We start from the raw sequence: 144,179 nt of genomic DNA on the forward strand, positions 1-144,179 counted from the left end.
CCAGCACTGCTGAAGTAAACCAGGTGTAAGTGGTTTCTACAGAACAGCCAAAACCACATCTTACTCAGAGAAATTGTGTCTTGAACATGAAGGCTTTGTTCTCTAGGGCCAGAGCTCCTCTCTCCCCACTGGTAGCCCGTGAAAGTGTTTACAGAGGCCAGCAGCCCAAAGGAATTGAATTCAGGATCTTGAAAGCTTCAGCCTTGGCAAAATAAACCTTCAAAGGAGATTCAGAACTATCAGCAACAAAATACTTTCTATTCTCATCCACGGCAGCCCCCTCCATTCCTGTTTCATGTTTATTTAACAATTTAAAAAATAAATCCATTGCTTTGAGCTCAGGAGATTGATATTTTTAAGGTCTGTGGGGGTTTTTTTCCATGTACACTTCCCATAATATTCTATATTTTCTCTTTCGTTTTGTTATTTTACTTTAACCATCATTTGCTCTTGTTGGCAATTACAGCTCTTGCTTTTTCCTTATGTTGGTTAATAGGATAGGTGAGGCGAGGAAATGCTGATGACACAAGCTCCTACGCTCCTCCTCCTTACCTGAGCGGTCCAAATTGATGCCTCTTTTCCACGTGGGAGGTTTGGCTTAAAATAAGTCCATAAGGCCATGTTTTCAAATATCAGCATTTATGCTGTTTCTGCAGTGTCTGTTCCCTGTGCTGTTAGCACTGAACTGATGTGAGCCTCACAAAGAGCGCAGTCAGAAGGCTGTTTAAGTTTCATTAAAAAATAAATAAAAGCCAAGTCCCTGGGATCAGCTTAATTGGCCCCCAAACTGGACAAACTGCAGAGCTAATTTCAACTATTTGCTCCAAATTACTTTTGTGAATTTAGTTCCTTGCTTACTTACTGGACAGTTCAGAAATCAAACCAAATTTATGGAGCAGACCTACAATTCTGGAAAAAATCAGGAGAAGTTTTTACTGTATCCAACTAATTGGATTTGATTGTTATTGTCTGATGAGACCGATGGCCAAATCACATTATGTTGTTTCTATTCCCTCCTTGCGTGACTGAAGCATTTCGAATGGGGGGAAAAAGCAAAACCCAAAAGCAAATAAAAACAAACAAAAAATCCACAATGACCTTATGCATATTTTGAAAGGGAGCACAAACCTGCTTTTCTAACTGTACCTCCTGTCTAACAAACTATGTTATTTCTGCTATAGGCATTTTCTGGGTTTTTTTCATGAATACATAACAGAATGGCCCTTGCCTCACTTGGGTTTTCTTCCATGTCCATGAATGCTCATAGTCATAAACATCAGCACCTTAAAAGTGGAAACCAAGAGAAAAAAAAAGGCCAGTTCATGTATTATCTTACTGTTTCTCCTGCTCAAATACCAGTCAGGTTACACTGGAGATGGTTCTCAGCAGCTTCTCAACTACATGTAAAAGGAGAATGAAGCTTTTAGCGTTATCTTCAGGGGTTAACCCACTTTTCTCAGTCAACAACACCTAGCTAGTGATCATGTGTTAATAACCCAGCTCTGTGTGTGAGCTATGCAGGGTTTTGACCTGCAACAGTCCCACAGGAAAGGTTTCTCTAACAGAAAGCACCTTCTGTAACTAGGGAGCATCTTCTCCTGCCATTTCTCGGTGCAGATGCTGGTACTTTTGCCAAGGCAGCAGGTTTCACAGGAAGACAAGGCAATGGTGAAAGATCACATCTCACCAATGCTTCTATACTGGATGATGACACAAAGGCCTCCAGTGGAGAATTAGCAAATCACCAACAGCCAGAGGTGGGTAATTACTTGAGGGAGATGATGTCCATTGTGTCAGCTGAGAGGAGACTAGTAACACTGGAAGGACTAGTGCACAAGGAGACATGGGGACACGTCAAGAGAACAGCCAACATCCCTGTGCACGAGGCAGTGCTGTAGTCCAAACGCACACCTGGCACACGCACACACACACATTCAAAAGGCTGGTGGCTCCTGCAGGACCCAGCACTGCACACCCCAACTGCAGCAGAATTTATCCCTGCTGAGCAGCCAGGAGAGCAAGCCCATGCCACAGAGGTCCTGTTTTCAGAGCTCTCCATTTATAATGGTCTGACAGTAAGAAGACCCACACAGGAAAGAAAAAAAAAAAATTTACATTATTAGCTTTACTTTTCTCAACACAACGACTTTATCAGGACTGCAAGACAAGACAACCTGCCAAGAAAAAAAGATGTTAGAAACACAGGAAGGGAAACAAAAAAAGAAAGGTGCTTGACTCATCAGTGTTGTCCTTATTGCTGACATTCCCCTTCTCCACCTCCTTGAAACTAGCTTTACATGGGAACTGCACAGGTTTGCCCATGAGGAGGAGACCTCATGCACCTTGCAGCTGAACGTGTGGTTGGGAGGCTCCTCACTACAGAACGTCTGTGGGTCTCCTGCAAGCCAAAATGTATCACACAGGACAACTGATTTTCGAACCAGTTCAGCATGCCATTGCTTGTGCAAAACACGTGTCCAGCCACCAGGCTTGCATAAATTGGCTGTAAATAGTTAATTAAATGCATTTGTACCCCACCACCTGATTTGCATGCAGAATTGTCAAAACAGCGAGCTAAGATTAGACACAATGTACTCCCCGAACCAATTGTATCACTGAAACAGTCTGAAAATCTGGCGCATTGAGTTAAATTTTCACATTGTGCCTTCTTGTGTAATAACAATAATCTCCTCTGCCTTGGAGTATAATCGCAATAAAGAGCTTTTTGTGATTCATTCAGTGTTTATTCACTCAGTAAACAGCCCTTTATTGCTTTTTATACTACAAAGCAAATGAGATTATTGCTTAAATTGTCCGGTAGCGACTAGCTTCTGTCCTCTGGCTTGCTTATTCAGTTTGTTTTTGTGTTGTGGTTTTGGAAAAGAAAACTTGTTTAAAATTAGCTCCCCAATAAATCACAGTAACAATGAAGTGAGAGTTTCTGCAGTGTGACAGATTTGTAGCTTTTTATGTTTATAATGATGATGATATGTTTTCTAGCTTATTTATTCCCTTCTGCCTTTATTCTCCCAAACTCTGAAGTCTGCTGCAGTGAAGAAAACCCCAAGATACTGGAGTTTGGGAAGGGGAAACCTGCAGCCCTCGGACTGCACAGCTGCCTCTGCAGTATTCCCAGGATGGAAAGGTGCAGGAAAGAAGCGAAGTAAGGAAACAGGCTGGAGTCCGACACTGAGTTGAGAGGCATAAACTCCGGTTCACGATCTACCCTGCTCCTAAAAGCCTGAGTGATTTCCTTCACTTGTCCGTGCCTATACAGTCAGGTGGGTGATGTTATCTATGACCTTTGGAACGTGCCCTAAGATCTTTGGATGGTGAGCAATAAACAGTTTTGTTACTCAATGACCCTCCAAGCAGTTTCCGAGAGCAGCTGTTCTTAACAAACCATCTACCCATGAAGCTGTATGGTGGAGCAGCTCTGCAGACCTCAGAATAGAAGGACTGGGAACATTGTAGTGTTCATCATGGAGAAGAACAGGTCAGTTGTAGTCAACTTTTGTTCATTCACTCCTTTCCTGAGTGTGCAAATGGAGCGGCCCATAATTATTCCTCATCATGAGGCCAAGCGGTGTATTCACCAAGAGAACAGGAAAAACTATTTCTCTTTTTCAGGCAGTAACACGTAAATGGCATTTCTTATTCTAGTCCTGCCAACTTTCAGATGTTAGCAAAGCATTTCACTGATAATTATTGATTTTCTGTATTTATAGAAAGCTAGGACCTAGTACAATTCAATATTCAGGAGATGCCAATTTTCTATGAATACCTGAGAATGACTTGGTCATTTTCCATTTCTGTAATTGCTTCTATATTGCTGGGGCACGAATTGCATTCTTTAAAATCCACCTAGACAAGGAACACGGGTGGGAAAGGTGTGCCTGAATTTCTTCCTTCTTACTGAAGCTAGGCATGTTGTTTTTAATTTGGGCACTTCAAGTATTAACGTTTGACTTCATTTACTCACATAGGGTGTCAGCTTCCACACTCAAATGGATACCTTAAATTAATTGTCTAAGAATTGCAAACTAGGGCTCTCAACCTATTAAATATGCAACTGGGTCTGTATTTCCTCTAATGGACTCTATATTTTCTACAGGAGCCTTTGCATTTAGCTAGTCTTGACAGCTTTTGAGTGACCATATTTCTCCTTTGGGTGATAGTGTTTCTTAGATTTAGCTCTTTTTTCCTCTTTGGTGTTGTTACATTCAGTTGTCTTATTAGTTTATAGCACCTATTTTTGCCCTAACCTAGGCAGTGGCAAGGTTCTTGATGGCCAAGTCCCAACTCCACCGATGTCCCCAGCAAAGCCTCAGCTCACTGGCACCCGAAATGAGACACTACATCCCATTGCCTTGAGCTTGCAATATGGTTCAACATTTCAGAGCCAAAGGACCTGATCTAGTTTTTCCCAGGATAAATCTGACACATGAGCTATTACCTACTGTGTGCCCGATGCTGCTCGCTGTGCTAACCGGGTAGCTTACGTGCTGCAGAGGTTGAGCTCACTGATCATATGGATATCTCCCACTACTTGAAAGTGAGAGCAAGGTCTGGAGTACCTTGATATTACAGTTTTGATAGCAAAACCTCCAGAAGTTCCTCTTTGGGATGCTACAGTACAAAAGCTATCCTGACCCTGGGCAAAAAATATTTTTTAAACAACCTATATTTCTTTGATGCTAAAATAATCGTTAATTGTCAACCACTGCATAACACCATCTGCATGTATATTAACAGGGAGATTTCAGAGTCGATACTGAGAATAAAACCATGTCCTCCCTCTGGGAGTGAGAGGCAGGCAGACATCAAACTGTCAGGGAGGCTGTTGAACATCTCTCAGTTTATCTCATGCCAGTGGCTCTTGCAGAGGTGATGGCTCAGAGCAATGCTCTGTGCACGGCAAATCACATGCTCCCTTGCAGGCGGTGTGTGCATCGCCCCTGCCGCCGTGCCTGCAGCAAGAAGTTTCCCTGTGAGACCTCTGCCAGCTCTGGCACTGGCTCCTGTATGGATGTGGCATGTTTGGTTTCACTGGGTGGGAATACACCCTGCTTCGTAGTTTCCATGCATAAGAAACTTGTTAAGTGTGTGGCCTCATCTATGATCAGATTTTCATTTCACAGGGCAACAGTGATTTATGAAGCATATTTTCATGTGGTAACCAGAAAACGTTTCCATTTAATGATTGGATAGTGTACTTTCCTTTATCAAACCTTCTTGAAAACCTTTTATTGTTTCAAGAATACATTCTCACAGGAGATTTGCTGCTTTAACCACATTTCATTTTAAAGGGGCTCTGCTCCGGTTTGCTAAATCTTTCAGGTTGCTGGATGAAGCGTGCGGTTTGTTGGAACAAGGGTGAGGAAATGTGAGTCGATAGTCAACATGCCAAGTGGGAACTTACAAGTGTTTCTTCAATTACCAGCCCTGACACTGCATTTTTGGGTGCCCTTGAGCAAGTCACTTTGCCTCTGTGTGTGCCAGCTCCCCATCTGAAGAAGGAGATTGGTCCCATTAGTTTTCCCTTGCAGTCCCTCAGCCTGTTCATCTCTTCAGGCTCTTCACTGGAGGCTCTGGTTCTCACTGGGGCCTGCTGGGTGCTCAGCATGGTGAGGGTACGCAGTCCTGGCTGTCACACATTATTAATTAATCATTCAAATAAATAGTGTCAAAGAGATATTAATAAATCATTGCTCCAGAAAAGAACTAGCTACAGACACACTCTGTGGGCCCTCGGTACAGCCATGGAGCTGCTGGAAATGCGCTGTCTTTCGAACATGGCCCATGGACATGATTAAAGCAACCGCCTCAAATCATCCCAACTTACTCACTATTAAACACCAGCTACAGCTCCTCTTTTTGATTTTCTTTTCTTATTCTTTTTTTTTTTTTTTTTTTTGGCTTTTTTTGAACCTGGCAGCCTCAGTCAATAAGCCATAAGCGCCTAGCTAAGAAGAACTGCTGTCATCAGACAAAAAGGCCTCCAAGTCCACATCCCTAACAACCTATTTTAATAACAAGAGCAATAACGGGATTTATTATGCATGCGGCTTTCTGCAATCATTTCTGAAGAGAAAATTAGTTTGAAGCCTCAGGCGACAGTTGAACTCTCAGAGGCGCCTAAAATAAAATAAGGAGGGGTGGGGGGTGGGGGGAGGGGGCTGAAAAAATAATAACTGGGGAAAAAAATTGTGATGGGAAAAGTTATTGGAGCAAGAATGCCAGTAAACTTTATCTGTGACTTGGCTTTTGTCCTCTGGAGGGAGAGCATGGTGCTTGGGGCTGTGTAGGCTGCTGGGCTGCGTGGCCGGGGGGCTGGTGCTGCAGGAACCAGCTGAGCAAGGTCTGGGATGGGCTGCAGTGGCTTGGGTGGCGTGGGCTGCTGTGGCTTGGGTGGCATGGGCTGCAGTGGCTTGAGTGGCTTGGGTGGCATGCGCTGCAGTGGCATGGGTGGCATGGGCTCTGACAGCATGGGCTCTGGTGGGAGGGACACTGGTAGCACAACCCCAGTGCCTCGATTTACTGCACAGTGGAGTGGTGATAAATTCCAGCAGGGGTCTGTGCTAAGGAGTAAATCTCAGCTCAGCCAGAGGGTTAAAAGGGAAAAAGGGGGGAAAAAAAAAAAAAAAAAAAGGAGAAAAAAGCGAAAAAAGAAGAGGACAAGGTGGGTGAGCTGCTGGAGGCAGGACGTGGGAGAGCTGCTGGCTGCAAGCTGGAGGCAGGAACAAATCCAGCACTCATGTAATGTCCTGACCTGTGCGTGCATCTGCCCTGGAGATCCCTCACCACTGCATCCACACCTGCCCCATTGCAACCACCAAAAAATTGCCTCTTTTCCCAACCAGCTTCAGGTCTACCTTGAAGCAGAGGTTTAGGGACTGGCACCAGCCTGCCCTGAGAGACCAGCAGCATCCTCTGCTGAATGTGGACAGAAGGGATGAAGTTTGGGAATGGGAGGAGGATACTGCCCCAATGCACAACAATGACCCGGTGCTTTTCTGTAACCAAGGGGAGATCAAGCTACAAATGGTTTCCTTGCAAACATGCTGAATTCCTGCCCCTGTCTGCAGCTGCAGAGCCTGTGCCCAGACCTCTCCTTCCTCCTCAGCCTGGCCCCGTGAAACATGAAGGGATTTGAAGGGACAGAGGCAGATGATGTTTGGTAGCTGGGGTAGGCTGAGGTACAGCCTGAAACCCAGAAATTCCTTCATCAGTATCATGCAGGGACCTGCCTCACAAGGGGTGCCCCATGCAGCCCAGCACTGGGCATGATGGTGTCCATCTCCAGCAGGGATCTAGGGAAACAGAGGATTTCAGGGACAAGGCTGGCTTCTTCCCTGCCCTGCGGGTGACTTCCCTGTTGTAGGGCAAACCAGCACTGATGGACTCAGGTGTTGCAGCCGACCCAGGACCAGGTACCACAATACCAAACCATCCCTCCTCCCTCCTAACACGGCGGGTTTGCTTTCCCCTGCTCCTTGCATTCGCATTTCAGACAAGCCCTTGGCAGAGGAGCGGGACTTGAGGCTGATCCTCACACATTTGTTCCTTCTGAAATAAAAGCAACATCAAGGGAAAAGGGTGTGTTCATATATGTGTGTGTGTGTGCGTGTGAGAGTGTGTCCCTATCGGAGAAAGACAAAGCTAACTGCTTTTGTGCATGTAGGACTGAGTGCTGTCTTTTTATAAAAAAAAAATAAATCTAGGGGATTTTTTCTCCCCCTTCCTGAGGCAACACATGAACTTAAATGCTGGAAATAGCGTGGACCCAGCTGACTGAGACCAATAATCTCAAACCTGCTATTAGATGCTCCTTGCTTTTTGGGCTCTGGTTTGAGGACACATTACTTCAACTCTGGAGTTTGAGGCCGCCCCTTTTGAACTGTAAGGGGTGGCCAAAGAAAATAATGTGTGGTTATTGTTTAAAAGTCATCATACCAGAAAAGTATATGATCACTTAAAGGCAACATCATCAGAGAGCAGGGTCTTCTGCTGGCTTCATCCAGGGCCTTGGCTAACCAAATAATTCCATAGTGATATTTATGGCTTGTATATAAAAAAGAAAATGGTTTGAAATCCTGTGGCTGTTTGGTACCCTTGTCTTTAATGTCTAACTGCTTATTCATTCTAAAAAGTGGGATTTAATAAGACAGTTATTGTATGTTATTTAAATACCAATTTATTATTAAAAACATATTTATTTATAACTACAAATTATAAAGTACTTGGGGAAGTGCAGCCAATCAAATCAGTGGACTGCCTGATGAATATCCTTTTCTAACCCCATCATTTTATATATAGAAAAGAGGTTGACTTATGCAGCGGGAATAAAACTAACTTAACTGCCTTTATGGGTCATTTCTTTCTTTGATGAATACTTGTAACTCCCTTTAACGGTAATAGGACCTTTGCTTTCCAACTGAGCAGAAAATAAACAGACCTCACTGTAGGGGCTCTATTGCCTTTTGGGGGGCCCTGAGCAAGGTTAAGCAGAGGTGGATGAAATGTTCTCTGCTTTAATAAAGCATGCCTAAAATATTCCTGAATAAGATCCTCTTTCCCTGTTTCCTGACAAATGCTGCCCAGAGGGTCCTGCCGGTTGCACTGATGCTTGCCAGCGAAGCAAAACGCTGTACGGGTGAGCCAAACCCCTTTGCAGTGGCAGAGTCCCACTCCTTGGGAGTCACACCCGAAGGCTGGACTGACAATGAATAGATCTTCTCTAGACTTCTTCCACAGCTGTCTTTTAAGATTTTTCTCTCTTTCTCTCCCACACAAACTCCTGGTCTTCTTTGGTGGCTTGTTGCATCTGGAAGAATAAAATCGTGCTGAAAGCTAGAAGAAATCAGAAGTGCTAATCCCATCCTTCCTTTTTGGTTTGTTGTTGTTTGGGGTTTTTTACCCCCAGTTTGTTTTACTGGTTTTTTTCCCCTGTTTAATTAGATGATTAACAAAGGCTGGGAGGGGGCGGGGAGGGGAGGGGAGGTGGCTCTTTCCTGAGTCCTTTTCCAAATGCAAAGTGCAGCTGCTGTTGCAGATACAGGTTCTGCAACTCTGACAAGCTTTCACAGCACAGCAGGCCTGACTCACAGCCAAAAAAGAGGCAACCTGATACGGTATTTATGTCTCTGTTTAGGGAAATTAACCCAAAACAAGGTGGTAGCTGAGAAAGAAGACAATGAGAGGGGAGAGGAAACTCGTTCTGTAAGAAAAAAAGAAAAAGGAAGCCTATTAAGGTAGGCTCTCAACTAAATGACAACTGCTTTGAAATCCTGTATCCTGGTGGCTTTATGAATTAACTTTGCAAGGAAAATGGCTTGCTTTTCTTTTGAGTCTCCTGGATAGCTGAGAGTTACACACTGAGGTGTCACAGCACCAGTAGGTATCAATCAGCACGACACTGCCCTGAAATTGGTGAAACTGCATCCACTGCCACCAGAGCCAGGTCCAGGAAAGGCAGCCACATCCCAGGCGGCATGTTAAGGACAGGGAAAGCACCAGACCCTACCGACCCTGCTGCACCAATTTGCTTTTCTTCCCACAGGTCTCTCTTTTCTGTGTCCTTTTAACTTTTTGCTGTTCTGTTCTAAAATGTATTTTGAGTCACTATTAGAAATTATTGGCAATTAACAGATGTGTTGATTCAGTTGCTATTCCATTGTATCTTCTCCCTTTTTAGGGTAGCTAAAAAAAATCCATTCCTAAACAAGACAAGATCTTTAAAAAGATCTTCTTTATATTTCAATAGCAATCTTGCTTTGGTTGAAAGAAAATATTAATTAAGAGGAATTTGCTTAAGTTAGTTCCACTGAACAAACACTTTGTTTTGCCCCATGAGGCCAAATACTTTGAATTTTCGTTTGCTAAGGGGTGAAGCCCTGCTGTTGCTAAACTGAATGCTGCGTAACTCAGAGCAAAAGCAACAGTGAGCCAAGTCTTGTAGTTTTTTACGGACACCTCTGTAACCCTCCAAGTATTTCTAAGATACCCATTCACGCCAGCATCTGAGCTCCAGATGAATCATTTATTATGAATACGTGCCTTTTAAACCTCCTTTTCTCTGCCCACAGTTGGTGAAAAAAATCTGTTATCTTCTTGCGGTTTTCTCAAAATTTAATGTTAACAAATTTCAGTCCGGCCAAAAAACCATTTTATTCCAAGTTGCTGGTGTCTATAAAGCATAACATGGAGTTCATAGTATTTATCATTGATGTCATTTCCCACCTGTGCCATTGCACTTGAAGTGCTACAAGGAAGGCTCTGAAGAGCCTTTTGCAGAGGTCTCACTGCAGGTCTAAGATGTTTTGGAGTGAGATGTGGTTTGTTAGCCCCAAAATTAGTCCAAATATCAGCTTAGGCTTTTCCCCTGCAATGAAGAGAAAGTGATGTCTGCCCAAGTTCACGATGATTTGGATGCTTTTGTTCTCATTTTGCTGGGAGAGGCTGGTGTAAGAATGGGCTGTAGCAGAGCCTGGCTGCTAGTAATGTGGTAGCTTTAACAGATCCCCAGAAAAAAAAGTACTTTGTGCCAGGAAGCAGAGCCCTACTTTCAGCAGGGTTGTGGTTCTTGAAAGACAAGGTCCCAGCCTGAACAGGATTTGGACCTTGACCCAGCCCCCTGCGTCTAGCCAGGCTGAACTTCAGCTGTGCTGGAGGAGGGCAGGATTTAGAGCTGGAGCTGTGTTTTATAACTCTGGTTTAACTTTGGGCTTGCATGTGAAAAAGGGTCTGGACTGATTTATATTGGGCCTCTGTGAGTCTCTGTGTTGCCTTGTGGGGGGCTCTGCACAGGCACATCGTGCACAGCCGGTCGATGTTCCAGCCGGTTTGTGGTCCAGGCAAAGCCACCCGACTGCCAGGGCAGACATTCCGGTGTGCGCTTGTGGACAGCTAACCCGCACTTAAATACCATTTACACTTATTAACAGCATCACAGTGACATCAGGTACAGTAACTCTGGGGGATTATGTGAAGGGTGAAATAACTTCACCAAAAGGCAAACGCTGAAAAGCGTTCCCTTTTGTGTATTGAACATTCCTGTAGGCTCTGTACTTGCTCTTTTCAGACAATGCTTTCTTGGCTGGCTGGATTATTGTATATCACCTCTCTAACCTGCTATATTAATTTCCATTGACTGTGAAAAGAACTTGTCAAATAAGGAGGAAAAAGGAGGGGGGAGTCTTTTAATCCGTAAGGCACAGTTCTTAAAAGCACCTTGTTGTGTAGTAGCTGCACACAAGTGAAGAATTTGTCAAGAATACAGGGCTGCTGCTAATTGTCTGAATAAATTACAGCTTTGGAGCCTGGAAGCCACAAATCATGTCATTGTAGCACTAAGCTGTTCCTTTATGGAATTGGTCTTTTACAACTTGGAAAAAAACTTTTTAGAAGACTGCCCTGCGGGAAAAATTAGAGAGAGAGAGAGAGAGTTGGTGTGTGCGCGGGTGCGTGGGGATGTGAGCAGGGCAGGTCTGCAGGCTCCCAGCGGCTGTCTCCGGGAGCAGGGCTCCCAGTCGATCTGCTCACCTTTCACGCTGATACAATCCAAGCCATCTGAAGCAGGCAGACCACAGGTGAAGCCCTTTGAAGTGCTGGAGAAATGAGCAGGATTAAGAGAGTTTTTTGGCTGAGGGAGGGTGGCTGCTGGTCACTTCTGCGGTACGGATGTCAGCTTGTTCTTCCTTGGAACATTACAGCGAGCCAGCCCCAAAAGAAAATACTAAATGCACAACAGAGCACATACTATAGATTCATGTGACATTCACTTTGCTGCAGAGGACTCACAGAAAGCACTATTGATTATTTTACCCTTTAAGATAAAATATTTTTCACAAGCATGGAGCAACAGGCACGTCACCCTTCTATTCTAGTGCAGGCACTTGTCCATTCTGATTTTTCCTACCAGCTTAAGATTTTTCTTTTAGGTAGAAAAAGGAATACAGGATTTTTATTTTTTTTTTTCATTTTCTTCTGAAGTATTTAGTTTTAGACTGTGGACTAAGTCCTGTTGTCATCTGAAAGACTCCTACTGAGTTCAGCAGCCTTTGGATGGAGGCAAGTCCGTGTGCAGTAATCCAGTGTGGCACAACCTTTAAAGGGGAGTTTAGCTCTGTGTAGAGAATGACTCTTTGAGATAATTCCCAGTTCATACTGTGAACTACACAATAAAGTGGAAAGTGCTCTCTGGAATTTCCTTAAGGCAACCTGAAGCTGTGCTCAGGCTCTTTCCCAGTTTATTAGCAGTGTTTGGCAAAGTACTTCAGGCTTCTTTGCAGACCACGGTAATTGGTTACCAGACACTAGAGGACAAGCTGCCTGATAAAATCCAAAGTCTGTAATGAGGCAGACAGGCATGATAACACAGTAATAAATCACAGCCGTTAGGGTATATTCCTGGGATGGCTGGCAGAGGGGTTTCAATGAGAAGTCAAGAAGAACCTGTAGCTCCATGTCATACTCCCCTTCGCGGTCAAATCTCGCCCTGGATCCTCTCCAGGTGTCAGGTTAAATGCGGCAGTGAGGCCCACGCTACACAGAAGGTAACTGCATTGAGATGCCAGACAGGAGATGTGCTCAGACTTGTTCTTCAGAGGTTGCACTAGAAAAAAAATAATTAGTATTATAGACTTCAGGAAGTTTAGTTCCTAGACCAACTATCCATTAGTGCATTACATGAATAATTAATTGCAAGTCCTGCTAGCTGCCTGGGATCATTGCACAACCCAAAAGTGACATGGGATAAACACACAACACACGTTCAGTAAGTGGATGAAAAGCTCAGCAAAGCTGATGAAAAGCTTAGTGTCATCAGTGGCTCCAAAGCCTGCAACATCTACTTGGGACAAGCAGTGTGGGGACAGGCATGTTTTGCACCAATATGGGCAACAGCTTTCACCCCCCCCACACACACACCCCTCTTCCCCTTTTTAGCAGGTTGGTCTGTGCCAAGAGTAGTTAATGAGAAGAATGTCTTTCTTCCACCAAAATTACAGTGAATCGTTAGCTTTAATGCATAACTACTTGCTTAGTCATTTATCTTTTAACTTGGACACCAGTTCTTCAGGACATGTCCTGCTCTGCCAAAACTCTTTCTAAAACCTTAGCCCTGTCCCTAAATCTGTCAAATCATAGCAGACTATTCCATCACTTCTTATTTATTAAGGTTCTTCCACTTTCTTTAGGAAAATTGGATAGGCAAAATGCTGACCTAGATGAGCTAGCATGAAGAGCAAGTGTGACAGTCCTGACAGAGAGAGGCAGATGGCTGGATCCAAAAGTACCAGCCTCATAAAGAGGGGTCACAAATTCAACTTCTGTACTTGGGTTCTGTGGCTTGCCTTTCAAGGTGGAAAATTCTCTGTTTTAGAATGATCTGCAGGCACTTACAGACATGTTAGGACATGCAGTGCAGAGCAGTCCCCGGAGAACCCAGGTGCCAATAGACTCGTTCACTTTTATCACTGAAATTACAGGATGAGTTGAGCCCAGCCTCTGATGATGCCAATATTGTTTAATGTTCTGTATTATGGATTTACCTGAAGGTGAATGATAGTCTGTTCAATTTCTTATGTGTTTTCTTCGGTGTGCAATGTTTTCTTGATGCTTATCATCACAGTTGTAACACAGGGTATGGTAGAATAGGTATAACGTGAATTTGAAGAAAAATATACCAAGGGCTGTATTTTTTTCCAATAGTGTAAATAAGAAACCACTTCTGTTTGGGTTTGTTGTTTTGGTTTTTTTTTTTTTTATTTCTGCAGCTAAAGTTGAAGGAAGTCATGACTGAGCCCAAACAAAGCTCTTAAGATTCAGAGGTTAAAATGTAGACTTTATAGACTTTTACCGTTATTTAGGCTCTGCCTTTACTTTTTGGTGTGCTCTGTTCGGTTGCATCATAGTACTGTGGGAGTTACTGGATGTAATAAATGTACAGAATGCTATTGCAATTTCTCTCAACATCCTGAAAGACCTGGTGCAGGATTTGAGAAGCAGGGCTGTATCACACGCCACCCCAGCGGGCTGCTCTTCCTGGCTCAGCCCCTACAGCCAGCCCCGGTGCTGGGCGATGCAGGAGACAGCTGCAGTTTGGCTCTACAAGAAAGGACTGCAATGATGCCTGCACCAAAGGCTTGCACTCATTTGTGTGAGCCAGGCAGCTTGGTTTTAAACTCCCTGTGCTACCTTCTAATGAACTGAGGAGTCTTCATACTCTGTGCACCACAGTGAGTTGCTCTGATACCACGAAGGGACACTGCTGCAGCCCTGAACCCACCTCCCCCTTTGCACATGTTGATCCAAGTTGCACAACTCTCCGGTGCAAAGGCACAAGCCCTGCACTGCCATGTGGCTAAAGTGACCATATCTCCATCTTTATTCCTTCCCCAGATTGTCACCGGAGCCAGCCTTGCTTCTTCTACATGGAATTTTTGCTGTGGGATGTAACCGTACCTTTATCTCTGGTTTCAGTTTGGTGCAGTGCAAATTAATTCTTTTGGCAGATTTTTCCACTGTCGGTGGGGGTTCTTATGGTACATTATCAATGCTCCTCGCCCTGATGATGCATAACACTAATCCATCATTAGAGCAAGTGTGTGCTCTGATGATGGATTAAAATAATTTATCATAAAAACAAGGGGCTATAATGTAACACCGTGAAAAGATGGCACCATGCAGAGACAAACAGATCAACGAGGAAATTTAGTAATGCTCATCCAATCAAGTGGATCTGCTGCCAAGAGGCTCTTCTACAGCCAAAGTTTGGCAACCTGCAGAAATATCATTATTCTTCTTGCTGAAATAACTCCTTGCAGTAATGGCAGTGATTTAAGGATTTTCTGTTTTTGAACAACAAAGGGAGCCTCCCATCGCCAGCTACCCTCTTTTGGGGACAAAATATTCCAGGTACAATTACAGATCTTTTTTTGCCCTATGCAAGTCCTAATTTTTAAGGCCATCCACATAATGAAATGCAAATATAACAGCTATTTAAACCATGACTCCAAAGTAAGTTTGCTTCAGCATGGTTAAGTGACTGAGAAAGAGGATTTAAAACTCAGGAGATGTGGTTATAGCCTTAGATTTCTTCTGGAAGCACTACATCTGTAATTCAGCACTTCATTCCTGTCTAGTGCACATTTGCTTAACTGTAGCCATATGTTTACGTGGATTCTTCAGAACTCTGTTAAAACAAGGATTAACTGAAACACCTATTTAAATGCCTTCCTGGACATAAGTTTATGAAATCTGGACTAAAAGCAAACATTGTACAAAAGGTTTAAGAAAAACTTGGAAGTTTCTATTTCATTGCCCTTGGACAACCATATTTTGAGTTGCCTCTAAGAAATGGATTGTCAAAGGTCCTCTGTCAGGTGAAATGCAATAGAAAATGGATCTGCTGAAAGAACAGGCCAAATAATTCACAGAATCATAGAATAAATCAGGTTGGAAGGGGCCTCAGGATGTCATTCACTATATTTCTGTCTGGAAACCAAATAGTATATGGATAAATGTTAAAAAAAAAGCCCCCAAACCAGAGTGATCTTAAATTTTCTCTATGATTCCAGAGTATATGCATCTAACGAAGGAGACACTCCATAGGATGAATAAAAGTACCTCTGTGCAACATTGATTTTCCACAGTCTGAATGACAGTGGTTGCCAGTCTTCCTATTACTGTAATTGCTGGCTAAATTAACTATAATTGTATTAAGTGGTAACTCTGAAATATGTATGTACTGTAAAAAGGAGCTGAAGCATTTCAAGCATAGAAATTTGATTTGCAATATTTGGAATAAGTGGGGGGTGTGTGTGTGTAAGATTGTATGGAAACTGCTGCAAGAAAGTGCATTAGCTTAGAGGGGTCCAGTTTTGGGAGGCAGGTGGGGTGGGGAATGCCTTGCTGCAATGATGACAGCCCTTGGGGTCTGTGTGCCTGCTGCACCAGTGCATCTGGTCCCTGCATCACTGCTACACATGCAGGGATACCAACAGGACCAATTTCAGTGAGCCCACGCTTCATTACCTGTTTAATAAATAGATGGGCAGGCTGATCTGTGGGTCCAGCCTGGTCAGCTCAATGAAGCAGTTTCACCTGCCAATACCATAGCATGGTGTACGACATGCAACATGCCCTGGGTTTCATGAATAAAACTCACAGGCAGCATACCTTTAAGAAAACAGAAAGCATCACTGGCAGTTTGTGTCACAGATGCACATCTCGGTGCCCATCAGTACTGTGTGGGCAGCAAAAGGAGGAACCACCAGCAAGGCAGCTGCCATAGGAAATTCTTTGGGCCAATGCCGTTGCTGCACACTATTTGCTCAGAGCTCACGCTTTCTAGCCTCAGTTCACCGTTTCACTCCCAAAAAGTTTGTTCCTTCCTTATGTAATATTGAACAAAATAACGGCGGGTTACATGGTGCTTAAGATTTTGCTGCTTTTTTCTGTTTCCTTGGACTGTTAGCTGTCACTCTTCTTAATAACAAAAGAATTACAGTAGTTTCAATATGATTTTTCATCTTGATATGAAAACTAATGATAGTAATATTTTTAAAAGTCAAACTGAACTGCTTTCACTTATCCAAACCAATTGCTGCAGCATTTTGGTTTGCTAAAATTTGACATTACAGAGTCATATTTTGTTCTAATTTCAGATAGGAAAATTGTTTCCTTCCTGGGCAATTTAGGATATATTTGGGAATATTTGTGGATGCTGTGCTTTAGAATGTGAAAAGAGTATTAGCGAGGCTGAAAACATAACAGAAAATGGTCATAATGCTGCCCATGAAAATTCTTTTGTGAAACTCCATAAAATGGAAATAATATTATCATGAAAAGTTTTCTGAGTGAAACCCCATAAAATGTCACCTCTCTTCTCTGTTAGCCTGTGCAGCAGTGGGTAACCACATTCTTACCCAGGAGGATTCGCCGCCAGTTTTTGCAACAATACTACAACAATACATGTTATTTCCAGGGTGGAAAGACAAATGGACCTTTGTGGAGCAATGCAGCAGAATTCCAGCAGCCATTGAGACGGAGGGCAGCCTTGCTCTTGTTCTCCCTGCTCTTGGCTGAGCCTTCAACAGAGTTGCTGAAAATGTTACAGTAACATTATTGTAAGCAGCAGGGAAATAATCTGCCCTCAAAATCTTGCACACAGTTCTGTTTCACCAGCACCAAATTGATTGCTTGGCAGGGGAAACACCCCCCTCTTTCCCTGACTGGGGAAACTGGGAAGAGGTCTCTGCACCACTGGGTACACGGGGCTCAGAGCTGCCCGTGCAGGAGCATCCCGGGCAGGGACTGACCCGAGGCTGAGGCATGCTCGCTTTGCAGCCAACGCATTCTTGAGACATGGCAGTTCTGTGCCTGGGAAACGGTCCATTATGACCACTGAAGCAAAGACACCAATTAAAGCAGTCCTCAGGGCGACCTCAACCTACCTGGCACATGTCAGCCCAGCACCAGGAACTGCCGGGCTAAGGGAGCAAAGGATGGACCAGCCTGCTGCCCGCAGTGCGAATTGCGCCTGGGTATCCGAAGGCTTTACAGGAGCTGAGACTATTCCCAGAGGCTGCTGTAGTAAAGACCTTTCCTCATTGTCTTAAAAATTCTGCTTTACCTAAATGTGGTAGAAAATTCATCTCACCATGCTCATCTGCGCTGGGACATTCAGAGATTTTAAAGCGACTTTGCTAATCCACCACAGGGATTGTGCAGGATCCAATTCTAATTCCTCAGCTGAAGAGAAGCTGGACATGTTTTCCCATTTGTGCATTAATATTCAGTTTGTTTATCCAAACTTCCTGCCTAGGCAATGCTATACCTGCAGCTTGCTTGGATGGAGGGATGGATGGATGAAGGGATGGATGGGTGGATGAAGGGGTGGATGGGTGGATTTTCAGCAGAAACAGAACTCTCAAAATGAACTATAAGCAAGGATTTTAAGTGCTGTCCCTCCCTTCCTCCTACCTCTTCTTAGTGTTTAATTGAGTCATCTGTAAGCATTTTGGTAGGTCAGGAATGCAATTAAATAGCCTGTCTATCGTAAAATATTTGAGCAGTAATACCTGATAAAATCATCATTATCTTGGAGTAATTGACCACATCAGATAATTAAGGTTCCTGAGGCAAAGCTTCACCCCCAAAGGAAGTTCAGTGATATTAGAGCAGGGCTGCAGTAGTCGAGGCTATGTTAGTGTTTCCATTATAAGCCTTATATTTTAGAGCTGTGTAATTCTATCAGTAAAATGGCTATAGTCTGAGAGTGTATTCATGATTTGATCTCCTTTTTTAATAACAGAGTAAGGAAAATACAAAGTATTTTTGTCTAACAGACTGAAAAAATCCTTCTGAAAAATGAAGTTTGAATAAGAATTCACTTAAAAATAGAAAAGAAAAAAATATAAAAAATAAAGAATGCCAAGATTACATCCTATCTACAGCCTGGTGAGTCTGCAGCCTGAGAAGGGTATAACAACTAGCTCAGCAGCTCTCTAAAGCTGTGAATGCCTTCGTAGTTTGAAAGTGAAGATAACTGTGTCCTCGATTTCCTCATAGTTCTAAGTATATATCTTTAAGATCTATTTTTCCCAAACACAATCAGAAGAAATTGTAAGTAAAGCATAACACAACAGAAGCCTCTGGTCTCGGCGCAGAAGTGGACAAGTATTTCCCTCACTCAGATACGGCGTAAGAAATAGTTTTGTTACAGAATTAGTGACAAATGAGACACATCTTAAATGCCACTTAAAATACAGGATTGCCATGCTGGATCAGAGCAAGGTCCATCCATCCTACTGTCTGTTTCTGACAGTGGTTGATGCCGCACGCATGGGAAAGGTTATATGAACAAAGCATGTGCAGAATAACTTTTCTGCATCTAGTAGTCAACAATTTAGGGTTTTCACCTGCTGTATCATGCCTTTGGATCAGAAGGGTTCTTGTAAAGAATCCCTACTTGTGTCTCAGTGTCTACTTTCAAACTCAAAAAGGGGAAAGCACCAAGTGCTGGAATTTAAAGACTGTCATGTCCTCTCCTTTGTACATCCGTACTGCCAAGTGAAAGCATCAAGGAGTGAGCTCAAAGCCTGGATTGTCATAGTCCTATCTCACAGCCTGGCTTTCGTTTTAACCATGACAAGACAAACCTTCACCAGGGGTACAAGCCAGGCTGTGCCCCATGGCCTCAGGATTAGGACTTTGCTCCCTGGCTCATTTCTGGTTTGCAGGATAGTTAGAGCAGCCATGACCTCATTACTGTAACGTCTCTGATCTTCACTTTCATTCATCGCACCTATTCTTTGAATCACCCTTAGAGAATAAGGCAGGAATTTGTACCTTATTTAAAGGGAGGCAAGAGTGATACAGCTAACAGCATCCCCAGGGTATGTAGGGATTTTGCCATTTTATATTGCAAACCCTAGCTGACTCAAGCTCCAATCAAATCAAGAACACTTTTAACTTTCTACATTAGTTAAGAAGAGTGCCTAACTATACTGAAAAGATGAGGGCTGGAAGTAAGCAGCCTGTCCCAGGGCTTGTAGAGGGTTTGCTCAGGTCAGGTACCAAACAGCAATCCCATTGACTGCTGCACCCTTTTTCACTCCCAGGACTCACCTCTGTTTGCCCAAACAAAGAATCAAACTGTTCCTCCATGATATAAAATAGTTTTTTCTCACTAAGCATTGGGAATTCAGAGCAAAACATTTTTGCATTGAAGCCACTGCATTTCTGTGCAATCACTGGTGGTGTTGCTATTTTGTGCTTTGCAGTTTCTTTTCTCTGGAGTCACTCTCTAATCTCTTTGATTTTTTTATCTCAGTATCCTATAGGAATTTTTTTTTTTGCTGCATTTGCGCTCTGATTTTTTTTTTCTTTCTGAAAAGTGTCTTAATGAAAAATACATACCAGAATGCTCCATGTGAGTAGCCTCCAATGCTGAAGATCAATAACAGTTTATTTGATCACTGACAGCAAATGCTCTTTCAATTAAGCAGGTCACATAAATAACTTTCTGGTTCCAACATTATTTGGAAAGGTTGAGTGTGAAATAAATGTGATTGGGTTGGTGGTAGGAGTCCCTCAAAAGAATTGGAGTAAAAAGCCACCTAAGTACTTGGATGCTGATCCTTGCTCTGTCAGGATAGCCTCAGGCAGCCAAACTGGGGTTAGAAATCTCTGCAGAGTACGCTTTGGTACAGATTTTCAACACTTCACTGATTTTAAAAACTATGGCATTTTCTTGAGAAAAACTTTTCATCTGCCACTTTTGTTGGTTGTTCCAGCTAGAAGCATACTATAGCACACCCCAAAATTAAAACATGTGCTTGTGCATATGCCTTCCCCCCCGACCCCCCTTCTTTACATGACTCTAAAAATGTCCCATTCTGCCTCTGGGCATTGTTTCATCCCTACAGGTTTCTCTCATTCTTATGGGCAGGCTCATCTGCGTCTCCCAGCCTGGGAAAGGGTTTATACTCACAGCAACATAACCTCTCTGCACCTAACTGGAGACACACACTGCCATTAAAAATGCCAGGCCAGGTCCAGGCATGGTATAAAGTCCTAGTTCATTGAAATCAAATAGTCTTGTGACAAGTGAGGGTAGCATCCTTATAACAAAACGATACAGAACAACACATGGAAAATACACTACGAAAAGGTGGAAAGCAACAAATGACACTTCATCATTGAAAGCTTGGAAAAATAAAGTCTGCACACAAGAAATAACAAGAAATCTGGATTTCACAGTGGGGATCTGAACCAAACAGTGGGGATTAATGATCTTTGGAGTCTCCAATATTAAATCAAAATCTAGAGTAAACTTTTGCAGTTACCCTTAATTCACAAATATTATAAGCCCAAAATCTGATCAAAGCCCTTTTGGATATTTGATTACTCACAAAGCAAGAAGAATGGTCCTTGTTTCATTTGAGGTTGGCTTGGCTCTGCAAATGGTGCTGCTGTCCTTTCCCCTTTAATTTTTCCAATACCTGGTTTCTGTAGAACAAGTTGTGGGGGTAGAAACAGATTTTGCAGCTGCTGAGAAAAAGATCAGAGGCACCAACCTTGTTTAAAAATTCCACAATCAATTTAGGAAAAAAACAGTAAAACCCCAGGAAACTTCCCAACTTCACTAAGAAGTCCTCAGTTCAAAGATAGCTGTACTAGAAGGAATCTGCAGGATCTGCCTGTCAATAGGTTTCTTAGAGGAAGAAATGTTGGGTTATGTTGTTTTTTGGGTTTGGTTTTGTTTGTTGTGGGTTTTTTTGGTTTTTTTTTTCTTTCTCTGCCATTGAGAAACAACTTTATAACTGCAGAAAAAGATGAAACTACTAACAGGGGCTAGTGGGAGAGAAGGGTCAGGGAGGAAGGGGATTCATATCTGGGGGGTGACTTGCCTCTGTGAACTGCTGCTGTTGATCTCTCAGCTGCTGAAGGTTAGAAGAAAATAGCAGTCTTCCATATCTTTGGGTCCGTATCTGGAAGGTCCAAGCAATCCCAGGTAGCATGAAGCTGTGCTTTGAACCCTGAACTCTTGGTCGTAATATGATGTTAATGTCAACCCAAGAAGTGTTAAATGGGCTCAACTCTTCAAAGTCAATACACTTACAGGTACAGAAGAGTAGGTTCCCAAAGCACTCCCTGAAAAAACTCCATAAGATAGCTGAGCTGATGTATGACTTGTTATTTTCTTACTTAAAAAAAAACCCACCTCTCCAATATTAGAGCACCTACAGATTTAAATTTCCTGAATTGTTGTGGTGGGGCACCAGGGCTTGGATGTCGTAGCCACAGGGACTGGGGCAAACTTCAGCCTGTGGGTCCTTACTGAGCCCCACTGGGGTGACACGAAGGCCCAGTATACCCAGTGCCTGCTTGCACTTTGCAGACAACAGGCTGCATGAACAAGGCAATCTGTGGGTGTTGGTACCCTCAGCATGTCAGCTCCACTTCTACTCATCTGCAGCTACGACAATAATGTTTAATAGCCCTTGCTGTGTTCGTCCTCCAGGATTTAAATCACTTTCTGAACCAACTGATACTTTTGGCTTGCCCAACGTCCTGTGGACGTGATTTCCACCCTTCAGTTCTACACTGCATGAACCAAAAGGCTGGGGTTTTTTTTCTTTCGTATTAGCTCTTACATTCTGAGTAACAGTGAGCAATCCAGCTATGACTACAACTCATTACTATTGCAGGATTGCTTGGAATATGAGGAAACCAGCTTTGAATCCTCGTTGAGTGCCATTTATCCCAAAAGGCTTTTATAGTTCATGAAAAACCAATGCTGAATGGCAATGAACAGAGACAACACTTAACTTTCTGGCACAGGAGTGTGATCTTCTGTGCACAAATGCATGTGGGATGAGTGCTGAATAGAAGCAAAATGAGCATGCAAATAACCCCATGCACCAACTGGTGTTTCAGTGCCTGCAGAGCTGGGTGTTCACACAGGATCTCGCTTGCATGCTTGTCTCCGGGTGGTTTGAATACTGAAACTGGCTCAGTGCCAAAGTACATATTCACTTTTGCACATGCTCTTAAAAAAAAACAAAAAAAACAAACAAGAAACCCCAAACAAACACAGAAACACCAAACAACTTTCCTGAGGATCATCCTGGTGGGTGGAATAGCACACCTGGCCTGAGTAGAGAGGCATGAGACTGACTCCAAGCTCAGTGACTTACAGAAGCTCTGTTTGCCTCAGTTTCCCTTCTTCCTTTCTGCTCTTTATTTTCTAGTAGGACTGTAAATTGTTTTGATCTGGCATAATGTCTCTTTATGCCTTCAGCACTCCAGGGATGAGATCTCAGCAGAGAAAGGGACACACTACCCCAATCCAAATCATAATAATGACAATTGTATTCAATTGATGGGCTTTTCTGAAATTTCCCTATCGCTAACTTTTATACTACCCATCACAGCTGCAAATTCCTAAAGTGACAGCACCTATTGCCCTGCCATTATTATGCATAATAATAATTTAACTAAAATAGCAACAGAAAATGTGCTTTACACAAAATGAATTCAAATTGATTTTTTTTTTCTACTTTCTCAGAGCTTATTACTAATTGGTATTTTTAGAGCAGAGATTCATTTTCCTACACTAAAATTAATGGGCCATATCAGCGGGTGTGAATCAGGATAGCTCCATTGAATTCAATGGGTCCTATATCATTTACTCCAGCAGAGAATCTCACCTACTATTCCAAAGAGCATTTTCTTTTTTGTAACTCACAAAGTAATTGTGTTTTCAGTCTTATGTCCTGATCCAGCAAATAATCGTGCAAGACATTAACTTTATGTAGATAAGAAGCACTGCTGATGCCATTGCAGCTACTGATATGAAGGAAGTCATGGTTTTGCAGGATCAGACCTCAAAATGCAAATGAAACCATTGCAAAGTCTAATGTGTTCACAGTAATATTTTACAAATGGCAGCACCTAATATGTAGTCTGGCTTAATACTTAAAATCTCTGCAAATAATTTTTTACAGTAAAATAGCAGAAATTAGATTACTTAGGTTGCTTAATACTTTTTGTTCAGCATAAAAGAATCTCCAGGTTTTTCCCCTGGAAGCTCTGTATCCCACATCGTCTGCAGCAAGTCTTTGAAATTCAGCAGGGGGATAACCTTTGGATTAAAGACGTGCTTTCTTCCTTAGCCCCCAAGAAATTCCAACTACAGTTTTGCTGAGATAAAGCGTTTTGAAATAGCCAATTCGCTTCTTGCTAGAAAATTTAGCAATGAGTACCGATTGAAATAGGAATTTAGAAGAGTTGCTTTTTTTCTCCCCGCCTCTTTCCAAGAAAAAAATCCTTTGCTGCTGGGTGTCCAGGATCTCAAATGTGATGTGTGTTATCTGATGTGCTAACTGTGCAAGGTTAAATGCTGCTGATGGTGCACAAAGGAAAAGCTTACCACAAATTCTCTACGCAACAGGAAAACAACCCTTTTAAGGAATAAAAGGGAAAAATGTGAGGTCCCAAAACTGAGCAACCAAAATTTAAGAATTATTAGATCTTCAAGATCCTATATTACCTGGCCAGCTTAACAACAATCCTACACACAGTCTTCAATACCAGGGTCACACACCCTCTTTCTTCTTACCACTGATGAAATACTGACTGTGTGCGATGGGCACAATTAACATGGTACAGGCATGCATTTACCATGGAGATAACAATTTTTTCCCCAGTTTTTTGTATGTAATATGTACATTACTATGCACTTTAACATTTTTTCTGCTTTGAGGCAAATTGAGTTTGACATTTATACAAGAAGCAATAAAACTGATGCAGTCAAAGTATATTCCTAAAACAAGTTCAGTAATGTCTCTTCCAAACTACGTTTGAGTTAGTGGAATAAATGCCTTTTCATGTTTGCAGTTGAAGTACCGGCCAATTCTGCCAAATGGTTTTTGGAAAATTGCCTTCAGAATTGACTTTCCCTGGGGAAGATTTGCTTCTATGGAAAGCAGAGATACTGGGAGAATTTGAAAGAGAGAGAAAGCAAAAGGGAAGGCAGAGGGAATAGGTTAAAGGGTAACTTTAAACAGGTGGCTTTCATTTCTCTTTGCCCAAATAGTTCTATAATTTCTTACCCTAAAACTTTCTGGTTAACTACAGCAAATTTCATTTTAGCCAGAGCAGTTCCATGCTAATCCAGCTTTGTTATTACCTCAGCTCAGGTTGGACATTTCTATCTCTCTCTCTGGGCTTCCCATTTCCTGAGAGCAAATGCAAGTTTGGGAGTCTTGTAATTCCAATTCAGTTTATCCATCTAGGAGTCCTGAATAATTCCAGATCCCATGGATTTAACTTCATCTTTGTTAAAAAGTGGAAAGGTGTGTACTTTTCTCACCAAGCACTGGTGTTATCTGACTTGAATAGAGATGCTCATTTGGACTGCCATAGGTCACCCTATTTCCCTCCCCTATGTAAAAACGTGCAGAATGGGAACTCTTTTATCCAGTTTGCTTAATCTATTTTGCTACCCAAAGAAGAATATCTACATAGGACAATGCATTAGCTATTTCAGTATGGTTTAGTTCACATATAGCCCTTCTGGGCTACTTTACAAGTTGGCAAGCAGTCATCCTATAGGGAAGGAATCTGCTCTATTTCATATGCATTAAATGATATTTCCTAGTCCATCTATGGATGACCTGACAAAATGAAACATATTGCAAACGTATGTGTCATATATGATCAACCCCAACAACTATCTTTTGTAATACATGGCATTTACCATCCTGCGTTTTGGAGGTGACACGTAAGCAGAATAATTTTGCACACATTGCAACTTTCTGACGCTCCAGTTTGGCTTTCTGAGGTGCAGATCACCTACAGCAACAGGGTGTCTTCAGCTTGATGGGCAGAGCTACACAAAGGTTTCAGTGAGGACTCCTAATGTCAGTGTTTGCAGCATTTCTGCTGTGCTCTTTTGGGACAACCTCCAAACGGGAACCCTCTTGCTGCCTAGTTGCAGCGTTTGTTCTGTATCACTTGCCACTAGCAGATCCTGAACACCCAGAGGCTGCGCCGACTTTAGCCCCAAACTCCTTGGGATTTTCTCTGAAGCATTGAGGCAGAGCCCCCTTATACCCTTCAGGCCATGCGAAAGGGACTGCACCCACCCTTGAGACTGTGACCCTTTACACTTGGCCTCTTGGGTTTGTGATGGCACCCATGAAACCGATATGAGCAGCTAGGAAAGGAGGAGGGAGTTTATTTTTAGGTTGCACCAGGAAAACAGCTGCAGCATTTTCTTGGTGGCAGAAGAGCTCTCACAGGACAGAGGGAGGCCTGTCTTATTGCCTCAAAATTTTCCCCTCCGAAAAGTTTCAACATTTCAAGACTCCCCCTGTGCAAATGTCCAGCTTATGTGTGCTGATGAACGTAACTCTAGAGCGTCGTGGAGGAAACCAGAACTATTTTTATTTTTGGTTGAGTAAACCTTTAGCATTTAACAGTCAGGTGTTTATTTCACTTCCCAAACTGCCTCCGGCTCCAGTAATGCTTAGCATGATCCTTTTCTCAGGGAGGGGGACAAAAAAGGGGATTGAGTTAAATGCTTTCAAAATGGAGAGGCTCGAGGAATCACAAACTCGTATCCACCACCACACATCCCACCTCGGCCCCCCTCCTTCCTTGATTCAGCCCTCCTTGGAAGGAACCTGACAGGAAATATTTTAGAGGTAGAGAATTTTCAATGAAAATATTATTTCTCCATCTGCCCACTTTTCCGCCCTCGCAGGTTGTATGGCTAAGTGACATTTAGGAATGTGTATCCTGCAGGCCGCTCAGTCGCCTGTCTTCTCACACGTTGCTTTCCTATCAGAAGCACATCAAGGCACCAGGTCCTCCTGCCTCCCTGTTGTCACAGGAGACGCTTGACCTTTCAGAGCACGTCTGGGCTTTTTGGAGTCATTTCTAACCTCAGCAGCTCCTGCAAACGAAGGAGGCTGACCCCCTTTCCACGAGCTTCCCCGCAACCTTCCTGGGAGGCACAGGGAGGGTGGAGCCCACCACTGCTCCAGAGCTCTGGGATAAAAAAATCCAACCACCGTGAAACCTACAGAAAGTTGGCTGATACTGCATGCACGGAACTATTCAAACCAGATGCTTGCATGCCTTCCTGCCCACGCTACCTTACCCACACTGATCCGTTCCTAACCTAACAGGAAGCTTCAGTTTTTTGTACCTTGAGCCATTTTCAACAAAAGCTGTAGTGGGAGAGGGACAGGCATGTGCTGCAATAACCTACAAGAGCCTGCAGTCGGCAAGACACATGGTTGCTCCTTCATCCGAGGGCTGCCATGTTGCACATTTTCCTTGGGCAGGCTAAATTTATCCCAGCTGGTTTGAAAGTGTTGAGGCAACATGGCTTAACAAACAGCATGGGTCTAAGAGGGAAGAGAAAAATTACTGAATTTGTGTTGGGGATTAACATCAGGAGAAAATGAGTAATATCTGGACACACTTCAGCTGTCCCACCATCCCTTTTGGAACTTTTTTTTTTTTTTAATAATTATAGCTTCTGTCTAACTCTGGTTAGAAGAGCTCTGTGTTCCACCTCAACTCTCCTGTATCTAAGCCTCTCATCCCTAAATCTTAGTTTTAGAACTGCATCCTTATCACTATTTCTAACTTGCTCCAAGTCAAATCTTACCAGTAGTTCTAACTGGGACACATTGTAATTTTAACTTATCCTACCCATGACAACACATGCTTCTTTTAGCAGCAGTCACAAGCAAAGCTGTAGCAGATGTGGGAGGAGCTCCTTGCCCAGAACCCACCTGAATCCATCTAGCCTTGGCAAGAGAAAGATCAGGTCCAGAAGAAATGTTTTTTTGCTTTAGTGTTACTGGAATACAGATGAAAGTCAAGGCCAGAGGTTTAAAGAGCACTTTGCTACAGCAACCACATTCTTTTTGAAGCTGAACATCTCGACCCATACATCAGCAAGGGTTGATTTTTTGAAGAGTTCTGAACATGCCCTGAAATTAGTGAAATCTGCAGTGTTCAGCTATTGACTACAAACCTGCAGCCCAGCAAGCCAAGCATGCCAAAGGACCCTAATGAGGAGGAGAATCTGGGCTACCATTTTGACAGGCTCCAGGCAAGCAGGAAATATTCAGCCCAGACTTGCTAAACAGTTTTCACTTTGCCAATGTTTCTGTTTATTTTTACTTCAACTGCTGATTGCATTTAAGTACTTATTCCACCTTCTCCCCAAGTCCCTTGACAATTACAGTCTTACAGATAGAGCCTGGTCACACTCACGCTTGACAAAAAGTGATATGAAAACTGCTAATAGAGGAGGTTGCAAAACATTTAAAAAGTTCCTAGCCCCTCAAATATCAATTGATTATATGTAAGACACAAATCCACAACCTTATATTAGCATAATTCTGTGGGTTCCCGCTGGTCAGATAAACCAGTAAGATCAGAGACCATGCTTCATACCCAGAGGTTATGTTTCCATCAGATTTTTTTCCATCAGCAGTGAATCCAATGCTTCCTGTGCCTACCCTGGCTGTAGGATGCAGCTGCTGTGCTGTACACTGGATCAACTGACATTATTTTTGCTAGAAAGAACCAAGGAAAGGGTTGTTTGTTTGCACCTAGGCTGATGCAGCAGCACTAGGAAGCAGAAAGAGCTGTGGCAGAGGGGTGGGACCAAAGCTGGGGGTCATGGGGAAGCTTCTGACCACACATCATCCAGATCTGTGCCACGGTACTTTGCCATTGCACCTGGCTCTTTCACACCCAGAATACGTTAGCCAGTGCAATTAATGAAATAGGAGACACATGTCAACAATTCTCTTTCTACAAACTTATCAGGTTTTTATTTATTATTTTTTACTCCCTGTGAAATCTGATTACTCATAGGCAAAAGTCTGAGGCTTGGTGGCTTTTATAATGAGTAAGGAGGAGAAAAATCCCTTTGGTTTCTTGTACAAGTTCATCAGAAAGGTGATCAACCACATAAACACATACTCCCCCGCCCCTTCCCATACCCATGCATTAGCTCACAGCTGTGTGGATGTAGGCTTTGAGAGTTGAATAACCCATTAATCTCCATGTGGAAAAATCAATAAATTGAAAATAATTAGCTGGGTATGAGAAGAAGCAAAGAACCAGACAGCTGTTATTTAAAGCATGACTTAGGCATGTAGAAACAAGGTATAACAAGACATACAGGGAGCAAAGAAGGGAGGGGAAAAGGACAGGAAGATATGAAAGAAAGACTAGAGCGGTGAGTGCAAAGGCACTGAAATGCGTGTTTATATATAACACATTTTAAGTAACTCCATACAAGCAGTATTCTGCAGTGAGGACTGTGATAGAATCACAAGGGCTTTTGGAAAACGCAGCTCACTATATGAAACTGCTCACTGCGGAGGCTGAAAGGGCTCCAGTAGTCACCAGCAATGGAAAAAGGGAACAAAATCCCAGCTATTGTCAACAGGCATTGTCAAGATTTTCTTTGTGTCCAGGTAGGCAGATGGCATGGTCTGCAATGAGAGTCAGAGGAACCATGGCAGAACGGACACAAGAACAGACTACGGTACCATGTACAGCCACAGCAACAGAGACCCTGAATGGGTCAGGCAGAATATGGCCCTCTCCTCCCTCCTGTTTCACGTCACATTGACTTGGTGACAACTGCTGAATAAAAACATTCTGAGAGAAACAAATTAAATGAATGAGAAGAATGTGCCTCACCAGTGGGGAGACAAAAACAACTTAACGGCACGCTGAGACAGATCAGCAATATACCAAACTGCTTGTAGCTCAGCTATGACAGATGGTCTTATGAAGGGATATTCCAGCTGAGCTCTTAAGTGCATTATTTTTAGGCTGAGATTTAACACTCATGTCCCTGTCCAAGCCAAGGATTCTAACTTCAGGTTTGAGTTCTGAAGCACCAGAAACGTTGCTAACTATTTTGCATTTTGTTTATGGTGGAAGCTTCATGGGACCCACTATGACAAAACATACACAGGACCTGAACTAGAAAACTGCTAGACAAGCTACAAATCCTAGGTGAAATCAAGGCAGAGATAATTTCTAATAGACACAGAGGATGTCTACAGGGAGAGATTAAGTCAGGAGCACTACAGGCCATACACAAGCTTACTGTTTTGGAAAGGATGCACGTTAGCTGGAATAAAACATTTCATTTGTTCAGAAGAAAGAGTATCTCCCCTTTCTTGCAAGCTGCTGATCAAAGCATGAAGCGGGTACCTAAAATAAAAACTTTGAGGGGCATATAGTACTCCACGTGCCTCATTAGCACTTAATCCAGTTTTAACTTCTCCAGGAAAGTCTACCAAGTCTCCAGTCTACCCCGCATGATGCAGTAGTCCTAAAGCTCAGCCTCTCCACAAGACTCCTATAGTCACACACCACCATCTCTGTGTGTGGAGAAGCATAAATATAAGGGGATTCCTCATTTCTATATTCAGTTAAGTATCAAATATGACAACTGGTGCAAAACTATAAAGAATGCATGATGATTAAAAAAAAAACAAAAAAAAAACCCCAAACAAAACCCCCACAACTACTTACAAGCCTTCTCAAGACTTAGAGTGCTTCTATCCAGAAACCGGATACAAATAAACATGCTACTTTTCCCTCTTTGTAGCTTCGAGCACTGATTAGCAAGTGCTACCACATGCAGTCTCATTAACCTGATTAGATTCAGGTCAGAAAAAGACTCACCCAGCTCTGGGGTGAACCTGATTAGATTCAGGTCAGAAAAAGACCCACTCAGCTCTGGGGTGACTTTGGAGCTGTGCTTGAGGAGTACTAGAAGCAGTTGTCTAAAAGCTAATGACTGGCCCAAACAATGAAGGGAACTAAGATTTTATACCCTGATAATGACATTTGCCCAGGTGGCCAAGAAAGCCAATGGTATCCTGGCTTTTATCCAAAACAGCAGCATAGGGAAGTGATTGCCCCCCTGTACTCAGCACTAATGAGGCTGCATTGCAAACCCTGCGGGCAGGGTTGGGCCCCTCACTTCAGGAGGGATGCTGAGGTGCTGGACCATATCCAGGGGTGGGCAACAGGGCTGGGGAAGGGGCTGGGGCACCAGTCTGATAGGGGGGAGCTGGGGTTGTTCAGCCTGGAGAGGAGTGATCTCACGGGGGGACCTTATCGCTCTCTGCAACCACCTGAAAGGGGCTGTGGGCAGGGGGGTTGGTCTCTGCTCCCAGGTAACAAGTGTCAGGATGAGAGGACACAGCCTCAAGTTGTGCCAGAGAAGATTTAGATTGGATATTGGGAGGTGGTTTTTTTTTTTTACAGAAAGGGCAGCCAAGCACTGGAACAAGCTGCCCAGGGAGGTGGTGGAATCATCATCCCTGGAGGTGTTTAAAAACCACATAGATGTGGCACTTAGGGACACGGGTTAGTGGTGGGCCTGGCAGTGCTGGCTTATTGGTTGGACTTTACAACCTCAGAGGTCTTTTCCAACCTAAACAATTCTATGATTCTATATCCTTGATCTGCAGAGGAGGGTGGACTTTAATGCAAATGTTCTTGTCAGGTGGGAGTTGCTCTATTCGTCTACACATGCTCTGCTTTCTCAGGGCAACACTACTTTTGTCCTTTCTTAATCTCACTTTCACTGACTGTTCAAAGCCTGGAGTTTTGCTTTTGCATCACTTCAAGCCTCTGAAAATCACAGCCTAGTTCTTGTAGATCTCTACAAGCATCATCATGGCTAGAACTGTGAGACAATCACCGAGGAGCTTAATTCCTTCTGTTCAATCTAGTGGAAAAGCTTTCTAAACTCAGTATCTTCTTGTTACTCTATCAACATTTCTTTCAAGATTTAGTGACGTATCTATGCTATTTCTCCTGATCTACATGAATATTCTCGGGACCTTTTCAAAATGTGTTTACTACAGGGCAAAAGTCAGTTTTACCATTCGTTAAGTGCAAAATTCACATCTTTAGACGCAGCTTAATGATAGGGGAGAGAGAGAGGCTGCAATGGCATAGTTCAAATGTAATTTCCAATTCAGGGTTGTTGGGATGTTTCTTTTCAGCCACTGCAGCCACTCAGACAAGGAAAGGACTTAAATTCCAGGTTGTGGGTTAATGCTTATTCTGGGGCTGTTTAGTCTTCTCCACTTTCTAAAGACAGCGTTTCCCAGGATTTTTCATTTTATTTAGGTAGGATGACAATTCCTCCTGCCTTTCTTTTGATATCCAAAGCTAATATATTTGCCCTTCTCATTTAACTCAAAAGTCTGTATGCCTGTTCTTCTGTTAAAGGGAAGAGATGAAAAGTTAACTACTTCTCTGAAAAGGCTGCTTTTAAGAGTTTGGATGGATCTATTTGACTAACAACAGAGAACAGGACAAAAAATCATATGGGTTACAATAGGAAATAAAAGGACTTGTCAGTGAAGACAAGAATAAAGAGGCCAGCTGAATTGTAAGGATGAAGGCTATGCTAGTTCTCCACGTGAACTCTGTGCTGTAGGAAATCAGTGGAAATATGAAAAGAAATCCAACAGGCTCCAGAAAGTAAATAAACCTGTGATATGTGAACCTCATCAAATGTAAAAAACAAGGGCTAAGAGAGAAGGCGTTGCAATAAGGACTAGGATGACTCAAGCAAGTATAAGGATGTCAGCAAAGGCTGTAGACAGGTTGAGGAGTAATTCTGGCCAACTCCAGTCAGCTAGGAAATTGTCCCTCAGCCCTCCTCTCCACCTGAAGTGAGGTTGCTCGGGGGGCCAAAGCAAGTCTGGGGCTGGGAAAGCCCCAGCATCTCTGCTTGGAGCAGTAACTGTGTTCAGGATTATCCTTTTACTGCATTTCTACTTCACTGTCTCTTCAAGCCACTAAGCAAAAATAACATACAATTAAATTACATGAAAAAAAGTCCAGGTAGGAATAAAACACTAGTCTTCTGCTCCTGAAAAGAAGCAAACTCTCCCCATATGGTTCTGTCTGGTGACAAAGCCTGGGACGTGCTGAAAAGCGCTCCTTGGGAATGCAAGTCTGGACAGCTTTGCCAAGCCTGGGGAGCATCAACCGCTCTCCCCGAGCAAGCCAAAGCCCAGCAGTTTCTCAAACAGCAGCCGGTGTCAGGCTCTTACTGAACGTACCCTGCTCTGGCGCTCCAGCCCCTGGGCAGCAGCACGGCTGCATGTAGAGTCTTGTGGTGGAGGGAAGAGGGAGGCAAGAGAGCTCCCAGACTGACAAGCAGGTTTTGCGGTTTTGTTTAAGATGCTGAATCAGAGTTTCACCTGGAGGGGAGGCAGAAGGGGATGGATCATGGTTGGCAGGTGTCTGCAGGAACACTCCGATTCGCCTATCTCTAGGCTGGCAGACAGCACTGCTTGGCTGCTGCGTTTGTTTCTGCCGCTCCAAAGGCAGTTAACGTCATTGGCAGACATGAACATGCTGGTTCTTGTTCTGTGGCCCTACCAACAAGAGAAAGCTCCTTTGAACAAATCTGCAGCAATTTGAAGAGATAATGAAATTCAGCATCCACCCAGGCTGCTAAGCATACTGAATTATGAAAGGCTCAGAGCTCAGTTTACCCTGCCAGACTGTCCTCTTTGCCCCAAGAGCAGCTTCTTGTGTTGACTGCACTTATTCCACAGTATAGGTCCTAGAAATCACTCTGAGGGGGTGAACTGTTGCTCTGCATAATCACAAATGGTACAAACACAAGCAGCAGGTCTTGATCATTGAACATGCAATGGAGAAGCATCACTGAAGCCTGCTACCAGCTCAGAAACAGCTGTGCCATAATCACACAAAGTACTAACTAAGCATCCAAAATGGGGATGGGCCAGGTTTTCATCAGAAGTACATTAATATTCTTCACACTGCAGTGAGCACCAGTAAACTTCTTAGCATTTGGCAGCGCTTTGATTATTGACTCCAGTGAGCTGTTCTGTAATTTTCTGCCTTTGCCACGGATCATTCCCGTCTGTCCAGTCCTGTTGCACCAGTGGATGTACCTACCTGTGCTTCCCAAGCTGTGTTGCTGTGCCAGGTCACTAGATGGTGTGCAACTGTGCTGGTGCAGGTGAAGTCAAATCAGGAACAGGCTGAGAAGAGGAAGTGGAAATAAGAAGTTCTAGTTCAAGTAGGAGAAGGTCAGAGCAGTAGCAATGCCTTCAGGTCAAGATTAGATGCATGAGCAAAGCTGGTTGGGAAAAGCTTTCATAGCTCCCAGTGACCATATTATGCCAAGTTTACACCAATCTTTTTGTGCCCTCACTTCCCCGTGTATTGAAATTCACAAGGAAGACAAATAGCTACTTCATTGCCATCTGTTTTTATTCTGCTAGATAATGTAATCAAAACCATTCTATATACAAGAAGTATTGGTTAACTAAATAGCATCCAAAATACAACCTATGTATTTTTGAAAGGCACCAGTATTTGTTGACATTCGAGACTGGAGCAGCTAGATCAAGACAGGGCAGGTGACAAACCAGGCATTTCTCTGCGCCTTTGCTATTGTTTGAAAACTCCCATGGAAGGTTGTGGGGGGTTTTGTAAAAAATAAAAAAAACAGTGGTTGCTGAAATAGAAATTTATTTTCTGAATTTTCTTTGAAACACTGCAGTTCTTGGTTTAAGGATGATTTATTTTCCATGTTTGGTTTCAGGAAACTTGAAAAAGAAGAAAGTAAGAAAAATGTTTGCATGTGGGAGAAGGCTTTCTTGAATGTAATCTCTCCTCCCTTAAAAAAAAAAAAAAAAAAAAAAAAAAAAGCCAAAAATTATTGCTGCAGATAGTTTTTGCATTGGCTGAAATCTTCATTAGAAACTAACAAGCACATAAATGAACACACTATCAATCAAGTTCAGTGACTTGCCCAAAGCCACAAGGACAAACAACAAAGCAAATCCCTGAGTGCTTAGATCCAAGCCCCATGCTCTGCTCCAGCCACTGGGCCTTGCAGATCGCAATTAGCAACAAGAAGACGAGATCTACCAGAGATAAGTGGGCCCAGCTCAGTCTCTGACTTTGCTAAGTTTGCCTCAAAGTGGTTATGTGGGTGGTGCAGAATTTGTCAAACAAGATGTTCACAAAGATCTCCCTGAGCACAACCCAGAAAAAAATGAAGACAACCCTACCATAAAGTGACACATAATTCAGCTGAAGTGAAACATACTGATGCAACAGCAGAGAATAACTCATTCCCCTTAGGCAAAACTCATCCAAAAAGTTAATAATGAAAACTGGAGGACTCCAAACCATTATTTTTACTTTCCAGGCCAGCAGCAGGGATAGCTTATGTGGTTGGCAGCTGACTCCTGAGTTTTATTCTTGTTTCCACCACTAACTCGCTGTATGATCCTGCAGTGTCACTGCTTTGGGCCTCAGTTTACTGATTGGGGCAAGGTGGCTCTAGGCTGATTAAAAAATATTTAACTGATAGGTGTGAAATATTCCGAATGAATATGGATGGGGCTCGATGTTGAGGCTGATGCTGATGACCTTTTCGGAGCCTGCTTTCTCTCTGTGGTTTAGAAGAGGGTAGAAGTGGGAAACATCCAAGACATGCGTATGTAGACTGGAAGGAAAGGAAAGAAGGACAAGGAAGGGGAGTGATTGATTTATGCTGCTGTTCCCATTCTAGGTACTGTGAGAGCTATCAGGACCACGTCGCTGGCTGGGCAGGAGCCTGGTGGCTGCAGCTCCCGGAGGATGGCTTTCAGCAACACAAAGGGTTGTACCAGCACCAGCCAAGGAACCGGGCAGGCTTGGGGTGGAGGCTGGCTGAACCTGCACTGCTGACAAAAAATGGTGCTAAAACTACAAACGCAGCATCATCACGTTCTCTGGCCAGGCCTCTATGAATGTAAATCACTCGGTCCTGGGAAGTCAGGGCAATTTAAACTTGGTGAGAGTGCATCCCTGAATCGCATATAAGTTGCCCTTTAAGGTGGTCCCTCAAGGACTGCATCATGGCAGGTGTTTGCTTTCACCTGATGGCTTCCAGTTCCAATTCGCTTACAGAATCAGCAAAAACTTCAGAGCTCCCTCCATTCATTATAGGGCAATTGAACCGAACCGATGTTTCTGTATCTGTTGTCCAGGCAGATTCTTGAAATCAAAAGATAACACATCTGCTTCAAGCTTCTGCAAGAAAAAAGAGAGTAGCCCTGCAGGTATATGGGGACGCAGAGTTCAAATTTGCTGCTGTCCGTGGCTATGACTCAGAAACCATGGGAAAGAGGTCAATGCCTTAACACTGGCCCATTTTTACATGCATGCTGGTCTGTAGTTTGGGAATGGAATACAAATGGAACTCTTTCTTGGAAGGTCATTGAATTGAGCTGAACTGACCCAACCAGTTACTATTGGCTTGTAGAAACACCATGGACAGCAATATTTATGATGATTACCCTGACAGGCTGAGTAATTGTTTTGCAGCTAAAATGCTAAAAGCAATGGAACTGGATTTTCAAAAGAAGTATTTCATCAGAACTTCCTAAATAAAATATTTATGGGAAGTAACTGGAAAATGGAACTGGTGGCTGGATTTGTGCTAATATATGTGTGTGTATGTGTACATATGTACACAGATATTTCTGTATAGATGTATAAAATTGTGTTGATCAGGAAAGGGGAGAAAGCAATCTCTTTAGACTGAAGGATTCCATGAATCTTCCTGAACGTGTCTATTGCTACTAATGTCATTAGGACCATCATTTCATTGGTAGTACTCATACACATAAACATATTTTCAGGGAACAGAAATGTAAAAATCATGAGAGTTATACATGGTCTAGAATAGTCAGTGTAGTTTATAGCACAAACCTACAGATTTGAATATTTAATTTTAGAGTTACATGAATAGTGAGAATGAAGCAATTTCTTTCCTCAGAAGTTTGGGTCTAAAGAATCTGTACTTTTCAATCAGTTGCCTTATTGGGTATGCCACACACAATATTACTGCACGTTTTATCCTGAAAGAATTTTCACATCCCGTCTATTCCTACCAATTACTAAAAGTCTGCACTGTGGAATTAAGCAGGTGAACTACTGCAGCGGCTCGTCTCCTTATCTTCTAAACACTTCTGGTGCGGGAACAAGAGTTTGAAGGGACCATTTTTACACATTTGTGCTGTATACAAATCTCTACTTATGAGTTACCAGGTTATCTTTGCTTCAGCTAGTAAGTGAGATTCGGATCTGCTTTCAAATAAGCTGAGACATTTTAAAAATGGAGAATGTAGGTCAGGTGTTGATTTGCAACCAGTTCATGAAGTCGAATTCTTTGGTTACTGGATCTTCAAGATACTTAGATGCTGAGGTTTCTAAATTGGCGTGACCAGATAGACACCACAGCTGCATGTGGTGGAAAATGTGTGTGTAAGCGCTAAGTTGTGGAAACTACTTTTATAGCAGGTGCATGGCCAACGCACACGTGCATCAACATGACTGCTTTCATGGAAGCGTGATCCTCAAGGCTTAGTCAGTTTGAATAATCAATAGCCATGTCCATACTCAGGTACCTCTTTAAGGCAATGCCTGGGAATTTACCACAAGCTTTTGTTAATGCAAACCCATAGCTAAACCCTGTCCAACCATACTACACTGGAAACGGCCCTCCAAGGAACACTTCTTTTTCATAAAGGGATTTCCTTCAGTGCCGGTTCACAGCCCACTCCTTGCTGTGCTTTAGAGCCACCGTACCACTCCCTTCTCAGCTGCTGCAGAAGCACATATATATAATCACTGCACAGGAAACAAACCATTGTCTAAGTTTCACGACAAGTACTACTTTTGTGTATTCATGAATACCACAAAACCACTAAGTAGTCAAGTTAAACATAGATACTCTGAACACACAAATGTGAGCTGGATTATATGTGTTTTTGGGGTTATTTTGGCAGGTTTTGGATTTGAGAGTAACCTGGGTTACTGAAGTCTGCTATGCCAAACTCAGCTCTGGTCCCTGGCTTTGAATGTCATGCCCAGCTTCCCGGGCACTTAAAGGACACAGAGAAGAAACATTCCTCTGGTAGATTTGGCAGGAATCTGTTTTATCAAAGCCAACAGAGGTGGGGGAGAAGGTAAAGCTTTCCAAATTCAGGTCCAGAGGGACCTGGCAACTCTGCTGTACTCTCAGAGATGCAAATATAGAAACTTCCATGGGTGGTGAGTAAATGGGACAAGAGCTCAGGATGACTTCATCCTTTTTTCCCATTATTACCAGGTATTCTGTAATAGCACTTGCAGGCTATAACCAAGACTGGGACCTGCTGTGCTAGCACTTGTATGGACAAGCAAACAGACACTGCTTTTGCCCCGAAAGGTTTAGACTGAGATCCTGAAAGCAAGATGATTTCGACTTTAAAGACGGTATGACAGACAAAGAGCAGCAAAAGAGGGAAGCGAAGTGACTTGCTCAATGTTAGGAACACTTCAGAAGTCTTCTGCTGCCTGTTCAGCCAGTTTAGATGCTCATGGGCTGTCCCAGATAACCACCACAACAAAGTGGAAGTCACTTAGTGGAATTAGAAGCAGAAGCTATGAATGTTCACTCATAGCCCACAGAGTTCCTAGATACCAGCTACAGTTCTTTATCATTCGAATTTTTAGCTCTTTGGGGACTGATTTTGCTTAGTATCTCTCTGGTTTCCCACCAAACCCTTTGTGAAGAAATCAGACATTTGTAAAATTGTAATCTACGTAGCAACAGTTAATCCACATCCTGAAAGTGATTTTTGATGTATCTGCATATTTTTCAGTTTCTCTCTCTGTCCCTATCATGATATCTGGGAGCATTTGCAAATCAGTTAAAAACATCATACCCTATCAGATATGAATAACTATGTTCCTTCTCACCCATCCCCATCCACGCTCCAGGCTTCCACTTCCCTAGGCAGATTTCTCAGGAGCAATCTGAGCGAATAGCTAGCCTTGCTGGGTGCTTTGAAGGGCAATACAGGTTAACTTTGCCAAACCATTAGGGAAAGCAAGGTGTTGCTTAAGCTGAAGGTCCTGATTAGGAAATGCCTTCATCCACAAAGGTGTACGCCGACCCCACCCGCACACACAGAAAGTTCAGATCACTTAGATGCGAGTTTGCAGTTGATCTCAACATCTGTAGAGATGAAAGGAGCTGCAGCATCTAAACCATGCTGGGCTTCATTTGGAGAGATCCAAACTGGGAATTTAGATTCTATTGCAACTGGAAACAAACCGGTAACCAGTCCAGCCTGCCAAGCAATGCAGCAATTAATGAATGCTCCCATAACCTCCCTGCTAGGTTATTCCAGCAGCACAGTTTGCTCTATGTTTAGTTTGCTAGGGTTTCTTTCTAGAATCTTAAACACCATCAGTCTGACACAGCCCCAGTTCAGAGACCTGGGGAAAGTAAATTACACCACTGAGCTGCCACTAGCAAGTAATACTTCCTGAGTTGCAAACACCAACTTAATGTGATGTGTTTCAACCAGAAAAAAAACACTTTAGGTGCTGGAGTGTGAAGGGAGACACAGAAGAAGCCTTGGAAAGCCATCCATTAATACATGGCCATTTTCTGTTACGTGGGACAGCCCTTCTCTCCTTGCCTTGGCACGAAACTGAAACCCAAGTGTCTCATGGAGGACAGAAAGGGCATCCCTGGAGTTACTCAGATGAAAGCTGGGACACAAATGAGACTTGGCCCTTTCTGCTCTTGCTCACTGAATCCTGGCAAAGCACCTGGCTGTCAGGGAGCTCTTTGCCTGAGCTCCCAGGCTGAGGTGGGAGTCCCTCTTCTCTGCCATTGCCACCGCCAGGCTTCCCACGTGCCATTTATGCATCCAGAGCAAGCGGGATTCTTAACTTCCTATTGACTGAACTCCCAAATGGTCTACAGTGATTACTGCACTTAAAGTACACCGACCTTAAACTCCACCATTTAACATTCTTTGTCCTTTTAACACTCAGTCCACTTCTTGAATGACCACACTGTCTGGCCACCAAGACATAATCTTTAGACTTTTCATGCTTTGGCATCCCTTAACATTCCCTATAACATGTGACTCACATATATGCATCTTGCTTACAGGCTGGAGAACACTGTGTTCTCTCTAATCCTGAAATTCTTGGCTCAGTACATTCTCAAGTTAGCAGTTAATTCTGGTTCGATTTCTGAGGGACACTGAGAAATGAAAAGCCAAAATACCGAGTACCTCACTGCAGCGGACCAAGGGGATTCCTCTGACTGTAAATTTCTTAACAGAAAAATGTCTGTTTTTTCTGGGCAGGCCATCACGAAAGAAAAAGAAAAAACACCTCCTCCTCTTCTCATCCCACTCATTTCTGTGAGGGGATTTGGTCTATATTTTTTGAGGTCCTGAAGGATTTGGAAACCTTTTTCTTTATTATAGTGTTGGACTGAGAATTTCCTTTGATTCCTCCCTATTTGTTTTAAGGGAATTCTTCCTGTTTACATAAATTAAGGATCTGGCCCCTGGTTTCCAACCCAACCAAGGACGACTCAAGTACAATGAGACAGATTGTCCTTGCAGGATTTCTAACTGCGTAGAGAATCCAAAGTGCCAGAAATCTTGTGGCAAGCACGGTTTTCAGGGAAATTCCACCCCATAGTTTCCATACATGTCATATAAGTAATATCACCCCAGACTATAAACCTTCTGAAATCAGCCTCCTGCATCCAATGCTTCTGGCTATATAATAATATGATATATTTGTGTGTGTGTGTGTGTGTATGTATGTATGTATGTTTTTTCCTTCTGCTTTAAACTACCTCACTTAAATTGTGACACCAGCATTTCTCGTTCCCTCTGGAAGTGCGGAAGGACAGAATTTATCTGGAGGGTCCCATCCTTCACTGGTGAAAAAAGTGCCACTGAAACTAGCTGCAGTGGTGGCATGTGCTGTCAGTATAGCCAAGTGACACGTCAGACGCTTCGAGAGCATCCTTTGGAGCTAAAGCTCTGACACAGTAACTCATGCGGAGGAGCAGGAAGCTGAATACTGAGGTTCAGTTCTGGATCTGTCCTGGCCACAAACTCCTAGCATTTGACGGTAATTTTGATGAGATGAATTCCTCCTATCAGGAAGAAAGGCAACGTACGCCGGTACTTTAATTTCATTTCAATTTGCTTTAGCAGAGATTTATAATTATTATAAGGAATGATTTTATAATGTAATTCTGTGTTGTCAGAGTAGGTTAGCTTTATGACCTGCTTTAAAAAATAAATGCAGCTTTAATTAAAACAAAACCAAAGAGAGAAGTACAGTCTTGTACCAACATGTTGCTGTCAGCACCCTGCTAACTGTCTGAATTGAACTGTAAGCCTCTGCTCAAAGATACCAGTGCCAAAAACAAAGCTCATGGCACATTTAAAGGTACCGCTGGCTTATTTTTAATTTGTATCTTAACTTAGTATTGCTGGAGGTTTTCTAATAACAATTATGATGACGGTCAAAAATCAGACAGCGATGAATAGCAAGCTTTAGTAGGCTGTCAACTTTAACAGAAGCATAGCTGGGTGCATCAATAAACCCAACCCTCCTTTTGCTTAGCAGCCGTGCATTTCCATTACCTGAAATGGAGTCACTTTTGGCTTAACCTGGTACGAGATCAGAATCAGACTCATTAAATTTAGCCTTCAAGCTGCCATCTTTCATGAGGTAAGATGATTTTGCTTCTACATAATGGATGTCACAGAGCTCATCTTCAGTACATGCTCCCACTACTTGTAATTTTCTGTATTTGCATTACCTGACATGTGAGACAATATTAATGCTATATCACACTGAAGTCTCTCTGACATCAGCAAATAGAGCCACCATGCAAGCCAGAGACTTCCTAGCATGCATGCACCACACAGAGCCCCTTTTTGCCCTTACGTCTCCCTCACAAGGTCAGTGATATTAAGCTGACATATTAAACCATTTTAGTATCACTTTATCAGTATTCTTCATGTCTTAGTGTTCATCGTGCACCAAGATCCAAAGAGCTGTTGCTTGGCTGATGCTACATGGCTTGGTATGGTTGATATATAATATTCTCGTGGGAAAAATACGATTCCCTAGAAGTCAATGAAGATTTTGATTTTGATTACACTAATGTTAGTTTCAATATTAATAATTCTATTGATTTCCTTCTCATTAACTTCAGAGTTAGAGAATTATCTAGTCCATAAACTACATTTTGGGATAGGTATTCATTTTTTAATTATTTTTACTGTCTTGCTAAAATGATTTAGTAAGTGGATGAGAATGCTATGGTAGGATTAATTATGGGTCCCTGGTAAGTGGTACATACCTGGCACAAACAGGTGGCAGTTTCTAGGTGAACAGCGAGATGCAGAAACAAATGGGTGAGAGGCAGATGGCATCCTTTATCTCCAGCCCCTCTGTGCAATACGTTTACCTGTGTGCTCAGACCCACGCAAGAATCCACTACCACAGAGTTTCCCAATGGGGACCTCAAGGAAGGAGTCTACAGTAGCTGTCAATATTAAAGAATCAAGGCCATGTGTGGGAATGTAAAGCCAAATATTTGAGGGACAATTTAAAGAAAATGAAGTCTCTTCACTAGCATACATTTTTAAAAACATCTTCTACAGAATACATGGGTGAAAAAAGTAAAAAAGAGCTAACAGTTTAGGATTTAATTCTCAAGCAGTTATCTCAGGGAAAAAATGTACTTTTCAGAAAACGTATTTTTCCAGCTCAGATTGTCTAGTCTGACACTAAGACAAGCAGCTTCAGATATTATAATACTTCCTTTAAAACTGCTATACTAAAACCTGAATTTCTTTCTTCCAAGATGGATGCACTAGTCTTCTATCTTGGTGTCATGGGGTAACAGATGGGTAACGCTCACTTCTGTGCCAAATCAGAGCTTGGTTTGAAAAGTCTTACGTCCTAAATGTTTTGTTCCATTAGAGAGCTGGTAAATCACTCCTTCTAAACTTTTTATTACATTTCTAGTCTTGGCAATTGGTGAATACCCTGAGAACCTTTTCAGAAAATACATAGTAATTTATAAAATGTATTTGTTGTCATTTCTCTCTTCGATTAACGCATACCTGGTCATAGGGTCAGGTCTAGAAAAGTGTTCCTTTTTTTAAAGGCCAAATATTTGAGAGAGATCAGCATACAGCGTCTGACTTGTGCTGCTCGCGGCTTTGGACACCGCTTGGCCAAGGGCCATCTTTCTGTTCTGTTACTCCATCGAGCACTGATTCACAACTATATTTCAGGCAGTGTCGTGCAGTAAACAGTAACCATCATCAGCAACTGTACATATCACCTGAGGCACTAAAACTAGTCAGGAGAGATGCAAAGATAGTTCTAATAACTCCTGAAACACTTTTTAATGTTACATGCCCGTGATAGGTTTGTAGTTATGAAAACCTATCAGGATCCATTTGGGATGCTTTGCACTGCGACTGGGAGTCTCTTGGAGTATGTGCTTGCACAGAGCACATGTCACATCTGACACAGAAGTGTGCCTGGTGTTCCTCTCACTCTCATTAGTCTATTAAAACATTAAAAAAAAATATTGTGGTGTATAAGAGAAGTGATTGTCTGGCAATAAGGTTTGCTCTGGGAGACATGACAAGTGTCTAAGCTATATGCCATTAAATGCACCGTGCTTCTTAATGTTATCTTGGGCTAGAGGGAATATTGTGTATAGTCATGGAGGAGGGGGAAGGGTTCTGATCCTGCTTTTTGAGTAACAGTTGAAGGATGGTTCCCCAGATAAGACCATATTCCTTTTTCTCACCACATATAAACACATTTTCCCCTTCCTCCCATCTCAGGTTTTAATGTATGTTAGAGCTCAGTGGAACTGTGATGCTGGATTGGCCTTTACTATGACTGCATGCTTAATAAATTAATAACTATTTTCTTGCTTGGTTCCTCTTGCAGAATAGCTCAACAACAATACAGTGGGTTAGCTTGGTCTCACCCAGTTTGGTGGAAAGTGTAGTCAAATGCTCAATTATGGAGCTTCAAATGATGCTTTTACGCTTGGGTCACGGACCTGTGCAATTGTCCCAGTGGTTCTGAGATCAGACCATAAATAACAAATGAACTCAGTTTTGTTCTGGTCTTTGTGGACATGTCTGACACATACATGCACAATAAAACAGGAATCCCTAGACCCCATATTAGAAGTAGTGCAAAAAAGCAGTTTCAAGCTCAGTCTCCACATTGATTTAAGCTGGATTCCATTTTCTGTAAACATGCTAAAACATGGTGGCATTATTTCCCAGGGACTGAGGAGTCTTCCTTTCATCGCTGTCAGTCAGAGCTACATCAGCTCAGCAGTGGGCAGGGTTGGGAATGGTGTTGGGAGAAGGAGAAGGAGCAAACCTTTTGGTGTCCTATAAACACTGTTCCTCCATTTGGGGTTTGGGGGATTTTTTTCAAAAAGCAAAAGTAGTTGAAATGCCCACATTTAAAAATCTCAGCCAGCTGAACTCCTTTTAGTAACACAAAATCACTCGAACAATCTCTTTGCCTTCGTAAAGATAGAAGAAAGAAAACAAAGTACTTATATTTTCCCTGTTCAGATTTAAGCGAAACAAAATGTCTTCCTTTTATCCCGTTGGACAAATCTAACCCGAGGTATTGAAGAAATTCCCCCCCAGAGCTCAATGCCTCTGTCTATAATGAAATACAAAGGAAAACAACTGCTAACACAAGTAGACTTTGTACCGCGTGAACGACTTTCCCTGTATTAGCAAAGCAGACTACTAATATGATATGATGGGACATTACTAATGCAACAGAGTGTAACTAATGCAAACAAAATATGTTGGAGTGCCTAGTTGAACTGAATAGAGAATTTGTTTGTCTGGGGACCCAGATTCCGAAAATCAGAGTAAATCCCACAGAAATAAATCTCACAGATAATTCAATAAACAAGCCAAGCCCATCAGATGCACCAAGCCGTTTGTGGGCACTGGAGACACAGGTAGATCCCAGAGACACAGGTAGATCCAGATACCTAATTCCCACACTGGCTTTTGGAGGGAGCTGGGTGCTTGTCTGTCCTTGGCACTTTGGAAGATCTCATCTTGTATTAATAATAAATGATGATAATTTGCATTGACATAATAACTAAGTGTATGTGATTACCAGTAAAGGCTGTAAAACTGTTATTCAAGTCTTTTTGAGCGTTGCTGTCATTGACTACAAGGCTGCGTGTTCATAGCAAGTTCATCTCTGAGGCACAGCTAGTTATAATGCTCTCTGAAAAGAGTAGCAGGGGGGGCTTTTGGCCTCCTTCCCCCTCCTCCCACTCTCAGCTCTTAATGACGATATCGCCTGCTGTAAATGGGCAGGTTGGTGCAAATGAGAGAACCCTATCCCCAGTTTCAGCTGCGGGTAATATCTCCCACAGCAAAGGGTCTGCTTAGGCTTTGATGCATCTCCCTCAGAAGACCGCCGAGGAAATGGAATATCGTGTGCTCTCCTGCAACCTCGAGGGCTCTGCGCTTCGGTGGGAGCTGCTTTGCAGCCAGTAGCAACTAGTCACAATTTGTTATTAAAACTGCAGCTCCCCACTGCTTGCTGCTGCTGACTACCACGAGGCTGGAGTCTACTCAAGAAACGCAGAGAAAGCAGAAACGGAGAATATTCCCAAGCTCACCTTTTAATGAAGGCATATGGCATTCAGGATATTGTTATTCATGTAGTAATTGGCAACGGCATACACGTATTAATGGTACCGCTCATCATGCTTAGGAAATTTTGGAATTGCTCCATTTTAATGGGCCATAAACACTTACCTGAAGTAAAAGTATATGGCAAATACAAAGAAACATGAATAATTCTTTATAATTGCACACATGTATTTATGTACACACACACATAGCCATCAGGCAAAGCAATTTTTTTTTTCATAATTATTACTGAACTAGAGAGCAAACTGCACCTAAATTGTTCTAAATCCAGATTAATAAATTTGATTTGTGACTGACAAGTGAAGGATCAAATGCAAGGCCCTGAGACTTTTCCTGGGTATTTGGGGCTGCATATGAACCGGAAGGAAACAAAATGAATCAGGCTGGCTGCAGGCGGCTGCAGAGCTTAACTGCAACATTTTCAGTAAAACTAGGGCTTGACAAAACAGCATCAACTCAGGGAGACAGGAAAAAAACACCCCTTCACAGTCGTCCTTCTACTGAGATATTAGAAAGAAGCGGGGTTGTGGTTTTTTTTAGTGCAATGAGTAACTGGAGTTTTATCTGGCTACTGATTCTTAGAGATGTGAGTGCATAGTTTATATCCTTACTAAGGAAAACTTCTGTTCTAATCTCTAATTGTAGAATTAAAACTTCTGCTGCTATAGCTATAGCACTATCCATATGGATAGTCTGGTTTAATTTCTATTTCAAAAGATTTTTTTTTTTAAGTTCAGTTGTCTTATTCAAGCTAGAAATAAGAGCTCTTATGCCAAAGTAAAAGTTTCACATGGAAAGATAAGGAGCAACAGTGGTTTAAGCCAACAGCTTTAGATTTCTGCTGCTGAGAAGTATCATCAGTTTGAAAGTAGACCCGCTGAAACGAAAGGGCCTTCTTAGAGGAGGGCATAAAAATAAATTTTATTTGCCAGCAGTGGGGTCTGTGTCTATAAGGACTGAAAGGGTACATATTTCAAACCATTAAAATAAAAGAGTACATTTCTGTGTGTTCCAAATTCACCAAAACTCACCTAACTGTTCATGACCAGACATTTATGATGTATTTTCAGAGGGTGCTCAGCTGAGCAGTCAGCAATACCTATGTACTGTATATAGGAGTTAATGACCTCAGTGCTGATTTTGATAATGATCTGCGGATGCAGACCTTGTAATTCTGATACCTGGTGTCTAAAAATGAGCATCTGACACTCTTTTACCTCTTCTCCTGCAACCAGAAATTGCAGTACTTTTGTCCCAGCTTAATATCTGAAATATAATTCTTGCAAAGACCAGCCCAGTGAGGCTGGATTTTGTATTTCTCTATTGGAACCACAACTCCCCTTTATCCTTATCCTTCGACATCTGGTGTTGCAGGTAGGATACTCTGGCTCACAGCATCTGGGCTGAGAAATGTTTTCTCTCCTTGGAGTCCAAGGTACTTCAGAAAAATCCTTCAGAAACCATTTATCAGATTCAGCGCTGGAATGTTCAGTAAAATTTACAGTGAACTGCCTTCTTTCCCTTCCTGCACAGTTGCCCCAGACTCACTCCAGCAGAGCAGTTGTTAACAAATTGGTTAATTGCCAGTGCTTTGCTGATGTTCGCTATTCTGAATCAGGGATAGTCAACTCCATTCATACCAATTTGGAAATGACCTTAACTGCTGTTCAAAAATAAAACAGGATTTGTTCTGAAGTTTGAAAATCTCACAGGCAATTATTTCTTCTGGTAACTGACTCTCAGCATCCGTACTCATGCTTCTTCACTGGCAGAAAGAGAAAATGAGGAGTTTTATCAATAATGGGCTGGTTGGCAGCTCAGAAGGTCTGCGTCAGTCCCTGGCTCTGTCACGAATCTCATCAGGACCTTAGGCAAGTTGTCTCACCTCCCTGCGAGGCTGGAGCAATGTTACTTCATTTCCTGCTCTTTAAGGTGTTGTATTCGTCTAGATTGGAAACTCTTTTTGAGAAGGGTTGCGTTTGTAGGGTTGGATAGAACCTGCCGCAGTGTAGCCCCATTAACATCACAGGATTCTCAGATGAGGTGATAATATTCATAAAAGTAATTAAGGGAGGCAACAAAGAGATATCAAGCAAAGGGGTGATCTTGCAACATTTCTGTCCTCAGACTGAAACCATAAATTTCAGAAATCTTGTGAAACAACTTGCTCTCCAGAGTTTACTACTTGAACTTTTTGGAACAGTAGTATTTCAATTGTTTGGCTACAGCTGGAGAAATATCCAAACTTTTGGGTGCTGACTGGAAACCTCCAAACTTTCTGAGGTTTCTCTATCATTGACATAAACCACACTCTGTGGCTTTCAACAATAACATTTATGCTGATTTTAGCAATTCAAATCCAGATGCAGCAACTGAGGTTGGCAAAACAGATGAGCCACAGGCCACTTCTATCTGACTGTGCAGTCGCTTTTGATAACAGATTATCTGCACCATCATGGACAACCAAATTCTCATATGGCTTCTCTGATGTACAGGAGCAACATCAGTACCGTGCCAGCCTACAATGGATATAAACAATCTGGAAGTTTTTGCTTTGGAATACCTTGCTTGCATGTGAGAGCTGAACTGACTTGAACATGTAGCAATGTGCTTTTGCAGGTTTGGTGGGCATAAATTCTCTGCTCAGAAAGGATGTCTCATTTAAAAAGATAAACCAGCCAGAGGGGAAACAAGCATCTTCCAAAAATGCATGTAGGAAAGCAATTCACAGAGTGATGGCAAATGCCATGTTTTAAACGTATGCAAGCATCTAGACTCACCTAGATGTAACACTTGCTTCTCCAAGGGTTGTGTGCGGACCACTGTCAGCCTCTGCTGGCAGGTGCCAGAGTTGTCCGGCAAAGAGGCAACTAATCCTCCTCTTGTCCAAGTGTCAGGAACCAGCAGCAGGTCTGTTTGGAAGAGCCAAGTAGAGAGTACGTATCGTCAGCACATCTGTGATTGCCCACAGTCTTCAGATGTGAGATGATATTGAGTCCTGCAAGGGAAAGTATAATAATAATAGACTTAAGTGAAGCTTTGATTCAACTTTATGAACAGGAGAGAGGCAATTCACACTGCTTACCCAGAAGCAATGCTCACACCAGGGAGTTGGAGGGAGATATTCTATTAAAAGTATCACTTCACAGGGGAGAATTCTACCCAGACTGAGATATGAAATGGGAAATTTCAGTGGGAGCTCCATTTTCTGTGGGGGAGTACAATGGAGAACTTGTTTTGGTAGCCAAGCTCCTAATGGAAAGATAACTTCATCCTTAAATCTCAAGTGATTTCTGCCAATTCATAACAATTTACACCTACAGGGCATCAGCAAATTAAGTCCAACTACATTACTGTCATACAAAGAAGTATTGGGTACACTGGAGCATGGAAAGACTGACTTACGGAATGACATATGTTAAGGAAAAGAAATAAAATTCAAGAGTCCCAACTCCCAGTCGCCTGCTGTAATCACTGTACCTTGTTTTTTAATACTCTTCCACTGCTGGAAATAAATGAATTATTTAGGTTCTGCCTGACCATTTTTCTCTTTCCTTTTTTAGCGTTTTATGCCTCGACTTTAATTCATTCCCAGTATTTTTTCCATTTTAGTTTCTAGCAATAACATTATTAAATTTCATGTCTGCTTCCGTTTTTATTTCCATCTTTCACCAAAAAGATATAAAGTGAAATGAATCCAAATGAGAGAGCTTTTCTCTTCAAACCGCTCTCGGTATCATCGTTTCCTTAATTAAGTAATTGAAGCTCTCCCAACACACACAACGTCATTCAATCTACTGCGGTCTCTCGTATATACTGGCACTTAGATTTGTTCCTATAGGGGACTGTTTTTCCAGCCCATCAGTCTCTTTGCATCTTGCTTCTAATAACCTCTCGGGCCTGTTCCTCCTGGTACCCCACAGTGCACGTGCAACACAGCTTTAAAACAAGGAAACAACGTATAGACAAGGTTACTTCAGGGTTATTCATAAGGCTCTCTATCCTGGGGCTTTATGGGCCCGGTCTCGATGGATCTGACTTCCTCACATTTCTGGCTGAACAGTTATATTCCTTGCTTTAGTTTTGTGTTTATGCCCTTAGTTTCTTCCTTTGAAGTGAAAGTTTTTACATTATTAATTATTATTTTTCTTCTTTTACATCTTAGGCTGTCCAAACCTCTTTTGCCACCTCTTTGCTGAGCAGTTGCTGTCTTCTTTGGATTCTGGAATAACATTTTTCTATGCTGGAAATCCTGGCTAGAAAAGTGTCTAGACCAGAAATACATTTTCAAAGGGCGAATAACACAAAGCCCATGCTAAAATTTAGCAAATCCTCATCCTCATGACAAAGTCACCAGGAAAACCTCCTAAACCCTACTAATTTAGATAGATCCTCAACACATCCAGTATTATACAGCTATGGCTGCAGTTGTTGGGAGTTACAGCAATTTTTATTGTTGTTGAAAGTTTCTCAATGGAAAATGGAGATTCTATTTCACTATTTTTCAGGAAAAAGATCCCCTCAGGAGTCTAGATGATATTTTTCCTGGGGTCAGGAGGGAAGGAAGAGCAGATGCTCTACGTTCCTTCTCTTCTATGGTCATTGGATCAATCACTTCCCTTCTCATTCCACTCCCATCCTTCCGATGCCAAATCTAGCTAGGGGTGGGGGAGTCAGCAATTGTTCTCTTGCCTGTGAATTTAGGATGATAAAGAAGGAGATGCTATTGCAATTGTGTTTCAAGCTTGGGAAGAGATGCAAAGAAGCCCAGGAGAAGGCAGAGAATGGGACTGTGCTGTGGATGTGGTGGTGGTGGAGCTAAGCCATGGCTGGAAGTGGTTTGAATTAGAGTCAACAGCATAGGTGGGAGGGTTGGAAATTAAATGGGTGAACTCAAACTTGAGGTTTGAGGAGAAACAGCTAGTAAAAGTTGTATTTGTACAGAGGAGATATTATATGCAAAAGCACTAGAAAGGGTTTCAAGCTTAAAATCTCACAACACACCAAATGGCCTAACTTTTCAGACCCCCTAATCTCAGAGCTTTAGTATAAAGATCTGGAAAACTGACATCCAAACTCATATTCCTGTGAGCATCCTTACTACTTCTCACTGAAGTCCTTATTCTCCTGAATAGACCTAGCTCTGACTTTACATGTGAATTATTTCTATTCCATAATTTTATCATATTATACTTGTGACAGCCTGATGGTGAGGAGAGCATCCAGATCTGCTTGGAAGAACTAAATCCAAACAGAATTAATGAGTAGGAGAGTTGTGTGACACTAGCAGGAATTCACTCCACTCTTCCCTGGCCGAGAGTTTTGTAGAATGGATCTGTGTGACATCCTTTGCAGGCTGAGCGTTCGTAAGCCCAACCTGTGACACTTCAGCTTATCACACATCTGGTGAATGAGCGGCCTCCCAGCTTACGGCCACTAAAGCAGAGGAATTTCACCATCGATCTGGAGAAGCACTTGAGACAATAGGAGTAACAGGGCAATAAAGATTGCAATATATCACCGAACTCGGCCTCTGGCTTGCACAGAAGAGAGCTGCATTAAGATCATTACAGCCTGCCTATGACTGATCTGAAGAGAGTAAGTCAGCTCTAGGAAGGAAAAGAGCTGCTGAAAACAAAACAAAACCAAACTAACTAATGAAAAAAAAAAATATATTAATGTGACAAAATTTCTTTTGCCAGCCTGGACAGCTGCCTTTAGATTCCCATTCTGCTGTAAGCATCTGCCGATGAAACACATGCACTAGTTAAACCAAATTATCAACCCCACCTTGCCCCTACAGAAACATCCAGCTTCTGAAATCATGAGTTACACTCACAAAAATGGGAAAGGCAATGAGAAAACAGGAAAGAAACAAAACCCAGGAATCCACCTCTTGTGTAAGTCCATACATCAGCAAAATGCTGAAGAAGCTCTCTTACTGGAAGCACAAGGGCAAGCGTTACTGTCTCCGCCAGGCTCTTGTGCTGGGAGCTGGGGAGGTAATTCCTGGTCCCGTTGGCTCGGTACAGCCTGGTGACAGCCTGGTGACAGGTGACAGCCTGGTGACAGCGTGGCATATGGCCCTGGCTGGCCGGCCCCTGTGGCGAGGCACGCGGAGCTGCTGCCCACAGCCCTACTCCAGCCACAAGCCTGCCCAGGTGTATTGGAAGTGCCCCACAGGATCGCAGCCCTGTGATCAGGGGTTTGGGGATTGATCCCCTGGTACACAGAAAAAGGAAACCTTTGATGTACTCTGAACTGAAAAAAAAGTGAGTAGAGGATCAAATCCCACCAGCCTAAATCCACCTGTGTTTACTGCTGGGGACATACAACCATTTCTACCAGCTGAGGGTTGGCCCAGCAGGCATTTAGTTTTCCAGGGCACATGTTTGTCTCCTGGGCATGTTCTTTCCATGTCCCTGCAGATCACCTGGATTGTCTTATGCTTTTCCTGTGTAACAGATCCACCAATGACCTGCAAAGGAGCCAAACTAGGAGCAAGAGTGATCGCAAAAACCCAACCACACTTGGTGACTCTTTGTCACTGCAGACAAATCCAAGAATAAAATCCCTTTTCTGGCCCCTGATCTCTCATTGCCTGTAAAGAAATTTGTCATAATTGTCACCCTCTTACGGAGAAAGAGGTGGAATTTGATGCTTTGTGGAGAATGAAAAAAATCTCCATCAACAGAGGAGGAAAAGAAATAGGGACTTTCATTCCCATGTCCCCATGCTCCCTTCCATTTGCTTCCATTTGCTGTGGGTTTGCCAGCACCAAACCAGTTAATAGTGAGCTTTTAACATACATACATTTAAGCAGCTACTTACGGTGCATTGAGCCAGGTGTGCTAAGCAATTGAAATTAATTTTTATCAGCAGGCAAGGCCTTCTAGTCAAACTGGAGAAGCCTTAATCCTCCTAAATGGAGCAAAACCTCCCTGCAGATAAAAGACTTGCCTGGCTTGTTCCAGAGGGAGTTGGTGACATGGCTGCACCCTCGCCCCCTTCTCCCTAAGGAAAATATGGCCCTGCGGGAAGAGTGGAGAGGGATGATCAAAGGGAGCTGCAGTTTAGCCGCCTGCTTCCAGCAACAGAAAGGCTAACCCATCATTAGCAGGGAGCAGCGCTATTAGAGGTGAATAGTGAATGGAAGGGATGCACACTTAGGATCTTTGGCAGACAGAGGAATTGGGGCTATGCCACTGCGTAGGAGAGATTTGGGCTTGGGAGGGGACCTTGTTTCTTCCCACTCCTTTGGCAAGGTAAAACCCAGGTGTGTCCCTGGGAATCCCTAGCTTTTAACTCGCTTAAGAGTATTAATGAGTGGATGGTGGTTTTCACCTGCACAACTCATAGGTAACTCTGAACTGCATTTCCCACTGCATTTTGCACCTACAAAACTTCTCACTCTTTCTCCTTATCGCCCCTTCACCAGAAAACAAAAAGCAAGTGTCCTCTTCAAGGGTCGCTCTCTTATTTTTTTCCCCTCTGGCTTTGGAGTATAAGGAGGGAGGAGGGCAAAAGGGCAAACTTCCTCGAAGTTTTAAAGCAGAGCTAGGAAAGTAAAATGATTCTCCAAAAAACCGCATGTAACAGTGCTGGAGAGGGAGCAGGCTGGGCAAGTTCTGCACTTTCTTCTCTGATTAAGTTATTGTCTGCTTTGGGATGGGGTCCAGCTAATTGTCAACTTGCATAAGTTTTGGAGGTTGAGTAAAAAGTCTTAGTGAGACGTTGAAGGGTGATGGTAAAAGCATACTTATAGCTGGCTTTTTAAGATGAGGTAAATGGAGATTTCTCTGTTCAGCAGCTTGCCTGCATGAACGAAGCCTTAGCTTCGATGTATCCATGTTACCTGTTCTCTTACTGCAGAGTTGCCAGCTTACAGATTTCCAGCACAGATTTGTGTTGTCAGTCCCAAGTACCAGTCAGACACAGCGAGCCAAAGACAAGCTGTGGAGCAAACAAGAATTAATTGATTAGTGATCCTGCAGCCCACTGGGATGGGGAAGGCTGGCTGGATGTGGAGAGGGTGTAGGGAGCAGGTTTACATTCACCCTGGGGATGAATCTGCCTCTGGGATATATATGTTGAAGGTGGTCAGAGTTTGAAAATGTAATTGTTAGGTAAAGACCACGCATAGTCCTGGGTGGCACTACGGTTCCTTTTAGAAAAGGGGCAGAGTGCAGTGCCCACTACCAAGTCCAATTGCTCTAGCAACTACATGGAGCAGACAACCCCCTGCCATCCCCCCTAACAGGTTATGCCACGCATTTCCCAAGGGGAAATCCAGTTCTTCTGGGTGCAATAGAGCAAGACATGGGCCATGGTTTCCCTGACTCCTTTGGGTATCCCAGCATTCCTGTTGCATCCAGCCCAGAGCCAGTTTCACATGTGAATACAAGGAACTGAGTTGAGTAATGGCCTTTTGGGAAGCCTTCTGGTGTCTCTAGCCCTCCAGACCACAAGTCAGAAACAACCAGGCTTTTGCTTTGCAAAAACCCATCATCTGCTCATTAACACTTTCTCCATCCCATGGTTTGACTGACTTTTATCCACCCTGCTACAAAGGAAACTTTTGATTTTTAATCCCTCAGCCTGGAAGCTCCAAAAAGGGAATTTCCAAGCATGCAAGTGGTTATTAATAATAAATAAAGACAACCTCTTACATGGATGGAGCACCTCTTATAGAAAGAAATAGATCCCAAGGTGTTATACAGACATGTTTCTGCTTTTAGGAATCACTCTCATATGGATTTACGGCACAGAGACATTTTGTCCTCTACCAAAGCAATATCATGTTATCCACCGTTGAAAGCAACTGTCTCAGGGGTTGAATGAAAACGATATTTGCCAGAATTAGAACCTAATAGTGACTATGACTTGCTTTGCATATTTTAACGGATATGCTTTAATCTGACCTAATACTTAGAGACTCTGAGTTCCTGTTTGTCATGATGAGCTCTGTCTAAAACTTGGTTTGAGCCCAGCTTCCACTTTCACTGAAGCACTCCAACACGGACAACCTTTTAGCCTTCCTCAGTGAGAATAATATTTGCTTTCTGATAGGCTGAATTTACATACTTTTTCTTTTTATGCGTGTGCGTGTGTGTTATGATGAGAAGTTTTAAAACAAATGGAGTTATCCCCAGCTGCTAAGTTCTGACATGCACTTTAAATAAGTAAACCCAGGGATGTGGCAGGCTGTGAAGGAAGGGAGAGCAAAATTGGCTTGCATGATGCACTGATCACAGAATTATCATCTGCTATCACATAGTTTACCATTAGACCCAGCTGCTGCCAACCTGACCGGTGCATTTCTTCAAGCTAAGCTAACAAAGCACTTATTTGTTATCCAGGGAACTACCTCTAATAGACTTCCAGTGAAATAATATTTGCTTTCCAACCCTACTTTGAATCCCACTCACTTTGTTAAAAAGATTGCCTCTGGCTGTCTCCGCTGGTCTAATCTAATAGTTTCTAGTTTGTACAAGCAAAGCGCTTTCAGCCAACAATATAAATAACTTAAAGAGAAGAAGACACTTTTACAGCGCTCTGTGCCGGGTGCTATAGAACATGACAGATTAGTAAATGACGCCTCAGTGGAGCTCATCTGGGAACCTCTGTCAGTTGAATATGAGCAATTACAATATTGTATTTGGGCTGAAAGGGTTGTCTGTCTTCTTACAAAAAGGCTAACAAGAAAAATAATTCCTGTCTTACTTCTCCTGTGCATGAAACCGATCTAAGTGGCTCTAGCCCCTTTTCTCTTCCCCTCCCATTGCCGTCGCAGCAGCAGGAGAGGAAGGGGGGGGGGGGAAGCGAGCAAGGAGAGAAAAGAGTTATTTTCTTTCTGTTTTCACTTTTCGTTTGAATTGAAAACGAAGAAAGAATAATATTAGGAGAGGGGGCTCCCTGAGGTTTGAGAGGGGACGTTTTATCATTATATCAAAGGGTACTTTCTGCCACCCGCCTCTACTACTCCAGCAGTCCAGCGTGCTCCTTAAAGAGCACGTGCCCCATGCCTGTCGGAGCCGCTCGATTTATCTCGGCTCACCTGCTATGATCACCAAGGGCCTAGAGTTTCAAAGAGTTACCCAAGGTTTACCCATGCTATTCCCACTGTGGCTTTTTTAAAATAGAAATCCTGAGGCTGAGCATCATGCGACAGAACAGATACCATACAAGCTGTGATTTCCAAAGGAAAGATTTTCACATCCCGCTGAAATTTTCTTGAGGCTCTTTTGAAACTGCCTGTAGGAGTGGAGGGACAATACCATGTGTGCTCCTCTAGCATCAGGGAAGTTACACCAAGGAATCTCCCTTTGTGACAGTTTGACATGGGATTTTGCAAACATCTACAGCCAAAGCAATTTCTTTTTTTTTTCTCCCTTTTTTTTCTTTCTTTTTTTTTTTTCTTCTGAAGAACCATCCCACTACCAGGAATTTCTTTTGTTTCCATCTGTCTTTTTCTCACCACAGCCAGTTACTGTGGCTCTTTTCAGGCCTGTGAGTAATTGCATGCAACTGCAAGCACAGGAATGTACACCAGCAGAAAATTATGGTCCTATTAAATGAGGTCCTCCTGCTACAGAGAGGAAAACACTGTCTTTCCACCCCTATCCTGCTATTAAAGCAATAGCTGCCATATCCTGTGTCACCCTGAGGATGACCAAAGGCTCAGATACACGGGCTATAGCTGCAGTTATATAGGAAGGTTTGGAACCAGACAAAACCACAAAGGTCTGAGCATTAAACTGCTCACTGATATGCCGAGCCGGCCCTGGCATTCCTGGGGTGGAAATCACTTTCTGAAGCCCAAGAACTACTCTGGAAGAACACAGAGCCATGATGAGAAGTGACCAAGAAACTGCCATTCACTGAAAATAAACCACGATCCCTTGTTGAGGGGGAATAATGTCAAAACATCACATTTCAGTTGGAGTAATTGCCAGCAATAATGTAATCTAAAAGCTGGGGGAAAATCTCCATCCAACACAAAACCAATGCAAGCCTAATTCTGCCGTTCAGACCTAAAGCCTGCCTTCATGCTCATGCTGATACACCTGGTGACAGCGTGGGCTGTGCGCTGCCAGCACGGGGCAGAATTTGACCCACAGATTTCCCCCACACTACTTAACTATGCTGTATTAATGCTGCAAATATCCCTGAAAACAGAGATATGAAAACTAGCTCCTTTCAAGCAAATCGGCTAGTTTTCATCTTGGAACATAAATGATGCCGCAGGCTCTGTTCATGGCTCATGGATGGGACTGCAGCTCCTGTGAGATCAGAGGTGCAGCCATCAGTCAGAAACTGCCAGCTCCTGGCACTCCTGAGGTGTTCAACAGGACTCCGATATCTGATTTCCTCCTCCTCTTGCTTTGTTTGATCCCAGCTGATTTAATCACAGATTATCTTTCACCAGATAGAAAGTACCTCTGCAATGAAACAGCAGTAGTGAATGTAACGTTACCTCCTGAAAAATTAGGTCTGGATGGAAAATCAAAGAACACGTCAGGAGAGATGGCTGGAATGAAGAGGCCAGCAGTTCTGAACCAAAGGGCCTGGGCTCTGCTCACAGATTTGGCCACCAAGTTAGTGTTTGATCTTGGGCGTGATATTTCATCTCTCTTTGGTCTGTTTAAACTGTGAGCTCCATGGGGCTAGGCTCATCACTCTGTGGCTGTGTAGTATGCAGAACATGGAAAATATTTGTCTTTTAGATTGCATTTGGCTTTGCGTTTGAAAAAAAGGAATGCAACCTCTTTCTTTTATATGAAAAAGTACAAAACGTCTTCCACAGGTTTTCAGAACATGGTCACTCATATCTTCAGTTCTAAAAATGACAGCTGGTAAGTCTTTGTGTTTTCAAACTGCTGATTTCAGTCGTGCCTACTTTTATTTCAGCCTTGGGCACCATACTCTCAAATGTAGGTGAATGCAATTTTTTAAAACTCTGAAAAACACATTTTTGCAAGGAAAGTTTGTGGGAAGTCTCCCTGTACCTATGCGAGGTAAAAAAGGCAGAATTAGGCAGCCTTGGCAGATTTAGGATTGTGCCGAAGGGATCAATCTCTTTCAGATTGGATGCCTCAGACACTTTGCAGCAGTGGAGTGGACCACTGGTAGCAGGATAGGCACTACCAGGGCTTAATGACAGCACAATGTCTGATGAACTTGTGAGTGCCAGCAGTGCCATAAGCAAGGGCAGGGGCAGCACCTGAGCATCCTGGGCATAGTTTTGCCATGAAGCCTTCATAAAATGAGTGCTTAGATCCCCAAACTATTACAAGGTTGAGTAGAACCAGATCTTGTACTTATTACGCAGAAATTATCTTTTAGCTGTACCTAGTCACAGAGATCTGCAGAGATACGTCAATGCCTGTGTCCACTCATTTTGGTTAGCATTATGCTCCTAAATACATTTATGGATCTAACCTCTGACCACCGTCTTTTGTGCAATGACATAATACCTTTCCCCATCTTCTCTTTTCCTAGACTACAAAAATTAAGGAAAAGCATTCCACCACCATCCCCCAGTGCTCCCAGTTCTCAGCAGGGAGAGGTGCCCCTCCGAGCTTTTGTTTGATTATCTGCCACTGAAGTCAAGGCCAGCCACTTGCTTGCCTGCCTGCAGCTCAGCCCAGGCACCTCTTGGAGGACCAGCCATGGAACAATTCAGCCTGTAAGACCTGTATTTCTCAAACTCAGGGTGGGATGAAAATCAGTGTCTATATATCTTTCACATCCTTAATTGTAAAGTTGTTAACCTTGCATTTAGTGCTTGAATACTCCTGTGATGGGCACTAGAGATAAACCTCTGAGAGCCAGACATTGAAATAACATTGTGAACATTTTTTTTAACCCAGAGAGCTATTATTGACAGGGTGTCAGCTGCTGATGAAGGGCCCTGAAATATTTTATGGGATGTGACAGCTAATAAAACAGGTTGTTGTTTTTAATTGTTTGGCAGGTAGCAGTGAATTGTGAACAGATGTGAACTGGGTGCAGAGGAGTCTGTAGGTTTCCCTGAATTTCTTCCACATTTCACCGCCACCACTAACACTGAACATTAAAAATATTAGTCTCCTAATTTTCACCCTGTGCCTTGCTGCTTTGGTCGTTTTTGAAAATTGCACCATGCAACCAAAAGTGCTCTGCAAAATTCCTGGGGCCCAGTCGACCAGGGCCAGAGGAGGTTGATTTCAGTATAGGGGGTTGTTTATGAAACAGGTCACATTTTTTCCACATAAAATTTTGCAGATGATCCTGTCGCAGTTGATCTGCCAACTGCACAGATGGTGTGCCTCTGCTGCACTGAAGACAGCTCAAAAATGTCCTGAGACCTACGTCCTTATGAGACTGCCCAAACTAAAAATCATCTGTACTGCACTGTGGATGTGCATGGGCACTGCATGGCAAGAAGGGAAATCTGGGTCTTTGCACCCCGCTGCACAAAACTATGCTTTTCCAGAGCTGCTTTGGGTACAAAACTTATTCTTGGTTTCAGCCCGGTGCCTTGGCTTCTTCAGCCTGCTGCATAATTAGCTCCTAACACTTTCCATAGCACAATATACTTTTGGGAGGCTCCAAAGAGCCTCTGTTTAAGAGACCCAGAGGGACTGTGCAGGGCTTGCATTGTCTGAAATGAAAGATGTCTCATCAGGTTACACCTTTTAGCTCCTATCTGTATAAGCATGTTGATAAGTGGTGCTTTTTCTTCCTCCATCCCCCCACTCCCTCTCTCTCTAATATAATCTTTGCCAGATCTAGTCAAAGCAGAATAGCTGCAGGGGATTCATTAATCCTAGTCTGGAGCTAACCACCATCAGCACCACCAAATCATAAAAATAAAAATTTAAAGCACCTCAGTTTATTATTCATTTACCCTCTGTCCAGCCTTTTCTTTCTGCTCCCAGAATAGGTTCCCCCCCACACTGGTACCCCTCCAGTTGCTCCATCCTCTCCCTGATCTTCTGTTAAACAGTTATCAATTCCCGAGGGAGACTTGGGATAAAATGACACTCCTCCCATGTGCCGAAAGCTGCCAGGGTTGTGTACACTGGCACAAGTACAACAGAAACTAAGCCTTGGCCTCAAGCAATGTAACACCCAGATAAACAAGTCTGCCAGAAAGAGGCCCGGCTGAGGCTCTGCGCTCCGGGAGAGGCTGATCCAAACCCTCCTGAGCTGCAGATAGCTGCAAGACAGGGTGTATCCAGGAAACCCAGGCTGCTCCATGGTGTTACATCCCTCCTGGCAGTGATCCAGTGCATCCCCCACAGCCGCCCTCCCCACACCACACTTGCCAGCCAAAGAGGTGTTCCCAAATAATGCGGAGCAAAAGACACCGGTAGCACCTCAGTGCAGACCTGGGCAGGGGAATCCTGTTGCCTCGATGTATTTGGCCACGGGAAGATGCTCGATGTGGGGAGAGGGGAGCTGTTGCCTTGCCCAAAGCCTCGGCTGAAGGTTTGAAGTGGCTGGGTGCACCCTGGGGATGGCAGAGGCAGACCACAGCTGTGCCCACGGTTTGGGTGCAAGATCGAAAGAACAGAAAAAAAAAATGTTTTCTTCTCCACAACCCAGGAGTATTTCTGCCTTTCCTAGCACTGGGCTCCAGCAGCACTACCTGCCTCCTGCTGCAAAGCCTCTCTCCTGCTCCCGAGCACTGACAGCAGGCAGGAGAGCCCTTCCTGCAAGGGCAGCAAGCGGAAGAGATCTGGGCTGGCAGAGCATCCTCCAGAGGAGGAACAGGACCTTTATGTTCAAACCAAGGAGGTGGTCTGCCTGTAGGTGATTTGGACGCTCCCCCAGTCCCCATCTCCCAATTTACCTACAGTAAAACAAATTGGTTTTGAGAAGAATCATGATCTCGAGATGCCTGAACACTGGACTTCTTCCTGCTTCTACCAATGGGAGCAGATAGGGCCAGAAGAAGATACCCCCCATCTTCCCTCATCCTTCACTGAGGAGTTCAAGGTGTCATCCTTTGGCTTTTTCATGGCTTTTGGAAAGACTTGCAAGGATCACATGCCCGAGGAATGAAGACTACAAGCCCTCCAGAAGCGACAGGCATTTTCCAACTCCAGTCCTCCCCTGAGCCTGCCTGGGGAGCCTGCAGCCCACCCATCGGGGGCAGTTTTGCTTGTTCAGAGAGGGGAGGCTGGGCTGCGCCACGATACCACCTTCCACCTACACTGAGCAGTTACCGCAGCGCAGGCCACAGAGCTGCTTGCAGGTTACACACAGCCCAGATGTGGCTGCTGCTGTCCACTGTTGGGTTGTACTGCTTTAGGGTTGAGATGGATTAGAGCTGCAATGAGGACAGGCTGCTCTAGGCACCCACTCCCGCCTTCCATGTGCTACAGAGAGCTGCAGAGTCAGGATGGGCCACAAGCTTCAGCAGTGCCATCACCCACCCCTCTTCCACCAAACATGCCAAAGGTGGGAAGAAGCGAAGACAACACCCTGGAGGGTGGCCCCATTAGTATCAAGGCACTCTTTGAAATTGGGGTTATCCTCTCCTACCGTCAGAATTGATCTGCTTTACGGAAAACCATGAGCAGCGATGAGCTTCCAAGGCTCTGCCTGCAGATAACCTCTGTGACTGAGGGATGCACAGAGCGGAGGGTGTTTGCTAGCTAAACTGGACTGCCTGCAGTGAGGCGAGAAAGTGCATCCAATTAAAAATACTCAATCAGTGTAGGCATATGCAAAAAAAAAACCAAAAAACCCCACACAACAGCAAAGGCCATTCTTGTTTGCAGTGAAGAGTCTGGCAATCTTAATATAATGAGAAATGCAGGCCATGTGGTGCCTTCTATACCACGTATGTTCAAGGGAATCATTTTGCAAAAGTGTGCAGGATCTCTCTTCATATCCCCCATTGCAGAAAACTGCAATTTCCTTGTGAAGCCTATCAGCAGTACATGGTAACTGAAAACCACTAAGCCAGCTTTTCTATGAAGTTTTTTCTTCTACCTTCAGACTGGAGAGGACGCCTAAGTACTAAGCTGGGAAGGGCACTTTACATCAGAAAAAATGGTACACACCAGATTGGCTTCATTTGGGGACATTTAGGACTCATGAATGACTCAGGAAAAAAAGTTTCTGCAAAATTAGACTCTGATTTCATCAGCTGAGGGACAGAGCACCACCAGCTCTGCCACAGAGTCTGGCTGGAGCAATCAAATGTTGCAGATAGGAGATGGAGGCAAGCTACTGTGAAACTGAGGGATAATTGATACCTAATAAGTTTAAGTGCTATCAGTGGTACTGTTAAATATAGTTAAATGCAGTTTATCCACCTCTAATTCAGTATTGATCCGCTTCTCCTGTACACCAAGGAGGCTGAGTGTACTTGATTTTTAGTGCATCACTTTGGTGTTGCTAACTGCCCTGGAAACAGTGGGACCTTTCGGAAACTGGTTGGCCTCAGCAATACCCACTCTGATTAGCTTAATGCAAGTCCTGTGATAACTGCAGTTTCATTAGTAAAGCTACAGCTCCTTGAGTCGTGCAACCATGTAAGGAACTCTTTTTCACCTTGTTTCTTTACATGTTTATAACCTCCAGCTGAAAAAGGCTCAAAAATCTGCACCCTAAAATCTCAAGACCTAAAATTAAAATCAAAAGGCGTCGACAATTATTATCCTCTAAACCTACAAGCTTTCAGCAAAGCTCATTGCCTTTTTGCAGCCTGACTCACACTACCCAGTTGCTCGAGGCTGGCAGTATTGCTTCCTCCTGCCTGCCCAAAGCACTGGGCAACTCTCAGATGTGGAGCAGAGAGAAGGCGTCGAAGCTGCGGTGGGGGTGCGGAGGCTCGGCTGCACCACTGCCTGCTTGCCAGCCCCCCAGCACCACCCGCAGTCCTGGTGTTGGTGGTCGTGTGGTGTAAAGCTGGAGCAGGCGGCGCAGAGGATTACTCATTGCACATGGGTTGCAGTTAGCGCTGCCAGGGCTTTATCTGTCAGTTAGCCGCGGGAGCAGAGAAGAGCCGGCTTCATGTTGGCAACAGACCGAGCTGTCCCCGTTTCTCCTCTGTGTGCTTTGGAGCATCAGTCCTGCTGACCCCCCGGGTGCAGGCTCTGCCAGGGGGACGTGTCAGAGCAGGCAGGCTGTGGAGACCTCCTCCCTGAAGGACAGCATCACGGTTGTGGCTTCATCATATGCTCGTGCCTTCCTGGCTTCACTTTGGAAGCCGTGTACTAAACTGGGGCACAGAGAGAGCAGCAAATGTGCGAGGGATCAATCCTGCAGCATGCCAAGCACCCTCCTCTTCCCGCTGGCTCCCACTCCCAGCACCTTGCAGGATCAGGCCCTTTCTTATGAACCGTCAAGTCATTATCGTCTTTCCCTGTTTGGCATTTAACGTCTCTTGGCAAAAGATTAATGAATTGACTGGCTTTCAACAGGTTTTATGAAGCAAGACAAGAGCATGCCAGCACAGACAGAATATTAAATGCGTTCAGCAGGGAAGCCTCGCACGCCTGTTGTCTGTGCAGCCAGTGTGTGTGTGTAGGCACGAAGGGCTCTGAGGGAACCGTTGGCTCAGAATGGCAAGCAAGGGGGAAAACTGCAATAAAAGCAACATGTGGCCTTTAGCTTACTGCCTTACCTCAGATGAACCTTCGTTAAAACTGCTCTGAGCCTGCTGATTTCATGCTAACCCCCACCACACACACCAGGAAGATGATAGTCACATGACGGAAACATATGAATTAGGGATTGGGGGGTTTAAAGCATCATTCATATTTCTGTGGTTATTTCCCCCTGGTCTAAGTGCCCTGCCAGCCATGCCATGGGCATTTGGGTGCACAGGTTCATCTTGTCACCTGCTGCTGCAGTGGGCAGCGGGCAGGGCTGTCTGCACGAGGGGGGGGCAGAGGAGAGTGAGAGGTGCCTGGGTGCTTTATACAGGCATAGTTCAGCCAAAGAGTTCTGCTGACTTCAGAAACCACCAGAGCAGAGACCTCCCAAAAGCAGATTTCATGCCATGTAACATGTCCTTTGGTTGTTCTGTTTTTAAAATATATGGACTGAGTGTTGATTCAGGTCTTTAAAACAAATGAACCATTTTATTCAAGTAATAGCTGCGTTAGCAGTGACTGAAACTATTGCAGTGCTTATTTGCACGCGAGGGTAAAGTAATGGAATTTCAGGTCTGATGAGATCAAGCCAAAATGCTTCTGAGTGTCAGAGAAATTTCAGTCCTGGACCTGCTTTGAACTCCACAACTCACACCCCAGATGCAGATTTTTAATCCTCTTTAGTAATTGGAAATATGTGGCACAGCACATCTTCTTTTGGAAAGTTTAAAGGCAGAAAGCCATACCCCTTGTTCTAATGCTAGAAGGTCCTGACACTGCGAAGTGCTTGAGGTGCAAGGGATTTCTCATTCCCATGGATGTGAATGGGAAAAAATTTGGTCAGCACCTCACAGGTTTAGACTTACTAAGGCAATTGGAATGATGTGATGGATTACTAATTGTTGCCTCTTCCCATGTAATATTGCATGATTACAGTTACTTTTTGAAAAGAAGTTAGCAGTGCCAGATCCTCAGCTGGAGTCAGCCAGACTATATCCATGGGAAATGAAGGGTGAGACTTTTTAACAGGTCTCTAAAGCCATGTGGAATTTGTAAACCTTTCTGGATCCTTGGCCTAGTCCTGAAATATCTGTTCAAAGTAACCAAGAAAAGCAGTTCACAGTCAGCAGCTCCTTTGGGAAGCACCCAGGGATGCCCATGGGTCAGAAAAGGCGATAGCCTCTAAGAGGGGTATCAAAAGGCGCAGGAACTGTCCTGGCACGTGTGATAACCTGTATGAGCTGGCTACTGCCAGCCAGGATGGCGTGCTTTGGGTTCTGGCATGGCACACAGCCCTTCTCCTCGCATACCCTTCGCCCCGGGGCTTGCACGGGCACTGCTGGCCCGCAGATCAACGCTGCCGGTCCCCGCCGCTGCACGGGCAGAGCCTTAGCAGCTATACGGGGCACCTGCCAGCTTAGAGTAACATCAGGTCTCTTATCCAGCACAGACAGGCAAGAGAGAAACGGTGAGGTCTCATCCTGTGTCCTGCCTTAACAGACCATGCGGAGATTTACGACACGTGGCATGTGATACAGGTGAACATTCCACTCGCGTTCACTGTGCAGGGAGGTTCTCGCACACCAGCACTCCTGCCAGCCGCCCATTCCACAGGGAGAGCAGAGGAGGTCCTTTTCAGATGACAACACTCTGTGCTAAAAATTAGAGGCATCCAGTTTCCTCTGGTGTTAGTAATAACGTGTGCCGGTATGAACTGGAGCGAGACTTGCAGGAGTCGCTCCTGTCTTGGCTGTGCTTCTGGCACCAGCTGCATGGTATTGAGTCCAGTGTGAAGGCAGTTAGCACTGGGGATCCTCCTTGGCAGTCTCAGGGACAGCTGTCAGTGCAGGCAGAGGCTAGAAGATGCTTTTTCTCTCCACATGGGTTGTCCTGGAATGAGACTGCATCATCATGCAAGCGTCCCCTCCCTGGCTTCTTGCAGGCAGGTACGGGAATGCAGGCTGCCACAGGGATATTCAAATGACACATATACATACAAACCATTATGTTCCCTTGCATAGGGTTCATCTGACAGTCATTTTGCGAGCGGTTTTCTTTGATACGACATCATGATCAGCATGTTCTAACTGGAACAGTGACATCGTTCCACACCTTGAACCACCCACATGTATATCACCACAGCCTCACCAGATGCAATATCCTTGTACAGGCAGGAGTTTCCCAGGAGAAAAAAAAAAAAAAAACACCAACAAAAAACCAAAAAAAAAAAAACCCAAACCTGACCCTACTTAGGGAGCTTGCAACATCGTGTTTTCTGTTGTGTCTTTGACATTTTCTGCCATTACTGCTGTGGCCATGAAGTGAAGCCTTTAATGACACAGAAGTAATGAATACAAGGCATGGTAGGCAGGCATTGCAATAAACTTCCACCAGCAACAAGTATGAATGACATGACTTACAGCTTTTGCAATGTTTTTCCAGGTACCAATTCCCCACAGTCGTCCTAAACCTGTATTTTTTACATATATGCATTTGAGACTGCGTTGGTGCAGAAGCAGTGCTCACGCTGAGACCAGCACTGGGGGACACTCACACACACAGTTTTTTGAGAATCTGGAATAAGCTTTTTTCTTCTGCAGTTTTGAGTTCAGAGAGCTTTCCATGCTCAGAAATAGAAGGCACTCACAATGTGTTTTTAATTGCAGCTGGGATTTTCATCTATTTATTTATTTATTTTTCATCACTCTGCTTCCTTGAGGCTCTTTAGCAGAAGGACTGGCACTCAGAGCTTGCACACTCTGGCAGGTGGTGATGAAACATCAAAGCCCTCTTCCGATACCCACTAAGATCAGCTTCTCTGCGCAGGGGAAAAATGTGCAGGTATTTATTTGCATGAAAAATTCTCTCCGTGCATTTTGTGTGTGACAATGATGGGGCAAACAAACTGCTTCATGTCACCTGCCTGCAAAAATATTCACTTTGCATGCCACCATTAACTCTGCATGAAGCATGTGTGGGTGCAGGTGCTGTCTCCAGGTCTGGGGGAAGCTGTGGTCCCAGCAAGCCACCCATGCTGGTGCCTGACCTCTGAAGCGGGCAGGCTGCCTGGTGCTACAGCCGCTGAGAATGCACAGAAGGTGTCACTACGCAACAAGTGAAATGGGTATTTATTTGCCAAGCAGAAGCAGAGGGGGAAGAGATGTAATGCCCCAATTTACACACACACACATTTGCACCGTGTCAATGCTTCAAAAGCACAGTTTAAGGGTGCATGTGATCTCTGCTGCAAAACGAATGACGATTCTCAGCCAAGAAGGCAAGCAAACCTGTGCGAGTGAGACATTTATATGCCATTGCATTAATGGATAAACCAACAGTTTAAATACAGCTTACGTACTTTGCATGGAGCAGTTATATACCCTGACTAATAGCAAGCAAGATCCTACAGTGCACAAATTCACAGCCTCATCTGTAGCACACCAGCCTCACGTTTTTACCAAGCTGGGTCGCAAAACTCTTACTTAAAGGAAAGCCTGTAGCTTTCCATCCCTATCAAACCGCCCATCCTGAGAGAAGTACCCTGGGCATGCCCACACCTCCATCTCCCCATCAGATCTTGCAGCATTAATGCTTACAAGACAACAACAGTTGTCATCAGCTATCGCCCCAACAGCCTATTTTGTTTTAGGAAAAGTCATGGTCACCAGATGTCCCAGGAAGGAGGCAGGAAACCATCTCAGTCAAGGGGAGTTTCTTCCTCACCCACACCATGTCCATAGAGCATCCTCAATGAAAAAGGTCCCTTGCTCTTCAAGTATCTGCTTAAATAAGGTAGGATACTTGCAGCTGTGAAGTCTCCATGGATTTATATTAGGTCAACTCACTGCACTCCCTGCTGAAATGTAAATGATCATCCTGAAAGATGCTGTAAAACCTTTGTGTAAAGCAAGATCTAAGGCAATTTCTAAAGTTTCTGAGAAACAAAACTAACTCTAGGGTGGGGAGAGGATTGCAGCCAAAGGACTTCTTGGGCTAATGTCAAGAGAAATCCTTGAAAACACAAGAAGGAACAGGAGTCTGTGAGTGTGTGTGTATACACATACATATACATCTCTTTCCTCCCAACATCTTTTCCTGCTCATCCTCTCCCTTAATTGAGATTTTTCAGCTCCAACAGTGGATCACAGCAGCAATTATTTTCTTGATCTCTTGCCACACACTCTCTTTCATCTAAACTATTTCACCCACTCATTTTTGTGCAACTAAATGAGACACAGCAAACACGTGAGTAGTGCATTCACGCAGCAGAGGGAATAGGAAAACTCAAATTGGGGCAGCAGGGCTGTCTCCGAGCTTGCAGGACTCCATGGAAAGTGCCTTTGGGGCCTTCCACAGCTTCTTCTCCAACTGTAATTGATTTTCTCCCTGTTCAAAAGCCCATGTTTCCAACCCTCATCATACCAGAACTCTTCATGGCACTTAAGAATGAACCCAGATACTCCGTTCAAATTACTGGGAGAAGATCAGAAAAACTCCTGGCCTCTAGAGTTTGATATAGACATCTCCTGGCACTTTTATTGCTGCTTTAACTGAGTAATCTGTCCAAAATAACTGCCATTGATTCATTTCTGTTTTCAGCAAAACAGAGGTTTGGTTCTTTCTGGTGGAAAAATGTTTTTTCAGAAATATTTTGACTTTATTTCCAAACTATGAAGCACTTCCTAGTTCCTTTCTGTAATTAATTAAGCATTTTTGTATGTGTCAGGGAGAACGCTGAAATTAAAGGGATGCACTGCTCTTGGCAAACCTGATCTTCTTTCCCCATTGTTTCTTTTCTATCTCTGCGGGAGGAATATGTCATTTTGTTCAAGAAGGGAAAATTCCTGCTATTTTCAGTGCTGTGAACGCTGGGAGTTCGATGACATGCAATCGCTGTTCTTGCCAATGCAACGGGACACCAGTTCAGCTGCATCTTTGGCTCAGTCCTGTGCTTTCTAGGAACCGCTTCGCAGCACTACCACCGCCACTGATTAGGAGTACGAGGAAAGGGGGCAGAATCCTCCCATTGCAACACCCTCTCCCTTTTTTACACCTGCACTGAAGCTGACTTTGGCTGAAGCTATGAAACCGCACACAGAGCTTCAGGTAGCGTGTTCCCAGCGCACACCAAGAAGCTGCAAACCTGCTTCATCCAGGATATCGCTGCCGAGAGCCTCTGCGTGCCCCGCTCCAGCTCCCTGGCTTTGCTCGTGCATGCTGAAGTTGGCACCGTGGTTCTCCAGCTACTGACACCTGTGCATGCTAACACTTGTGCTTGTTCTCCAAGCGATTCAACACCTGCAGCGTGCTCAGACATCACCGCTCGCCCTTGCAAAACCCCTCTAGGGGTCAGCTGTACTTGTTTCAGTGGGGTTTGTCTTCCGTTCCACTTTGTGTCCCCTGTGAGTGGTAATGACAGAAGCCAGAATTCTGTTCTAGCCTTTGATATTCCTAGCATCTGCTTCTCAGCTGTGGCTTTCTTAAATGGGAACAACAGCAACCAAAACGTCCGTTTCCACAAAGCAGGTACCAGACCTCAGGGACAGCAAGTCTGTGAAAATGTGGGCAGCTTTGGCCAGCAGTACTCTTTTAATGGCAGTCACCAAATACTAACCGTGATGAGAAAGCAACAGGTCTGAGACTTGGTGTTAGGCTGATGTCTGTTAACATCTCCCTCTTTATCTGGAGGGGTTTTTGCTATCTGGGAAAAGAACTTCACCCTGAATCAGTGCACATTAAGAAAAAAAACAAAAAAACCAAAAAAAAAACAAATAAAAAAACAAAACCCAAGACAATTCAAAGGATGAAAATGCCTTCAACTTCATACAAATATGGTTAAAAGTGTCACTCATGGACTCAGGAGCTGTCACTCTTGACATTCTTCCAGATGATCTTTTAGTTTCCTTTGTTTTATTGAGTAACAGGTTTGTCCATATGGAATCCACAGGAAAATTAAGCCTGGGAATTTAAGGATTCTCAGTGAATGCTGCGGGAGGGAATTTAAGGTAGGCTGCTTAAGCCACAATTGACTAGTGAACTCAGAACATTTCAGATTTTCTTTAATATCATTAATTGACTTTCCTAGAACCATAAAGAGCAGATCAGCTAGTACTGGCAGGTGTGCCATGGGCAGCGCTGACAATCTGTGCAGTCAGGAGAGCTTGTAGAAACTGCTGCCTGCAAAACGACTGAAGTTAGGATAGCAAAACCGGGTGAAGATCCCGACTCACAACCAGCACCATCTTAGTGCTGGCACCCTGGCATGGCTGAAGTCACATTTGCCCTTTGATGGTGTCGTACTGCTACTAAACAGCAAAAGGGGAAGGCTACTATCAAGCAAAAGGGGAAATTAGTTCTACTATTAACAAGCTTTTTTTTGTGATGATAGAACCATTTTGCACATTAGTATTACCTTTCTGGGGAAGTAAGCCGCCTTCCTTAGCAATACTAATCCACCAGCAGCAAGACAGAGCAAAAACAAGAGCCGAGAGGCAACAGTTATTTCACCCCGCCTGGTTCCCCCATTTCCAGATCCAGCTCCTTGACACCAGGTGTCAAACTCTCCAGTACAAATGCAGGGAGTCAGCAAAATAAGAGACTGTTTCTCAAGCTGTGGAAGAGATGTTTGCAGTGTTTCTGAAAAAATATCTCTAAAAATGGAGTTTCTTGGGATGATTTTAACTGATCCAGCGCCATGGTAGCCCAGGTGATCCTTTGCAAAAATGTTCACTGAAAAAAAATAATCAACATCTGCCCTACACATTGAGGTGCAAAAGCAAGCAGGAGGACTTACTCTGCTGAAAAAAGTCATCTTTCCTGAGTGCTTATGCTTAACCTGGGCTGAAGCCATCTGTTCAGTAGAGTGTGTCATCTTACAGCGTGCGAGCGAGTCTGTGTGTATAGGAGTGTGTGTTTTTTGCTCCCTGACCTAGAATCATGCTGTTATATAAACCCCAGGATTATCAATAACCTCACATTACAAACCAGCTCCTGTTCAACTCATTAAAGGATTGTGTCTCTGCCTGTTCTGACTCATTTAGCCTCTTTGGCATTCTTTCTGTTAATGAAGATAGCAATTCATTACTCTGCACTAGCTGAAACACCCATAGGTTAACTCAGTTTTCCCTTTTGAAACGATTCTTTTACAACGGTGTTGCAGCAGTTCCTTCTGCCCTGGCAAAACAAACATCAGACCAGCCAGCAGCAAGATCTTCCAACCTCAAATACTTGCTCCTAAAATTATGGCTCGATGTATCTGAAGTCCCCAGACCTGGATGAAACCAGCAAACTTCCACCACTCTCAGCCCCAGCTCAGTTCCCTTGCTTTATCACGTACGACATTACCTCACCGCCTTGCAATGAAACATATAATCAAAACCCCAGAAGCTGAGTCTCTCCATGGGTTTAGGAAGAATCAGATTTTAGGAAGAAGCAGCTGAGATGTCACCTTGTTTCTCTATGCTTTTGCCATATTGAGCAAAACGGCTCATCTGTAAGTAGGTTCATAACACTGTCCTTTTTTTCTTTAACCAGCTCCACAATTTGACCAAGCCAATGGGATCAGCAAAATTTTTGCAAGAATTCTTCCTTGGAAATCCAGGAATTTGCTGTTCTGGTTTTTTTGGCTCTCAGCTCTTGTGCAACCTGCCGTCTTGTGCAGAGCCATGCTCTATTTCCCTCCCAGCAACTCATCCTACACAATCCACCGGGAATGCAGGAAGCCTGCTTTACCGACTGCAAAGCTCCTGTCATTTCTCACCTTTTTTTCTTAGTGGTCTTAGTGGGTTTTGACTCTAAATCCAAAGAAATAACCCAAATTTGAAGGTGTAAAATTTCTCAGTGTTAGCCAGTGCCCCATAAGTTTAACTCCCGAGGAAGCCAGGACAGGTTTAAAGATGCTTCCAGTCAGAAAGTGATGTCTCTGTATGCCAGTGTCACCTGAACACATATCAGAGACAGTTTTGAGGGAAAAGCATTGGACTGGCTGAATAATCATCACTACAAACAGGTGAATTTCCACGTCACTTTGTAAAGGAACAACCCTGACAAAACCAGAGTAAAGAAACAAGAACTAAAACCAAACCCTCCAGAAATCACCCAAGGTTAGGGGGCTGGAATTTAAGCAAAACAAAACAAAGGGTGGGGAAAAAAGCAAAATAGAAGAGAATAAACAAGAAGAAATGAAAAATAGGGGGCAGTTAATTCTGTTTGGGGATATATTTGTTTGTTTGTTTGTTTTGTTGGGTTTTTTTAACAAAACTACAGAACTGCAGGCAAAACCAAGGAAAATTACGTTACTCTTCCTGTGGAAAAAATATGAAATTCAGATTGAGAGAGTGTTCTGATCTGTCTGAGGTTGGCATTTTAATGGGGCTGGCTTCTCCAAGGCAGCCTATTACAGCCCCATTCAATAGTTCTAACCATTGTGGAAAAATGCCATGTGCCAACAGCTATTTTCCACAATTTTCTTCAGAAAATCTGAAAGAAATGCAGAAAATTGATTTGCAGCCCTGGCAGGGAGATAGAGAAACAGTAGCACAAGGCTGCAGGCCAGTAATTTATGTTTCGAATGTCACTGAGTACTTTGCCTGTAATTTCAAGGGAGAATGATAATAATTAAAAGCACAAACTCTCCAGTCATTTCTTACAAGGGAAAAAGCTGAACGTAGTAAGTGTAGGGATTTCTTCAAGTGCTTAACTTTTCCAGTGGAGTTTCAAAAATTAAATATAGTAATAATATCTGTCATCCAAAATTATCCCAATGAGCTTTCCAAAGTAGACAGGGGAAGCACTTCAGCCACCACTAAAATGCAGCCACTGCTTGGATGAAACGTGGCAGCTGTTTAACGACAGGCAGCCCTCCACGGACCCTTCAGCCAGAGACGTGGACCAGCAGCTGAATGGGACATGGGGCATGGCCCTGGGACATGCAGGAGCTGCCCGTGTTGTCACTGGGAGGGCAGGGAGGGCTCATTCCTTCCAGCATGTCCCTACCTAACAACGTGAAGGGTGGTGAAGAGACACCTGAGCCAGAGATGAACAAAGGTCCTGCACCACAGATAGCCAAGTGGGTGTGACAACTTCCATCGGGACCTGCTCATTTGGATTTAGCCTGGGATCCCCTGCATGATGCTGTGTTGCATCATTAGATGAGTTTTTTATGAGGAAGCAGTCTGCAGTAAATCTGAACATACAGAGCCAGCATAGAGACAAGAATGTGAGGCAGAGTGTTATCAGAGCAACCAGCTCTATTTCTAGCTTAAAGTTCATGAGATGTAAAAGATGCCCTCTACACACAACATTGGTTCCCAAGATGACCTCTATACACAGCATCAGCTCCAATTTAATGCCAGTAGTCGCTGCTTGGAGTGTATATTCACCACACAGTGGTTACAATTTAAGTTTGCACCAAGCCCAGGGCACTCCTGGGCTGGTTCTCTAGCTAGCTAGGATATTGATGGAATACCAGGTTCCAATTTAACTCCAGTTGCAGGTTACTTGCTCAGCGATAGAGGAAGAGGGAACGAATCACTGCAGCTAAAACCAGTCCTCTAATAGCCTTCCTGTGTACAAGTTCTTTGGCAGGAGACACAATACCAAACTGCAACCTATGGTTTGCCACAGCGAGATTTCCACAGGAGTGTCCCCCATGGGAGAGTCTGAATAAATGCTGAATTCACCTTCACCCGGTGTTTGACTAAAACTGGGTGTGCACGCTCCTGTGTGCACAGCCCAGGAGGAGGATTGTTCACCTGGCAAATAGAATGTTCTTTCCTATCAGTGGGAGCTGACGCTCAAATAGCAATTGAAATTGCAAAGGACACATACAAGCCACACGAGCATTTCCACTCGCTCTTTGATAAAGTTACTATGAATTGAGTGTATGCACCTAAGAGCAAACTTTCTCTATTCTGCAAATAGGGATCATTTCCTCGGCAAATTATTTCATTTGTCAATGGCTTTCATCTATACAGAAAAAAATGCACTTGTAACTTTCCACATTCATTCTGACAACCACGGGGATATTTCTCAAGGCTTTTATCACATCTGCTGAGACAAAAAGAGAATTACAAGTAGTACTTTATATACTTGAGAAAACTAAAGGAATGGTCATATTTCTGTAGCTGATCTTAAATGGAGAGCAAAACCTAAATCCTGTATTTATGGAAACAATAAAATCAATAAATAGAAGAGAGATCGAAGAAAAAATTCTGAGCTGAGGAGAAATTTCAATTCTATTGTTTCAGGAATATGCCCGCTATATTAAGACTAGATTTTGTCTAGATTTTTTCAAAGGAAATCACAGAATCTTTATGTGTACAGGCAATATCATTGCAGAGATAAATGGCTTTCAGATATTAGTTTCAGACTGGGTAAACATTAACCTTTTGACCACTGGCCGTTTGTCCACAAATCATAATGTTTACTGAATTACAAAGGAGACATATGTATTGCTACATATGTTCACCATTTTGCAACAGAAGATCCTCCTGACAGTGTCTCATATTGATCATGAACAGGACTTCATATAGGACAGAATATAGTAAATTTGTGTATCAGTGCTGCCCCCAAACGCTTTCTTCCTCCAGAGTCTAAATCTTCATGAAAAATAAAAATAATTTTATACATCTTCTAGTAGGTATAAGATTAGGTATTCCTTTTATAGGAGGAAAATTTTGGAAAAGTGTTTGTGAGTGACATAATTATGCCTGCCTGAGTTCGAAGAGAGCCTGAAGAAAGGCATAAATACCCGTGTCTTGTATTCATCTCAGCTGGGTATTAACTCATTTTGCTTCTTAGCAACACATGTAAGAAAGCAGAGGGTGATCTCATAAACTGCTGTGCTAACTTGTTAGAAATTCCCACCGGAAACATTCAGAAGGAAAATTATCCCCAGGGATCACACTTTGAAGCTCCCAGCAGCTTCCCTGGATACACTTGTACTCAGCACTGGTGAGGTCGCACCTCGAATACAGTTCAGTTTTGGGTCCCACTACAAGAAAAATGTTGAGGGGCTGGAGCATGTCCAGAGATGGGCAGTGGGGCTGGGGAAGGGCTGGGGCACCACTCTAATGGGGGGCAGCTGGGGGAGCTGGCGGTTTCAGCCTGGAGAGGAGGGGGCTCAGGGGGGACCTGATCGCTCCCTGCAACCACCTGAAAGGGGCTGTGGGCAGGGGGGTCGGTCTCTGCTCCCAGGTAACAAGCAACAGGATGAGAGGACACAGCCTCAAGTTGTGCCAGGGGAGGGTTAGATCAGATATTGGGAGAAGTTTCTTCATGGAAAGGATGACCAAGCACTGGCACAGGCTGCCCAGGAGGTGGTGGAATCACTGTCCCCAGAGGTGTTAAAAGATGTGTAGCTGTGGCACTTGGGGACATGGGTTAGTGGTGGGCTTGGCAGTGCTGGGTTAACAGCTGGATTTGATCTATCTGAAAGAACTTTTCCAACCTAAACGATTCTATGATTTCACCTTGTGGAAGGGTAACAGCAGCAAACACCCCCTCCCACCGCACCCCGCGAGGAATGCAAAGCCCGTGGAAAAGATACCCGAATCTCCCTTCTGTGTGTTACTAGGGTGGTGATGTGCTTTGCTGGACACAGTAATCCCATGTCAAATCAAAAATAGTTGGTAAAAAGTAGATGATCCTACCTAGGGCAAGGCCTTTTGCTCATTCTTGGAACTGGTACACTCCTGAGAAGTGCCCTTTAGTACTAGTTTTTGATTGCACCAACACAATTGCACACGTTGCTGATTTAACTGAGGGCAGAATTTGACCCTCAAGCCTCGTTAGCTTCACACAATGTCAGAGATGCTTCTACCACTGGACCTATGTTCCAAGCCCTATTATGGTATGTTATCATATAATAATATGTGAGTAACGATTACTAAACATCACTTAATGAAAGGTTTTCTTGTTTTTTTCTGTTTATACTATGGCACATAATTTGAACCTTGGATGATTAAATGCTACATAAAATTTTCCAATACTAGCAATCCTGGGAGCATCTTTTTGAACACTTGGCAACCTTGTAATGGTTTGTCAGTAACAAGCATGCCCTAATGTGACATTCCACTTCAGCAGCCTCTCTGAGGTCTTTTTCTTTTTTTTTTTTTCTTTTTTTTTTTTCTTCCTCTCCATTGCAGCAAGGAGATGAAGACAGTTATCCAGAAGAAGCAGGTGTTGCAGCGTTGCTCCCTGTGGAGGTTATTGCAATACCCAGACGTCATTAGCACTGAGATACAGTACGTTGTAGTACAGTAAATGCGTCACGTTGCACTGGCTTCCATGGTACTCTAGTGCATCCTGCCATGTATCATCGCGGGGGTCTGTCAGCAAAGGTTGTTTGAAAGGGAGGGACTAGTCACTGTAAGCAGGAACTGCAGAGCGAAGAGGGAGATTGTAATCTTCCCCACCACCACCTTTTTTAGACACTATCTTCTTTTCTTTGCACAGACTTGGCATTGAAATAAAGGAAAAATACTGCAAATTCAGGAATCACTGGGTCCAGTTTAGCATAATTGTATAAACAGATGTATTAGCTGAAATAAACCCCGTTCTAAGTGATACTGAGTCACAACAACGTCTCTGATGGTGCACCAGCACTCCAGTGTTTCACCAAGGAAGGATTTAGCCCAGTTGCATTGCTCTGTGGGTGGCTGTTGATACCATTTCTGAATACGCACCATCTCACCCAAGGGGAGGTAGATGTGACATGGACTCTTTCTTGCCATGTGGGAGAGGCTATACTAATTCTGGGGACCTGCAAGTCCCTTAAGCTCATTGTCCTCAGAAAACCTTCCCCAGTTCTACAGCACAGGTGCCCACCTTAGGATGGCAGGGTAATTCAGGTCTGAAAGGACCTCAGGAGGGTCTGCTGGGTCAGACCAGGTTGCTGAGGGCTTTATCCAGCCTCGTCTCTAAAACCTTCATGATGGAGCTAGCACAGCTTTCCTGGGCAACCTGCTCTGCTGCCATTCTGTCCTCCTGGAAGGTGTCCCAGTGAAGGCCCCTTGTTATTGTGTCAGTAAGCATGCAGAGCAAGTGGAATTTACACCCTGAGTGAGTACAAAGCGATGTAGCAAGGAAAGCAATTAGCAGGAGCATGCAAGATAAACCAGGGGTGAATTGGAGGGGTTTGTCTGCATGGCTGTCTCAGATCACACCTAACACAGAGATAACCTGACCTAGCCTTAAACTTGCAGCTGGTCCCCGCGCTCGTTAGCTGAGTGTACAGTGATCGCTTTTGGCCACAGCCCCCTGTTGCTTAAGATTTGACCGTTTTGGTTAGAATAACTGGTTTGTTATTCAACTCCCTCTGTCAAGTTGCCTCCTCCTTCATCACGTAAGTTAATTCCACTCATTTTTACAACCTCAAACAGCATCATTTAATGTCTCAGCCAGAATGAACAGTGAAGTCTCTCCACCAAATTAAGCTGGGTTTGCGTAACTTCACGTGAAGTCTGGACTGATTTAGTAAAATCTGATTTCAGCAATACCTGAGGTACTGGATAGTCTTGCTGCGCATGCAGGGGTAGGAAGGCGCTGCTAATACAGCAAGGAGGAAAACACAAACCTCTGGTACGTGGAAGTAAAAACAGGTAGAAACAGGTACTGTTAATGAAACTGCTCAGAACAAGATGCTGCTTCAGCTCCGTAACTGTAAATCCCAAGTAGGAGAAGGCCCCTGCAGACACCCCGCGCGCTGACGGAGCAGTCTGAAGTTACTCCAACCAACATCTGCTTCAGTGGGAGCAGAACTTGCCTCGGTGTTGTTAGTACAAGTCACAGTTTACACAGCATGAAGTGTTTCAGTTTCATAATGAGGTTTGCATTTGAATGCAGGTCTCTGGGAATACAAGAAGATAATTTTATCTAAACTGATTTACCCACCCCTAACAGTTTTACCCAGCAGGTCTCAGACACCAAGTGGAGATTCTCTAGTGGCTCTGCCTTGTGTATTCACATGAGATGCCTTTTTTAATTCCTTAGCAATTTCTTTGTTACTGGAGGATGAGAATGAAAGGCTGGCTGAATGAAGGGAGGCACGACCCCTGTGTCTTAATAAAATAAAGTCCTCTGGGGTTGGCCCAGAGGTTATGCTTCCATTGCCATGGGAGAGACCTGGATTAATTCCTGCTCTGGTCCTTTGCTCCGAGGCAGTGGTGCAGGGTGGTGCAGAGGTTTCAGGCAGCAACGCTCAGCAATGACCTTTCTGATTGATTGCAGGGCAGGGTGGATGAGCCCCGGGGGGACCCAGCCCCCCTCAGCTGGGCAGCGTCACTGGAGGGGAGCAGGGACAGATGACAGCCCAGGGAAAGACAGAGGAGTCAGGGCTCTTTTGGGGGCATAGGAGTTGTCCTCAGGTTTAAAAAGCAAAAAGCGTACAAAGTGACACACCCCGCTGCCACAGCTAGGCAATATGTGGGAAATTCAACAACATATTATTTGCTGGAAAGAAAATGAACTCTTTTTTTTAAAAAAAAAAAGTGTGGCTCTCAGTGAAAACCACGTTTATAAAATTTCAAACAATGTATGTTTTGTGGTTGTTGGGACTGAGCACAGCACTCCTCACGGAGCTTTAAATCATTTCATATGAATGCAAAAGCCCTCGCTGCTTTGCTGAATCGAGAGATCTCCAAAAAAGCCTGAATGTGAAAAGAAAAGTAACAGCTGAAAATTCCAGCCAGCGGGTTCGAGTTTTCCAAGGCCTGTTTGCTTTGGCCTGCCGTTGCCATTCCTTTCTTTCTTTCTTTAGAAGTGTGAAACTGGTTGGTCGCTGGTATTTGTTCTGCGGTTTGCACTAACTGTTCCATCTGTGTAAACTCCAACTTGCCAGCCTGGGAGTTTAACAACACTTTCCCTTCAGCTGGAAGGAAAATGAAAGTCCCATTAAGTGGCACTTTGAAGCTTTGCAAAACACACTGCGTTGAGTTTGAACGTAGAGCGGGAAGGTCGGCTCGTGCCCGAGGCTGCTCCTTGCCGTTAGCACGGGATCAGCCCAGGCTGGAGCCAGCAGCGGGGCTTGAGGGCTGCCCGCTCAGCACCTCATGGCATGCTGGAAGTACATCTGCAAACCGAACAGCTGAAACCTACAGAAACGCAAGGACAACCACGTAGCCAAGCCACCTACGATTTTACTAGCAGTATCTCTTTGTCATGAGTTACCAAGATTGATCTACAAAAGTGTTGAGGTTCTAAAATGATCTCTTAGGCAGCCAGGTAGGAGTTAAATGCCTAAATATCTCAGTGGGTCTGCTTCCTAGCTAGTGTTGCACATTAGAATTGCTGGGTTTCTTGTCCTGGATATCCAGCTTAGTCCTGAAGTGAGTCCAGTTCCCCTCCTATCAACCAGTTCAGCTGCGCCCACCATGATTAATTTTTTGATTGCCTCTGCTTTTTAGGATTGACAACATTTCTATGTTGGTATTGTCATTCCAGGTCATTACTATAGTTTATGTCCTGTGGATTGCCAAGCTGTGATTTAAATCAGAGTTCAGCTTTCAGACAATCTTTGTATCATTGACCAAGCTTTGGGGAACATAAGCCGAGGAGCAACCAGCTCCAGCACCCCACTACTGTGATGGAGGATGGACTCATCCCGCTGTGTGGGATTGACCTTGATGGAGGATTGAGCCCATCCTGGCAGGGCTCCGAGTCCAGCTCCGATGGCACCTTTCTGCTGTTGGGCCAGTTATAATCTAGAGCTAAGTGTGGCTCAGTTCTTGTTTAAAGAGAAAACAACAACAGATCCCTGATTAGCTGCCTCAATGAGAACACCCTCAGCCTTTCATCTGCACAGAAAAGACAGCCGAAATGCTGGTTTGTCTCCCGTTTTCACACTGCTGTTCTCCTGACCCGTGGTGTGTATTTGTCCATTCCAGGGTGCATCAGCCCTGCCTAGATCGTACTCCAGAGCCCTGGGCACAGGCAGCCCTCTCCCCTTCCTCTTTTTTTCATGTTGCTTTCGTTTCCTGACTGCGTGCTTAGTGAGGGTATGTTTTCAAAGCTATGCATGGGGTTTAGCTGCCTGAAACCTGTTATGGCTAACAGAGAAGCTGTGCTGCTAATACACAAGTAATACTTAGAAAACGTGTAGTAAAATTCAGGATCAGTTAATGCACAGGAGAGGGGTATATTGGCTCAGAAAAACTCATTGCTGCAGAGAAGAAAGAATTCATCAGATTCCTCTAAAATAATGTTTCTGAACATTCGTATGAACTCCCAACAGCTGTTGAGTTCAATCATGTTTACTGCTTACCCAAAACTATGTTGTTGTTTTTTCATAGAAAATTTAGAGGAGGGGAGAGCAGATTGCAAGTGTTTTAAAGAAAGCTACAAGCAACACTGGAAGTAAATGTATTTTTGAAGATGACTTTCAGTAAATAACCAGCTTACTGAAAAAAGCCTTTTCCTGAAATACAAACTAAAAAAATCACTGAACATTTTTCAGATTTGTCTTTCCCCTGCTGCCTTTTTCTGTTTAAAAACTAATTCTTTTCAAATACTTTTTAGTTCAGCTGCAAGATCTTATTTCTGCTAAAAATAAATTTCTGTTGAAAAGTCCATCCAGCTTTTCTCTGTGAGGATTCAGGAGATCTCTTCAAGAAACGTTAGCAAAATGTTCTGTCACATAGTCTCTGCTGTAGGTAACCAGAGATATTTGCTCTCTGAAGAAATCTCCATCGCAGGGTGCAGACACCTTTCATTTTTTCTGCACTCGAGCTCAAAAGCCTGTACCTGCCAATGTACTTTGACCAAAGAAAGGTCAGTTGTACATTTGCATAAAATCGAATATATTTGCATAAATCAAGCTGCAACTTCCTATATTGCGTTGATCTTGACTGCATATTCTGATTTTCATGGTGACACGGGATGAGAGGCAGCAACAACCAGTTGTAAGAGTACCTGCCTTAAGCTCACCCCTGCCTTGAAGGGAACAGAGATCAATCCCCGAGCCCACCTGAATGCTCTCAGATGTCAGTAACACCACAGCAGAGAGTCAGTTCTGTTTCTGTTCAGCTCATTGGAAGCTGAAACACACTCCTTTCCCCCCATTTTTCACCTGTTCTGCTGTGCAGAGCTCTACTGAAGTCATGGAAGCAAACCTGTAGGCCTTCAGAGGTCCACATACGCGAGAATTCAGATTAAACTATCCAAAACCAGGCTCTGCCAAGATCATCAGTAAATTACAATGCACCTGAGATTTTCATACAATAAGTTTTAGTTCATTTAAGTTTACCCAAGGTGGGAGGGTCACGATACATTTAGATCCAATATTTTGTCTGATTCGATGAAAGTGGCAGAGAAAATTGAGACTCTCCTGACTTTAAGAACTTAAGCCTTCAAATTAATTTCAAATTCCAGGAAGTATCTAATAAAAACACTGCAGCTGGCACTGTTCAAATTGCCAATATATTCAAAAGCAATTTAGAAGTGCCAAAGTGATGACATGCCAGGCCAGCCCCTGCTACTGCTTTGAACCCCCCGTGGCACCAAGTCCTGTGCTGGAAAGCAGAGGGGCCAGGTCACCCCCTCCCCATGCTGACCTCTGACAAAGCTTTTTCTTAAACAGCCACCAAAGCAGCTCCACAGTGGCCCTTTTGATAAGGCATATCATTCCCTTCACCCTTAAATCCACCTGAATATGAGACTTACAAAAGAATGGACCTTAAAAACAGACTCCTGTAAAGGAACACCTTTTTGTTGTTGTTCAGAGAAGAATCGTTTCTTATCACAACCAAAAACTGCTTTCAAACATTGCACCCAGGCTGTGCAAGGCAGGCAGGATTAGCTCTTTGCAGAAACCTTCTTTTTAAGCTACACAGAGAATTGAGGTAGTGCCTGGGCCTTTCAGTGCCTTCTTCCCTGCAGCAGCTTTCTGTGTCCACCACCGGGGGGGGTGGGGTGGGGGGGGGGGTGGGGTGGGGGGTGGGTAGCAGATGGCACAGCTAACAGCACAAAATATTTTTATTTACCTGAATGCCGACCAGTTAGCTCAGAGAGAAATGACTGCTGTCAGCTCCGCTACGCTGAGTAGAAATCCAATGGCTTATCCAACCCTCCTTGCTTTGATCTGCCCTTCCTGGGTATCGCTGCTGCCCATGCTCACAAGCAAAACAGACAGCAGAGCCCACCGCATCAAACACCCCCAGTAGCACAGGCCACCAAGGCTGCATGCTCAAACAGGACACACAAAAGCACCCAGCCAACCCCCCACACCAACCCCCAGCACCCCATAGCTTAATGCACTGCTTATATCTAATTAAGGGTACCAGGCAGGATCCCCAGGCAGGTGATCAGAATCAGGAGGCACCAGAAAGCAATAAAAGGAATCACCTGGAAACTAGCAGAGTTTTACTGGGGGGGAAGGGTTTGGTTTCTCATTTTTTTTTGCCTCTCACCTCACTTACACCTCTGCCCTCTTTTTGGACCCATGTTTAGGTTAAAAATTAGCTGTTACTCATTTTGGCATGTGCGTGCCAAATGGCAGGAGTTCCCAGGGCAAAGGCTCTTCCTTTGAAGTCAGCAGCCAGAGGCTTTAGGGCACTGTCCCAGACCTGCTGCTGGTGGTGGTGGTGGTAACATGGAGCTCTCCCTTGCACCTGGGTGCAGTGGGACACAGGACAGCCCAGGCTACCCATGCTGCTGATGCTTCTGCCTCTGCTTGAGCACACACTGATTTGTGGGCTCCCTGCAGTGGAACTGCTCTGTGAGCAGCTTTACCAGCTACGGCTTGATGGAAGGTTTTGCAGAAGTGTAGGACCGCCGTGGTGCTGACATGACAAATGAAAGCAAAAGCAGCTCTTGGCCTGGGCACAGAAGCTGTTTATTACCTGCAGCTGTGATGGGCTTTGGGGGATGCAGTTTAGTGCAGCACTGTGAGCTGAGCTGCTCTACATGAGGAGAGCAGATCCTGTATGTGCCGGGGTCTATGCTTCCTCTCATTCTGGAGCAAATCTGGAGACATCCTACCAGGTCCATGGAGAACCTGTCTCCTGGTTTCTAGAAATTCTGCTCCAGCAGGAGTAAGCTGATGTATCTGCACCTGCATGAAACAGTCTTGAGATCTCACCCATCCACCACAAATTAAGGAATAACGCTGTAAGAAGGTGATAGGTCATAAACTCAAACCTTTGATGCTATCAAGCACACTCATTCCTACTCCAATATTCAACAGAAGCTTTTGCAAAGGTGAGATAATGACTTGGGAATTGCAGCTGGCCTAAGCACGGCACGGTGAAATCTCTACCAGTACTAGCTGAGAGCATGACACATTTAAACCAGACCAACAGCATATTTATTTTATTATAATCTTGTAATAACAACAATGACCTCGGTGCAGGGTCTTTTGTGAGCACTAGAGATTAGCTGGGGTTAACGGTCCCCAGGATGCTGCTCTCTCAAAGGCGGTGATGCAGATGTGGAGCCTTTTAAAAAGATTTGTTACTGGCTGCTGAAGTCTCCATGTCACAGCACCATAAGATCTAGGTATGTTTTTTAACAAGCCAGTTCTGGCCCTCCAGCACCCCATGCATTGCCTCCCAGCCAAAACTGCTTGCTTCTGGTATTTTTAGCAGCGCGTCTCTTCTCATTGCAAGTTTGCTTCCTCTGCAGTTTTGTAGCATGTTGCCTTCCATGCTGGTAGGGCCAACATAAGGGGAAGTAGGTGGGGAAATGCCACTCCTGTTCCTCTGCCAAAAGCAGAGGAGAACTCTGCTTTCTATCTTTAGCTTGGGGGAAGCAGCATTCCCTCCTGCTTCCCTTTCCTGCGCTGCTGTGGCAAGGGCTCCCCGGTGGTTCGGTCCGTTTCAGCTGGATGAAGGGAGGAGCCGGTGGCTGTTAGTCAGCTTGAAGACACTCAGTGCTTTTCCTTCTGCATGCCTGCCCTTGCACTGCTGAGTCTCAGGGCTTTTGCACCGCAGTGCCTGTAAAAAGAATCAGGCCAAGGGAAGTGTGCATAAACTTCAGACTTAAATTAAAAAAATCTGCCTTTGCAGAATGATTAAAAACAAGAGACCATTTAAAAAGCGTTCCCAGGATTCTGAAAGCATCAAGAACATTTTGGCGCCTCTGCTGTCCATAGTATCATGGTGTATTTCCTGAGTCCACTATGTGATGGCTTAGCTCCTGGCTAGATAATTAGCAGACAAATATCCCATAATGCAGAAACATCAAGTCATTATCAGACCCTGGAAGAAAAAAGTAAAATCAAACTAAATACAAAATAAAGCAATATCCTACAAACAAGTGATCTGCCTGTTACCATCCTTCTGCTGGAGGCATCTCCATTAAGTTCCAGTGACAGCAGATGAAAGGCAGGATGCAGAGAGGCCTCTAGGAAGACTTCATTGAGCCTGTGCTAAAGTTGCTTTGAACTACAATTACAAAGTCAATTAGAGAGTCATTTCAGCACTAATGAAACAATGAATGATTGATACTTAATGGTCTTAGCAGGCAACCTAGCCCCGTAAATACAGCTGAACAAAAAAAAGCAATTCCAAGTTGCAAGAAGTCAAAAATTTAGGGGAGTTGTTTATCTATAGATGTATGGGAACGCATGTACATCTTTCAAAATCCAAGCACTTCAGTTTAGGATTGCAAATGAATATCTTTGATGGGAGGTGAGCTCATACTCCCAGCCGTTTCTGTGTAACCCATCATGTGCTCAGGTTGGCAAATCTGGCACCAGATCCCAGGCTGGATTTGAAGCACTTCCCTGCGCAGATCAGGTGTCAGGTGGTCATTTCGCCTCTTTTCCAGGTAGCAATGTGCTTTGTGCAGGCGTAGGGGTGTAGGAAACATAAACCCAGGTGTATTATATATATTACAGATCTATAGACATCTATATGTGTATGTATTTATAAAGAAACATAACATTCTAGATGCCTCTGCCTTGAAGAGGTGGTAGGTCAATGCATTTCTCTGTTCGCTTTCCTGTGGCTTCTGTTGCTCTCCCTGGGTTTAAAAGCAATACTGATGTTACCCTCTCTGCAGCAGGAGGAGAATCCTGGGTGTGTGTAGGTGTGTGTGTGTTCAGACTAAATCCAGCTGCTGAGTTAGTGGTTTCTCAGCTTTGTCCAAACAGAAAATCTCAAATTTCAGTCCTCAGAGAAGACAAGTTTTCCCTTTGCCATGGCACAGCGGTGCGGAGCTGGGTGCTGCGGGGCACCCCAGGGTGAGCGAAGGCTGGTGCCCAGAGCTGATGCAACACAGAAGAATTAAAACAGCTGTAGGGAAAGTGTGCAGCACTAACCCTCTGAGCAAAAACTCTCCAGTGTGTGCTGTCCACACACAGATCCAGTTTAAAACTCCATGCTAGAGCAGAGCTGCTTGTGCGTTACAGTTGTCAGAGAGGTTTGATTAACAAAAGGAATTCCCTCAGTTTTCCTGTAATCCTAGCAAAATCTGATTGCAGCAAGGAAACCTTTTTTTGCAAGGAAGATGAAAGTTCTGGGATCTCCTTTCATTTCCAGTGAAAAATGCCGAAGATGCATTCATGGTGGCAGTTGCATCACTGTAAATGCAGGATGACTCCACCGGACAGGGTAAAGCTCTTACTTCTCACGCAGCCTGGGCTGGGCTCAACTTGTCCATGCAGCTTCTCCAGCATTTTTCTCTGCCAGTGGTTGCATGAAGATGCCAGGATCAGAGGCTGTTACCTGTGGCCCTGGATGCACACACAGGCACTGTCTGAAAGAGTTTGACCTACTCGTTTTAACCACACTTTATACTTCCCATCTAAAGATTTCAGTGTGCTTTAAAGGTACGTTCATGGTTCCTAACCACCTGTGAGGCCACTGCTTTCTTGAGGTCTTGGGTTCAGAAAAGTGACATGTCTGTGATCTGTGTGGGTACCATCACTGCCCACCCTGTGCTGTCTCCATCACTCCTGTGTCCTGTATCTCATTCCTCTGTGCAATTACGTGGAAAAGTGCAATTTAACTGCAAAAAATAACAGTGCATAGAGTGATTGGCCAGATTGAAACATTTACTTAAGGCCATTTTCTTATAGCATCCTTTCACTCGCCACAAGACCTTTTTTTGTTTTAATCCAGGCATATGAGGGCTGCATCTTACAGATGTTACAGGCTTAAGCTGCCCTGAGAACACATCACCTTCCTTTCTCCCGGGACCCATAAGCCGGGTTTTTCTCATAATGCGTTTGGTCTGTCTCTAGACAGGCTGCTGTAAAATGATTGCTGAACCCATCTCCAGTTCACTCCTGCTAATTAAACACCTCTGGTTCAGTGCTTGCTTGCTCTTTTTTTTTTTTTCTTTTCTTTTTTTTTTCTTTTTTGGTTAGTTCCAGGAGGATATTATTTTTAGCTCCGGAGGGTTAAAGGGGAAGGGAATTGTGCCAGAATCAGGTTGTTAGGGGACGGGGAGAGAGGAAAAAATGCTGGGAGTGGGGGGAGATCTGCAATGATTAAAATTCCATCTAATAATAAGACAGAAAGCTCTGGTGCATGGGCCCAGCCTAAATTAAGCTCCTGAATTAGAAGTGCTTTCCAAAATTCCTCTCTAGACAATTTAATTAGGCGACAGGTATTTCCGGAGTCACACGGTGGTTCCACTTGGCAGTAAATAAAGACTCCAAGAATTTTTACCCTAGAATCCAATGAAGAAAACAAAACAAAACCTTCAGCAGGAGACAGAGCGGCTGTTGTGAAATTGGCCCGGCTCCGCGCACGGCGGGCATGCTCTGCCTGCTCTGCCTGCAGCCGTCTGCCCCCTCTCTCCCCGTCTCACCCCCTGCCCGACACGGGTAATAAATGGTGTACCAGCACAATCCCGATTAGGGGGCCAGGAGGTTAATCTCTAGGTCGCTATCTGATAAAGTCCATATCCAGGCCCTGTACTCCGCAGCCTATTCATAACGTTGGGGCTTACTATTATTTAGTGTCGCTGCTGGATTGAGGTGTGCGGTCTGCAGTCCTGGCACAAACGATGCGATCCATCTCAGTCAGCTTTGCTCTTTTCTTGCACTGTGCATCCCCTCACCCCCCTCCCGCCCTGGTGCAGTGATTAAGGATGCAGGATCCCCAGCCCCTCACTGACAACGCTGAGCATGAGGAGGGGGGATGTTGTCATGTTAGACAGCCTGAAGGAGGGGAGAAAGGGGGACTTGAACCAAGAGAAAGCCCTTTTGCTTCCCCAAACAAACAAACCCTTTATTCCTCATATATAATTAATAAATAATATTTTGTTTAAAATAAATTATTTCCTTTCATGGTGTAAATGATCTTTGTAACCCATGAAAGCAAGACTTATAACTCTCCCTCCAAAAAATCTACCCAGACATTGCCATGCTGCAGATGCATCATGACACAGCAAAGGAGATGCATGACTTTAACCTGAAGGGTATCACTGGTTTTATTTCAGACACAAGGACAAGTATAACAACGTAAGCCGTGTACTGATAGGCAAAATGGGAATTTCCAGAATTCCCAGAAAATATTCCTTCCAGCCACACTGATTTTTGTCATCGTCTTCTTTCTGCCAGCTGGTCTAGTACTAATTCTTCCTTAATTCCACTCCCAAACATCAGATGCTGCCTTAACCTTGTCTTGGAAACACTGCATGTGTGAAAATTTTCTTTAGATTTTCTTGGGATGAAAAAGAAAAAAATTAAAAACAAGAGTTATCAACAGTGTCCAAGTCGTAGGCACCCAGCTCCCATGGAATATCAGTCTGTGTGACATCATTAAGTGACTTCAGAAGTCCCAGCTGGAGAGCAATGCCTTCACCGGTAGCTTTTCCAATATCGAGGGCTGGGTGGACAGACAGGCTAAGCTACCCTAAATTCAAATTAAGCACCCAGAATGAATGAAAATTTGGAAAATACTTAAGGATTTTTAGTGTATGAGAGTCAACTCAATGCTCATGGGAAGACTGCTTGTGTCTTCTGTGGATGTTCTAACCTTTAGCAAACATGGTCTCTAGTACCTACCAGCTATTGCCAGGAAGAATTGCCTAATGCTTCAGGAAATGGCATGGGTTTGCATTCCTTCAGCCAGGCATCCTGGCCTCTGAGCATCCTCCACATTCCCTCTTGAGTGGGTGTCTGAGTGTCCAGGTTAGGAGGATGTTGGGATAAAGCATCACATTTTGCACCAGGCTGGAAGAATGGAGGGTGTTTAAATTCATTCTTGTTCATAGAGAACTTTGAAATTATTCAGATATATCTGTGTTCTGATTTAACATATGTAATGATTTCATTTAAATCTGAAGGGATTCTTCTAGCTACAAGAGTTGTTACCCCATGTTAGTTAAATATCCATTGATTTCTAAAACAAAGGAAAACACTCATGCTTATTGAGATTTTTACTGTGATGGTCAATATAACATAGATCTATTCTATGGTTTAATCCTCTGCAAATTTGCATTTAATAAAAGGCAGTTAATATATAGCAAAATATTAATTAAGAAAATGTAATCAGATGGCAAAAGAATCATTTGAAATGGCAAAAAGATGAATTGATGGTTAGTTTAAAATCAGACTGGACAAAGCTCTCGCCGCTGAATTCAAATGCTCTTTGATTGAGCAGTTCCAGTTCCATGTGTCTGTGCAGAAAACCACTTTGTGCTGCTAGTGGGGTGCTGTGGGGACCCTGATAGATGGTGCTGCTATGGGATGAAGCTTATTTTGTGGTGATAGAACAAGCTGCAGCTTGGCCCCTAGTCCTCCCAGTGCTTTGTATGCGGGTAGTTCATCTGTCACATTAAGGGGGTCTCTACCCCAAGTCTGATAGCCAAGAACAATCATTCTTATTGAACTTGATTTTCTTCTGTAAGTCTGCCCTGCAGAAATTAATGTATGTAGGCTTTCTCTGAGGCCTTTTGTGCATCCAAAACTAATATCAAATTAGAGGTTAATTGTAAAATAACATTAGGAACATCAAGTCCTTTTCATGTGATAGAGATTTTTTTCCTCTTTGGCCAATACATAATTGGAAATACTAAAAGAAGAAATTTATTTTTAATCTAACTTGTTTTTTATTTATTCCACAAGGGAAACATTGAGTTCTCATGTATTTATACAGCTAAGACCTTTTAAAGTACTATTTGGAACAATTACTAAGTCTAAGAGTCAAGGCTGGAAAGCATTAGCCCAGAAACTCTGTTTAATATGGACTTGATGATATGTGCTATAAAATCATTGCCTGTAAAAAAAAAAAAAAAAAAAAAAAAAAAAAGAAAAGAAGAAAAAACCCCTCTCAGCGTTCACTTATTACCTGAATTACATCTTCACTTCCCCCATATTCACCATATGCACTGCTCTTCCTCCAAGTGTTGGGTTTCCCATGGTGCTGCCAATCTGGAAAGCAAAATTTTAAGGCATGTAAAAAACAATGAATCCTGCCCATTAATTGTTTATTTTTTTCATTTGGTTCTTGCCTAGCACGACATCTTCCATCTGAGAAAGCCATTAGCACTGGGAAGACGGGCACTGAATAAGCGTTTTGCTGGAAATGGGACATGTTTGCTTTCTTTGGAAGGCAAAAGTAGTGGAAGAAATAGAATTTGACAATAGGGTGAAACTGCAAAAAAATAAGGGTGGGAGGTGGACTTATAAAAGCAAGCACGTGTTTCTTGCCATAAAGACTTCCACTTGGATTTTCATGCATAAGCACACCCCTACTTCTTAACAGCTGTTTTGAAATAACTCTGTGCTGGTAATAATGCTATGGATTCACAGTCTCTGAGCTTTTTTCCATATGACTCTATCATATTGTTTGTGTTGCTAAATTTAGCTTTAATGTAAAGTTAGGAACAGTCCTGCAGTGAGCAGAAGGCCCCAGAGGCTCTCGTGTGCAGGCAGGTGATGTGCGGCTTGTCCTGCACAGCCCTGCCAGAGCCCCTCAGCCTTTCTCTTCCATGCTTTTCCCAATATTTCAACTTAATCCTGGTCCCGTATTTCAGATTAGGCCAGAATCACATCTGCTTAGACCTTGGTGATGCTGCAAAAGATGAAACAACACTGCAGACTTCATTCAGATACAGGTTTGATTTGCATCATCTGTACTCATGCTCCTTCCCGGCACTGTGCTATGCAAATATTTGAGGCAATCTACCTTCACTTGCACAGAACCTGGAAACGATGAACTTCAAGTGGCTGCATTCAAAAGTCACTCGGGTTACCCTCTTTTTGGCAGAGCCTCAGGAGACGAAAGCCTGGAATAAATTGCCTTTCAGTCAGGGCCTGGGCAAGGAGGATTTGGGGACCTTTTTCTTATATTGTGTCCAGTCCCAAAAACAGTACTGGAAGGAAGCTCATGAGATTGTCCAGACTGGTCACAAAGAGAGATTAATTCAGTGGGTGTCTTTCCCTACAGATGGGAATTTGACATGTTTGTAACAGTCCCCAGCACTGGAGATGCAGCACCTAAACATTTCCATGTGCTGCAGGACAGGGTTGCCCCATCCCTCCCGTGACCTCAGGTGGACACTCATGTCTGACTTTTTGGAACTGGACACAGACTGTGGGCACAGCCCTGGGGGAATGGGTGGGGTGTAAAATTCCTCAGCTCAGGATGAGCGCTGAGATGACACTTTGTCTCAGTCTCTCCTTCAGTCACAATTTTTGTGTTCTTTTTTTTTTTTTTTCCACCAGGAGGTAAAAAATTTACTGTTGGCTTATAATAACAGCAAAGCAGAATCCTTTCCACTGCAGCTGAGAACATGCTGGTCAGACAGCACAAAGGTAAATCCAAGATTTTGCCATACCCTGTGTGTTCCTTCGCTTATGCTCAGTTTCCATTCTCCATTTATTAAAGATTCAGAACTAGTTAGGACATGCACAGATAAAAGGGGCTTTCTGGCTCTCTGGTATAAGTCTCTGTCTGAGATAGGCAAGCAAAGAAAGTTAAATATAACCTTTGCACCCAGCCAGCGAATCTCAGGAGGGCTGATTTTTCTTCTAGGATGCGCCAAGTTTAAAACTCCCTTAACCTGTTTATCAGATCCTACTCCCTTAGTATCCATAGCCCTGGTGTATTCTGATTTTCCTCCTGACTCACAAGATCTATAGCTGTCACTTGGAGAGGAGAAATGATGCTGTGTGATCCATGTGACCAAGTCATTAGCTAAATCAGACTATATTTTGAATACTGAACAGCGTGTCCTCCCACAGAATTGTTTATAATCAGTCAATATTATTTATTTTTAAAAGGGCAAAAGATGCCATTCAGTAAATTTGAATAAGAAATAGATTTGGAGAAACTGTAATCAGCCCGTGAACATTTTGCAAGCAAAGAAAAAAAAAAAAAAGAAACGGGCTAAATTAATTGATTAAAATTTTTGCCGCAAGTGCCTCTCTCTTTCTGACCCTCTTCAGTCCCTTCAGTATTTTGGCAGCATACCTCAAACCTAACCTGGATCAAACTCTGCCATCCCAACCAGAGCTCTTTCTTTAGTGGGGATTGCCAGTCATACTCCATTAGGTGATGGGTTTGCATTGTCGGCCAATGATCATTAAGGGAGCAGGCTGATAACATAAATCTCATTTTCACTTGCAAACAAAGTCAGGTCTTTAGGTGCAATAGAAACTGATGGATTTGCTCTTTGCCTTGCTTTTTTTTGGCTTCCCACCCCCCAGGCAGCGATACAGATTTCAGGAAGGTGTTTACCACACACAGTAAGTCTCTAGATTTCCACCTACTGAAGAAGGTGCAAGTAACATCTGATCAGCTGTAGCTTCACATCCAGGGATGACCCTGCTACACAGGGAGACTCTTGAGGATAATAACAGATGGGGGCTTCCAACTGAACCAGAATAGCACTAAAGGTTGGAAGACTTGTTGATCTCAGCATGGAACCTCCCACACTGCAAAGCATTCACCAAGATGCTCACCAGACTGAAGCGTACGTGCCAGAGGCCTCATCCACTGAAATAGCTTCCTGATCCTTCCATGCTTTTGAACTCAGCTTAACTGCCAGGAATCCCCAGGAAGGAAGGAAGGAAGGAAAGAAGAATATCCTCTTGCTCCTCCATACCCCCTCATATTACAACTCAGCGCTTTGCTTTGATGCTTTGCTCTAAGAAATCCTTGGCCCGCAGCTAAAAGGTATCAGGAGGCAGTCATGGCAATCATGGCACTCGTTCTCCTTTTCAGCTCTGCTGGATGAGGAGGTTCTGGAGCTTTCTGATTCCTGCCTCCTGAGACTGGAAGCTAAAATTTCCAGTATCAGAGTACCTGGCCACTGCAGCAAGGAGCTGAACTGTGCAAAAGCCAGTGCTAGCACAGCAGTCTGTGCTCATGCCACCTTCTTTGGTCCATAGACCCTAAGGACTCAGCACACGTGCGAACGGACTTTGCATAACTGCCTATTGGATGGTGGAGGTAGGAGGAACTGTGTGGAGAAAAAGATTAAAAAGAAAATGTTGAAAGGAGTATGATGCTGGCGTTTTATGACCCCAACATCTGCACGCAAAGCGCAGCAGCAACATTGCTATAAAGTGAAGGAACAAAGCAACATCTGACATGGCTTATACCCAGGGTGGAGGGAAGCTGCTGGGGAAGGTGGAGAGAGGAGGGTAAATCCAGAACTTCAAATGCAAAATGAAGAATGAGGCTGGTTCACGCAGACAGGGTGCACTGTAACTGCTTTCTACTTACCTCCTGCTCTCCGTGGTGCGCAGGGAAGAGAGCAGCAGTGAGCCTGCCGTAATCTGCAGGGGTGGTTTGATTTGGTTCATTGAGCTGGAGAACCTCAGAAAGAGTGAATTATGGGCAGTTTTGTGTAAACCACTTCAGGTGAAGAAGGAGGCAGTTGTGATTGATGCCAAGAACTTACTGAGCTGAGGTGAAAAGTGTATGCCTATTCCAATGTAGCGTGACATATAAGCCCTTCCAGTTACAAGGTGCTACCTAGCATAACCCTAACACAAGGGTTGCCTTTTCGTAACGCTAACCTGTGATGATGAAGGTTTCAGCCTGATGTAAAGTCTTGTACTTGAATTTTTCATTCTTTTTTCCAGCAGGGCTCTGTTCCTCATTCTTAGGATGCAAATATTGGTAAAAAACTGTAGTCTATCTTCATCTTGGTGCAGGTTTGGCGTTTGGTGCAAAAGACTGTTCAGCAAGACTTTTCCACATTATGCTTCCTCCAAAACCATCTACACCTACCACCAAGCACGTGAGCAGTCCCACTGGCCGGTACAGCTGTGCTTTCCAGGTCCTTCCCCAGCTCCTGAGCTACAGGCAGAGGTAGGTCACCCTTCAGCCAGGACAACACTCAGGCGTTCCCAGTAGTACTCTTCCACGGGGAAGAAAACTAACAGAGTTTGGTGGAGAAAACAACATGCCCAGAAAAGGAACCTGCCCTTTTCTTTACAAGCAAGCTGTAGATTTGTTTCATCAGCGTAACACAAAAGCAGCTGACATTGAGAATTTAGATACCCAGACCAAGGGGCAGAGGATACTAGTGCAGAGGAGGAAGGGTTCGCAGAGGCAGAGCTGTAAGCTACATTAGCAGAGCATGCTGCAACATATACTTTCTTCCTATCGGGTTACTGTTTCCCAAATAGTAAGTTTTCCTTCTAGCATGTCATTTGAAATCTAAAGACTGTAATATGGAAGGTTACAAAAGAGTATAGAGAAAAATATAGAACTACCTCATGGGCATCCCTACACAAGGCATTCTAGTTAACTGTGATTAGGTAACGAATTCAGTGTGGTATATGCTGAATTCTCAATTTTACAGACTTCTGTTAACCCATGGGAGAGACAAATGTCTCAACACGCTTTAGCAATGAATCTGAAAGATGAAATTCAGCTCCAGCCTGGAGTGCAGAAGTCAAATTCCCTTGGATGTCAAGCCTCCTCTGCAGATGCAGCTTCTAGCACCACTTTCAGACATACCTAAAAAAACCCCAAATGATTTAAACAATTAGATATTTCTCCCTCTTGAACAAAACTTGCTTTGTCTTTGATGCAAATAGAGATTCACTTCCTCAAGTGTGCTGTGTTTACACTTTTAATGACAATAACTCAGCTTTCACAAGACACTGATTCACAAGCCTGGCTCAGTGGTCTCCTAAATAAATGCCTAACATGCCTGGGAATTATAATTCTTCCATCAACTTCCCAGTATAAACTGGGAGAAGCACAGTTATAAAACAAGCAACCTGTCATCGTGTTATTTTCTGACAGGTAACATTTCTTATGACAACTGGTAGAATTTTTAGTCTTTCTTTGAATTGTTATTACAATATAAATATCTGACCAATGATATCACATATTGTTTATTGATCTGAAAGCATATGGGTGTTTTAGAGACATACTGAACTATATTTGCCCATGTAGCAGTGATAGGCAACATAACGAGGTTTTTTTCTGTAAGTCTTTTTGTTCAAGCTTCTTCCACTTTCATTTTGCCACTTTCCTGTTTATTTCTTTTGTAGATATAAATGCAGTTGGCATCAGCCAAGCTCTCCTCATGGTGATGTACAGAACAATCAAGTCACATTTATTCCTGACAGGACTGAACCAGTAGGCAGAAAGAAGCTTCATCTCTGTTCGTTTGAGGATGTTATCCCAGGGAAGGCAGTTCTAGATTGCAGGGAAATTTGCTTTGGGGTAAGTAAGTCGATAAACAAAATTGGGTTCTGTTGCTTCTCCAGACCTTTTTTTGTCCCTTATGCTTGCCTCACTGATACTCAAATATTAATTTTCACTGTGTTGATGGCCAGGGTGTCTGCCACTCCTATCAGTCATGAAGACTTGTGCACCCGCACAAGCAATACTGTAACAGCAAAGCCTTTGAGTACAGAATATTAAAACATGGATTTTCACTCCTTTACAAAGGCAGCTATAGTAATCATGCACAAAATTAAGCATGTCATAAATTAAGACGGCTATTGGATATCAATGCCTCTTTTAAAAGTGTATCTGTCCCCAAAAGGGGAAAATCTACTTATTTGATCTCGTGATATTTCCATTGTATTCTGTAGAGCAGCGCTGGTGGAATTCATGCATATGATTAAAATCAGCTTCAGTGGCAAAGTATTTAATATAAGTAGTGTTTCTAAAACAAGAATTGTCCTTAAGGAAAGAAAGAAAAAAGCCCAAAACATTCTACCATAACAATCAAGGTAAAAGAACTTTTCTTTATATTTAATCCAGAGATTTTGAATACGTGAATGTGTGAACGGACGACAAAAGCCCCTCACAGATTAATCAACGCTAGAGGTCATGCCAGAAGTTATTGGAAAGGTAATTTTTTCTAGAGATGTAATATCGTTTTGAATTTGACCTATGGCTTCTCAGTTGTTACCCATGACCCCAAATAATCCAACTTCAGCTTCTTGAAGGCTATTAGGAGTTGAAGGTCGTGCCATATGCTTCCACATTTCCAAGGTAAAGTGTTAGGCCAAATTATAGGCCACTCGGAAAATCTGTAGAAAATAACCGGGTGAACAAAACATTTCTTTATGTTTCCCATCTAATAGGATGTGATTTAAGATTAACCTGTGGTTGAACAAGCCTCTAGCAGATTCTGCTCCCTTATTTTTTGCTGAAGAGAAGGAAGAGATTATAATTAGCTACTAAATATTATAATTTTTAAAAGTCAGATTTTTTTTATTAAAGAAAAGCTTTTTTACCACTAAAAAACCTATGACCTTTGCTCATACAAATGCTCAGATTCTTGTATTTTTCCTGTTATTTAGGAAAAAGGTGTGAGATTCACTTTTTCCAAACTTTGACTGTCGATACCTAAACTGCAAATGTCTGAACACCTCCATAGGAGCTGGTCGTGTACCTTCTCCTACGGATTATGGAGAATAGTCAACAGTTTCAAAGCACAATTCATCACATCTTGATTGCTTGGCAAAAAATGGTCATTAATCATGATCTAGAAACCCCTGCTTCCCTCCATTGACTCAACCATAAATGAATCGGGGTGACTGGATCATACACAGTTGTCCGCACTGGAGTTGTCTGGAGCCAGGTGACATGAATCCCTCCCTGGGTTTCTAAAGAGATCCATGCCAAAGACACATCTCTTCTCCAGAGGAAGCTAATTCAAAGTTTGGTGAAATTCATATTTCCCTCAGCTTCTGAGGGAAGTCTGCGACAGGAAGATTGTTGATTGCTTGCTTGCTTTCTCTCCTCTCTTAAATGTATATATTGTGGCTCTCTTCAGCAATTTATTAGTGAAGACGTTAGCCTCTTCTGAGCATTTGCTGCCTTGGTGATCTAATAATTTACATAATAATTTCCTTTCTAAAGAACACTGAAGAATATCTGCCTTGAATGGTCATGGCAAATTGCAGGAGTTGGCAATGGGACTTTCAAGCTTGTAGTTCTGAAGATCCTTGTTGCAAATCTGCATCCACTAGAGCTGAGGCCAGGTGGGTCAGGCAGGAGCCGTACTGTGTCACACTCCAGTTCCTTGTTGTTGTGAACCCAGAGTGATTCCATGAGCAGAACATCCACCAGCAGTTACTTCGGTGTGCCCGAGGGCCCGATTTAGCATCTATGTAAGCACAAGTATTTGCTGTTTTTCAAGTAAGTTTCAACTAGGTGAGACTGGACCATCTTGTTGGGAGTGACTGAAGCACAGAAAAATAATCAGGACCTTCAAAATGGACTTAACAATTTAGTATACAGTTAAACAAAAAGTTGGAAAACTAAAATGTCTTTTCTAAAAGCAACATTCCCCAGAAGGTCTCAGAAATACATGCATTCAAAATTGCTACGTTTTCAAAATCTTAAACATTATAGCCTTTGAATGCTGCTTTCTGTTCACTGGGATTTATCAAAACAGTTCCATTTCTTCCACATTCTCCATTCATTTAACTCCTCTTATCCCACTTCCCAAAAGCCCAGATACTCAGTTTAACAAAAGCAACTATTACTTCCATCTATTTCTCCTCCAGGCAAGACCCTTCAACTTCAACACCGCTCTTTGTGCAACTCCACTGTTGGTAACCAAGAATGCACACGAGGTGAAACTGTGCCTGTCCTTCCATGTGACTTCTGACAAACTGAGACAAGTGAAGGGAGATGTGAAACTTTAAGGAAAGGGGAAAATGGGAGGCAGTTCAAATGCTGAATGAGTGGGTCATGTTGCCTCATTCTTGCTCATTTGTTACCATCTGATGACTCAGCATCACAAGGGGAATAGTGACTCTGCAATTCTTGTAAACCCTGTGTAATAATTCCTTCCACATATCAAAAGGTGGTAGTGGGGGGTTCTTCTAAAACAGCTAAAACTAGTTTGACATGTAACTTTACATCCTGCTTACATGTTGTGCACAGTTTGTGTTTTTCTCCTACAATGTGGAATGCTAGAATATACCAAAATGTGGACATCTTTTTTTCTGGATGCAAAAACAAAAAAAACATGCAAAAATTAATTCTTTACCTCAAAGATTTTGCACTGTAAGACGGACAAATGCAACAAGCCACACCATGCTGAGGAATAGCTTTGTGTTGTGTTGCTAGAAGCTTTTTTTTTCCATAGAGAAAAACTGAACACTGCTGGGGAAGTCAAGCCAGTTAAAATATATGGTGCAGATCTCACATGATGACTGTGACGGTTTCTTGTAACTCTTGCTAGCACAGAGAGCACAGTCAGCAGAAATGGTGTACAAACAGAATACCCTTACCCTCAGCTTTGAAGCTGAACAACCTCTGAAATGCATTACTCTTTGTGCCTTATGAAAACTTCTTTTATTCTAATACTAGTTTTTATCATTTCTAGCAATATGGTCTGTAAGATGTGTCTGATACAGAGCTTGGAAAAGTTGCAGGCTTCCATTGGGAGGCAGCTTGGAGTATGTGCTTCTGCACATGCATCGTGGGCAATGCTGCTATCGAACAACATATCTCTGCAGAGACGTTTTCAAGTCATTTGAAGCCCAAAAGTTCAATAACAGGAGATCCCCTAAAGCAGATGCAAGTAATGTACTGTAAGCTGTTCCATCAGCTCCTGAAACTTATTTTTTTTTATTACAGCCTGCTTCTCTCTGAAGGACTTGGCATTTCTCTGTGTAAAATTCTTTCTTTCACACACACCATATGAACTCCCACAGGAACATACGTCTGTTCTCTTCTAAGACACATTCTTCTCCTGTGGGCTTCTGACCCACCAAACTAGGAAACTAAAGGTGGTCCTTTCATAGAAGGATAATACATCTGAGCTAATATGTTTTTGAGCAAAAAAGAGGATAAGTGGGAACTTTTACTTCTGCAGAAAATAAAAAGAGCTCCCTCAAGCAACATTGCACTGGAATAGGAAGAGAAGATTCTTCTACCCTGATCCCTCAGGTGCTTTCGCAGTTAGTCTCCATTTGCTGCCACATTTCCCTTCAGAAGGTGTCCTACCTTGCCTTGGTTACAAGATAAAATAGGATGTCTAGCGGTTGTGTCCTGTTTCTGCAGATGTGCCTGCAGTATTCAAGGCCTCATGTTTAATTTGAGTTCAAATCCCTGAGTGGAAAGAACAAGGTTGGGACCCCATAGGAAGTTATTTTGCTTAATTAGTCCTGTGCTTAGTTACACCAACTGCTATGAGTGGAGGGACAGCACTAAGAGAGCAAGGAGTTTCAGCTGTGCCAGACCACAAAGCTTTTAACTTAAAGTCCAGCTTCTATGAGCACTAAACCAGTGGGACACACTGGCATGAGCCCAGCGGGGTGTCTCTGGTGTGGTGGTGCCATTGAGGCCAACGCTGGGGATTCAGAGCTGCACACAGACCAAAAACGGGTGTATCTGCCGAGCAGCAGGATCCAGCTGTTAAAACCTTAAACAAGCCAAGGAATCTGAGGGCAATGTTGGGGAATAAAGAGAATAGTGGGAAAATGCCAAGAGATTATTAGCTTAGCCAAAGATTACACATTTGCACTAGCAATTAAAGTATTTTGCATTGGATGCAGGCTTTGGCAAGTACTGCTGACAAAAGATTTCACACATGCATGTGTGCGTGCAAGTACACAAGCTCTTACACACACACACACACACACACACACAGAGGCAAACAGAAAGAATGAAATAAGCCATTAAGAAATATTTCCGCATAATGCAATTATTACAGCTGTATAATTGAATGGGGAAACCATTGATCTGTAGTAGAAAGGAAATTGCTCTTTTCATTGTGTTCCTATGAATATGTGAACATTAATCTCAATCTATAATCAACGTTCATTTCAAATCTGATTGCGTGCCACTAAACACCCGTAGCTATGCTAACATTATGTTAATATGGTTCAACATCATAGCTCCCAGCTTCACAGCACAAATATTTTTCTTTGGCAATCAATAGTAATTTCAGCTGAGTGGATGGAAGTCACGTTTTAATGGTAATCTTTCCTCCAAGCCTCCAAGTGGAAACTCGACTGGTACCTTAGCACGGCTGCAGTGCATTGCATGTAATCAGATAAATTAACCTAAAAGAGAGAGAGAGAAAACACAGATCAGAAATAAAAAGCGGCGCCAAGAAGCTCTACATTTTCCTGATAGATTAAAGTGCTCATTACCATGAGAGAGAGAGTGGATTTCAAGAGGGGGAACTGAATTCCCTTGGCTTTGAGCCGTGGCTGTAGAGGCGGCAGGTCACCCTACACACAGCGCTCGGCGCAGCAGGGGGATGCCTCCGAGGAGGGGGAAGCAAGGCAATTCAGGAGGAGGGGGAAATTCAGCCAGGGCTGACCTGGACTCTGCTCCCGAGAGTGTCCCTGGCTGGCCTCAGGACACTGCTGTTTGTCCAAGAATAAGGAGTCTCAGTTTTAACGCCACAGTGCACCGCAGGCTTCCTGTGGGACCTTGGGTAAATCACTTCTTTTACTTGTGCTTCACTTCCCTGGTTCTGTAAAAAGGATATAACAGTGCTACAGTGCTTCAGTGTCCCCTGGGGATCCTGTGAATATCTGGGGGTGATCAGTTCCTGGGAAGAGGAGCTATAGAGCTATGTTACATTAGAGAGATCTCTCTCGGCTTTGCTGTCTCACGGAGGTAAAGCGCAGGAACTTTTATGCTACTACTATGTTATAGCAAACTGCTATTCCCTTAATCACATTTATTTTCAGGTATTTCCAAAGCCTTTCCCACCCCCAACCTTTTTTTTTTTTTTTTTTTTTTTTGTTGGAGGGGCCAAACTGCTGGACTGAGTTCCTTCTTTCTAAAATAGAAAAAAACAGTGGTCATGGTCATTGTAAAGTCTAGACAAAAAGTACTAGGTACAGACCAGTGTCATCTTCACAGCTACCAGGAGCTCCATAGATCATTACCTCCATAAAGGTATTCAGACATAAGAATATAAGGACAGGAAAACATCTGTACTGATTCGGACCATGGTCTGCTTAGCCAGATGTCCACTTCTTTTAAGTGGATGGATGGGGGAGTCCAGGGGAGCACAGAAGGACGGATCAGACAGATGGAGACACTTCCCCCATAGCACTTTCCCAGGGTCTGGTGGCCCAGGCACTTCTTGAGCTATAAATGTTATCTTTACCCACCATAAAATATTTTGTTGTTGCTGTTATTTTATTTTTTTTTTAATTCTTATTCTCTTTTCTTTTTTTTTTTTTCATTGGTGAATATATATTTCTAAGAAACTCCAAGGGGTGGGGTTTTGTCCAGGAGGTTTTCCAACCCCTTTTAGAACACTTTCAAGCCTTTTTCACCTTCAGCTTCCTCTAGCAAGAATTTCCTCGGCTCTACCGTGTGCAGGAGTGAATTGCTTTGAATTCTACTGATCTTAAACAAGATTTTTCAATAGCAAATATAGACTGTGGGTTGCCTTGGTAGTACTTATTTTGTTTGACATTATTTTTATTCCCTACCTTGAGGCAGCTTTTAAAGAACCTGATCTGTAAATCAGTTATCTTTAAATCTACTTCTTCTTTGAAGTCTGGTCCCTCCTAGGTTCCTTAACAGATTTAAGTGTCTTGACTTGTGTACCCCAAAAGACTCTCCAAACAGTGAGTCACTTAAAAAATCTTATCTCTATTATTTTGCTTAGTGCTGGTTAAATTCCCAGTGTCCCATTAAGCCAGGGTTACCTACAAAGGTGTTCTCAATGGGAGGCAATCTTCTCAGATGTTATTTCAGGGTCCTGGCCAGGGTCTAGCAGAGGTCCTTGGGACTATGCTCTAACCAGAAAACTTCTTTACTTGAACGGACATTTTTCAATGAAACAGGGTCTTCTTGAATGGCTGCCATGCCTAATTTTTCAGATCTTCATAGGAGCTTTTCCTCTTTTCCAGTTTCCCCAAAGGTATTAGTTTCCAGCAACCTGCTGAGATTTACCGGTGAGGAAACCAGAAGCAGGAAGACGAGCTCTGAAATGTGTATAGGTTCCACATGAACAGTTCCTCTTGTGAGAGTACCAATTTTCCCTGCTTTGGGCCAAATCAGAAATCCCTCAGACTATTTCATCCTTGCAACTTAACCACTTTGACTTTCCACTCAGTGTAAAACCAGAAGTTCTGAGTAGTGTCAACCCGTCGGTTTTCTACGTAAGAAATGTTGAACCACTTGGGAAGCTTGCATTACTGAAGGTCTCCAGCCAGGCTGTGTTTGGTTCAATAGTGCTTTTCCACTGCCTGGGTGGGAAGCGTGTTGGAATATGGCACTTAAATCCATCTTGGCTAACTCGGATATATCTAAGGTAGGTCCTTAAAAACAATATTATTTCAAAATTAACAGAACATACTTGCATGTGTGTAAAGAGTGAGGTTACAGCAAAAAGCAGTCCCTTCTCTCCTTTAAGCTGAGCCAGTTTCAACTGGCTTCTGGCTTTCCCCGAGATCAGGAAGCTGAAACTGCAACTGGGAGCCAACTCTCTTCCTTCTCCTATTTAATTTCTGTGCCCAGGCCACTGTGGACCTGACCCCCAGGACCTCCTGGCTCTAAAAATGGATATTGCACTGCCCAAGTGGCTCCGGTGAAGTGCAGAATTGGAAATGCAGTGTTTGTAGTTGTAATGATTTGCAGAACAGGTGGGTCTTTGGAAACAGGGAAAATTGGCTGCCATCACCTCAGTGGCTCCTTTATGTGGTCCAAAGGAAAGGAGAACCAATATCTCCTACCTGCTGCAGATTATTCAAGTCTTCCAGCTAGTGGGCTAAATTCCCACTGATGTAAACTGGAGTAGCTCTGCTGAAGGTAATGGAGCTGAGCTGTTTCACATGCTGGCTTAGGATTTCTTCTGTTATCTTTGAGCATGTGTAGAATAAAAATTGTAGCATTACAATTAAAGTCTCTCATATGCAGTGGATGATAATCCGTGCCATTCCTTGCCTCTTTGGAGCCCAGTAAAGTTGTCTCAAGATTATGAGCCTTAGATGTTTAGAGCAATTTTGACTGGATCAGAGGTTATAGCCTCTGCTTTTTAACATTCTGCTTTTATTTGCAGGCTATGAAGTGTAATAGTTCACCATTTTGGTTTAAGTATCACAATAAAAGTCAGTGAGATGGAACAGGCAATAAGCAGCCGTTTTACATCAGTGCTGCTGAGACAGAGTACTTAAGTCTTCATTAACCTACAGAGGAAGGAGTTACAGAAAAGACACTTGAAATAAAATACCAGGGATGAGGCTCAGATCTCTTCTGGATCCGCACGGGCAGGAGCATCGGAAGGCTGGTCTCTGGTGCGAATGTCTCTTTGTGTCTGTGCTGTCGTGCGAAAAGTGGGAGGGTGAGGACACCCTGAGCTGCTGTGACAGAAGCAGCGGTGGCCAGCTGTGTCACTGCTAACGGACAGCAGGAGCTGAAGGGAAGGTATGCCAGACAGGCTGTACTGCAGAGTTTTAATATCTCCTGGATGGCATTTCTGTAGGGTGCATTTGCAGCATCCCTTTGTTCTTCATTAGGCTCTTTATTAGAATTATGAGACTGCTGGGTCTCCTTCTGACACATGGTATTCTGTTAATGGTCTACATGTTTCCACACATAGTCCAGGAGAAGGTGGGCAATACAGTGGAAGGTGGACAAATTTCAGATTTCTGGGTGCCAAAACAGCACAGAAGTATGGCAATGTCAGCTAGCTCAAGGCACGCTGCTAACGCTTCTTAAATATGTATGGTTTCGCAACTTTCCAAATATTTAGAGCTTTCATAACATATATTCAGTAAACTTACAAAATCCTGCTTGAATGATTCATAGAAAATAGTGCTTAGTAAGAGGCAGAACTCTGGGAACTGAGTATGAATCTCAAAGATTTCTTGGAGGTTCAGCTCAGCTTGTCACCGCTGGCAACGTGGCCATGTTTTGACCTCACGTGATGGTAGAAGAGGTAGGCCAGCTGTGAAGTAGTAATAAATAAATAAATCAATAACTATCTCTCCCATCCCCAAGGAAGTTCCACCGCCAAGAACAGAGTGTAACGCTCCCAACACCCAGCTGCAATCCAGACTGAAATCCCTTTCTCTCCCTTCAGACTGAGGCAGAAAAAACCTGTGGCCCAGTTTTTGGGGCTGGTATGTGGATAACTGGCACAGAAACCTACTTCAGGGCTGTGGCTGGTCATCGTGTAGGGCTGTTGGATGGCACATGCCCAGGTGTGTCCCTGGAGGAGCCTTTGCTTCCCTCCCAAGCCCCTTGGCTCAGCGGGTTGTGCCAATACCACTATTCCTAACTGGTAACAGAGAAAAGGAATGACCCGTGTGTTGCCCTGGGGAGTGTAATCAGCTGCAGGGAATTGTGTGTCCCGCGAGCAAGTACAGGGAAGCCAAAGGCGAAATGTAGCTCAAAGACCATTTTGAGGGCAGAAGGACCTGTGTCAAAGGGGAGGAAATGGGCATCACAAGCTCCTGGGCTTGTTGACAAAAACATTTTTAGAATCATCATATAGTTTGGGTTGGAAGGGACCTTTAAAGGCCATCTAGTCCAAGCCCCTGCAATGAGCAGGGACATCTTCAGCTAGACCAGGTTGCTCAGAGCCCTGTCCAACCTGACCTTGAAAGTTCCCAGGAATGGGGCATCTCTCTGGGCAACCTGTGCCAGTGTTTCACCCCTCTCATCATAAAAAAATTATTCCTTCTATCTAGTTGAATCTACTCTCCTTTAGTTTAAAGCCATCACCCCTTGTCCTATTGCTACAGGCCCTACTAAAAAATCTGTCTCCATCTTTCTTATAAGCCCCCTTTAAGTGTTGAAAGGCCAAAATAAGGTCTCCTCGGAGCCTACTCTTCTCCAGGCTGAATAACCCCACCTCTCTCAGCCTTTCCTCCTAGGAGCAGTGCTCCATCCCTCTGATCATCTTCATGGCCTCCTCTGGACCTGCTCTAACAGGTCCGTGTTTTTCCTGTACTTTACCTGCTTTCCACTTAGGCACAGTTGATGGTGCACCGCGTTATACTTCAGACTCATTTTATGAAGGAGAAATCACTTTCCCTGCATCCCAGAATCAGGAGAGCCCAGCTCAGATGAAGGCATTGCTGCTTTCCCTCCTCCTGAACTGAGCCTTCTCCCTGGTCCCAAAAGTGCAGCATCCCAGCCTTGGGCTGTACACAACAGATTTTTTTGCTGCTTCTTTAAAAGGTCTCCTTGAGATTGCCTCTATTTACTTTTCAGCATAATGAAGATTGTTTCCCTTGCCTGGGGGAAGCACAAAGTAGAAATGCTGAAAGTTTACTGTTCTGGCTTATTGCTTAAAAGAGGTTTTGCGGTTCGAGGGCAGAGCTTACTGTGCCATGCGTGTGTCTCCTCCTTGTCCTGGGTTTTGCAATGTAAGAGTGCTTCCAACATCTTTTGCAATCTCTGCAGGATCTCTCTGTCTGCTGGGCTTCTGCTTGAAACACAGTAGAACTATTACAATCTTTCCAAAACACAATCTCTGCCTGTGTTTGTGATGCACTTCCCCCCCCCCGCCCCCCCCCCCCCCCCCCGTCATTCTCATCTTCAATTTGCTCTTTTTCCAGGCAAGTTAAACACCTCCTCCTGAATGCTGAACGGAGGATGATAATGTCCATTTTTGTTTCCAAAGATAAAACTGGGAAGAAACAACACAGAAGGAAAACATCCCTCTTGAAATAGGTGGTTATACCTGTCTACTTCATTTATTTTACTGCAGGAAAACACAAAAAAAAATTAACCAGCTGTAGGGTGTGAGGCAGGGTTTATAGTCTGTTCAATTTTCACCTTTGTTACAGGCTTCTTACGTCACTTACTTATGTGGAGAAATTCAAAGAGACCTACCTATTATTTAAAGTCCTCATTTTCTGTGGTGTTACATAGAAAATGGCTGGTTACAAGTAATTTTACTTTCAGTTGAAATTAGATGTAGTAGTCTTCTGGAGTACATCTGCTTTGTCAATCTACATTGCCCAGTGGAGATTTACAGCTAGGTGTAAATGAAGTGGAAGCAATGTATTCGCATCGGTGGACGTGAACCTGGACCACTTACCTATACAGGCTGGCCACACTGTATGGATATTCAAATCATGGCTCCAAGTCCCTCATCTTATGCAAAGGCAGAAAAATACTTCATCTGCATCACAAAAGGAATATGTTAATGATAAGGAAGATTCAGGATAAATACTTTAAAGACTATGAAGCATTTTGATGCTACCGCAGTGAATGTAACTAAGATAAATGGACGGTTAGGAATATGTAACAAAGTAAATAAAATTAGGTAAGTGCGTGCTTCATAAAGCTCTGCTGCTTCATCAGAGAACAATGAGCCTTCCTGGGGTTCTAAGATGAGCAGGTTGTGTGTGATCTTAGTGGCTACCAAAATTCATGAGAGAGACTTAACAAATACTAAGGTCTACCTAATTTTGTATTTGCATTTCTAGGCCTCTGAATTCCTGTGTGTGCCCTTGCCCTGAGAGGCAAGGGCATGTTAAAGCTGTGCTGAAGCCTGCATGGTTGTGAGCACAGACTGAATGAAGCACTTTCAACTATCCAGCTAGAGATCCAGTGTAAATCTCTTACACTACTTGGAGATAGCATTTAAAATAAAAGTGCTTTTTTTCCCCTCTCTTTTTCCCCTTGGCCACTGTTGTCCTATGAGAAAGGGCTCTCTGTGTATTTAAATGTTGATGAACTCTTAAGTAAAGGATCAAAACAAAGGGGGGGAAAATAGTCCCCAGGAGTGTGTGAACAGCGAGGGCTTCTCTGCCTTTGCCCTGATTTTCTTTTCCCCTTCAAACAGCTGTAAATCTTCATGATCTCTCTCCTTGTCCACCGACTCTGCTAGAGGCAAGTGAGCAGGAACATGCACAAATATTCAACCCTAGAGTGAGAAAAAAATGCTGAAATAATCCCTGTCTACACCTCACCCCCCCATTTACTCTCTCACCTCTCCATGCAGCCATGCCAGTGCCGAGACATGTCAGCACATGCAGGGGGTTTATCTGATGTTTTTTTAGTTCCCTGCTATTTGTTTGCAAGACTTAGGCAGGTGAGACTTTTATAATGGGCTGATCAAGGATGAATAGAAATCTCCTGTTATTCCCATCTCAATTTTCTGAATAGCAGCATCTATTTCTATCCACCAGGCTTTGGAAAGGGGACACTGCCTCCCTCAGAATCCTTTTTCTCTCCCCCTACATTTTTCTCCCACTGAAAATGCATACAATTCAGAAGTGTGTAGTGACACTAAATCAGCACTATCCAGTTTGTGCCTGGGAATCCTCTTGCTGAGGTGATGGCACATCGCTTTCCCTGGGAGTCCGGGTAGCATCACTGGAATGTTGCCTTGATCCCACCCAGGCACATGGCTGGGATACCCATGTACCCCTCTCTGCTCTCAGGGGCATTGGCTGGACAAATCTGAGGCAAACACAAGTGCAGAAATGACGTGTCTGGTACGAACCACATCTATAACTGTAAGAATTATAATGTAAATAGAAACAAACAGCCACTGACTGAGCTTTTAAAATCTTGAAAAACTGTGACTCTAGGGGACTGGATCTATGTCGCTTTGTTATTTGTTTTTGTGACAAGGTTACTCTTTCTCTTTCTGTGTCAAAGGGATTTTTATCATTGCCTTTTAAAGAAGTGTAAGTTCAAACAATATTAGAGTGTTCTCTTTAGCCCTATTTGATTTTTTCTATACGAAGGGCAATGAGAGGCAGTATGTTATACAGAGACTTAAAAGGGCTTAAGAATTGGTATTTTTCCATCCTATTTGATATCTACAGGCCTACATGTGTATTTAGCTAGAAATTCTAAAGCTGCTTCAAATTTTGGCATTTAGCACCCGGGGTGTTGAGTCTCAGTGGTGGATGTGAACACACAGCAGGAGTGATACAGGGGTGACTCCATATGGTGGCTAATGTAATGATACAGAAATGAAAACTCCTTTATGAGTTGCTGAGTACCTCATGTATATTTTAATCCCCAGTTAGATGGTCTGTGCAGTGAGCACAGCCAGAATATCCTTATTATTTCTGTGTGAGAGAGCTTCTGTGCCTTTAACCGCGTGTGACAGTACCTTAGCTGCTGTGCCCCTTGCCAGAGGTTCATTTTCTTCCCCTGGGACATCACTCAGAGTAATTGTCCCCAGTAATAATCAATAAATCCAAATTATCTTGAATAAAGCCAGATTTATTTAACACAGTGTGACAAATAGAAAACCAGAAAGAAAATCCATGTAAATACAATTTAAAGAGAACAGACTTGTTTGAGACTATAGACTACGTAGTAAGCACTCCAGCTGGCCAAGGTATTTTACAACACTGTGTAGAGACCCATTCATTGACTCTTTATGTTTAGGAAAGTAGATTTCTGACCTGGAAAGACTGACAGCTGCATTGGACCTTCTTTTCTAAAAGAACGTTTCTTAAAAACAATTACTTAGCTCTCTGTCTTATTAACCTGCCCAGTAAATAAGAATTACTGAAGATGGATGTTGTTATTTAACTGGAAAGTCTTTTTTGATAATGCCTCTCCGGAACTTCTCATGGAAATGCCTTACACGGTTTTTCTTTTTCCTCCCTTAGATAGGAGGCCATCGGAATAGTCTCTGAAATCATCTATTGGCTCTTCAGCCTTTGGACTTAATGACACTAGGATCAAATTCATGCATAACAATCTTTTACAGCAGATTTCCTGCCCATAGCTTAGAAAATAAAATGCTGTTCTTGTTTTTTCCATCAGCCGTTTTTTGTTTCCCTGTTCCTAGAAGACAGGTTCTCAGAGGCTGTGATTTCAAAATGCCATTTTCCTAGGACCATGAGCTTCCAGTGCTGCTTCTCTATTTCTGCGGTGACGGCAGTTTCTCCTAGAGCAACGCTGCTGAGGCTCTCTTTCTCCAGCTGACTAAAAGTTTACAGCCACAATTTATCTGTACTGTTTGGTCTTTGCCTCTGTCACTGCAAACATGTTCACAGTGGTGCACGTGGGACTGCTCTGCCCCTGGACCACCCCTTCAGTTGCTCTTCCCACTGAACATCCCTTTATTTAGCTTTATTTAATTCTTCTTTATTACGTGCAGTAAGAGCCTGCATCATTCAGGAACTTGAAAGGGATTTCACTGGGAGGTTTTGGTTCATTCATTTCACTTTCTTTCATTCTTTCATGGATTAGGCATTTACAAGATAATTTTCAAAGCTTTCCAGGTAAGATGATAGTGCTGTGATGCCATCCTCCAAGTAACCCCTGTTGGAGTTCCAGGGATCAATTGCTATATAGAGGGCTTTATAATCTTAATGGCTACTTAGTTAAAAAGGAGGCTTCCAACTTTGGTAGTTTAAATGTGATTTTTTTATTTTTTTTTCTTCATTATACCTTGCTGCAGCATTCAAGCAAGTAATTTCATGAACTTTGGGAAACTGGTTTTACTTTATGTGTTTGTGCCTTCAAGTTGAGATCCCACGTGGATTCTGCATTAAGGTATCGCTGCACGCTGCAGCCTTTCCCTTTCCTCTGAAAACTTTTAGGACCTTAATAACTTTGAGAATCATGCCTCTGCCAAATACAGTTAAAATTAGCCAACTGTTTCAAAAGTTTAATGTGCTTATGCACATGCCCAGAGCATGAGTGTGTAAACCTTATTCCCTCAGAGAATGGAGCTGAAAGGAAATTGGCCACTATAATTGAAATTGATAAAAGTGTTCAACATTTTTAAACAGAGCAACTCAAGACTGTGCTTATCATGTTTTTGCTTTTTGCAAAAAATTGTAGTGACCCACATCCTCATATTTGTTTATGCCACTGAATGCAAAATTGCAATAAGTGAGAAAGCATGCAGTGATGAAGTATACCCCAAAATAGCTGTGGATGCAGATAATTACCCCTCTGAAAACCTTGTTTGACCAGATTATTGTGCAGTTCTCAGTGTGTGTATTTAGAATTTGTGGGCAGCTTTTAGCATGCACACAATTCTCTACAGACACATTCCTTCTCACGCCTGACCTCCGTTTTACATGATTTTAAGCTGTTTTCCTCTTAATGTGAAGCTATTTCCAGTGCATTTCAACAACATATTTAGCATGCCATTAATTTTTTCCCCCTTCAAATCTCATTCCATCTGATAGCCTGGCAGCTCTGACTATAACCAGTTTCCTTCTCATTACCAGTCCTTTAAAAGACAGGAAGAAAACATCTTCAGGATTTCATTACCTTTCTTCTTTCCCATTGTGAATTTTCCTACTTTGCCAAAGAAACGCAGAGATTTTTGTTCACAGTGTGCATCCCACTGACAGAGAGAAATAATAAAGCCATAAGGCTCAAATTGAATCAAATGCTGTCATTGTACTGCAGATAATTGAGCATATTTTTAGAGTCCTCCTCTGTGGAGTTATTTTGTTTTTCTGTTGAGTCATCCTCTGTGCAGGTTTTTTTCTTTGGGGGTGGGGAGGAGCAGTTGGCCACAACAGTGGTCCTAAAGCGAGAGTAAATGACTGAAGCCAAAGATATGCAGAACATGAGCAATGGTCTCAAAAAAGTGATCTTCCCTCACTGTATACAAAAGTCCTGTAGATTCACCAGAAAGACAGTTGAACTCAAATGGCTCAAAGACCATTACCTTCTCAGAGACGGGGTTTCTGCAAGTGTTTCACTTCCAAAACCATGTGGTTCTGCATCATGAATATGCAAAAAGCTCTGCTGAGCAGGACTGGGCTTGGAACTGGCCCTTGGATGTTCACAATTTGTATGATTTCTGCATTTTCTTTTTGGCCTGTGTATCTCTCGTACTTCAGCTTCAGACACCCAGCTCCCTGATGGCCTGTCACAGCTCACTTTCGGAAGCATCGAGCACACCGATGTTATCAGAAGTCTAACACAGCCTTTGCTGCTTTTCTTAGGCTTTACCAAGATGTTGCAAGGAAGGTCTGGTCCTGTCTTTACCCCCATATTCTGGTGTTAGTATCAGCAGAGACTTTAACAGTCAGGTTTGTTTCTGACTTTCCCTCCCCAAGAAGTGGTGCAGTTTGGCTTGTCAGCTCTTTTCCCATCTTTTAATAGAGTGGCCCTTGGAGTGGAGTCAGAATGAAGTCTCATCATACTAGGCATGACTGAGATCTATGTAGTAATATGTCTTCCACAGGAGATGTTGATTCATTAAAACCAAACTTGTCTAGTGAAAGGGTGAGCTTCAGCTTAAATTTTTCACTTTTTGGCGTTTCACAAGGATTTGATTCAATTACCAAAACCTCTCTTCTGTCTTATTTTTTAAATGAAAAGATTCTGACTTTTGTTCCAAAGTGAGTTTTGCATTTTTAAAACTGTCTTTCATTTTTAGCAGAAGATTTTACATGTTCATTGGCCAGATCCTGCATTAGGGGAGACTTTTGTTTGTAAAAGTACTTGAAAAGAGTTGTTTTTATGTTGTCCTAGTTTTGGATAGGAAAATATTTCAAAGCTCAAAATCTGATGGCATGGAAAACACTTTCCTTCCACTTCACTTTTTTTAATAACTGCCTGTGTTGAAATACTATTCTGCTGCTTCTTTTTTTTCCTAGTGCCCATCAATAATTCATTACATTATTAGGAAATGGATAAAGCTGAAATAAATCATTTAATACAGTATTTTCCAAATTCATATCAATGTGAGCCTGAGTGTGTGGGATACAGAAGGTGATTACCATTTTTGTCAAGTAAAAGAAGCAGATGAACTGTACAAAATTCTCAGTAACTGATACATCCTTGGAAGTGCAGCTTCCTGGCTCCCTGGGCATGGCACAACCCAGCTCACTAAAACCCATAAACATCCAGACCCAAACACTGTTCCATGCGGCCGTGTATGACTGGGCTGTGAATTGCTAAAGAACGTAAAGATTGTCCAGGATTGTCCAGGAGTGATAGCTGCTTTTTTCCTGAACTATTAAGTGCAGCCTCTGACATTGCACATCACCTAAAGCAAGCCGGTTTCTGCCCCTCACCCCTTTCAGCTTGCAAATAAATATGGAACAGTTTGTTAAATAGAGCTTCTGGTTGGATCCCCACCGTGGAACTGCACCTCTCTCAGTCCCATAGTCAGCAATGGAAATCAGCTAAGTAAAAGTTGTGCACATGCTGAAGTGCTTTGCTGGCGGGGAAATGCAGGCTTAAACAGTTTACAACCTGCGGAGACCTAAACTGGGACCTGAACGTGAAAACCACTGTAATATCCCCTCTCCCAGTTAAATTCCCCATCTTTCAGTCTTCACGAAAGAAGACTGCAAAATCTCCCAGTCGTGCAGAGTGTGCCCAGAAAGGTGATCAGAGCCAGCCAGGGCTGGTGGGCATCACCGGCGGCAGAGAGTGGCATGGGCTGCCTTGGGGGCACTGAGGCACTGCGGAGGGAGCTAAGCTGAGACTGGCTACTTGAGGTCAAGTTTAATTGCTCTGAAGTAGGGTTATGGGAGGGAAGGTTTTAGTTATCTCTACGGGAGCAATCAGAAAAGCTGCACTGGCTAGGCTTATTTAAAACTGCCTTGGGAACATGTGGTCCATAGGGCCGGCATGCCCACTTGACAACACTGGCCATGGAAGTCTGTTCCTGCTTGATTTATAGGGATGTGGAACATGTAGTTGTGTGACAAACCACAACGTATTCTTTCCATGCTCTTTCCCCAGCGCATACATTGTGCTAATGGTATTAATCAGGATTAATGTAGGCTTGAAAGAATTAGGAAGGCATCCTGTATATCAGCCTTTCAGCAAAGCCATGTCTTACATTTCTCACATTTCCAAACCTTCCTCACAACAACAACAACAACAACAACAACAACAACAAAAACCAAAAGAACCCTCCTGCAAGCTCCGAGCTGGTGGCAGAAGTTCTGAAGCTGAAGGGAGATGGAGGACCCTGAAGACAAGCAAAGGAGAGAAGGGCAGCCCAGCCCGCTGCAGGGGCTAATGCTGCTGGAGCGGAGGAGCCGGCAGGGCTGGCTCAGCCCCGGTGCCAGCGCCGTGCTCTGACGTGTGATCCAGCTGGCAACAGGAGCTGCAGAAACACTGCTCTCTTGCTCAGCAGATCTGCTCTTAATTACCTGCCTGTAAATCAGAATTCATTTCATAAGTCTGTGGAGCTGGACAGCATGTAGGCTACAGTGCCTACGAGCTGAATTTCTCCTCTGCATATACATGCATGTTTCAGCTGCTATTATGAACACCTCTTCTTACAAATTCTATGTTTTGCTTCACAATCCAGAACTAAAATATTCTGAGGACAATAAGTTGGGTTCATGTATGGTTTGTAATGCAAACAAGACTTTTTCAGCTGTAGCAGCAAGGCACACATACCAGCTCCCAGCTGCAGCATGCGTCCAGATGCTGCTCCACGTTCCCCAGTGCTGAGGTACCAACACGAGTAGGAATGCAATGGTGTGGTAGTCTGCATATATGAGAAATATGAATGAGGACAGTTTTTCTAAGTGGAAGAAAAAAATAAGCCCCAAACCTGGTAAACACACGTTTTAAAAGGCACTTGATAAAGTTGGCCTCTAGACGTTGAAAGTCCCTGGCAAAACCGGCTTAGATGAGACAAGTCAGAGGTGCTGATTCTAGCTGAAAACTCAGTGCTGACTGCCTTGGATAACTTATCTTCTCTTTACATTTTTCTCAGGGTTGTAGGATGGCATATTTTGTTTCAGAAGGGCTGAATGAGGGCCCTGTTTTGGTGCCTTTAGAACTTTTGTGTTCAGATCAGAAAGTTACTTTCTTTCCCCTTACTTTCTAAACCCTCTCAAAAGTAATCCATGCAACTTCTCACTCCAGGGTTTATCCAACTTTAGGCCGCTGTATCCCTCCAGCAGCAGCCCTTTGGCTTCTGAAAGGGATGCGTGACTGGCTGTCTATCACCAAAAAAGCAAGCCTCTCCATCACCATCTTCATTTCTAATTTACATCCACTGGCACCTCCAGTTATATCCCTAATTTTTGACTCTTGAAAGGGAATCTTTTCATACATTCATCATTAAGCAGAATGAGCCAGTCCATCAAACACAGGAGAGCTCAAGGTAGGGAGGAGCAAGGTCTAAGTCCACATCTTTGGATTCTAATTTCAGTTTGATGGTGGTAAAAAAGATCATCCTTTGTGAAACAAGGTCAACGCAACAGTAGCAGCCTGGCTGCAGAGCACTCCCATATGCCCAGCTATTAATCATCCCATTTCTCAAGTTGTACCAACCAGCTTAACTCTGGAAATATCATTAAGAAGTTAGCTAAGTGTTAAATTGCCAGGAATTTCCAGAATAAGGAGGGAAAGGGAAGAAAAACGAAAAGAGCAACCTTTGTTTTTTTAAAAAAGTGGGGTTTTTTTGGTGGTTCTTTTTTGTTGTTGTTGTTGTTGTTGTTGTTGTTGTATTCCAGCCAGATGGAATTAGGACAATTGTTCACTTGCAAATACTATGGAGATTAATGGGGTCCAGAGGCAGAGCCATGAGAAAATAGCAACGTAAAAAAGTGAAGTTTCCAAAAATACAACTACCATGATACCATAGGGATGGATCAGTTTGAATGTTTCATCTCATAGCCTGACTGGGCAGGCTGCCTCACGTTCTTAGCTTATTAAAAACCTGAACCCTTTTTTTCACCCTCCTAGGCCAACCCCTGTGCAAACGGAGCTCATGCTCACAGACTTGCATGTCTCTACCCAAAGAGTCAAGGGCCCCAACTCTGCCAAATATTTAAGAATACACTTAAACTCATCTAAATAGTTTAGGCTGCTATATTTGCATTTCTTTGGTGAGCTCACTTTGAATTAACTTGTGTAGCACTGACAAAGTGTTTTCTCAGTTTTATGAGAGAGGGAGGGAGCACTGGGAGGCTGTGGTGATTTAACTGGGGATTCAAATGCAGATCTGGGCTTCCTGACTTGGAGCACTTAACCGAGGCACTGAACCCAGCAGAATAGAGGAGGACCCTTAACTCATCCCACTGCCAACACAGGTGCTTTGGTTAGATGCTTACAATTGATCAGCATGTCTGAAACTCCAAAGGGTAAAGTCCTTCTCATCTTCTTCTCCAAGGTCAAAAGGAAATTTCCACTTGATTGTAATTCTGAAATGCCAAGATTGCACCCTGAAAGTTTATTCCTGCCTGTGCTGGGAAGCTCAGAGAGTGTCCAGCTATATGTCACATCTCAGCTTCCCGAGGCATGACGTGAACATAAAAAGCTGTCTTGTCAAAGACTCGTGCCACAGTCTTGCTTGCAAAGTGCTTGCACAGCAGCAGGGTTGATGTGCAAAAGAAAACAGTGGTGATACACTGGCTCATTGTCACCTTTACTGAAAGGCTTGAGAGACCTTTAAATTGTACGCACAATACAGCCCCAATGTGAAATGTTAGGAGGCAATTGCTACCCACTTGAAGTTGCTAATTACTTAAGAGGCTCTGTCAAGGCATTGGTACGAGAACATCTGCAAAAGAGTTGCACAGGTTTGGGATCTGACTTTCTTATGCACTCATGGTCAGTAGAGCTTCTCAGTCTTAAAGTTCTGTGTGGAGAAGGAATGGAGAGAGGCTTAGAAAATAATACATTTATTTTTATGACTTGTTTCTTTTGGGTGTTCTTTTAAACAGTTCTTATTTTGATATTAAATCCAAGACAGGCTTTATTAGAGCAGAAATTACTGTTTGAAAGTGTTGTTTTAAAGCAGTAGATGTGTCTGACCCTTGCTGTGTTAAGAAAGCGTAGAGAGGAAAATTCATGAGGCAGCTACTGAAAAATTTCAATACTCGGTGCATGGGACAGTTAAATTTAAAGCAGCTTAAATGACTCTTGTGTTTTACCTGCTGTTGCTGCCACACACAGATCTTGTCACTTTAAATCTTCATTTGGCAATTTTCTGTTCCGTAACTGTAGGGTATATACTTGGATCCACAGAAGTATAATATTCTGACAGCTGTTTCCTTTGCTAGCAGTTTATTTAAGCACATTATTTGGTGCAATTTAGACCTCATTCAGAACTGCTTCAAAAACTTAAAAAGACTCATTTCTCCCTCCGCTTGTCTGTCTGTCTGATACTGCTCCAGTCTTCAGAGCTTCCAGTGCACAGCACCATTTCAGCCATAGTTAATCAAACTCAAAGAGGAAAGGCATATGCTTTCAGGCTAGATTCAACCTTTATATGGGTGCCAGAAAATCTTTGGACATAGAAAGAAATAAGAAGAAAATGCTTCTGTTGAGAATAGCAGAAGTGTATCGCTTTCATTTATAAGGGTTGCTCCAGAACTTGGATTATATGGAGCAAATTAACTGATTTGAATGAAATATTATTTGGGTTTAAAATTCTATGGGAAATTCTTTTTCTTTATGCACTAGCCCCTGGAGTTCAGACGTGCTCTCAGAGCTGCAGATATCCTCAGGTACCTGACTTCTGTTGAAAACAGTGGGAATGCAATTCCTCAGCACAGGGACTATGAGGGTTTTTGGAGTGAAATGATGTTACAGGAGTAGGTAGGAAGAGAGGGTTATCTACAAGGCACTGCAGAGGTCTGTGTGGTGGGAGAGATGGCAGAGGCATCCCCTGCCTCACTGTATTTTCTGCCCAAGTACCAAGAGGCAGCGGGGGGTCTAATGCTGGCTCCTGCCAGGATACAGCACCCAAAAGTGGGGAAGGCAAAGCTGGCTTTGGGTAGGTGTCGTAGATACATGTGCTGTTTGATGGCTCCCACTGGAGTCAGGTCAAACAAAGAGCCAGCTGGACTCATGCCCAAAGTTTCCTGAGGCCTGAATAAGCATCATGTCTCGTTTGCTCTTTGAGCCTCTCTGCTGTGCTGGGAATCGACAGGAGCTTTCACAGGCAGCAGCAGACAGGGAATCATGGCAATGAAACCAATTTTGCAGATTGTGCTGAAGAAGGGTTGTGCCACATTTCCAGCCCCCCCTACCCCAGAGCACTAAATGAGACAGAGAGGTCCAGGCCTGTGCCGTGAAATCCCAGTTTCCAACCTGGTTCCCGCACCCTGACCAAAGGCAGAAGCCATGCGTCTCACATCCCTCCTGCACCCGCTGACCCAGCTGGCTGCACCGCCCGCGCCGGCCCTCCTGCCCGAACCTGCGTGTGCCGCAGGAGGGGCTGACATCAGTCTTACTAATGTGGCTCAGCAGCCAGAGATATCAATCTCCCAGAAGTAATTAAAGTAACCAGATTTACGCAGGCATTCACCACATACTTTGGATTTTCCAGAGGGCTGCCAAGCTGCGGGGCTGAGCCATGCAGCAGGAAGGATGGGAAGGGGGACGGGAGGCTGGAGGTGGCCATCCCAAATGGAGCACGGAGGAGATGTCTCTGCCCGCTGCCTCCAAGCCATGTCTGCCTCTTCCCGGCGGCTGGCAAAGGGCTGCGGCGTTTCGGAAGGGGCCCTGCCCTGCTGCAGATCTCTAGACAATCTCTGAGGGGCGAACAGGTCTTTCCAGGTTAGAGCTGCTCCTACCCTCCCTGCGCTATCAGGCTGCATCTGATGTGGGAACTCATCCTGAGTTATAAACTAATTTGTAGCGGGCAGCAGAGTGTTTGGTGGTTAGAGGAGGGAGGGGAGGGAGGCATCCCTGCATCCACCAGCTGATCCAGATGTTTCGGCTGCCCATTGCAGCTCAGCCCGGAAGATTAAACGGGCTGATCTGCTGCTAATATCTGTACTAGCTCATTTTAAAGTGAGTTTAAGTAGATCTAATCTACAGTTCAGTCACAATACACATTGTGCACCCAGTCATTTATTCGGTGCCACATTTTTCTCTTCGTAGTAGTTTAACCAGACCCACTCGCCATAAGGAGACTAATTGCCTGGATGAGGTGCATGAGATTTAGCCAATGCTTCAAGTATCTGGGCAAGTCATTTTAAAAGCCCGATGACTCAGTTTATCCATCTGTGTAATGGGGCATTCCCTTTGTCTCGGTGCTGTTGAAAGGCATAACGAGATCTAGCAGAGACATTGGGCTGCAGGTATTCAGCGTCTCTCAGGGCTTGGTCATTAGGTCTTGATGAAGCCAACCTTGCTCATGAAAGGAGAGGCAGACTTTCAAGAGTCCAGCAGGACTGCTCAGATGAGGAAGTGCTTTCAGCTGGAGAATTTGTTTTGTGAAGCTCTTTGATGCTCTTTGGAGAGAAGCAGCTATAACATGAAAATTCTTGCCCTTGCCTATTTTAATGAAACATAACCAAGTTTGTTTTAGTAGGTTTTACTTCAGAATGTCCTTTTGTGTCTGAAGAAAGCAAAGTGGCTTTGTCAGCTTTACTTGTGAGGTAACAGAACTATTACGTTTGAAATGGAGCTGCAAAGGAACAGTCTTTTAATTTAGTGGCATTTGGAGCCATTCAATAAATTTTTCACCAGACTAGCAGCAGCAGCATTCGTCTCAGAGTGAATTTTTGATGCAGATTTCTCCAACCTTGGAGAAAAAAGGCACTGAAAAATAAAGTTCATGAAAATCAAGGCCAAAAAATCCCCTTACATGTCTCTGCTGTCACAAATGTACAAATGCAAAGCAAGTGGGCAGTGGACGCTTGCCCTGGAGATGTGAGTTACTGCTCTCAGTTCTCCCATGAGCATGGGCAACTCTGGTCTAACTCTGTGCATGCGTTTCTTCAGTCTGTTTCTATTTTGCCTGTTTATATGACAAGCACTACAGCAAAGGTCTGCTTTGTCTTGCTCATTTTGCACAGCTTTCCGTAATGCTTGGCCCAGTTAGCCCTGGCCTTGTTTGGAAGAGCACGTCCTACTGCAGCACTAGCTTGCACCATAGTGTTGGAAGATCAGGTGGTTTCAAATGGCTGGAGGGTGCTGTCAAACAAGCAGGCACCAGCTTTGTCCCTCAGCCAGAACTTCTGGGGTCACCGAACACCTCTGCCGTTAGTGCCCCTATGGGGTAACATTTCTACCCTTATAATTGCCAGGAATGAGACAAGGGCAGTTCTCACAGGGAAAAAAAAATGCAACACTAGCCTGGCACAGCTATTGGGCAACACAGCTTAGTAAAGGACCAGGAAAACCCATCTTCCCGGCATCTTTTTCCACTTACCCAGCTACCCACCTGGCAGTGGATGTGTTCAGTTTGCAAATGTCACTTTGCTGTAACACTTTGTCCTTTGCTGTCTACTCAATTTTATGCAATGACAGTCATTGCAGACCGAAGTTTCAAAGTCCTGAGGGCCAGTTCCAATCTCACATGAGATGCTACCCAGTCTTTCCTGAATATTTTAATTCAGTTCCACATCTTGAATAATTCAGCACATGTTGGCTTGCAAAATCTCAGGTTTTATATTAGGAAGGGGAAGAAAACAAGTTGCACTTTACGTTGTTCACACTCACCTACTAACTGTGATGAAAAAGTTCATTCTTTCAGCATCTGAAAGAGTATGGTACAGCCTGGCCCCACCTGTTGGATTGTCTCTTTCCTGATTGCACATCCACATACTGTGAAAGCAAGTAAGCATGTCTAGCTTTCTTTCCCTGCTAGCCTCTTTATTTCTTGTGATCTTCCAATCTCTTCAGTTCAGGTGTACCAGCAGGTTAGCATGCAGTGACTTAATGACAAATGAGCCTCCTCCTTCACCTAAGCTGTCTCCATATCCCCTGTGCTTCTGTGGTTGCTGGAATACAGTTCAGGATCCATTGCAAATTGTTTGTTTTATATTGCTTTACCAGGCACCATTTTGTATGGCCAGGATTAATCTGCTGCCCAGGCAGAGCACTGGAGAGGAAAACAAATACTCAGCTTCTGAACAGAAAGGTGACTGGGAGAGAGATTGTGCAGGTTCACTGAGCATTACTGTTACGAAACATCTGTGCTGTTCTGCAGCATCGTGCAGATAACCAGAAAGAAACGACTCTCCCAGAATGATGGGGGAGAATGTACAAGATATTTCTATATCTCTCAGACTCAGGATGTTGTATATCAACCAGTGATACATCTTTGGGGATTTCCCTTTCTGACCATAATATCAAAGTTAAAAATAGATCAGAAAAATGCCTCTTTTAAAATGAGATCTATTTTGTAGGTTGAGAGAAAACCATTGAAAAATCCCAGATCATTCTGCCAAGCCTATGAATTACAAATAACAGACATGCTGGCTCAAGAAAATCCTTATTTGCCAAATGCTCACCGTTATCTTCTTTGCAATGTTTCTTGCAGGTGTCAAGCTGCGGTGAGCTTAGCAGACACCTCTGATTTTCTTGGACAGGCTAATACCTTTCCTGAGGGACGTCTTTACTCAAGACACAGCTGGAAACAAGCGTGTCCTGTGTCTTCACTGTCATAATTCATCCTTCCAGGAAGGCTCATGGAAGGACTTCATGCTATGACTATTTTCTTGTTGAAGGCAGGAGTAAGCATCAACCACTGCTAAGGTCTTTCAGCTGCTCCAAGACCCTGGCTTTGCAGCATGCAGGGGTCTTCTGAGGGACTGTTTCCCTCTTCATCCCAAACGTAGGCAGGCTCTCCTTCTCTCCGGCTGCCTGTTGGCTGTGCCCTGGTGCTAAAGGGGGCTTGTTGCTTATTTCAGAAGGACCACAGTTAGACCTTTGCCCTGTCTTCTGCAATATGTGACTACCACAAGCATCAGACTTTGTTCACTCGTGTTAGATTGAAAAGGTTGGTTATAGGCAGCTGGGGTTCTGCAGGTAAAGAGCAGCTTTCAGCAGTACCTATTTTTGCATTCGTAGCTGAGTGTCTTTTGATATCACATCCTTCTACAAGTGGCTGAACTGGCTTCTGTTACTATGCCTCTCTTTTCTCCTAGTCTGGGTTTCTTTTACTCAAGTTTTCTGCTCTGGGATGGGCTGACGGACATAGTTACCTGGCTTACACATCCCCTCTGTTCTGCTGCATTATGTTCACCAGCAGAGACTGCTGATGCAAGCGATTTCTGAGTGGGACCCTCTACAGGAAGAAATCTTGCACTTAAAAATCTCCTGTTAACAACATTCAAATTATGATCCACTAATGAAAAGCATATTGCTAAAAATACTCCCAGTGCTTCTTGTGTTAATTCCAATAAAGAATAAACTTTCATGGCAATCAGTAAGTTGAGTGAGTTTTCAGTAAAAATATACACAAAGAAAAGAAAATCTATAACTTTTAAGTAATTTAATTGAAAGGATACATTTACAACTTGCCAAGTATATTTTGGGAATGTCGTTAAACTAATGAATTCTGAGGAATGATACCATGTAGATTCAACATGATAATAAGCACAGAGACATCCCTTGTTGATCTCAATTTCTTCCCACTGGGAGCCTTATTAAGCCTGGTAGTGAGTCTTAGAAAGTTTTTGCTAGGAATGGGTTGTTAAGACCAAAGGAATACTATGCCATTAGAGGTGGAAACAGGCAAAATATTGGTGATAAGCAAGAACATTTTGAGCAAGTTGGGAAATCTTGAAAAGACAAAGTTCCTTTTGAAGGGCAAATCAGAGGAATTCTTAGCATTAAAATAGTCTTTGTTTCACATTTTGTTCAGCCAATCTAATAAATAGAGAAATCATATAACTTTAGTGACCAATCACACAGTTCAGTGGAGAGCTCTTGATCAGAGCCCTGCTGTGATCATGTCACAGCCAACTGTGCATAATTTGTTTGCACCATATCCTTACTGAAGAAATACTCAAAAAAGGAGAAATCATTAAAAAAAAAAATCATGATATGTTCATGTAAAATCTGTGAGTAGGGAAAAAAAGATACATTTCTCCATAAGAAAAAGTTCATAATGAATAATTCAACTTGCTATACTAGTTACTGCAAGTCTTGCCCTAGTTAGCTAGGCTGCAGAATGCTGAGTTAATGAAGGCTACTGCTCTGACAGAGGAGGAGAAAGAGTATGATTTCAGTAGACTTACAAATATCTCTATCTATATTTTAAACTTAGCGCTAAGTGCAGTTAATAAAACTGAAACATCACATCCTTAGTGTGCAGTACATGAGTGCTCCCATTATTTCAACTGTTGTTTCTTATGTTTAGAGTTAAGCAAATGCTTTTAACAATTTGTTAAATCTAGTCTTTGCTCCTTGGACTGGAAGTTACCTTTGCACACATACTGCCAAACAGTCAAAAAACGATAAAGGAAGAACCCTTGAAATTAGTAAGTGCTTGACCTGATTGTCTGCATAATACTCATAGTAATAACCCTTTCGTCATCAAAGAGATTCTCACTGAAGCCTGGGAGGGTGTAATTTTCTCAGGGGCCATTGTGCATGTGCTCCACAACACTGTCTCATCAAATAATCAAGCGCTATGCTGCCGCTGGGATGTGTCAAGTTACACAAAGAAAATTATGCTTTTTGTGTGTCCATAAAATGAGAGTTCAGGGTTTTTTTTTAGCATGGGAAGCATCGGGGGGGGGGGGGGGGGGGGGGGGAGGAGAGGAGAAGAAGAAATGTTTTCCATCTCTGAATGTACCGCTAAAGAAGAAAAAAATCCTCTTCCTTTCTCCTTAAATAACAATGATCACAAGCAGAAGGAGACTGTTGTGAGAAGAGCAGAAAAGAGAACTGAAATGACAACTCCAAAACAGACAAAGGGTAATTACAAGTTAGACATGACATAGGTGAAATGGCTTCTGCTTTTAAGGAAAACAAGACTGAGAAAAGCAGTATGGTCATTCCTTTCACCCACTCAATCTCATCGTAAGTCGAAGCGAGGAACAGCACAGAAGCATCACAGTCTGGCACCGTGACCCCGGCTGAGCAAATTGCCAGAGACGTGCTTGTGTCCCATTAGCGTGGTGTGGTAAATGGTCAATATGAGCTTTGAGTGCTTTGCTGGCACTTGAGGATTTGGACTATTTTAAGCAGTGCTTGTTTAGAGCTGGATATTTTTTAATACTGTTAGTTATTTACAGTTAGAAAGGGGTTTGTGCCAGTAAAATACGGTCATAGCTGTATGCATGCTAACCTGGTCCTTAGTACTGTCACTCTCAGTTTAGTCTGCTTTTCACTTCAGTATGAACAGTATTTCATTTGTTGCTTTTACCTTCAGTTAGACTTTAAACTCCTGGGCAATGGAACTTGTATGTCATATCTGCAGTTATTTGTATGTTATAAGCATTTAGGTGGAATGCAAGAAGTGTTCAGCTCCAGAGCAGCTTACCCTGCTGGAGTCGATGAGAGTTTTACCACTGACCGGGTGGGTGGGAGAAGTAGGGTAGATCTTGGTGCTTCAGAAAATCTCCTCCACCAGCGTAAATAACTCAGCAACTCACCCTGGCAATGGCCATGTAGCTTTCACTTTTGCCCTTCTTAAGTTAATGGGAGTTTTGCTGTTGACTGAATCCAGGATTAAACATTTGTATTTTTAGGGATCTCAGATTTGGCTTTTGTTCTCGGTGCACCGGGAGAGTCTCTTCACTGAAAAACCTGTAACTTCGGTGTGTGTCAGGTCATCTTAATCTGCTGAGAAGCAGTTTGCTGCAGCCTGTGGCTTGAGAACCTGTCTCTTAAGGTCAAATCAGAGGTCACTTTTCCAACTGCTAGTTGAAAAATCACTACAGCTGGGCAAATATTGCAAAAAGCATTTATCTAAGAGAGGCCATGTGTTTGCCTCAGTGATACTTGCTTTCTGCAAACATTCGCGTAAGCAACCTTTTGTTTGCGCAGTAAAAAAAGTATTGCAAAGCCCATACGCGATGTTCACTTGGCTGGTTTGAAGGGTCCTTCAAAGGTCTGGACTGTGAAGCTTACATATGGACTAACAGAATAAAAATATTTTATTATCATGAAACTTCCTTGACCATTAGAAATGGAAAAGAAAATCTCAAAGTACTGCAGGATTTGTGACAGAATTATGACAGCTGAAAACTAGATTTAATATCTTTATGCTTTTTGTAAAAGGGAGATAATACGTCCTTAATGCAGAAGGGCTGAATACAAGGATGAGATAATCTAAATCTTGGAGGCCCTGAGCTTTTGAACTGGCAAGGGCTATGTAGTAGGTAGACAGATTAAAATGTTGATCGGTTAATGGACACATCAGTGAATGGATAAGTTGTTCACAGAATAAAAGAGAGAAAGTTTGAATGAAATTGAGTTTTCCCCTAACAGACTGCAGTGCTAGTGTCTGGAAGGGCAGCCAAGCCCACTCACTTTACAACACACACACACACACACCCCCAAAACCTGTATCCCTCTCTACCTGGGGGCAATTTTTCTGCTGTCACCTCACATTCTGTTCTTCATCATCATTTTACAGAAAGGAAACTATCCCACCTGTCCTTTCCTCAACTTTTTACATTTTGAGCTATTTCTGCATTTTCTACCGTCACCATTGTACAACACGAGCGTCTGTTATCTTTCCTGTCTTTAACTCTGTCTCCACACATGCGGTCTCCCTCTTCTTTCCTTACCGTTTCATGTCCTCTGATAACGTGCACACTTCACTTCCCATCCCCCTCTCCGGTGGGTCACTGATGCATGAACAAGCCCCCACCTCTGCTCCCAGCGGTACTCCACTTCTCACCTCTCACCGTTACCCCATCTGTATCCATTTATCACCACTTTCCAACTTGTCTAACCTCAGTTACCAAGTCATTCTTTTTTGTAGCCAATTGAGAATTTCACTATCAATGCCAGACTTATTAACCCTAAGTCTTTTATGCAGTATTGTATGGGAGAAAAAAAAAAAAAAAAAAAAAAAAAAAAAAACCCTTGTGGAAGTCCAAGTCAATTATGTCTGCTGCTTCAGCCCTGTCAGCTCTCATCGTCACCTCCACTCCAAGGAGTTAATCATATTTGCTGAGGATGACCTACTCTTCGTAAATGGATTCTGCTGACTGCCCTTGCTTAGCTTGCCATTGCAAAAGCCTGTGTGGCATCTATAATCTGTCCCGATACTAGGGGATATAGTGTAATAATTCTGTAATTTTGTCATTCCTCCAGCCAATTGCCTCCTTATACCATTACTTTTGTCACCAATGGGAACTTGAGAGTGATTTTTCCCCTAAAGGCCTCTACCAAAATGACAATCCCTATAATAGGCACAAACACACAGAGCGAGGTGACGGCTGATGAGCCGCTTAACTCCAGAGAGAAGGAGTGGAGAGAATTTGCAGGCACCCAGGAAAGATGCTCAGTCACATCCCCGCCGCAGGTCAGGAGCAGATCTGGGAATGGAGCTGGGTTTTCTGATGTCCTTGAGCTTGCTATGGCTCTGACTATTTTTATCTGAGAAAAAACCCCAGCAGTCTCTTTGCAATGGTGTCCTCCAACACATGAGCAAAAGGTACACAGCTACATGTATATCATTCGGGTATTTCTGTTAACAAAGGCTAATCAAGCAGCAGATTGGAAAAGCAGAACTGACACATGTGATGAATGTACGATGGGGCAGAGGGTGATCGTATGTAATGAAATATGTCAATTCAAGTCATAATAAAAACAAAGAACTGAAATTCTGACAAGGAGGGTGGAATCCATCTCAGCTAACATGAGCTGTCTGTGCTAGTGCCCACAGGCTGGGCTGCGCCTGGCATCAGGGGAAGGAGACACGCGTCCCCAGGGGATGACCCATCACCCACCCGGCACAGGCACCCAGCTTAAGGTGACCTGTCCTCCAAAGGCAGTCGGTTTTCTCTTTTGAATAAGCAGCCGCTTTGGTGGCTGATTTTTACCCTTCTAACATTAGGAGATGGCAGAGAGGCTTTTCTAATTATGGGTTATGATGTAGTTAAATGCTCCCTTGGCTTTCTAAGAATAGCTAAAGTACCCCTTCTCTCTACCCTGATAGCACCATGCAGAACATGATCTGATCCCCAAGGCTCCTCAAGAGAAGAAGAAAACAGTGTTGCCTATGAATTATAATAACAGCATCAGGGAAGCTGCTAGAAAAAGCCTTGTATTCTTACTCCCAGTTTACATGTAGTCCCAGACTGTGGACTGAGGACATGGCCTTGGTGAGGAGGGCATCTCTACACCTGCTCACCTACAGCATCCAGCAAATGCCATGATCAACATGCACAACAACTCTTACAATTAGCGTCTCTGAAGTATAACTGATTACCTGCAGTTTGGAGGGTTATGTTGGAAAGGGCTGAGGTTATTTGCCATAGACAGACACCCATGGAGAGGTTATTTTTTTAGACTACAGTCTAAAAGGTGGGGGGGAGGGTATTAAAAGGTGTGGGGGGGGGTGGTATTATCTAGGGGTTCTTTTAGAACTACGGTCAAACCTGGGTTACAGTACAGTCAGAAGTAACAGCAGTTGGAAAAGTTCAGGGAAACTGAGTTTAACACCCCCTACCAAAACAAAACAAAACAAAACAAAACAAAACAAAACAAAACAAAACAAAACAAAACAAAACAAAACAAAACAAAACAAAACAAAACAAAACAAAACAAAACAAAATCGGTCCTAAACATATTCCCTGCAAAGTAGGTTTGCACATCTATGTCTTCAAGGGGAAGCATTTTTATATCAAAACACTCATTTTGACAAAAATGACTGTTAAGTGTCACTTCTTGCTAGTTAGCCATGAAATTGTCCTTAATATGTGCAGATATTTCAAGCACCACATAAATGTCACTCCGCTAGTACAACTTCTCTTGTATATCTGGACCTGACTCTAATTGTTGCATTATGTGAGGAGCAGCATAATAATTAGATACTCAATGTAAAATGAGGAAAGGTTCACTGTAATTCATGGGGTCACATCCAAATGAGAAGTACTCTAATTTTATTGAAAATGGCATGGATCCACCTGTTCCATGTTAACTAAAAACCTGAGACCTCACCAAATTTTCACAGGGTATGTGAAATTTGGGGTTTACAGCTTCTCTGTATCTGTTTACACAAATTAGGAGGGTTTGCATGAAAGAAGTTTGTGTTGTTTTGGGTATATACTCAAATACATCTCCTCTTCCCTACTCCTAGTAACTGACTTCTAAGTAACAGGTTTTTTCTTTTTCTTCTATTTCCCTCTCGTTTCTCCATCTGTGTGTAGTTAAGTGCAGAAGCTATACGAAGTCTGTGTTGCCTTCCTCCTGTTTTCACAGCAGACTGTTATTGTAAGGGAAGCTTCCATGAAGAGCCAGAGACCACGCACTGCATTAGCATCTGAGCAGGCAGTGTAAAAAATCAGATCTGATTCTGCCTGTGGAAGATAAATGAGCCAGAGTCCCCAATGCCCAAGATTTGGTCATCTCTTTATGAGTTCTGAAGTACCTATTAGTAGCTTTGATGAGTGCTAGGGGAGATGAAGTCTACCTTGAACAATGTTAGAAAGCTGAATCAAATCACTTGAAATCTCCCAGAGGGAGAAACAGCCTGAACTGGTTATAGACACTGTATCCTTTTCCTCTATTGCCTATAAGGTTTATATGAACACTCTGATGGTGGGAGAAAAAGTAAGCATTTTTTTCAGCAAAATCTCCCAAGAATTTACTCATCTCTATAATAGCTACTTCTCCAGCTATTTTATGTGTGTAGTTAGTCAGTTTTGCTGAAGCTTTTATCCCCGCTTTGTGTCTTTTCTTCCACAAAGAGATGCCACCTGCTAAGATGGAGCAGGTGAAAATGAACTTTCCATTGCACATGCTCTTTGGCTTTGCCAAGGCCTGCTCAAGGTGGCCCTGAGGAATTATTTCCGGATGGCAATATGTATTTCCAAAGCACTACATGATCAAGAAATGTGGATCCTGGGCTAGCATGTGGGTTGCCAGGCACAGAAGAGTATGGCTGTGCAGTTAGAACTGAGCTGATATGATTTAGCAAATCACCACGTGTCAGTGAAGCCACGGTAACTGCTTTTGGATTTGTTTTTAGCAAAGCGAGAGCACCTAAAATACCTTCACACTTTCAGCTGTGCGCCTGCTCATTCCTAGTTAGGAATGAGTTTATCTTCATTGATAACGGGCCCTTGAAGCCATTTGTATAACTGTGCCCCCGATTTCTCTGTGCCAGGCACTTTAGAATTGGAGTCCAGCACTGCTGGAGTTTGTTGTGGTTTTGTACCTGTTTGGGAAAAGAAACTGATAGCAGAGCTCCAAGACATTTTTGCCAGGTGTTGGCAGTGGCAGCTGTGGTGGGGAAGTGAAAAGGGGGAGGCAGGGGCAGATGCCCCACACCCTGCCTTAGCCTGGATGTGTTCTTGGTAGGGCTGACACGTCTCCAGCATTTGGTGCTGGCGAAGCCCTTGCTTAGGCTGCTCCTCTCTTCATTGCAGCGTTGGGAAGCTGTAGGGACCAACAAGGTCCCCTGAGCTCAAGCCCACAGACTGTGTGTGGGAGAGGAGGCTGCACCCTTTCTGGGGGAGGAATGGAGCCACTGTGGTCCTACAACTTGGCCACTTTCACAGCTGAAGCCTATGGTGCAGCTAGTATTTTACGATCCCAGAAATTGAAGTGGGACCAGAGGAAAGGGATTCCTTCCTTCTGCAAGCACTTGTCCCCATCTCTGTCCCAATGCTTAGTTTGACAGAAAGGCCAAAATGAGTGAGCTGGGAGGAGCTGACACGTTTACAGTTGCTAAAGGCGTGGAGCACACTGGTATCCATGCCCTAACTCTGTTTGCAGCACAGTGCTCCAAATCCAGGCAATTTTTTTGGCAGAGAATAACCCTCATGCCCCAGTATTACAACCTGCACAGCCACTTGAGGCCTTTCTTTAAAATCTTGGTCTGGGAGGATGAACTGAGATCCAGTTGAACGCAGTTCGTTTTCTTTTTAATGCATTCAGTGGATGCTCGGAAGCAGATTTTGATGCCAGACATCTGTGCTGCTTGCATGCACCCAGGAAAGGCTTGTTATGCCACAGCAGAGCTTAGAGCAGGATTATTTGTGCCTGATACTGAGGATTGGTAGCAGCTCCTGAAGCCTTGAACATTGCATAGCATTAGAAGCTGTCACTGTCAGTACTTTCTTCGCTGCAGGGAGCTATGTAAGTAATGTTCAGCCTAATTTATAAGAGAAATGTGTTGGATTTGCAGCAAAAGCGACTTTTCTATAGTAGCCAGTGAAGTGTTGCTCCAGGCAGCGGTGAGAAGATCCCATCTGGGGCTGTGTATGGTGACTGTGGGGCTTGGGAAGAAAACTGTTGTACCTAATGGGCAGTCACAGAGTTGGTGATGGCAACTCCAAGCGGTGGATCACTTGCCAGCAGATCAGACCCTACTTTATGCCTCTGCAGTCAGAAGTCTGCACCTGGGGAGATTTTGTCCTTTTTTTTTTTTTTTCTTTTCTTTTTTTGCCAGGTGCAGGATAGTCCTTTGTCTAAAAGCTATCACATTAAATCCCTTAGAGTGTCTTTGGGCTTCTCCATTGCTCGATGTTTTCATAGCAGGTGCTTGCTTGTGCTCTCCCTCTGGGCCAGTGGGGGACGTGTGACAAGTAAGTGCTGACACTGTAATACTGTGAGTCTATTTTGATCTCAAGAAAAAGGATCACCCAATATAAAGAGATTTCAGCATCAGAAAGTACCAACTTTGCCCTCCCCTTCTTTTCCCTAATTGTGTGGAGCAAATGGCTGGTGCTGAGTTGAACTTGAAGCCCAGACCAAGAATTTCAGGGATATTGAATTATTTCATTTGAAAGCTTGGGATCCTTACAGCTCTGCTTCCACTGCGGGAACAAAAGAACTTCAGAAGCACAAGGGGAAGCCAGAAAAGCTTAGTTAAGCCCTAATGATTGCTGAAGGAAACCAGTAAAACTAAAAGAGGAAACAAGTCCCAGTATAAACCTACCCACCCTCTCCCACCTGATGAGGTTACTCTGTGGGCTGTGGTTTTGAATGCCTGTGATTCACAAAGACCCCCTCCTGCCCCTGCCCGCACGGGGGACATGGTGGCAGAGGTTTTGCTGCCTTTTGCAGGGCAGAGGGACTGCTCAGCAGGAAATGAATTTTCCCACTAGGCATTAGCCGGGGAGAAAAAACTGATCGCAGATTTTCCCACAACTGGGGCAATGCAAAACAAATAATGCAAACATCTGAAACCGTTCAAAATCAGGGTCCTTTCATGGCACCTGCTGAGTGCACAGGATGTCACTCTGCACTGATGCCTCAGCTCTTTAGTCCCATGACAGGAGTTTTCAGGCTGTGTCAGATAGCCACTGGTGAAACTCAGAACGGGGATGTAGCAATGGAGAGCAGAAGTAACTCTGCCACTGTGCAAGGAAATGCAGATTGGTGTGATCAGCTACACAAGCAGAAGGTAGTAGGTCCTACCAGTTGGAGTAGATCCCACCCCGTTGGAGAAGTGTGACCCTTTTTCTGGGATGTGTTGCTAATTAGCAGCTATAGCAATCAAGGATTGTTGTCCTCACCCCAGGACTAGATGGCTTTATCATGATGCAAAGAAATCTGAAGGCATTTAAGGCAATTAATTGTGCATTGTGTTACCTGTCCCCGATGCTGGCCCATCCACTGCTCAGTACACGCCACAGTCTGGGATCTCACTCGTCCTGAGGGGCTGATGGATTGCTTGCTATAGGGTGGGTTCTTATTTTTTCTTTCTCTGTCTGCATGTGACTGAAGAGTGATGAAGGCAAGAAAGTCCTGTAGAGACAAGTCTAAATGTGTACTACATAGGAGAGCGAGAGAGGGAAAAGGTTTATGAGAAGCAATGGCAGATATCTAATCTTCTATAACATTTTTTCCATAGAAAAGCCATATAGGCTCCAATTTTGAGCTGCCTCAAACAGCTTTCATCAGACCTCCTTCTCCTGTTTGGCTCCTGTATTCCAGATGTTGGTGGCCTGAAGGATGGAGGGAGGTTCCAGATTCCCAAGCTTCACGTTGTGGGTCCCACCATCCACCACTTCTGCATATTTTATTATTGCCTTGGGTTTCTCAGCACTTCTGCTGGGATTTTCATTAAACTGTGTGCTCTACATGTCTTTTCACAGAGTATCCTTCTTTTTCAAAGAGGAAGTTGTTTAGAGGGCATCTTCCGTACCTTCATCATGAAAGCACGTACCATTTGCCTGTCTTTTCCATACTGTGGTTATCACAGCATTTAGGCTCCCTGCAGGACAGAGCAGTGATAAGCAGCTGTAGCTCAACACCCAGCAGCACGCCTTCCCCAGATCATAGTATAACAACGAGCACAGGTAGATCCCATTCATCCTGTGTTAATGTAACTCTTCACTGTTATCCAAGCTTTGCTATCAGTAAGATAATGCTGCAGATTTTGCAGGTAGATGATGCCTCAGGCATGATGCCAGCAGCAGGAGGATTTTAGTAAAGTAAAGAAGTAAGGATCAAATACTGTTATCAACTGTTCTAAGAGTTGCAATCCTTTGGGCTCCTTAGACACAGGCAACTGAATACCCCATCGGGGTTTTACACCTGGGTCGCCCTAAGAGAGGAGAATTAGTGGAACAAATGCAACTTGTCTGACATATGGAGAGGGAGCTTCAGGGAAATTATTTCTCTGCTACATTATTAAAGGCACAAGTGCTTGTACTTGAAGCTTACTAATATTAACAAAAGCCCTGAACAACAGAATGTTGTCGTTACATTAAAAATCTTGCTTTCCTTTCCCCCCACCACCCACCCCCGTTGCCATCTCTCACTCTTTCTCCCCTCTCTTTTTCCTCCTTTGTCTTTTATATTTGGTCTTCTCTCTCTCAGTTGATAAACAGAAAAGGCAACAGCGCTAGAACAGTCAGTGCATTGTCAAGGGGCCTGCCTTAATCCCCTGAAGTCCCCGAGGAATAGTAGGGCTGTGTTAAGTGGGCTTCAAAGGCAGAAGGTGGAATGAGGTGTGATAGGAAACCAGCTCTTACTAACTGGTTCACTTCAGGCTAGCTTTAAATAAATTGCAGCTCTGAGCTGCTTGGACATTGACAAGAGGGCTGTGATATTTGTGGCTGCACTACAGAGGATTTCAGCCTTTTAAAGCAGGAATGGGGAGAACCTGAAAGGTCCTAAAGCTGTGAAATTGTAAAGCAAAAACAAAACAAGCCTCTCAGTGTGGAGGCTCCCTGGGCTTGTTCCTGGATTGCTTCTCTCATAGACAAACTTTACCTGGCTCTTAAGAAAACACATGCTGCATTCCTTATTATTTCGGCTTGGTTTGGGGAGGGCTGAGCTTTCTGGCAGAAGCTTCGAGAAGTGCCATGGATGGGGTTTTCAGAAGAACTCAGGATAATGGGAAGTGAGTTCTGGAAAAAAAATCTATTTAGCAGCACTTTGGGAGACACCAGCAGCTGAATCTCTGGGGAAAAAAAAATAATCAAAAAAATCTGAACCCCACCAAAAAAATATAAGTCCTGAGGTGCAAATTCAGCACTGCCAAAGCAGTATGTGAACCAGTTAAGGGTTCACTTAGGTCTCCTCATCGCCTAGCATTGGCACCATAGCTGTTTATGGGTATAAAACAGCACCCATTTTATCTGAGCCACTAATTGTGGAAGATCACGGCAGAGACCTGATGAGAGCTGTGGCCTGATCTTTTGTCCATTCAGACTAAGTCACATCGTAAGTGCAGTTTATTCCCCGCAGACTCCCAACAACGTTGATCAGGCTCCTACTTTTCAGGTTTTCAGTCACAGTATGAGTATTATATTCTCTCTTTCTCACAGCTGTTTTTCCACCCTTAATCACCACCAATAGAGATGCAGATTGCTATTGATGTTGGTATAATAGCTAGTCCACTGATATAAATCAACATAGAGAGCAATGGGATAATGTAGATTTATATCAGATGAGGCTATAGTATGCTTTTAAAGGCAAAGTCTTGAAAAGCTGAGGTGACTGTTCAGAGTCTTAATTCATCAGCAGCTGCTGCACGTGAGGAGGCCTAGAATGGAAAGCATGGCTTTGTTTGGTTAAATACCATTTCTAGGTCTGGCAGCTGGAATACCTTCATTTTTAGTGACAGAGAGATGTTGATGGAGGTGAAAAGCTGTCCTCCATTTGGGTATAGATGGCTGGCTTGACGTTCACCAGGGTGAGAAGTGTCCTGCAATGCATTTTCCTGGCTCTGCTTGTAGGAAGATGGACATGGGGAATCCCTGATAGCAGCTACACCCTCATGTGCTCCAACAAGATCAGCAGGAGCAGGTCTATCTGCACATTTCATACAAATGAAACCTGACCCTCGGTCTCCATCAGCATTTGTTCAGGGTGAGGTAATGTATCACCAAAGGAGGGGCAGCAGCGATCAGTTTGAATGATGGTGGAAACAATTTAAACTGTTGCCACAGCTTGGAAGAAGGGAATATGGTTTTAGCTATAAGACTGCTTTTCGTTATTCTGTGAGCGTAAAGGGGCCTTAATGTAAATACAGTCATAACTTCTGCCTGTTGAAAGACTGATTTGCATTCAAAATGGTGCAAACAAGCTCATTTGGGTGATTGGCAGTCTAGTTTCTACATAGTGAACAGCACTATGTCATTTGTATAAACACATTTCTCCAACCACAACCATTCTTCATTTGGCTGTCCCTTTAGAGAGGGGAAGAGGCCACTCTACGCCACCAATGGTCAGACTAAACCCCAGCAAACACAGAGCCTGGGAGTGTGGGGAAGGCCAATGAGAAGATCAGTGAACTATGTAAACACCATGGAGCAAATGCAACCCTCGGAGTGGGCATTCCCACTGTGGTGCTGCGCACAGTACCTCCGCTGTGCTTCCCCACATGGCTTGCTCACACACAGGACTTTGTCGACAAAACCATGACTCAGTGAGGTGAAGCCACAAGAGGGTTCCATCAGAGACCAGCAGGAGTTAGCGAGAACAGGGGGAACCAGCAAACCGAGCACCAACAGGCAAGCAAAGCACACCTTCTTGGTGGTCAGAAGCCACGGGGCGCTCAGGAGCAGGCAGGGCTCCTTTCTCCTGCAAGACTGGTCTTCTTCCACAGCCACTCCTCACACATCCCTGCTTTACCACCTGGCTGTGCTGTGGGAAGGTTGCTGGGAGGTGCAAATACAGCTTGTTCAGCAGCACCCACTTGTACCGTTCCTGAGCAAGATGGGGCAGGCAGGCACCCGGCCGGCTGAAGGGACAAAGCCAAGTTCAGTCATGTGCCATTTGCGGTTCCTCAGAGGCTCATGAGCTTCAGGGAGCAGAGGCAGCAGCCGCAGCCAGCTCCTGGCCACCAACCTTTCCATGAGGCCCTCTCCTAAGGAAAGGGCAGGTCGCCAGTAAAGTCAGCACAATTGGTCTGGCATGCCCGGGAGGTGCTGCACGTACCATGCGTGAGCAGACCGACTGCATGTCCGTGATGCACTGAACTAGCATAGCAGAGAGAGATGTGCAGAAAAGCCAGGCTGGTGGGGAAGCAAGGTCCATGTCCCCTAACTCAGACTTTGCCACCAAAGTGGCTGCCACAACAGGGGAATAGATTTGTTCGACCAGTGCCCAGAAGCTCTCTTGTACATACTGACCGACGTCTGTCAGCACCTTAGTTCTGTTGGGAGAGAGCACCCAGGTGACAGTTATCACTCCCCACTCATAGATAGGGACACTTCATGACCTGACTCCATCTTTCCAGATTGTAGCTTAATTTATGGGGAAAAAAAGGCACTCCACTTTCAAGTATTTTTGACAGGAAAAGAAAAAGACCAGAACAGGTTACCCTCCAAGACTGTAAGACACCCCCGAAAATATCCTAAGTAAAAAGTAACTTCAAATGGCAAAGCTTTGTCTTGGATTCTGTTTTTCTAGGAGAGAGTAAGGGCATATATATGTTCATCAACCTGTATATCTGTTCATGTATATACAGATAGATATAGATATATTTTGTGAGTGTATCAAAGACTCAACTAAACAACTGTTGCTGAATGTGTAGGTTGAAGGAGACACGGAGGCTGCAGTAATGTTGCCCTGTTCAGACCCACCACACTGCCCTGCTGGGATGAGCAAACCGAAGGAGAAAGTCAGAGCTGCAGGCAAACGCTGGCAGGGGAGGGGGCAGCGTGGGGGGGTGGGCCATGATCCTGCAGCCGTAGTCCAAGCCCTGCTTTCTTCCTGGGGAAATGCAGCTGCATGTCATCCCACTGCCAAACTACAAGGCAGAACCAATCCTGAAGACTGTCCACATCCCAAGGCTGTACCCTGCTCATTGTCTGCCTTTAAAATACTAAGTCCTGCTGCCACAAAAGTGTGCACATTAATGACAAAGAAAAGCAAAGCCACAGAGCTGTCAGACCCCACCATGTTATCAATGTGGATGCATCCTTCCTGCCTGCACGCTGCCAGGTGTCCTCCCTGCCAGCTGGCAGAGCTCCATCCACCAGGGATGGCCTTGCAATTATGCAATAGGTATATCTGCCTGCTGGCCCAGCTGAAAGCTCCTAAAGACAGTAGCTGACCAAGACAGGAATAGCAAAACTGTGTCTCTCAGGTAAAGCCCTGGGTGAAATTCCCATTGATTTTGTGCTAACTGTTCCAAGTTTTCAATATCTTATAAAAACATGAAGCATGGATGGGTGGATGGAAATCCAATATGCCAAATGCCCTGTTAACATTTTAAATGCTACCTAATCTAACCCCGCTATTCATATGTAGGGGTGAAAAAGGTGGCAAACGGACATGTAATGATAGCTGCAATAAAGGGATGGTGACCAACACTGTCTTCATTACATTGGAGGTCTAAAATGTATCCAGAGCAATTCCAGCTCAGGCCAATTGGAAGTGGAAAATGGTTTGCTCTTTTCACCCCTTTCTAAGACTGCTTGTCTCCTGAAATCAAGTCATTGGAAGATACACTTCTGAAAGCCATAGAAGCATTTATTCCCTTGAGAATGCAACTTGAAATTTGACTTTGGATACAGTCTGACCCAGTTCACTGCTGTAAATGCCTAGCTTGCTCCCCTGGGGGAGCAAGTTGCTTGGCTCCCATTCCCTTGACCAACTAGAGGTGTGGAGGGCCTTCTACCTAAGAAGGTTCATGCTTTGGTCCTTCTAGCTTACCCTGGTAGTGCAGGATGAATTACAACCAGCTGCTGATGCCTGCAGATGAGTGCTTGGTGCTGGATCTTAGGCAAGTTGTTGATGTCTCTCTACAGGGCAGGCTCCTATATCAACTGGTAGCATTAGAGGCTTCCAAACAGAGAACTTCTTGGAGGCTAGTGGTGAGGCATGCTGTGGTCAGAGGAGAAGGCCTTTCCATCATTTGTCTGTTGAGCAAATACTGTATTTCATTGTCCAAGGTTTTAAACTTGCACTGAGAGGCTGATCCTTCTGCTCTGCAGTCAGTGGCAGTTTTGTCATGGTCTTGAACAATACCTGCATCAGGACCAGAATTAATTTTAAATTAAGGGTCAGGTAATGTTATAAGAGATAAGAAACATGGATGGGAAAGAGAAAAATTGGTGTGTTGGCTGGCCGTTTCCTAAACAGGTTTGTTTCATGCTTCTGAAATTGCACAATTTTTACTTTGTGTAAACCACTAGTAATTGCCCATTTGGATGTATAGAATTTATTAGACATATAATTTGAAAAACAGATTCAAAATTGACCATAGAGGTCTCCCTCCATTCATAATAAATCTGTCTTTATTAAAAGTAAAGTGGTGGGGAAGGCAATCTTACAGTGTCCATTTTCAGTTGTTTAGTTACTAGCCTAATCAGTGACAACTTGGGAGTTTAAGATTTATGACATAACAAAAGTTAAACATAGCTTTTTTCTCAGAAGATTGTTCTAGAGAGGGTAATTACACAAATACAGTCTAAGCTTATTATCTTTCTCTTTCTTTTTCTTGCGCTGTCTTCCCTCCTCTTCTTCCTTTTTACACTACTACATTTCCTACATGTGTTTAGTGAAGCTGAAAATGATATTTTGATAACGGGCACACAATGAACGCTTAAGAGGGCTGGTTGACAATGTGAGACTTTGTTAAGGAAAAGAGGATACAATGAATAGCTATAATGGGAGTCATTAATGAAGGGACTGCTGCTTTTTTTTTTTTTTTTTTTTTTTTTTTTTTCCTGAGGAAGGCTACATCTTAATGCTTCTCAGGTTTCCTTCTCTATTTATACAACACTGTGGAGGTCAAACCTAAAGTTAGGTCTTTCCTGGTGATGTGTAATGAAACTTAGGTCGCTAAAGAATTCGTTGAGCATTTTTTAGCTTACACGTATTCTGCCTGCAAGAGATCCTACCTTCCTTTTTGTGGGTGTTCTCCATTCTGACTCTTAAAATAACTTGCAAATGAAAAATTAAATGAAGCTATCAAAAATGTCTGCATATCCCATCTAATTTGTCATCCAGTAGTATCTAGAAGTCTTGGTCTGGAACAGCACTGTGTGAGAGCTGTATAAATGCATAAACACAGCTAATTCCCATCTGCAGAAGTTTGCAACCTATTTTTATAAAGCTTTTTATTATTATTATTATTATTATTATTATTATTTTAAAAGGGCACCAAGCCTCTTTATCCTCATGATGTCAAGAAAGCTGTTCTCATGAAAACTCACCTGGAAATTTAGAGTGCTGTTTCAGTTAAGAGAAAATCCAGGGGGTTTGATTACAATAGTTTGTCAGAGCTGGCTGCTCCCAGCGGTGGCACATCTGTTGCTTTCCCCTTTGTTATCACAGGTTTTCCCAATGGCAACAGAGACAGCAAACCCAGTTTTTCCTTGCTCCCTGTTCCACTCAGCCCCTCCTGTGGCAGGGACACCCTGGGACAAGCTTGACTTAGGGACCTTCACTACTAGGGTGGCAAAATCCAGCCCCAGCCACATTTCTGAGAAACCTTGAAGCTGATGGGAAAGCTGGTACCTAGATTTTCTTTACTCTCAGCTTCCACATTTAGTAGTTGTATTAAACTATTGCCCAAGCAGCCATGCAGTAGATACACAGTGTGTTTCTGTGTCTGTGATGAAGAAGCATACCGTGAAGTAAATAAGTATTAATTTTCCTGCTGAGTGCTGGCGGATTGCGACCCCGATGAGCAGGTGCAGGGCAGGGAAAGGAAGAGAGGGAAAGTTTGCTCCTTTAGCAGCAGCAAAGTAGTAGTAAAAATTTGCCTTATTGCTGAATTGCTTTTCACTAGAATAGCATGCAAAGGAAACCCAGGCTTCAATACCTCCATTTCCTTAATGACGGAGAAATCCTGAGATGAGTTATTCGGTGTCCACATCCTTCCCGTTGCATGCATCCTGTCCACAGCAAAGGAGGCTCCTTAACGAAATAAGTCATTTTTCTTTCCTTTTTTTTTTCCTGGTCCCCCCTTTCCCTCTACACTGTATGTTGTAACTCACCTCTTCTCTCTGCCGAGAGAAAAAGACGAGGGGGTACACCTTGCTCCACAGCCCATTAAGCTCAGAAATGCCATTCCTGAGGACCAGTACCCTATATATGCCTTAGAGATTTAGCATCTGGATTGCCAGTGTGGAATGTTACAGATGAACCTGATATGCTCTTCAGGTCAGGGTCACTGAAGCTGACATTATTTCTTTACTACCATTGCTGTTGAGGAGAATGAACTAAATTCCAGCCTCAGTTTCCCCTGGATAAGTCAAGACTCAATTCACTGACTCCAGAGGAGAAGGTCTGTTGCTGCAGCAAAGTGCTGTGCCATTTGTTCTCTTTTAGCAGTGTTTTATTACCAGTTTCTCTTTCCGTATTGTGACAGAAAGTGTCCATGTTGACACAATAGGAGTCATATGTAAGGCCAGCACATACACTACAGAGAGGGGAAAAGGATATATATTTTTTAAAGATGTTAGATTTGAGATGGTTTTCACACTCAGACGTAAGGTCATGGCTACCTAAAACGCAGAGCGGTCAAGACTATTTAATAAATCCACCCATTGCATCTAATTAAATAGCTTCAAAAGACAACAACAGTTACAAGAACCAATAACCACATGAACAGAGAAGGGATGCTGGAAAAAAAAAGTTGCTGATCTTCAATAAGCAGGCACTTTTTTTATTTTTAATGTAATGCTATATTACCACATATGGTTACACATGCAATGTTGGGGAGCTAGCTCTGAAAACAGTTCTTTTACTAGCTTTTAATAACACCAGATGTCTATGTGGCGAGAGGGAGGAAAGGACTGCAATCGAACTGGGAATTGGACCCTGTGGACTAGTTGAGCCCCAAAGCTGTAGCAAAGTCTCTTCCCTTCATGCAGCACCACCTGTATTATCAACTGGCATCTAGAAATGGAAGATGCTCTGGGTTTTCGGGTATCATAATTCCCTAGCCATCTGTCTGATGTGAGGCTAACATAGTGATACTGCCGCTTATGCCACTCTGAGTGTTAAGCCATTACACAAATAACGTAACAAAACCACTCTGCTTTCTGTTGTTGTTGGTCTTTTTCTCTGAAATAGCCAAACACAAGTATTTTTGTTGCTCTGTCTCAGCAAAAGACACCAGATGGGCTTGAGAGCCAAAGCGCAGACTTATTCTCATGATCTCACCAGACTGAGGGCAGAAACCATGTTAAAGTGATTGTCCACCGGTGGGGATATTGTTGCACAAATCAGTGATGGGATATAGGAGATTTCTGTGCCTCAGTGTGGTAGAAATTCATCCATATGTCTTCATAATAATATAATATTATGTACTTATAGTATAATTCCTTCTTCATAGTATAATTCAACTCCAAAGTGAAGTTATGCTGTGAATAACCCTGGCTTCCTACCTGCTCTGGAAGTCAATGCTAGTGATTGCCATAGTCAGAAACAGCACAACCTGTGAAGCACGATCACAAAATAGCTGTCAGCCACATCGCCCTCCTCGCTCATTGTGTCTGTTCCAGGAGATTTGGTAACAACCAAACATGCCTGTGCTGGGACTTCCACTCTATCAGGAGCACATCTTTCCCTTGCCACGCATGGCAGCTGGGAGGTGGCCTGTTGCAGAGGAATGGCTTACCAGGAGATCCTTAGCTTGACAATGCTGCTGAGCTTTGTATCCCAAACTGAGGTACAGGTGCGTGCTGGCCTGCAGGATCTGCCACTGGAGGACCATATTTCCACAGAAAATTGAATAAAACTTCTAGATTTAACAGCTTTTGATGTGGGGGTTTTTAAGACATCTTTGAGGATTATACCTGCTACTTTGCATGGCTGTTGAAGGGAACTCAGGGCCAAACTCTTTTTAGATGCATTCTAAAATCTCACTCTCTGCATTCAACAACAGGTACCAAACCCAACCATTTACTCATTCACTCACTGCTCTGTCTTTTATATGACAGAAACAAGACTCTAAACAACCCTAACAGGGTGTTCTGGCCATGTAAAGCCCATGACACTAAAGGCTTTCTAACTGCATCCTGAAGGCCAGGGTGAGGATGGATCCCTGCCATGCCACCACAGCAGCTAAGCTGGGATCTTAGGGAGGCGAAATGAGTGTGACTCAGAGCACCTGCCCCCGAATCATCCCATCTCCCTCCATCCACCCTGTTGGGAGCCCTCAACACTCATAACTGAGGCACCTTGGTGAGATGTATGGAGTTAGACATAAATCTCCCAACACCTACACCCTTCCCCAGTGCCAGCTGGCTGGTGGCAAGTGTTCAACAGCAGGGAAAACTGCCTTCCAGACTGGGAGTGCTGTGGAGCAGCTCAGCTCTGTCAGAGCTCTTCTCTGTCCAGAAAGATGTTGGCACTGATCAGTAAGGTGATTCCAGTGCCTAAAGACTGTGAGAGTTGTCGAATTCCCTTTATGCTTTGCTTTCTACTGAAGGGTGCCTTCCTGACAACCTGGTGCTCACGAGAGGGAAAGACATGGGTGGACACAGCAGCGGTCAGAAGGGTGGGACAGGCTGTGACTGCACCATGTGGGGCACCACAGCAAAGGCACTCTGCTCCCCTCTCCCAGTAAACCCAATCTGCATGAGGAAGAGCAGTTTCTGTGCACCTCGCACCTTTCCCTCTCATTCTCTGGAGAAGGATGCGGCCTAGAAACCTCTGGAACACACCATGGGTGAAAGGGCGTGCACCAGTGCCACAGTGTGAGTCACAGGATAAAATATTGTCAACAGTGGTGCACAACAGATGCTGCACTGTTTAGCTGTGGTCCTTCAGAGGGTGAAAGGTGGACAAGTACCAAAAACCCTCATGTGCACTCATCTCCCATCAAGCTGGCTTATACGTGCATCCCAGTGGGCTGCCACAGCCCGCCAGGCCATCTGTTTGTCACACATCCTCTCCCTCCAGCACTGCCAGCATCCAGGATCACCCACCTAAACCATCAGCTGGTTTGGTTTGCTTCTTCAGAAAGGTTTTGAGGTCCACAGAATAAAGAATCACTGGCAAACACTGAACTGGAAACTGGTTTCTTAGATTTTTCAAAATCTACTTGGAAACCAGGGCTCACCCTGTCAGGGACTTTTTGGGTGAAGGACAAAGCACAACATCAGAGCTGCTCCAGGTTGGGGATGGAAATAGGCTGGTATAAGTCGTGTGTAAAGTATGGGGACAGGCGGGACTGAGTTAAAGTGTGTAGAAGTGCTGCTGGATGCACGCTGCCTCCTTCGCTGCTTTGTGACTTGCTGCCAGCTCCCAGGACCAGCCTGTTCATTCCTTCTCCCTGAACTGAAATTACAAGGAGAATAATGAATTCAGAGCAGTAGGAGCACATGGGGGCAGAAAAGGGGACATCCTCAACCTCTTCATATGTCCACCACATGCCTTTGGATGCCTTGGACATGGAGCCAGGGGGGTTTCGGCCTAGGTTCCAAACAGCCGTCCACCAGAGAGTGACATTTTTGCTCTTGTGCTCTGCTTTGCTGTTAAGGTCTAAAAAGCAGATGCCTTTGGGAGCCACTGTTTAGGGGTGGGGGGAAGGATGATGACCACACTTCTACACTTTTTCAGATTGTGCATTTTTTATCCCCCCACAGAATTCATAAACAGGCTATAAAATACAGAAGAGAAGAGCAGGCCTCAGATGTAATAAATAGAATATGGATTCGATCCAGTATTTTAAGAAAAGATAGTTCCACTTACTGCAATGGAGAACAACAATGCCAGGACGAGATACAAATAGCTGTAATCATTTTTGTGTTTTTAAGACTTTAGCAGAGCATAATCATAAATCAGGGTTTTGAAAACTTGGTACTTTCACCCACAGAAAACTATTCCACAGCAGCAAGTAGACCTGCAGGGAGATCTCACAGCCAGGGTTTCATTTATAGAGCGACTGTCAAATTTGAGTCCACATCCTCTTACACATACCATCTGCAGGCACATCTTCTCCAGTCTGTCTCTGCGCTCTGTGTTTAGGGAAGCAACCGCACAGGAATATTGTGACTTATCCCTGTTGTATGGAGTGGCTACACCTGTCATTTTATCTTGTTCACTTTGATCCTTTCTGCTTTATCACTGGCTTGGGATGAAGGGTCATCCTCAGCCGTGTGTTCTTAGAGCTGCTGCTCAGATTGGCATCTCACAGCGGAGGCAGAGCTCTGGTTCTCCAGTGCTCTGCATCTGGTTTAGCCATTTCCACCAGTGCAAAATGGACGTGAACTGCCACTCAGGCAGAGCAGTGAATGGTTATACAAGGTACATTGGCAGTGGAGAATGAGACACTGGGAGCATTGATTTAGCAGACCATGAGTGAGTTTTCATTGTTTATTTTAGAAATGTTCACAAAGTTTGGTGCCAAGAGCAAAGACAAACAAATTTATCATCCAAGGGTGGAAGGGAAAAAAAAAATCACCACTCTGGAAATTTAGTTCTACAAGCTTTTGTAATACTAAACATAAAGGGATAAAGGAAGCAATATTCATTTTATTCCTTGCTATGGTGCTGGACATATATTAGCTACTGGAAGCCTCAAAGCACTACTTAAGGGATTACAAAGTCTGTACATGCAGCTCAGTAGTCACTAAACTATTGCCACCTCTAGGCTGCAGTAAGGCAGTTATTAACATGGCCTTGAATACTGATTGAGATTTTTCTGGCAATTATTTTAAATTGAAAAATGTCAGTTGATGGAAATCACAAGCGGTGATCTGAATGTCTTCCTTTGGGGGTGGGCGTGGGGAGTGAATGAAAGGGGAATATTTTTGCTTTCAAATTTACTGTGATTTATATTTTAAAAGTAAACATTTTGAAATAAAATTATTTAAAATTTATACACCAAAGTATTTTTAAAAGGAAATTTCCAAAAAATTATGTGTTTAATGTTCTGAATCCTTTTAAGTTTCGGATTTCTGCCTTTCACTCAGTATTAGGATGGGAAAACTCTAAACTGAAAATTGCTTGTGGATTGGAAAAATTGTTTCCTGCCCACCTCTCTTGGCAAACCGCTATGTTTCTGTTTTGCTGCTGAAGCTTCAAAAAGCACCAGGCAGTGGCTGGATCAGAGTTGATCTTCCAGCAAATGAAAAATCCTCCCAGGATATATGTTTGTTAGTAGCATGTTCATGGCCATGGGAATGTTTTGAAAGGTGAGGTTTCTGTAATAACTCCTGTGGCTTCTTCACCATGGGAAGGTAAGTGAGCAATAAACGTGCCCTCTTAGTCCCTTTCCACATTTGTGTTTGCTCTTCTGCAGGAGGAAAACATTTGTCTGACTGATTTTCAAAAGGGAAATGGCTGTATCATTGCAGGCATGTGGTGTGGCTGGAGGGACTCGCAGCGCGCTGTGGTTTTGGGTGCTCTATGCCTTCCATAATGTCTCGGGTCTATCTTTGCCTTCTTCCCCTATGAGGAAGGAGAACTAAAAAAATTCAAATCCAAAACACCTTCTCTGGCAAAATCTAGAGAATGCATGGAAAAGTGTGTTCGAAGGAGGTGACCTCAGATCAGAACCGTCTCTACTATCTGCAGGAGAAAGCTGAGCTCGCATGTCTGGATTGGTGCTGAGATGACCTCAGTAAAGTTATTGTTTCTAACCCCAGAGCAGAACCAAAAGTAAACATCTCTGTTCCTTGCTCTGAAAGAACTGAATAAGGATCATCTTTGCACTTACCTAGTCACCTTGCTGTGATGGAGATGGCCCTCACTAGTACAGTATCAATATGCTTCACAGCTGCCATTAGGAAAAGGTGAACAAAGCCTTGGCACCTGCCTTGAGTTTTGATGCAGCATCTGCCTTCACAGTAAGCAAAGGCAATCGCTGCAGTCACCCTGGGAAAGGCGCAAACACCTAAACATAACAAAACCAATAATATAGTTCATTTTGGAGAGGAACTGCCCTACACTGGGGGCAGAGTAGAAAAGGAAAGCTCAGCATGGGCCTTCAAGCTCTCTAGTCACCCTAAAGAGGCTGGTGAAACGAGACTTGCTCTCCTGGTGCGGGAAGGTCTCCTCTTCTTGGGGAGCCATTTGACCTAACGTTCAATACCTCCAGAACCCAATGTGTAGATTTCTAGATTTCTGATTCTAGGCTTGACCCTCAGCTTTTAAGTAGCTTACACAAGGCACCATCCTGATCTGTTTATTTGTCAGCCAGGGCTGGAAATGCACATTTTTTTCTGACAAAGATGTTCTAAGTTAGCTTGTGTTTGCAAGACGCTTGGGAGAGGGGGATCTGCAGAGTGCAGAGAAACCCTGGTGAGGAAGGGCTTCCTTCTTCACACGGAGCATGACACCCACACGCCGACCTGGCTGGCTCAGAAATCAGGGCTGTTTAGCCAGTTCGCTCCTCTGACAGCTGGTCATACCAGGGGAGAGCTGTACTGGGAGATGAAAGCAAGCAGCGTTTGATCAGGTGGTTTAATTTCGCGTTCCCCAGAACCAGCTCACGCGTGCGTCTTTGTTCTACCTCTGCCCCTACCAGTGCAGAAAGGATACATCACAGAAATATTTAGAATTAAGAAGAGACTTATTTTTTCTCTCTCTTGCCATCCCAGGCTTTCAGGCTGGGGGGAAAGGAAGGGGGGATACAGGGTGTCAACAACAATAAGCAGGAGGGGAAAAGATGCCTGGCACTCAGAGAGTTCAGGCTGGGACAGTTTGATCTCTCCCAGAGCACTCTCAGTGCTTGAAGATCACTGCTTTTGACACGTTTCTCCGGCTGCTGAATGAGAGGATTTACTTGGGTGAAATTTAGGCCCGAGGGGGACATGAAAATCATATTCATAATTTGAAGTGACATGTGATTCAGGATTAAAAAGCTGGCTGGCAGAGAAAAGAGCTGAGGTTATCCTTTTGAGCTGTGCTAATGCAGAAAACTGTGTTTTTAATCCTGCTCTAAAAAGGCCTAGAAGGTTTCCAGCTGGGGCAGTTAGAATATAAAGGAGCAGTAAAGATGAGGAATCCCTTTTTCAAAAGGAGGAGAAAAAAAAAAAAAAAAACCCACCCAAAACAACAACAAAAGATCAAGTTCTGCTTTTGTTTTTCTCTGATAGCAAGTGTCTGAAAGCCAGGAGAGGAGATTTTTTTTTTTAACCACCCTTCCTTTGTCTGACTCCTTAGAGCAGGGCATGCAGGCAGCGGCCAGTGGGACAAGGCAGAGGTGACTGCTAAAGGAGGCAGCGGCGCTGAGGAGAGGGCTCCTGGGGGCTGGCATTGCAGGTGGCCTCAGCTTGTGCATTTCTCTGGGGGTCTGGGGGTCCAGCAGTAGCTTCTTCCTTTCCACCACTGCCCAGGAGCTTGGGTCCCTTGTAGGAAGCCCAGAGCAGAAAGGTGCTCCCCATCCCACTGAGTGTAGGGGTCTGTAATTAATCTCTGCTCCTTTTCACGTCACTTTTCCCAAGGGGCTCTGAATTGTAGCAAGAAGGTGCGCTGACATTGCTGCTTATTGTGCTTATTATACTAATTTTAAGGTTTTAGTTGATCTTCCTCTGGATACTCATTTTTCTTTTTTTTTTCTTTTTTTTCTTTTCTTTTTTTTTTTATCTACCGTTGTAGCTCTCCTTCCTGCTTTTCTGATACTATTGGACTTTTTTCATTAGAGCAATTTTCAGTACTACGGGACAAGAATTCACTTTTCAGTATAGCTGCTTCAAACATTGCACATGATGTTCCATATTCCAACAGGTGTCTTAATGCACAACACACTGGAAGTTAGTAAAATGCATCTCAAAGTAATGTGCAGAATGAACAGCAAATTGCACAGTCCCTAATTAACATGTTAAAAATGTGTTTTTCCATATTTACCTCAACAGTTTCTGAAATACTTAGGTTATTTCTGTAATTGTGCAAAACTCCATTTCACAAAGGAACCATTAGGGTTAATTGAAGCATTCTGTTTTGATCTACTTGATTCTACCTTT

At 43.6% G+C, this 144,179-nt stretch overlaps 3 long non-coding RNA genes across 6 annotated transcripts; 1 reads left to right on the plus strand and 2 right to left on the minus strand.

Annotated features, from left to right (window-relative positions):
* Positions 1 to 8,251: 8,251 nt before the first annotated feature.
* LOC130156365 (uncharacterized) lies at positions 8,252 to 21,059 on the minus strand. Its single transcript, XR_008824394.1, has 3 exons — positions 20,922 to 21,059; positions 11,545 to 12,616; positions 8,252 to 8,827 (listed from the first exon to the last, which is right to left on the minus strand). It is a non-coding gene; the product is annotated as an uncharacterized LOC130156365 (long non-coding RNA).
* Positions 21,060 to 21,419: 360 nt separating this feature from the next.
* Positions 21,420 to 81,002, minus strand: LOC130156364 (uncharacterized). Of its 4 annotated transcripts, XR_008824392.1 has the most exons (6): positions 80,770 to 81,002; positions 47,975 to 48,192; positions 41,816 to 42,001; positions 35,508 to 35,661; positions 33,529 to 33,614; positions 21,420 to 21,500 (listed from the first exon to the last, which is right to left on the minus strand). It is a non-coding gene; the product is annotated as an uncharacterized LOC130156364 (long non-coding RNA). The 4 variants fall into 4 exon arrangements; XR_008824391.1 differs by lacking the exon at positions 35,508 to 35,661; XR_008824390.1 differs by lacking the exons at positions 21,420 to 21,500; positions 33,529 to 33,614 and adding an exon at positions 53,050 to 53,147 and having other exon boundaries at positions 34,269 to 35,661.
* A 12,212-nt stretch (positions 81,003 to 93,214) lies between these two features.
* Positions 93,215 to 96,165, plus strand: LOC130156464 (uncharacterized). Its single transcript, XR_008824432.1, has 3 exons — positions 93,215 to 93,375; positions 93,922 to 94,011; positions 95,679 to 96,165. It is a non-coding gene; the product is annotated as an uncharacterized LOC130156464 (long non-coding RNA).
* The last annotated feature ends 48,014 nt before the right edge of the window (positions 96,166 to 144,179 follow it).

Source organism: Falco biarmicus, chromosome 10 (genome assembly GCF_023638135.1).
Source record: "Falco biarmicus isolate bFalBia1 chromosome 10, bFalBia1.pri, whole genome shotgun sequence".
Lineage (NCBI taxonomy): Eukaryota > Metazoa > Chordata > Aves > Falconiformes > Falconidae > Falco > Falco biarmicus.